Source organism: Balaenoptera acutorostrata, chromosome 14, assembly GCF_949987535.1.
Source record: "Balaenoptera acutorostrata chromosome 14, mBalAcu1.1, whole genome shotgun sequence".
Lineage (NCBI taxonomy): Eukaryota > Metazoa > Chordata > Mammalia > Artiodactyla > Balaenopteridae > Balaenoptera > Balaenoptera acutorostrata.
Genome location: NC_080077.1, coordinates 52,759,566 through 52,903,421, shown reverse-complemented (window position 1 = coordinate 52,903,421; position 143,856 = coordinate 52,759,566). Strand labels below are relative to the sequence as shown.

At 43.8% G+C, this 143,856-nt stretch overlaps 1 protein-coding gene across 2 annotated transcripts; it reads right to left on the bottom strand.

Moving 5' to 3' along the window:
* Positions 1–22,823: 22,823 nt before the first annotated feature.
* On the bottom strand, positions 22,824–127,671 carry SCML4 (Scm polycomb group protein like 4). 2 transcript variants are annotated; one of them, XM_007190654.2, is made up of 8 exons: positions 127,577–127,671; positions 85,889–86,103; positions 66,616–66,745; positions 64,220–64,420; positions 59,691–59,885; positions 39,452–39,742; positions 30,527–30,672; positions 22,824–28,029 (listed from the first exon to the last, which is right to left on the bottom strand). In XM_007190654.2, the coding sequence occupies exons 2-8, from the start codon at positions 86,042–86,044 to the stop codon at positions 27,904–27,906; spliced, it is 1,245 nt and encodes a 414-aa protein (XP_007190716.2). In that variant the 5' UTR covers positions 86,045–86,103; positions 127,577–127,671; the 3' UTR covers positions 22,824–27,903. The 2 variants fall into 2 exon arrangements, with proteins under 2 accessions (XP_007190716.2, XP_007190717.1); XM_007190655.2 differs by lacking the exons at positions 59,691–59,885; positions 64,220–64,420; positions 66,616–66,745; positions 85,889–86,103; positions 127,577–127,671 and adding an exon at positions 50,339–50,612.
* Positions 127,672–143,856: the final 16,185 nt, after the last annotated feature.

The following is a 143,856-nucleotide window of genomic DNA, read 5'->3' as shown; positions in this document are numbered from 1 at the left end:
TTTCTCTCCGCCTGCCTTCTGTCTTCCGGTTCTGCTGTGCCACAGGGATGGGGAAGGTTGTATTCCACCCCTTTTGGCAGGAAGAGTAACTTCCTCATTGAGGTCAGAATTGAAAATGGATTTCCCCACTGGGCAGAGAGAAGGAGGCCCGACTTCCTGTGTAGTGTAATTAATCGGTGGCCTTCCCCTGCTGTTGGCTGCCCTGCTCAGGACGGTCCCTGCTTAACCATTTCCTGCCCAGCATCGGGAAGGCTACAAAGGCACAGTAGGAGCTATGAAGTAATCTCTATTTGATTATTATATTTTGTGGGCCATCACCCTTTGTGTCCTGAGCTACCTGCGCTCTGTGGGGAGAGGGACAGTTAGGACAGTAGTGCCTTTGCCTGAGGAGCATATTTAATACATTTTTTTCACTCCCATCTCCTCAGGCAGATTTATGCTATTTCATCTCAAAGTGACAGGCCTAGAAAGACATTCTTTATGGGTAAGGCTTCTCTCCTCCCCTTTGGCTGGATTTCATGTCATTCCTATTGAAAGTATAGTAACCAAACAACATGAGGACATTTTAAACACACCTGTGATGTCACAGATGACATTGTACACTCAAGCATAGAGCTGGGAATCCTTGGGTTTGTACTACCAATATCTCCCGGATTACAGCCCTGCAATTTCAGACTCATCCCTTTCTCACACAGTCATAAATCATAACAGTTGAGAGCTGGACTGGACTGCACCGTTCATACCATGCAATGCACCTATCTTTGCACCTGAGGGAACTGAGATGTGGACATAGGCTGAGTGACTTGGCCAACGGCAGGTGGCTAGTGAGGGGCAGCGTCAAGGTGAGAACCTGGGTCTTCAGGGACCTCAATCGAGTGCTCTTTCCGGTGACCACCACGGCAATTAAAACCAACCAAAGCTTTTGTTGCCTTGATGCATGTGAGTTGTATTCCGCAGATGTGACACCCAGAGGAGATTCATGGTGCCCTGGTAAATGTTCATCCATGGACTCTATGGAAAATATAATGTGTGCATATACATACGTACACAAGTGTGTTATAAATATTGCTAACATAAAGGATGTGTAGCACACAATTTACACATAATAATAAAATCTACAACGCTCTGTTATAAATCCCCTACAGCCAGTTGATTCTCACAGGATGTTTTTGTTGATTTTGGCTGAATTCTTGTACCTGTACCTGGTTGCAGTTGCTGAAGGAGCAGTCAGTGATATTTTCTTGTGTGTTAACAAATAACACAAAACCAAAGCCACAAAGACAGGTTGGAACTTTGCTTGTTTATCAGTGACAGCAATGACTTTTTTCCTAAATCAGATAGTAGCCTTCAAATATGGAGAGAATATTCCCTCAAATTTTTGTGCTATTTGCAATGTAACAGCCATATATAGGACATGCTTTTGAGTTTAATCCTCACTATTAATATTTTGCATTACCTTCTTAAGTTTAGACAATCAGCAAAACAATAAATCAAGCCCTGGTGTCTAGCATATGCTGATTTCTGTGGCATAAATATTTTCACCATGATCAGTTTCGAGCTAACAGTGTGATGTCATTGAACTCAGAGTTGGCAAGACATGTGCAGTGGCTCCTCGTTATACAGTATTTCCACTATTCAGATACAACAGGTATAAATAACCCCAAGAGCATAGATAATAGTATAAGGTGGTAAAATAATTGGGGAGTGATAAGTTTTGAGCATCAATTACTCTTGGCTTTAACATAACTTACTTAACTGTAATGTGTATAATCTAATTTTTAATAATGTCTGTATTTAACAACTGGCTCATAAAATTCCTGAAAACTGAGAATCAGCTCTCGTGAGCCCATGGGGCATGCTCCGCACAGCACTAGCAGGATATGGGTGGGAAGGTGCTTTGGTCCCCCTCAGGGTATGCCCAAGGCCACCAGGCTGAGGAGACCAGGACGCTGGCCATCTGGGTACGAAGGCCTGGACGGAACCCATGCTGAGGTGTAGAGGGCAGATTTAAGAACATGGATCGGGGGCTTCCCTGGTGGCGCAGTGGTTGAGAATCTGCCTGCTAATGCAGGGGACACGGGTTCGAGCCCTGGTCTGGGAAGATCCCACATGCCGCGGAGCAGCTGGGCCCGTGAGCCACAATTGCTGAGCCTGCGTGTCTGGAGCCTGTGCCCCGCGACGGGAGGGGCCGCGATAGAGAAAGGCCCGCGCACCGCGATGAAGAGCGGTCCCCGCACCGCGATGAAGAGTGGCCCCCGCTTGCCGCAACTGGAGAAAGCCCTCGCACGAACCGAAGACCCAACACAGCCAAAAATAAATAAATAAATAAATAAATAAATAAGAAAATCCTTTAAAAAAAAAAAAAAAAAAAAAAAAAAGAACATGGATCGGACCCCATGTAGCAGGTGAATAAAAGTGGGGTTGATTTTTTTATACATCCTTCCAAAAGCTACAGAAAATAAAGTTTTAAATATTAGATAGTCAAGGAAATTGACAGGAAAAGAGGCACAGGAAAAAGAGAAACAAGGAGGAAAAGGATTATTGTTTTTTAAATATCCTTTATTAAGACAGTAATGTGCTGACACAGAACCCTAGGCCTGCTTTTGTGGACGCTCCCACGGACCTCCCACGTGTGTGCCGTGATGGACACAGTGCCGGCCCTGCCCTGGGCATTCCCTCAGTGAGGACCTGACCTCCTACTGCTTTGGAAGGAGAGGATGAGATTGCCAGAGCTTTGGATCCATTTTTGGATCAAATGAAAACGTCACGCTAATCCTTAGCGTGTTCCTCTCCTCTTACAGATGCTGGCCTCACCCTAGGGGTGGGCGTCGGATCTCTAACAGTTCCCGTCCTAGGACGGGGCGGAAAGCCCCATGCTGCTGTCGAGGCTTGAGGCACCCCTCCTGACCTCTGTCAGCAGCACGTTCTCTGCACCGATGACCCCATCTTTCCAGACAACTCCAGCGTCACCTCCCCCATGAAGCCCTCAGGGACGATGACCCAGGTAGTCACCCACTCTCCTCTTTCCTCACGGCATCTGTTGTCATTTGCTGTACCCTTTGTTCACTCCTCTCTGTTCCCAACAGGACTGTGGGCTCTTTGAGGGAAAGGATCTTCTCTTGCCAGTACCTGGTGCATGTAGGTCTCAGTAAATCTTAGACCCCACATCACCTTGTTTAGTGATTCTCAAACACTCGTGCATAAGAATTACCTGAAGAATGGATTAAAATGCAGATCCCCAGACGCCAGAGCAGCGACTGGGTCTTTAATAAAACCAAGTGATTCTCAGGCACATATGTTCACAAACCATATTTTGAGAAATACGGATTTGTTCAATCTTTTCATTTTATAGGTGGGGAAACAGAGGGCAAGAGATCAAATGATCTGCTTCAGGACCCTCAGCTACCGAAGTGTAATGGGGCGTCACGGTGCTTTGACATAGGACCGCCTTAAATCCTTAGTAAGCAAATCACAGCTACACGGATGATGACTGTTAGGAATATTAAACAAACAAACAAAGAAACCCTTGAACTGAAATCACTGCACACCACATCTTAAAACAGCAATAGACTCTCCAGATTTAGATGCCTCCACTAGAAGGGTGTGCAAACAGGTGTCATAAGGGCACCCCTTTCCTATTGCTTATCTGTGTCTCCCGAGAATCTGAGGTGTTTTCTTGCTGACATGGGAACAAGTCCCCCGTTGATTTCTGCCTCTGAACTTGCCTCAGTAGCTATCACCGGAAGCCGTCTGCCACAAGCTCTATTTCCAGCAGAGTGTCCTCTGCCCGCCTTCTGATGCTCACAGCTTGCGGCAGCAGACACAGGGCCCCAAGCAGACCCGGTGTTCAGGTGTCCGGTTCAGGCCTATTTTTATGAGCAAATCCTTGTTTCATCTGTCAGTTGTTTGGCGAGTGCCATGCGTGCTGGTTACTGCCTTGGGCAGCAGGTGCCACCTAGAGGGCCCTGTGACCACCACCGTGGTTTGGCAGGAGCTGGGCAGCCCCTGACCTGAGGAAGCCCTGCAGCTACCCACCGAGGGTTATACCAGCTCCTAAGCAGCCCTGGCACTAAGACTTCAGAGGATGGGGGTTGCCAGGGGAGCAGGAGAAGGACAGAAGAAGGAGGTCGGGCTGGTTCCAGCTTTCAGCTTCCTTCCCTGATGGGATTCCGAGGTGAAATGGGCGGGCGCTCTTTTTCTCGGCCACAAGGTGGCAGCAGTGGGATGGTCAGGTGCCGGCTCTGCGCGCGGCTCTAGGAGGACCGCCCAGCACGCAGAGGTGTCGCCGGCTGCCCTTTAAAATTCCTTGTTTGTAAATAAGATCGTTTATACAGATTTTTTCAGATTCCACATATACGCGTTAATATACGATATTTGTTTTTCTCTTTCTGACTTACTTCACTCTGTATGACAGTCTCTAGGTCCATCCATGTCTCTACAAATGACCCAATTTTGTTCCTTTTTATGGCTGAGTAATATGCAGAAATAGAGATACAGACGTAGAGAACACACGTATGGATACCAAGGGGGAAGGGGGGTGGTGGGATGAATTGGGAGATTGGGACTGACATATGTACACTCTTGATACTGTGTATAAACCAGATAACTAATGAGGACCTGCTGTATAGCACAGGGAACTCAGTGCTCTGTGGTGACCTAAATGGGAAGGAAATCCAAAAAAGAGGGGATATATGTATACGTATAGCTGATTCACTTTGCTGTACTGCAGAAACTAACACAATATTGTAAAGCAACTAATGCTCCAATAAAAATAAAATAAAATAAAATTCCTTGTTTGGAGAAACTGCCATTCTTATTAGTAGGGGCACGGTGATTAAGTTACCAAAGCCCCTCCCTCGGTCTTGCCTGTGGACTCACCACAGGTCTCTCTCTGCCTTCAGATGAGTAAAACGGCCACTGGGGGGCGTCTTGACCAAACCACAGCTTGAAGAGGTTGAGGCAGGTGGGGACTGCGGGGAGAACGCCCAGAAAGCACCAATGCTCGGGGTGTGGAGACAGAGGAGTAAGGACAGTTTTTTTATTTATTTTTAATCTGGGCATGAGTTCTGGCTTGTTTGCTTACTAGCTGTGAATCTGAAGTCTGGCTTTGCTTCCCCTTCTGTAAAACGCCTCATTCCTCATTTTTCAAATGGCAGTAGTCACAGGGTTATTCTGTGGATCAAAGGAGACAAAATGGTTTGCAAACTATGAGGTCCCATGTACACAGGTGTGCCGTTGTAGGGGTTCATCTTTTGACCTGAGCCGTGTCACAGAGCTTCACAGACTGGAGGAACAGACACTGGCAGGGGAAGGGGCCAGCTCCTCTCCTAGAGGGTCACTGGAGTCTCCTGCATGAGCTGCAGGCCGTAAACTCCTGATCCAGCCTGATAGAGTCGTCTTCCAACGGGAGTCTTCCTGGATGCCTTTCCACGGCATGTTTCCAAGCAGAAAGCTGGCAGCGGCTGCCCCCTCTTCCTCCACTGAGCCTGCTTTTCCATGTTGGAAGAAGATGAAATGCACATTTTAGAATGTAAGTTTTTCCTGCAGGACACTATCCCCAATGGTGGAGTGATGGAGAAAAATATTAGATGAAGTCAGGGGATAACTGAGTAACACACTGATTTATAAACTTGTGGAATGAAATGAAGGCATTTTTTCCACTGGTGGGGTTATTTATTATGTCCTAGCTGGCCAGATCCAAGGGTTGAAGAGGCTTTGGTTCCTGGGCAATAGAAATAGCAGGAACCAATTTTCTCCATTGCTCCTCTTTCAAAAACGCAGAACTCAGCCGATGTTGAAATACACAGTCATGGGTTCGACTCGAGACTCCCCTGCTCATCACCTTATTGGGGTGAACGGGGACTGAGACCCAGACCCCATCACCCTGGGATGGTGGCAAAGAAGAGATTAGACTGTCCTCACGGGGTCATTGCTCTGTGGAGCTTTTCCTGTGGCCCATCCCTTGGTGGAAATGAACTACTCTGGAAATACCCCATGAAAAACTCTGATGGGATTTTGATGATAATTTGACTAAGTTATACATCAATTGGTCGGAAAGTGACATCTTTATGATATAACATTTTTTCTTCCATGAACATGGTGCACCTTCCATTTATTCCATTTCTCCTTTATATCTTTCTATATAAAATTGTTTCTTTATAAAGATATTGCACATTGTATGTTAGATTTATTCCGAGATAAATTATAGCTTTTATTGCTATTGTAATGGTATCTTTAAGAATATCTACATTTTCTAATTATCTGTGTGTGTGTGTCTGTGTGTGTGTTGATAACAGTTGACTGAAGGCTTATTAGTTCTAAGAGTTTGCCTATCTTTTTGAATTTTTTGTGTAAACAATCATATCAAATAATACCAGTTTTAGTTTCTCCTTTTTGATCCTAATATGTTTTATTTCTTTTTGTTTTTTTCCAGTGCTGATTAACATTCTGAGGTCATCCTACCACTCTTCCTGACTTGAAGGGAAATAGTTTTTTTGCATAAATGTTTTACTTAGGAACAAATTTAGATTTACAAGAAAGTTGCAAACATAGTACACAAAGTTCTCGTATAGCCTTCACCCAGTTTCTCCCACTGTTAACACCTTACATAACCATGGTACCCATGTCAAAACTAAGAAACCAACACTGGCACATCGATGTTAGCTAAATTCCAGACTTTATTCAGATTTCAAGAGTTCTTCAACTAGTGTCCTTTTTCTGTCCCAGAATCCGAGGCAGGAAATCACGTTGTGTTTGGTTCTTATGTGTCCCTAGTCTCCTCTGGTCTATGACAGTTTCCCACTTTTCTTTCTCTTTTATGACCTTGACAGTTTTGAGTACTGGTTAGGTGTTTTGTAGTGTGTCCCTCCATTTTTTTTTTTCTTGTGAGGCATAATGTGGCTTTAAAGTTTAGTGATTTGTCTAAGGCCAAAGAACAAGTTTTTTTTCCTTTAATGTCTTACTTTTTTCTGATAATAAAAAAATATAAATAATACTAAAAAAATGCAATGAAAATTAAGGAAATAAAGGTAATCTAAAATCCCATCACCCAGAGAAAAGCACCATTTACATTTTGGTGTGTATCTCCAGACTTAGTTCTATCAAAGGGCAAGTTTAGAACTTGAACCCAGGCCAGAATTGAAGTCTCTTGGTGTCTTTTAAGAATAGTTGCTTTTGGGGGCTTCCCTGGTGGCGCAGTGGTTGAGAATCTGCCTGCCAATGCAGGGGACACGGGTTCGAGCCCTGGTCTGGGAAGATCCCACATTCCGCGGAGCAACTAGGCCCGTGAGCCACAATTACTGAGCCTGCGCGTCTGGAGCTTGTGCTCCGCAACAAGAAAGGCCGCGATAGTGAGAGGCCCGCGCACCGCGATGAAGAGTGGCCCCCGCTTGCCGCAACTGGAGAAAGCCCTCGCACAGAAACTAAGACCCAACACAGCTATAAATAAATAAATAAATAAATTTAAAATAAATGTGATTTGAATTAAAAAAAAAAAGAATAGTTGCTTTTATTTATTGTGATATATTTCAAATACACAATACGTATAGAAAATAGTACAAAAATCCATGAGCCCAAGGCCCACATATAACAAAAGTTCTCATTTGTATATTTACTTCAGATGCCTTTTGTTTTAATAAACAAAATGTGGCAGAGTTTTGACATCCTCCCCACCCCCGCATCCTTTTCCTCTGCCCTGGAGATAACCACTTTCTTGAGGTTGAGAGTATCTCTCCCATACGTGTTTTTCTATTTTTCTATGTACATTTGCATACTTAAACAGTATAAGGTATCATTTTTGTATTTTTAAAGATTTGCTCAAACTATATCAATACTCCTTCAACTTTTTTTGCATTCACCATTGTATTTCTGGCATTTATTTGTGTTGACACACCTATATAATTTTAGTTATTGTATAGTATCCCACTGAATGAATATATCAGAGTTCATTTATCCATTCCCTTGTTGATAGGCTTTTAGGTTGTTCTAATGTTTTGCTATTTCAAGCAATGCTACTATAAATATATTTGGCCTCCTTGTGAACACCGGTGAGAATTTCTAGAAATGGAATTTTGATGTTGTAGTGTAGGCAAGTCTTCAACTTTATTAGACATTGCCACATTGCTCTCTAAGATAGAGATTCAGGTACTAGCCAACCAGATCCACACCTTCTCCTTGGATTTGGGCTGGAGTTGGAGTGGCTCTAACTACAACTTGTGCTGTTCTGTCAGTGTGCCCCCACATTGCCCTGGGCCCGGGGCCGGTGGCAGGCTTGAAGGGACAATGCTCACGGTGCACCCTTTGTAAAGAGGGAGGCAATGATCCCTTCCACTGCCGTGCACATGCCCATTGCTGTGTGCCTGTCCTGTCCTTCCCATCAAGAGGCCTATCTCCCCTTCCTCGAATCTGGGCTGCTCTCACGGCTTCTTTGAGTAATAGGAAGGAAGGACCTGTGTGACTTCTGAGCCTCAGCCCCAAGAGACCTTGCAGCCTCTTGTCTCCCCTTCTTAGAACACAATCCTGCCACGTCGGGAAGCCCAGGCCGGCCCCCTTGAGGGTGAATGACCATGTACAGAGAGAGGCCCTGCCATCGGCAAGCAGCTGGACGTGTGAGTGTAGTCGTCTAGGACCATTCAGCCCTAGGTGAGCCCCAGGTGAGCCACCGGATGCCTCTGGTTATGGAGTAACCCCTGGCAAGACCAAGGGAAGAACCACTCCACTGTACCCAGCCCAAGATGCTTACCTATGGTATTGTGAGCAAATGGAATGATTGTTGCTCTAAGTCATTGAGTTTTAGGGTGGTGTGTCCCACAGCAATAGTCACAGCGCCTCTCCCACACGCCATGCCGCATGTCTCTTGCCTCTCACCTTCTGAGATGCAAGGTACCATGAGACCCACTGGTGCCCATACAGACACATCAGAAATGGCAACTGGCACGCCAGGACCAACGGAAGATGGGAGCTGGAGGGGCAATCCATCTCCCTTCTTCCCCTGGGAGGGACTGTCTGAGGATAGGTCATGGTCTCTCTGCAGGACGGAGCAATCAGTTTCCTGTGGAGCCATGACCAGCTTGGTACCACACCTCCTTATGTTTGCCCTCCCTCTTCCCCTGACTCTTTCTTATCTTCAGTTCTGCTTCCCTGGAATCCTGCTTCTCAATAAAGTCTTAACATATAAGCTTTTGCTCAGCCTCTGTTTTCTAGAGATTCTGGGCAGAGACAGTTCCAAGTGAGGTCCTAGAGATCAGATCCTCAGAATGGGATTTGGAAGTTGAATAGCCCACTGGTCTGAAGGCACTAGGCCCCGGTTCTGGTAGTGAGTGGATTGGGAACAACCCAACGTGCAGTGGTGGCACTAACGCTTTCACCTGCGCTGCGGTGGAGGTGCAAGTCGAGGGACTGGGATACGCCCGTAGTTTCCAAACTACTGCACGTTAAAATCATGTGGGGATCTTTCAGATAATCCCACGCTTGGGCCCCACCCTGTACCAATTAAATCAAACTGTCTGTAGGTGGAAACCAGGTGTCAGCAGTTTTTAAAGTTTACCAGGTGATTCTTATATGCACCAAAGTTTGGGAACCACTGGAATATGCATGGGTTGTGGCTCTTGATTGGTGAAATGGGGTAATTACAATGGTAAGGATTGTGGTAGGTTCTGGCTGCTTTTGATGGAATTGTAATACTTGATTTAAAAAAAAAAAATGTGTGGGACAGTTTACTGCCAACTTAGAGCACGCTGGGAAAGCCAGGGGGCCTCTGTGACAGTCCTTAACGCTCATCTCCTGCATCCATGGCACAAACTGTGCTGAAAATCAGCCCCGGGATCTGATAATAATAGAGGCAGAGCTGTGAAAGACACTGAATGTGCAGCCTTAGGTGTCCTGCGGCAAATTCATGGCCCTAAAAGTGACAGAGTGGGACCCTGAGACTTGGGATAGGGACATTGATTGGAAGAGCCTGAGAATCCTCAGCCCCCAGTTCTCCTTAGTTCTCCAGGCCAGCAGAAGCAGGCCCCTCTCATTGGACAGAGGAAAACAGCTTCCCTTTGCCTGGAGACAATGTGTGAAGCCTCGAAGGCTGGTCCACGCACTCTTAGAGATCTGCACCCCAAGTCCTTGCTGCCTCCAGGTTGATTGCCAGGGGCAGGTCTCAGCAGAGCTAAATGAGGACACACAGTCCCCGCTTCAGGAGGACCGTGCTCATACACCACAGCGTCCGGGACCCGGCGAACGTCTGCTGGCAGGAGCAATGTGTGCACACGTGACCATGAGTCTGCAGAGGCTGGACTGATGAAGGCGGACTATAGGCCAGACAAGAGGGACTTGATTGACGTGGGTCACTCACCGGTGCCGCGGGATTCAGTGCGCTGGCTGGAATGCCAATCCTAAGAGTTTGCTTGGAAGTTACATACAACCAGGGTCTACAGTAAAGCATGGGGCACATCTGCTGCGAGTGCTGTGTGTGTGTGTAAGTGTGAAAGAGAGTTGCGAGTGTATATGAGTGTGTGAGTGTGAGCGTGTGTGTGCTTCTGAGAAGGGGCTTTACCCTTGGCTTGCTTCGGTGGGCCAGGTGACAAAAACCAAAATCGCCATCCATTTTTGTGCTTGGTGTCTCGGTAACTTTTGAGAGGCTTATTCACAAAGTCCCTGAAAGAAGGAAAAGCTTCCACTTAGGCTGAGGGCTGGGCCTGTGAGCTGGTTCTTGCCTAGGACAGAGGCCCTAATCACCAGACTAGATGACCCGGCCTCGGCCCTCGTGGAGAACCAAAGGCCTCACAGAGGACAGGGGTCCTCCACGTGCTCACCTTGCCCTTCAGGTGCCCGCGGAGCAAGGGTGGTGGAGGAATGGGCGAGATGTTTGTCGTGCGGGAAACGCCCAGTGCCGAGCCCGGCTCCCGGCTCCGAGCAGGAACCGGCTTGGTGCAGCCACCTTGCCTGCTGCAGCCGGAGCTCCGCAGCCGCTCTCCCAGGCCCTGAGTTTCCTAAGGCCCAGCCCGGGAGTTTGCTGCAGGCTTGGATCGCACTCTGCTGGGCTGGGAACTGGCCTCTTAGAGGGGCCACCGCCCAGCTGCATAATCAAACATGAGGAGCCCAAATGAGAAATCACAGCATGGAATTACATCCAGAGGTTCGACCAGCTTCTCAAGTCATAAATCATAGTCAGTTCTCTGAGAACCACGGGTCATCGGGACCTCCAGGCATCTCACACACGAGCTGTTTCAGCAGCAGTCACAGTACGAGCAATGGGTAGGAAGCGAGGCAACAACCCCAAACCTCAAAACCTCCCTGCCCGGGGAGTGGGAGGGAGTCTGTGTCAGAAGTTGGCGGGGGCAGGGGGGGCGGGTAGACCCAGCGCGCTTGGTCCTGGCCTTCCCTGAAGCCCAGGCCTCCTCCCGGCCGCCGCACCAACTCTGAGCAGACGGAGGCCCATTGGGACTCTCAGAGCTTTTACTGGATGCCTCTTTAAAGTGTCTAATTTTAATGAGGAAATCTTTCATCTGCCATCCTGTTTCCAGGCGACAAGTTTGGAAGGAATGTTCACAAGTCACTGAGGCCCTTGGAAGAGCGTTTGCGGGTGGAAAATGTAAGGCTGTGAGACGAGCACATAGACGGTCTCACTGGGGTCGGGGTGGAGGAGGCTGAGGAGGAAATAAAACGCCAAGAAAAAATGCTTCAAGAGCCAAGTGGAGGAAGGATGCAGAGGTGCAACCAGAAGGGGAAGTGTTGGACTGGAGATGTATAAAGAATAATTCAGCCAGAAAACACAAAGTCCTTCCCAGGGGAAATCACACGCAGCTCCAAGAAATGCTAGGGACCAGAGGATGCGTGGGAAGGGGTGGGCGAGAGGAGAAAGGGTGGGAGGGAAAATGTCATCCACTACTGGAACGAGGCAGAGAGCCTCTGTGCGTACACAAAACACACCACACACACACACACACACACACACACACGCACCCCACGTACCACATACCACACACCAGAAAAATTCTCAAATTCATCCCCTCTGGAGCTTTTTGATCCAAAAGGAAAAAACCAAACAAACAAAACAAAACAGCTGAACTGGAAAGTGGAGCAGTGTGGAGAGGGAATAGCAGGTCTGCTGGGTTACACCTGGGAGTGTCGGCGTGGTGCTCAGACACAGCCCTGCCCCTCTGGAGGGGATGCTGAAAGAAGGTCTCCACTGCCTATTCTCCTGGCTCCCGACGGCTTCGGCCCAGCACCTCCCGTCCTGTATTTTGCATGGAGGGAATGGCTGTCTTTGCCTCCATCTCTGAGGGGCTGCCATAGCACTCCCACCAGCTGCATGACACAACGTTACACCACTTCCCCGTCCACAGGGGACATGACGCCATCTTGGTAGGAGGTCAAAGCAGACGCCAACATGTTTAGCACCACCTGGTCCTTCTCTGAGGTTCCCAGGCCCCACGGGGAAAGGGATGGGTGAGCATGTATGAACTCATGCACAGGAAATTTGGCAGATGAGGCTATGGGATTTAAACACCGGCAAGAGCCAAGGGTAGGGAGGCAGAGCTCAGAGCTACTCTAAGTGCCCTGGACGAGAGACTTGAAGTGAGAGATGAGGGACATTAATGGAGGTGGTTTTGTTGGAGGAAAGTGGATCTCCTGGATCACTAAATCACTGGAAAGTCTCCTCCAAGGCTGATGAGCAGACGGACCTGGAATTGGCTTTGACTTAGCAAGGCTTTTACAAGCTTGTGAATTTACTCTCGGTGGACATGAGAGTGTGTTCCTTCAGCTGGTGATGAACAAAGGAGCAGCTTCCTACCTCTTCCTGATTTACAGTCCATGCCAGCACCAAACAATGGGGGAGAAGGGAAGTGGCAGGCTAGCATGACTGTAAAATATTTGGATAAAACATCAGCTTGATTTGCACACAAATGGCATTTTCAGTGTGCTTCTGTGTACCCGGTTTCCACTAACGAGATACTACTTATAGATGCAAAATTTCGAGGATGTTATCTTCAGCCTGGAGAGAAAGAAACTGTAATTTGCAGCTTTTGCTAAGAATGATAACCTTATTAAGTAATGGGATTCGCTAATTAACTGCTGCTAACAAAACATCATTGCCAAACCTGTTAGTCTGAAACCGGCAACAGAGCTACTGTCAGATCCACTTCTCCGTCACCTCCCAATCCCAGGGGATTTTACAGAAATATTTCTCATTTAAATAGCTCTTGCCTCTCAATAGTTTTTTATTGCTTTCACTAATAGGTTAACAATAAGTTAGGAGCTACTCCTAGATGGATACTGAATCAACCTTGGTGAAGAGTTCAAGGAGAAAAGCAATTCTGCTTAAAAAATGATTTTTTTATGAAAGGGATAATGGGAAAATGTGCAAGTTCACTGAGCACTAAAATGAATGGAAGTTCTTAGAGATCAGAAGGCAAGATGTGTCCGTGCTCAATGTGTGTGATGGCGTTTTACATTCCTACAATGGAGTAGTATCTCTTTCACTACCTGAATCACAGTGATTCACATAGTACGTAGGAAATTCTCTTCTCTGGTAACTTGCCTGAGAAAATCAACCCCATTCTGTTCTTAAGAATAACTTTCCCGGGGCTTCCCTGGTGGCGCAGTGGTTGAGAATCTGCCTGCTAATGCAGGGGACACGGGTTCGAGCCCTGGTCTGGGAAGATCCCACATGCCACGGAGCAGCTGGGCCCGTGAGCCACAATTGCTGAGCCTGCGCGTCTGGAGCCTGTGCCCCGCGACGGGAGGGGCCGCGATAGAGAAAGGCCCGCGCACCGCGATGAAGAGCGGTCCCCGCACCGCGATGAAGAGTGGCCCCCGCTTGCCGCAACTGGAGAAAGCCCTCGCACGAACCGAAGACCCAACACAGCCAAAAATAAATAAATAAATAAATAAATAAAAAATTAAAAAAAAAAAAAAAAAAAAAAAAAAAAAAGAATAACTTTCCCTCGTAGATCCCTAGGGAGAGAGACCTCTGAGTTTGGTGATCATCTTGGTCTCAGCTGCATAAGCTCCTCTCTTCTCTACAGGGCCCCATGGGTCCTACCAGCTCAGGACTCTCAAGACCACGACAGGAGAGTCTAGGCACAAACGGCCTTTCTATGGCTAAGCTGCAGGCCCATGGCAGCTGGAGCAACCAGGAGGTGGGTGGGGGAATGTGGACCCGGATTGTTTCATTGAGAACCATGTTGCCCTTGTCAAGGATCATTGCAAAGCACTTGGGATGGGATGGAGACCTCTGAGCAGGGAAGTGGCAGGTCAGGATGAGGGGTGGATCAAAAACCAGGAGCACAGACCCCAGGGAATATTCATCAGAGTGAGGTCTCATGGAGTTCCTCCTCTCAGCACCAAGACCCAGCTCTACCCAATAGCCTACAAACTCCAGTGTTGGAAGCCTCAGGCCAAACAACCAGTAAGACAGGAAAACGATCCCACTTGTAAAAAATAAAAAATAAAATGAGACGGCAAAAAAATATGTCACAGATGAAGGAACAAAGTAAAAACCTACAAGACCAAAGAAATGAAGAGGAAATAGGCAATCTACCTGAAAAAGAATTCAGAGTAATGACAATAAAGATGATCCAGAATCTCAGAAATAGAATGGAGGCACTGATTGAAAAAATACAAGAAATGTTTAACAAAGATCCAGAAGAACTAAAGAACAAACAAACAGAGATGAACAACACACTAACTGAAATGAAAAATACACTAGAAGGAAGCAATAACAGAATAACTGAGGCAGAAGAACGAATAAGTGAGCTGGAAGACAAAATGGTGGAAATAACTGCCAAGGGGCAGAATAAAGAAAAAAGAATGAAAAGAATTGAAGACAATCTCAGAGACCTCTGGGAAAACACAAAACGTACCAACATTTGAATTATAGGGGTCCCAGAAGAAGAAAGGGTCTGAGAAAATATTTGAAGAGGTTATAGTTGAAAACTTCCCTAACATGGGAAAGGAAACAGTCACCCAAATCCAGGAAGCACAGAGAGTCCCATACAGGATAAACCCTAGGAAAAACACACCAAGACACATATTAATCAAACTAACAAAAATTAAATTCAAAGAAAAAATATTAAAAGCAGCAAGGGAAAAACAAAAAATAACATACAAAGGAATCCCCATAAGGTTATCAGCTGATTTTTTCAGCAGAAACTCTGCAGGCCAGAAGGGAGTGGCAGGATACACTTAGAGTGATGAAAGAGAAAAACCTACAACCAAGATTGCTCTACGCAGCAAGGATCTCATTCAGATTTGATGGAGAAGTCAAAAGCTTTTCAGACAAGCAAAAGCTAAGAGAATTCAGCACCATCAAACCAGCTTTACAACAAATGCTAAAGGAACTTCTCTAAGCAGGAAACACAAGAGAAGAAAAAGATCCACAAAAACAAACCCAAAACAATTAAGAAAATGGTAATAGGAACATACATATCAATAATAATCTTGAATGTAAATGGATTAAATGCCCCAACCAAAAGACACAGACTGGCTGAATGGATTCAAAAACAAGACCCATATATATGCTGTCTACAAGAGACCCACTTCAGACCTAGGGACACATACAGACTGAAAGTGAAGGGATGGAAAAAGATATTCCATGCAAATGGAAATCAAAAGAAAGCTGGAGTAGCAATACTCGTATCAGATAAAATAGACTTTAAAATAAAGACTGTTACAAAAGATAAGGAGAGACACTACGTAATGATCAAAGGATCAATCCAAGAAGAAGATATAACAATTATAAATGTTTATGCACCCAACATAGGAGCACCTCAATACATAAGGCAAATGCTAACAACCATGAAAGGAGAAAGCGACAGCAGCACAATAATAGTAGGGGACCTTAACACCCCACTTTCACCAATGGACAGATCAATAAAACTGAAAGATTGTTCTTTGAGAAGATAAACAAAATTGATAAACCCTTAGCCAGACTCATCAAGAAAAAACGGAGAGGACGCAAATCAATAAAATTAGATATTGATTGGCTGATTCGCTTTGTTGTGCAACAGAAACTAACACAGTATTGTGAAGCAATTATACTCTAATAAAGATCTATCTAAAAAAAACAAACAAACAAAACTCAGGAGCAGTCACAACCCCCAAACAGCTAGAGTCACAACCAACTGATGGGAGTAAACAGCCTGGAACAAGGATTCCAGATTCAAAGGCCACTGTTTGAGGAGATTTTCAAGCACTGCAATTTATGTTAATCCTCCTGTCACAGGAGGCAGCCCTCTTGTCCCTGGTTACTGACCTGGAAGGAGATCCCAGTCCAAGATGAGCCTGGGTGGACCCTTACCTGGGGGCTTTGATCAAATCTGGTGCTCCTTCCCTGCCCCGGGGCTGCCCCTGTGTAGTCATGGGCTGGAACAGGAGGTCAGGGAGACACGAAGTATAGTCAGTAGAGACCCCTGGGCTCCTGTAACAAGTCCCTCCTGAGCCATTGTGGGGCTGGGCTGGCGACCCGAGGGGCTGGACTGCAGGCAGGCAGTGGGAAGGGCCTCCCAGGCAGCTGTGAATCAGGCCTTTGGGGTCTTGGCTGTCAAAAGACTTCATTTGAAAGACTTTTCCTTGTTATCTTCTTACAGGAATTAGTCCTAATGAAATAATAATGAACATTAAAAAGTTGATCAGACAAAATATACAGAGGCTCATAAGTTCCATTCTTTAATAAAAATACAGAAATGCTTTTTACAGCATGAACAGAAAACACTGCATTGTCTTGGAATCTTAGGATTGAGAAATTTTATTGAATCAGTCCCAGGTGCATGATACACTGTACTAGAAAAAAAAAAAAGAAAACTGCATCAAAAATGGAAAAAAGCACCTGAAAATATTAAAATCATTAAGGCCAGTAGTGTTTATTTAATGAAACTGTACATATCTGACTATGTAACAGATATGTAATATATCTGACTAAACAGTCACTGTTTAAGGGAATACATTAAAAACAGACCTCTAAATAATGAAAGAATTGGCACCAAGGAAAAAGTTACAGACAATAACCAAAAGACTTTGAAAAATTTAAAGCACATTTTGATATGGTGTCATGTATAATGGTCTATTTGTTAATAGTCTGTTTGCACTGTACATTGTAAAAAATGAGCACATCACCTCATTCCTGAATGTGCTTCGCTGGAGCCTGCTTATTACAAATAAGAGACAAATTATAAATATGGGCAGTAAAAAAACATACAGATAATGCATCTGTATGAATGGTATGTGATGAAATTAAACTAGAGGATAAATAACTTTAATAAGTGCTACACTTTGAGGCACAGGAGGAATGAAATTCATGTCGTTTCTAAGTTATGGACACAGCATCATTTCTCCCCACCTGTTTTCATACCTTAGTGTAATGCCTATTTGCATTTAACCTAGTTATCTTATGTTTGCATGCTTTGCAAACTGAATTACAGAACCAAATTGCCTGTTGCAATTTCCCATTATGTGACACAATTACATAGGAACACTTCGAGGTGAGAGGATTGTCCTAACATCAGGAAACACTGATTGCATCACGCCGGCAAAGAGCAAAAATTAAGGAGCGGCCTCTTTCCCCAGGTGACAGAATTTACTGCTCTTTCTCTCCAGTGTAAATGCTGTTCCCCATACAATGAGTTCTATTCACTGATTTCTGGTCTGCAAGATTAGATCCATTAGTATTTAAAAAATAAAAAAGTCAGACCCCAAAACTACACATTTCCTAATCGAAGCTCCACATTCCTTGAGCACTTCTAAATAAAGCAGGGAGTTGAAGTAATGTTCCAGAATTACCTTCTGTCCATAAAGAGTGAAAGCACAATGGATTTTCAAGTAATTACCGTATCTGCAGTACACACACCTGGCCCTTCTGGCACACATGCCTCGGCACAAGCAAATGATGCAAAAACTTTCACTGGATGACCTTTGTTTCAAATACCCAAACCTAATCATAAGCACACGCATGAATATGTGTGCACATGCACCCTTTTACAGTCTTTAATTAGAAGGGAGGGGAGACCATCTAGTTAGAGAAAAGGGACGTAGTCAACCCTATTTCTCTCTTACCGAGATGAGGGGATGACATATTTGTACCTTCGTTAAAGACAGAACTTAACCAGGGAAAGCGTGCAGCTGCCCGTCTCCCAGGTGGAAAGACAGCAGTCTCCCGCGTGGGCATACTGGGGTCAAGATGTAGAATAAAGAGGTGGAAACATGAGCTTAACTAAGGCTGAGTTGAAAGAAAGAATCTGAAAATAAACCCCTCAACTTATAAAACAAAAGGCACAACATTTCAATCATCATCATTCAACCTCGAGAGCTTAGCACACATGGATTTCCACTTACTCGGAATTCCTCATTATTTAGCGAGAGCCTTGTCAGATAATCACAGCCTAGCATCGCTAGTAAAACACAGACCTTTTGGCCTCATGACACTTCATGATGTTACAGTGGCACTTAGCAAAAAGTTTTCACTGTTAACGTGAAGAAAAAAATCTCAACAGAATACAATTACGATGAAATGATTTTATTTCATCTATTTAGTTTTCGTGTGTGTATAGAATAAAAAGTAAATTTATCTACAAATGTACTTATAGTATAAACTCTTTATATTAATAAAATTACTTCTACTTATCTACAGGAGAGAAACAGTCTAATTAATCAATAACTATAAATGAAAATATATGCTATATAAAACAACTGCTATTTCAAAATTTCTGGAGGATGAGATGAGACAAGCTCGTTCTTTTAATCCTGATGTGATCAAGGATGTAGCTGGAAGATGACAGCAAATTAAGTATTGTGGCTTAGAACACAGTGGAGAATGAAAGAAATCAAAGTTCTCCAAACTCTCTCACACTTCGTCAGAAACACTTTCAGTTCCTGTGGAGGAAACAAGTTTGACTTCTAGAAAGACCTCGAGGGGATGTGATGGTGCTGGATAAAGGCCAGGAACAGAGCATTCCCGTTCCAGAATTTTGCTGCCTTTCTCCCTCTAAATCACATTTTCCTTTGGGAAATATGTCATCATCTTCCCCTACCCAGACACAAGCCACTTAACATTGCACACATCTCAGCAGACTTATAAATGTCTAAAAACAAACCCTCACCCCAGAAGTGCTTCTGATGTAGGTCATTGTGTCTCATCTTTGATCCCAGCTGGCCCTCCTCATTTAAACTGAGACACTGGTCTGGCTTTGGTCACTGAGAGGCACAGTCAGTGCTCAGCGGGTCTGGACAAAGCTACATGTTCTATAAAGAACTATGGACACACTACTACATATAAAATAGATAACTAATAAGCACCAACTGTATAGCACAGGGAACTCTACTCAACACTTTGTAATGACCTATATGGTAATAGAATCTGGAAAAGAGTGGATATATGTATATGTATAACTGACTCACTTTGCTGTACACCTGAAACTAACACAACATTGTAAATCAACTATACACCAATTAAAAAAAGAATTTAAATTAATAAAATCACTTTACAAAGAAAAAAAAACAACAACTGTGGATTGATCAGAATTGCTACTGAAGGGCAGAGTGACTCCACGCAGATTGCAAGAGCCAGCAGGGCTGGCAGAAACAAGTCATGCTTCTGAAGAGGTATGTCACATCAGCTCCAGGTCACTGGGCTCTTGACCTTCGGGGCCGAATGAGGAGGGACACCTGGTGGGATGGGCATTGGGGCCTATGCTTGAGGAAGGCTGGTGAGGCCTGTGAGTGAGACATCAGGGCGAGTCACAGAATGAAGCAATCAAAAGGGACAGGACTCTCGTTCCTGAAATCAAGGACAGGCTGAGAGGGCAGGACCTTGACGAATGGAATGAACAAGTGGAGTTCGGGCCGGAAGCACGACAGAGCCGAGGAATGCTGTAGGCGGGTGACAATGGGACAGTGGGAGCAGGCAAGGGTCAGGACAGCCTGGCCAGGGAGGGAAGAGGCTACCTGTTAATTCTTTATTTCTCTCTCCACCTCCTCTCCTTCCCACAAGGCATTGGAGGTAGTGGAATGGAGAAAAACAGAAAAGAGGAGACAAAAGAAACATGGAGACAGGAAGAAAGAATTAAATGGAAAGTAAAAAATAATGAGAAAGGATAGCAAAGTGATGCTTCCGTGGCTTTGAGGAGGAGCTATGGGCCAATGAGAGAAGAGGATGAGAAAACATCTAGACGAGGCCAGACAGGAGGAGAGGCAGAAGCTGGAAATCATAAAACAGAAGACCGAGGAGCCAACAGTCCCACTGGCCTTTGCTGAGAGTAACTGAGCTGTAAATGCCTCTGAAGGTCATCTGGGTACCTCTCCTTTTCCAGATGAGGAGGTGGGGGTGCGGGGGAGGCAGTAACTCGGAGAGCTTGTTTCTTTGTATTGCACCACAATCTGCTGCCCGAGTGGTGTGCAACCAGCGGGAGACGGTGTGGAGAAGACTTTACCCTGGAGGTGAGCTGTCCAGGTGTCCCCTAAGGCTTCTACCTCCCAATTGCTCTGCTATTCTAGAGTTCTAGGTACACTCACAATATCCTCAGCTTACGATGCCTAAAGATACAGCAACGAACTGTAAATGAGCTTTAAAATGAACACGTTGAACGTTCATCCAAGTGACGCTGCCCTTCAAATCAGTCTCTGCATTGCAGCTCCTTATACTGACACCTGCCTAATATATTCAAGTTAACAAATGAGTTGTGGCTGTTATTGCTCAAACCATCTGTACCCAGTAAGGAAACACACAAGGAAAAGACAAACTAATGAGTATGGAGAAACATTGCCTTACATCTCAAGTGGATTACCTGTGCTGCTCACCAGACAGGAGCCCAGTGCCTTTGACTCCAAAAAGAAAAAAAAAAAATCCACCCTCGAGTGACAACGATGGGCTTTCCACTCTGAAAAGAATGGGTTCTAGCACCTAACAATGACCCCAAAAGAGATGCAGTGGAAATATTCTGAGCAATGACAACATCCTTGGAACATGTGCTCAGGCTTTTGAGGTGATTTCTTTGAAGGTGAAACACTCTAAGATTTGGTGTGGTTGTGAAAAAAAAAATCAGTCACATAATTCTATTCTCAATGCTCCTATGTAACCTTCTGGGGAAAAAAGAGAAGCCCCAGATCGCTCCAAATCTGCTCTCAAGGGTGGAGATGGGTAAAGAGTGAAAAGAGTGAAGGGTGGAGATGGGTAAAGAGTGAAAAGGGGAAGCTTTTTTTCTACCCAGGTCCTGTGGGCTGCGCCCTCCCAGGCGGGCTACCATCAGCATGATGACAGAGTGGCTTGTGGGGAAGACCCAGCTCCACTGACCTGCCCTCTCCAAGGTGAGCAAGGTACTGGGAGTGCAGGGCTCAGGGAAGGTGCTCTCTTCCTCCTGGAGACGCTTTCTGTCCTTGAGCAGTTAACCAGCCCACTGAGACCCTACTCATGCTGAGAGGCACCGAGCATTGAGAAGGAAAAGGAAAAGATGTCTTAGAAGTAAAGCTGTAAGGAATCTATTGTTATTCTCTGATGCTTGCAGTAGAACACGAGGCTAAGACAAAAAGAGGAGTGAGATGCAAGTCAGTGACTGCGGGGTTGACCTCCTTGAGCGTTTGGGGAATCAGAGGAAACGAAATGCCTTCTCTCTTCTTTTGGCCTGTCCCTTCGGCACTTCTCCTTTCAGTAAAGATATGGGGTCCAAAAAGAAACTAGTGGCTTTTTGAATAAAATACGGAAACTAGTCAAGCATTTGTTCATTCAGCGAATGAATATTAATGAGGTGCCTTTTACAATATATGGCAGGTGCCGCTGTGTGGGGTGCTAGATATAATTGTAGCTACTTATTTTCATAGAGAATCTGCTCCATAATCCAGAATTTTATCTAAGCAAACTACATAAACTACATGTTATGTGTACTTTGTGATCTGATTTCTAAATCATTGCTAGATAGCTCTTCTGAATAAGAGTGCTCTAGAAAGCAAAAGCTCCCTTTGCAATCCCTTCTCTAACCTTCCGCAATTCCCACCTCTTATTGCACTAACTCACAATACACACTCACTGGGGCATGCACACACAAGCATGAAATCCACGTGGGCTTTGTGTCATAAACTGTATACCTCTTGTATAAATTCACAACAGACCATGTTTACTTTTCTATCATCAATTATAACTTGTTTTTGTCTAAACGAAAGCTTCCTTAGTTTATTATATCACCAGTGAGTACAATTAAGAGATAGGGCTTCCATGTCTCATAGCATCTTTTCCAGTTAATGAGGGGCATGGACTTATAGATTCGTTCATGCAAACTTTTGTAACTCACATGCTTATGTGACCACAGCCAGATTTACAACTACACTAAAGATTCTCCCAGGACACCCTTTTTTTGTGTGTGTGAGACCACAGGAATTTCGATAGATTTTCAGGACAGGGCTGATGAATCTGATGGCCATGACCTATCTGAGTCCCACACTGATATTCACTGTCTGCTCCTCTATGCTAATGTAGTGGAGCTGGGATCTATTCGCCAATGTCAATTTGTATTATAGGTGTGGTTACTGCATGGACAAGCTCTGTTAAAAAAGAGAAAGATTGCAAAGTTGGCTTCATCTCAAACGTCTGTGTCTGATTCACAGACATCTGTGTCTCCCTGAGAAATAACGTTTTCACAACCAGAGCTGTCCAACAGAGAAATAAGCCACTTCCTATGGGAGTAAACTCCCCCTAATGAGAAGCGGTCAGGCTGTGCGGAAGGCGGTCCAGCACTGGATGGGGAGGTGGAGGCTGCCTGAGGTTTGAGGATGCTACATTTATGGTGGAGGTGGCCTCCGGTCACATGTCCTTACTGTGAGATGACACCCAGTGTGGGTCTGCTGTTCCATAGTGAGCTGTTTGGAGAAGCAAGGCTTTGGTTGTGTTCCAAAGTAGGATCCGATCAATAGAAGACGTTTGTGTTGGCCTTTACAACAAGCATCTAATAGATGGAACCAACTCGAAGGCTCAGGTCATGTGGTCGAGCTACAGAGCAGAGAATGGTGGGCTGGCAGCCCAGAGCAAGTCCGACTGGTAAATTTAGACCCTTTGGACGGAAAGATGCCCACACTGTCAGCTATCATTACTTAACCAACTGCTGAGCAGCTCTTGGCTCTCGGATGCATCTCCACCCTTCTTGTGCCCCATATCAACTATGGGTACAGCACACTGACCTGGAGGAAAGGGTCATTCTTTAGCTCTGCTTGCTGTTTTTCCCCTGGAGGAAATCAAGCTCAATGCTGAGTGTGAGGAGAACCCCAGGCTCTCTATGTAGGATTTTAAGAGCACAGGTCTGGGGCCCTGTTTAGAAAAGCAGGGAGCAAAGAAAAGCAAAAATACTCCTCTAAAAATACACTTTTGCCCAGAACTGCTTCTAAGTTAGGGGAATTTCCTGCAGCCTAGGAGAGCCAGAGTGAGCGTTCTTCTCAAGTACAGCGATTTGGTGAAGTCCATGTGTGATGATACCACTGTAACCACAGAGGAATTTACCACAGGAAGTGTCCCAGCTGTTGCTTATTAGCATTAGAACAAATTACACAAAGCAAATTGTTAGCAGACATGTTTCCATAATATTTAACTGGTGGCAATAAATAAGAACAATTCTCTTTCAAGTAAATGCTAGATTTCCAAAAATCCAGCTTCCAATTGTCCATGAAGGAATCGTCTTCGATTAGGATAATGGTTGGAGGGAAGGGGACCCTGGAAGCTGAGGCTCCCAGCCCTCTTCCCGGGGCAGCACGGCCGGGAGTCCTGTGAAAGTAGCCACTGGGGTGACATCACAAGATGGGAACAGGGCTGTTTGTACCTCTAGACGGCGGACCATCTGCTGGGCTCACCGCTGGGCTTCTCAGCACGGTCATCTCATGCCACGGGGAACATGGCACGTGGCAAGACCACAGCAGAGATGGGCAGCTACCTAGTTCTTGGAATGAGTTTATAACAAAAAATAAACCATGCCCACGGACAGGTGTTCATCCATCTCCTTAACAAAATATTGCAGTTTTGAAAAATCATCTCCTCCTTCCCAATTGCCTGTCTTGTTATCTGAGGTTTAAGGGAAAAAAACATGAGTCCCATCTCCTCCTCCTCCTCTTAAGCCCATTGGAGAAGAGTTGAAAAAGCACCGGATCAGAGCAAATGTCACACAGCACTCACCTCCCGCTCACGCGTATGGAAACCTGGCTAGTTCTTTAGAAAGAAAGCAGAGTATCTCCATCTTTCAGGACCTTCTGACAATGACTAAATTCAAGTCCCTGGGCACTTCTGGGCACTTCCAATCATCTTCAGAGCTATGACAAAATTCTCCTAAAACAATCTCAGAAAGTAATAAAAAACATACTTTTAATTAAAAAAAAATAAGAAATCTTCCATACAGCACATAAATACAAAAATAGGTTATTGTAGCTTAAAGGGTTGGGCTTGTTAGAAGAGGTGCTCTCTTATCGTCTTCCTAGGACAGTTATTTTTGTCTTCCCTTCTTTACTGTTTCCTTCTCATGCAGTATTCCTCCCCAGTGTATTTTAATATCCTATTTGGTTTTCCCGAGGAGCTCCCCACTCCTTTCTCCTGCTGTAAAGGAAAATACGAGGCAGCCCTGCTGAAGGGAAATGATGGAAGCACGGTATAGCTCCGGTGGGCACTAAACCAGCCCACTGGGCTCCCTGGCGAGGCCTGTCCCCTTAGTGACATGGAGCAGAGCCTGGGCTGGCTTGGTGAGTCCAGTTAGCACCTGACCTGGGCAGGCCCAGAACCCCAGCACTGTCCCCCAGCTGCCTCCAGGGCGCACCCTGCTGGTGTTAGAGGGGATACTTCGCAGTAACAGCCTAGAGAGGGTTCTGCCTCAGTGCTACAAAGCTGGGAAGGCATTTGAAACCAAGCAAATGCAAAAGCTGATACACTCCCACCCACTACAGTGTCAGGAAACACACACACACACACACACGCACACACACGCACACACACAGACGAAATGCACTTCTTTTACCTGAAGTCTTCACAAAGGAAATAATGTGCCTCATAAAATATTTTAAATGCCTTAGGCAATAGAACTGTCTCTAGATTTTTTTTTTTTAAGTGTTTAACAGACAAGTGTAATTGGAAATGTTTGGAACATGAACACACACACACACACACACACACACACACACTAATTTGAAATTATGCAAAACTATATCATTGTTTACCACAACCTGGAGCAAATCTACTGCCATGGAATAACAAGTAACACATCTGTACAAGTTCAAGGGCCGCCAAATAAGCTCCCATTCAGATGAGAATGACACACGTTGCATGACTCTGTAAGGTCCGTTTAGAGGAGATGGCCTGGCATGTTTTACATTTGCTAAGCTATTTAACTGCCTGGTTTGACAAGATTTTTGAAAGGGGTGAAAATTAATTTAATTGCAGTATTGCAACAATAATTTGGTCGGCTAACTGCATTTCAGTGCAAAAACAGGCAAGGAAGAATTTTCTCCTTAGGTTATTCTCTGATGTGGCAGCATTCATTTCAAGAGTAATGAGATTTTTAAAAAGTCAAACCTTAAATATCATGGTTTCAGCAATCTGTCCTGCTTAAAGTTTAATGCAAAATGAGATAGCATCTCTGTGAGGGCAGTTCCACATGAACGTGGCCCCAGTTTTCTCCTAGACTTGAGATGGGAAAATCTCTCTCCCCTGAAAACTACTCCGAGTATCTCCTTGACATTGTTTGCAGATGATTTTGATTTGGCGGCACCAATGTTGATGTGTTTGTACTGAGGGAGGCACTACTAAGAACGGTAGAAAGTTTTGAAAATCTCTATATGAGGTATATGTGGATGCAAGAGGCACCACAAGTTTCAGAGGATTGAGCAAAAATGGTGGAGTGAGAAACATAGGCTGTCGTGGGATTTTCCGGATCTCACTGTTTTCACACTGGCCATTCTGAATATATACACTATCCATGGTTTTTTGAGGGCAACTATCTAACTCCAGATCAGCAGTGAGCACTTACACGATTTACAAACTTTGAGGGACAGAGTCAATTTATTGTTTCAAAATCTTGAAGATGCTGTCCCAAGGCCTGATTCAGGGTAGTTTTGTCAGGTGCTGGGACCAACCGACATTCAGCTCTTCCACAGCCTGATAAGCTCAGTTCCATGGACAGTTTTCGGACACTCTGCTCTATCCCTTTTCTGTCACGCTTTAAGTCCGCCACCATTTGCGTGTCTAAAAAGGATTTTGCTCTGATGTTCTTTCTCAAATATCACTCATCAAAGTGGGTCTAAGAGCATGGCATGGAATGTTTCTTATGATCCTCATCCAAGTTCTAACTTATTTATAGAGGATCAATATACAAATCTACCCAGGGCTGCCCTCAAGTTTGTACAGGTCTTGTCCTGCACAAGGTCACCTGGTGGAGGGGTGAGAAGGCTGCAATCCCACCCTGCTCCACTCACTGGCCAAGACGCCCGTCCAGGCTGCATCCCGAGGATGGTGTGCCTTTTCTGGTTTGCATTTGGGCCAAGGGAGGCCCTGAGTGGCCCTTGATCTTCCCCCTCCCAGAGATCACAAAGTCTAGTATTCATCTCCTCCCCTACAACACTTTGGATGTTTTTTAAGGAAGAGGACATGCCCAAGGCAAAGGCGAAATCATTTTGAAGATATGTTTCCTATTCAGTGAGAGAGGAAGGAAAAAAGAGATAGGGAGAGAGAGCAAGGAAAAGGATAAAAAGAAGAATGGAGACAAGGCTGCCCTTCTGCCTAGTAAATTGTGGATTCATTGTCCGTCCCTGGACACAGCTGCAAAAGGGTAGAAATCAATTTTTTTCTATTACTCCACGGTGAGAAAGGAAAACCTATTTGTAAATTGAATTAAACCCAATAATAGCATGGCTGTGTACATGCTATTATTATTAAAATTAGCCACACATACAACTATATAATCCCACAATGTAACTAGAAATCAACACTCTCCCATTTCAAAGCTTAGTAGAGACATCTTTCTTCTTTTTAAAAGAAACACCATGGCTAAATGTCACTAAGCTCTCCAATACATCGACACCTCAGTAAGGACTCTGGAAGGGAAGGAACTCCAAAGCCCCATCTGGGAAGAACGTGCTTCCAAATTCTTGACTTTGCTGCTGGTGCACCTCAGTCAGTCAGTAATGATTGGATATGAACTAGAACCTTCTAGAAGACGGTTTCTTCCCACGTTGCAATCTGTGGTGCTGACTGTGGAATAAATTCCCTGTGTCTGTGTAGGCTAGGTCTTCTTCACAGAAACCCTAATCCATCCACTGGGTACTGAATATCAGGCTGCTGAAGTGAGGGTCCCGAAAATACATTAGCAGTCTGCCCTCTAGGGGGGCAAGACAGTACTTCAGATAACTAGGAATAGAAAAGATTTTTTTTCCTTCTCTTTCAGAGAGCAAAAGAATTCAAGTTTTCCAGATAGTGCAAGGTGAGGCATTTATCCTCAGAAGACAGCTTCCAGAGCTGAATTAAGCAAGGCTCACAATGATAGAGTCCCCAAGTCAGAGCTAAAGACAGGTAGTGCTGCGGTGGGCGTCCCCGCAGAGCCTGCAGGGACAAAGGTTCTTCTCACATCCTTGGACGTCTCCAGTGCCCTCCTTGGGTGATAGCATTCACTTCCCCACACTCTCATTATAAAAACAGCATCCACCCTAAGAGCAACCAACCTACCAGAAATGTTAAAAATAACAGGCTTCTTTGTAATTTTTTGGCAAATCATTAACACAGAAGAACCTTTCAAAAGGGCCATGTTGAATTTTTTAAAAGGTCAAGATGCATGAGTTTTATAAAAAGACCAAGTCTTTGTGGCTGTTCTTTTTCAGGAGAGAATCTTTGTGATGGTGGCAAATGTTGGTAAGGCAGAAGATGATCTGGAGGTCTGTTGTCTGGATTTTGCTTCTGTCTTTTAAATACCTTCAGAACTTGGCTTGCTTCAGTTTATCAATATGGTAGCAGAGTTTCAGTGCAGGTCCCAGCTTTAGGCCCAAGTATTTCATGATCATGTCACTCTTCAGCAACAGGAGGGCATTGCCATCAATCTCCTGGTGGAACAGAATCAGAAAAAAGAATACCCAGAAAGTAGTCAAAGTAATCAAATAGTGGCCACAGTTAGAGTATGGTCAGGGAATCAAGTAAGGGAATATGGATTTACTTAGATGCATATTCTCTTAGTCCCAAGGCAAGACCTTAAGAAAATAAATGAAAGCCTACAAATACTATGTGCTCCTCTTCCTATATTCTCCCTGGGGTCATTTGATACACTGGATCTTTCATATTCCTGCTCTCTCCTGATTGAAGGAATCTAACATAATCCCAGCCATACTCCCAATATCCCACATATGTTTATCTCTTCATCCAATCTAGGGCTAAACAAGAAAGAAGTGTTCAATGGACTGACTGTGTCCCCCCTCCCCCCTCCCCAAATTCATATGCTGAAATCCTAACCTCCAAGTGGTAGTATTTGGAGGTGAGACTTTGGGAAGTAATTAGGTCATGAGGGTGGAGCCCTCGTGAATGGGATTAGTGTCCTCATGCAATGGGAAGATGGCAGTCCGAAACCTGGAAGAAGGGTCTCACCAAAAGCAGACCTTGATGGCAACCTGATCTTGGACTTCCAGCATCCAGAACTGAGAAACAAATCGCTGTTGTTCATAAGCCAGCCAGTCTGTGGTAGTTACAGCAGCCTGGACTGACTAAGGCAAAGTATCATCCCATTAGACTCTGAAACTAGTAGTTACCTTTCCATCCCAGGTGCTGGTATAAGGCCCTGACTTCCATCCATCATCCTAATCTCTGTTTTTTTTTCGTGGGACACTCGCCTGCCTTTAGCTGATTACCAAATTGCTAATAACACTCTATAAGGGATTTCAGGTGTTTTTTGGCCCTGTCAATAATACTAGGTGGCATACAACTAAATAATGTATCTGCTTCATCTGAGGGTTTAGCACAAATCATTACTAAGGGAATGCCAATCCTTTGAGGTCCCGATATTGCTCCCATTTGTCTCTGAAAATGGTAACCCTCCAGACTGCACGTTGAATTCACGAACTTAGTAAGGCTGGGTTTCCTCCTTCACCTATAGTGCTATTTTCAGATTACTAGCGACAAAGGGTAGAGATTTTGGGTGCTCAGGAGGGGAGAAGAGGCACAGTACAGGACTCAAATAGCAGCCCCTCTCATTCCTCTACCCAGCCAGCCACTCAGCCAGCACTGATGAAGCACCTACTCTGCGTCACTCAGAGCTCATCTGTGGGGCCTCCCAGGGGCCTCAATGCCGAATGTTCTCTCTTTCCCCCACCTCCTAGACTTCCACTGCCTCCTGTCATGCTGGAAGGAAGCCAGAGTCCTTCCACCCAGATCTGTCTAAACATAAACCCTCTGCGGTCCTTGCTCTCAAGGCCCCACTTTTAGCTGAGGTCAAATATATCCTTAATAAAATATGAGTGTTGGATTAGATGATGATCCTCCTCAGGTCTGAGTGTATGATTTCTATGATCTTCAGTTCAAATAAAATGAAAGACAGGGAGGAAAAAAATAATGATAACTCTGGTAGACAGAAGAATGCTCCCACTCGTCCCCACAAGATGTCTACGTCTTAATCCCTGAAACCTGTGAATATGTTAGGTTACCTGGCAAAGGGGAATTAAGGCTGCAGATGGAATTAAGGCTCCTAATCAGCTGCCTTTAAAATAGGAAGCGTATCCTGGATTATTGGGGAGGGAGGAGACTGCAATCACAGGGCTCTTCGAAGTGGAAGAAGAAATCAGAAGAAAAAACCAAAGAGTTGGCAGCCTGGGAAGGACTCAGCTTGATTTGTTGGCTCTGAGGATAAGGATAGCGAGGTAGGAGCCAAGAATGAGGGTGGATCTCAATGCTGAAAAGGCAAGGAAATGAATTCTCCCTAGAGCATCCAGAAAGAATGTCAGCCCCACCGACACCTTGGTCTTAGCCCTGTGAGACCCCTGTCAGACTCCTGACCCACTGAACTGTAAGATAATAAACTTGTGTGGTTTTAAGCTACTACGTTTGTGGTACCGGGTTATAGCAACAATCGATAACTGACATAGTAAGCTTGGCAGGTAAAGTACTAATTCTTACCTTTTTAAAAAAAATTACCATCTTTATATATTTTAGAATCTCCTAAATAATTATGCAAATATGTAGATGGCCTGCTAACCAAAGGCCATCTACGAGCCAGGCGCTGTGCTGGCTCACTTTATGTGCATTTTCTCATTTAATCCTCAAAGCAGCTTAGGAATAGGCCCTGTCTGCTGGCATATTGTAGGTGTGCTATAAATGTTTGTTTATGCACAGACAGACGGATGCACAGACAGACGGATGGATGGGCAGGAAAACAGGCACTCCTGATAAAGGCCAAAGTGAGGGAACGGATGGGACAAACAAAACTAGGGGGTTGTTCCACTCTGAGGACCCTGTGGTTCCATGTGGCCTCCCTTGAGGGGTGCCCGCGGGCACAGTGCAGAGCCCCCCGCAGCCCCGCAGCTCCCTGCCCGCCCCCAGGCCCGCCACCGCGCGTACGTGCTTCCGGAAGAGCTCCACGTGGGGCCCCAGAGCCTGCGGGTCTGCGTCTTTCACGAACCAGACCACATCCTCCACGGACCAGGTAGAGGGGTTCCTGCTCCTTGGCCGCCGGGTGTCCTGCCTGTCCGGAGAAGGGCTTGAGGCTGGAAGGTAGAGCACAGAGAGGGAGGCCGTGAGACAGCGGGCCTCGGGCCTTGGCACCTACCTACAGGCGCCGCCTGTCCCCACCTGGCCCCCGAGTCCAAGGCGGCGGCCCGAGTGACCTCCTGCGACGGAGAAAGGCCAGGAGTGCCTGCTCTTGGCAGGAGCCTGGAGCACCGGAGGCCACTCCTAAGGGCAGCAGCCTCCCCCCTCCGTACCGAGGTTCTCTGCTCTCCCAGGGAATAGAGCATTGGAAAATGGATCTCCTGCAGCAGGTTGAAATGCTGACCCATGTTAGAGTTTTAAAGACCCCCCACCCCACACCCCGATCAGTCCTGTCTCAGTGGGCCCCGGGCCTGCTGTAACCAGGTTCCATGAAGCTCCAGATAGACCTCTGTAGTGCTGTGAGGCCAAAACGACCTCAGGCCCTTTCCGCCTCCACTGGTGTCACCCTGAGACAAGAAGGACGCGGCAGAATGGAGGGGCATTTTGTGCTTGTCCTGGGTCTCTGGTGCCACAGTCCCAGAAGCCCTGTCTGTGAGAGGTCCATGCCCTGCTCCGCATGCGCAGAAAGAAGACTCACTGCCTACACTGAGCGCCTCGCCAGCCCTCGGGTCTGTCAGAGCACTCACTCCAACCTCCCACTAGACGAGGGATTCCTTGACAACAGGAGCCTAATCTTGTGCCTGGTCCACAGCTGGTCCCTGGTCAGTGACTGTGGCATGAGTTGCATTGCTGCATAAATGCTCTTCCCACATGGCAGATTAAAAGGTGCAGGACGTATGAAGGAGGAGAGAGTAGTGAATCAATATTTAGGCAATATTTAGGGGGTGACTTGTTTTGTATGTCCCAAACAAGTTCATCCTCTTTCCCTAGAACCAGCATCCCCTCCTATCTCTCATGTTTCTGAAACCTCAGTGATATCTCTACCTCCTGTCCCTTATTTGCTCCCCACATTTAATTATTCTGAAGCTCTTAGAAGGATGTCTCTCACACTGGTCTCCTGTCTTCCATCCCTGCTGCCCCAATCCAGGAACTTCTCACCTGACCCTCTACAAAGGTTTTCTAGCAGATGTCCTCACCTCACGCTTTATTCCTTCTAGAGCAAAACTGTCACGGCCTCACACTCTCCCTAGTGCCCCTTGTGGATGCCCCTCGCCCGTGCACCAAGTCCGTACTCCAGCACAAGGTCAAGGGCTCTCTTTGGTCTCAATAACATCTTTTCTGCCTGGATAGAGAGGAAGAGCTTTGGTGCCAGAGAAACCTAGGGACAAATCCTGGAGCTGCCCGTCGTTAGCTGTAAAATGGCAATGCTCTCCACCTGGAAGGGCAGGTGTGAGGATGGAAATGGGATTGGGGCTGGCCTTATGGCTGACCTGCATCAGGTGGTCCACAGAGGGAAGGAGGCACCCTGCCCGCCTCCCTGCCCGTCTGCACACCCCCATCTGGGCATACTGGCTCTGACCGAATGTCCCTCCAGCTTCCAGTCTCCACCTTAGCTAGTGCTTTTGCTTCTCTCTAGAAGGTGTTTACCTTCCCTCCTTTCCAAAGAAGCTCTACCAGCCATCAAAGCCCAGGTAGACCCCTTCACAGGCAGCATTTCCATGTCCTGCCATCTGGATGTCATCTTCCTCTACCTTTAACTCCCAAATCTTTGTTTGTTCTTTTCTTAAAGATGCTTTCCACATCTGCCTTGTATTACCATTATGCATGTGCTTGCCCGTAACCTCCAGTTAGTTTTAATTTCTTGAGGATGATCTTTTTTATCTTCCCCCTATTCATCCACGGACATCTACTGAGTGTCTCTTCTGTACCAGGTCCTGGGCAAAGTGTTTGGTGAAAAATGGGATCCTCTCATCACAGAGTTTATAATCATTGACTCTCCACAGCTCCATGCAAATATATTTGTAATATGGGTTCAATGAATGTAAAATGAATCAATATACTTCATAGAAACAGTATAAGTAACTTACACAAAAGCTTTGTGCGAGTAATCCTTAATCCTATTTTCAGGCTCTGAACAATGAAGCAGCTTCCCTACAGAATAATTCTAAGTTAGAAGTTGAGAAGCCTTCACTTCCATTTCCCTTCTTTAGTCTCAAGGTACAGTGGTTTTTCTGCTGTCTCTTTCTTTCCTCCTCTTTTCAAAGTACTTGAGAAGTGCACAGTTCTCCACTAGTGCTGAGAAAAGTACAGCATCACATTTGAAGTCTGTCCTAAATACATAATAGTTTGGTTGCGAATTGGATTTACTTTGAGATTTTCCCTGCCTTTTCCTTGTTGGACCTGGAAGGGTCCCCTAAGGTGATTTGGCATGGGCTCGGTCGGTGCATTTTGGCGGGAAACTGTTAATACACCCCAGGGCCATCTGAATGCTGACGCATGCTTATTAGACATGATTTCACTGCATTTAAAGACATCTGCACTCAACATGGGGAAGAGGAACCACGGAAATCGCATTTGCCTTTCGAGCCTGCCCCATCGGAGTGTCGGCGATAATCAGGGTGATAATAGATGCTCTGATTACAAAGGCGGGAAGTCTTCAGTGCCAAGAATGATTTTAGAGTGATCAGAGCGGAGGTCAAATCTAATTTCCTGTGTTTGACAGGAAGGAAAACCACCAGACCGACTCACAACATCATCCATGGGAGCCTAAGGTCCTTTGAGCAAGGCCAGGGAAATACTTTCCCCGTGAGCCACAGCCATGGAGTTGAGCAAGGTGGTCTGGCTTGTCTTTATGGGGAGGTTCTCCAGGTGATGAATGTGGAGGGGAAGTAGCTCCGCTCTTGGCACCTGGTACTAGCTGTGGGCATTTCCACTTTTGCTCTCTGAGGTGCCTCACAGTCATACAAGACGGCAGCGGGAAGCTGTCACACCTCGGGACCTGCTCAGGATCCAAAGCACATGAACTAGCTCTAAGAGGAAGAGAGGGAACTTTCTAGCAGGTTTGAAGAGGCTTTGCAATGGCCTGTGCTCACACAAAGATAATAAGCACACTAGCCCCTCCAGCTGCTGCGAAGATGTCAGGAAGACAGATGGGTCTGGCCTGACATAGCCAGGCCAGGCAGATGTGACTGGACAGCAGTCAGACATGATAGAGGTGAAAATACCTTGCTCCTAAAGGAAGAGAGTATGCAAAGAGCTTGCCAACCGCCTTTACAGGAGGTGGCATTCTCCAGCGCCGAGAACTTCATACGTGGTCAGGTCTATTCCCTGGGCGATGCGGGAGATGTGTGTATAGTAAAACCCAGCTGTGCATGGATGTAGAATGAAGGATGGTGGTGGCTGTTTCTAACGCTGAACTCACATCCACCAGGAATAGACTGACTGTGAATCTGTCTAAAGCAACCCCGGATATCTTCACAGCCCCGGTACTCATGCTGCTGCCTGTGAGTTGCTCTCTGTCTCACACAGACCCACAAGCACCTGCATAATTTCCTTTTGTTCATTCATAATTCAGAGGAAACTCTTTAGCTAACAATAGAGTCATGTGGAGGAATGGAAGGAACAATGAGCTGGGAGTCAGAAGCCCCTACCACCCACCCTCTGTGCAAGCGTCTCTGTGCTTCTTTGGTGTGAAATAAGGAGTTGGGAAGGATCTCCAAGGTCCCTTCACACCACAGGCTGTCCCGGGCAACATGAGGGAGCTATTTTCTCACACATCTGAAGCCTCATCAATGTGTCTGTGTGCAAAGCACAGTGAATGCAAAGCCAATGGCCAGGTTTTGAGTCCCTTCCCGGACCTGATAATTCTGTTCTCTATGAGCCTCCATTTCTTCATCTTGTTTCTCAAAAGTATTGTAGGAGTCAAGTAACTATATGGCTTTGGGCTGGAGCCTGACAAGAAGCATCTTGAAGGGAAGCCCATCCGTCTCCAAAAGGGGCCTCTCAGAATCATTTGTTACATTCGTTAACGTTTGCCTCTCTGGAATTGGACGCTGTCAGCAAGCAGGGCCCACATCTGTCTTGCTCACAGCTCCATCCTTGGACCTCAGAAGAGGCCCTGGCATATTGTGCTCATAAGTATCTGCTGGCCAGGACTGACCAACATCTCTTTGAGTCTTAGTTGCCTCACCTGTCAAACCTCTACCATGTTGTGAGGATTAAATAGGATAATGTGAAGCATTAAATGGTAAGAATTAATCAAAAGATAGCTGCTATTCTTATTATTATATATCATTCCATAATGGCCAATAGATTTGCCTTCCTAAATTCTGTGGTCATCAGCTCACTTCCCTGTTCAGCCATGTCTGGTTTCCACAGAGTAAAGAAACCCCAGTCTGCTTGACTTGAACCCCAAATTTCCCAGCATGATTTCCCTTGGCGTCCCTGCACAAACTCTTCTCTTTCCTTGGAATGAATAAGCCGTGCCGCACCTTCACTCATTCCCCGCCCCCGCACATCGAGTGCTGTCCCCATTCTTCCTTCTCTTGCTGAATTGTTCTCTATCCGTCACCCGAGACCATACCCTACGGAATCAAACTCCAACCCATGGAAAGCATATGAGTGGTAATAACAATGTCAGAGTCACTTCAATTCTGAAGCTTGGACATACTTGTGGTTGGGAATTCTACAGCATGTCCTGTTAATGCAAATGTCAGGAAGCTTTTGTTATCTAAAACCTCTTTATAGTTCTTAGTGATTATATCTTGGATGAGAGACAGAGGAGAGCTCTCAGATTTTCACCTGAGTATCAGCAAAAAACAGGGACACGTGTCCTGTGAATACATCCCTTCAGAGTCCACTGACAGAGGTGATGGGCACGATATATCAAGACAGCAGGAGGAAGTACAAACAGTGCTGCAAAAAATTTCCTTGCACATGTCTCTGAGGAAGTTTTTATAGGTTATGTTCCTAGAAGTATTATTGGGTCATAGGACATGAACATATTTAATGGAATATATACAGTAATTTAGGGAGCATTAGCACCATCATGATATTGGGTCAATTGATGGGTATAATTTAACTATCGATTTATTCATTTTTATGTCCTTTAATAATATTTTATAATTTTTTAAATAAAAGAGTTGCACATTTCAAAAAAAAAAAAAGACAGCAGGAGGCCAGGGTAGGTATTCACATGAGAGAGAGGACTGAGAAGTTTGTCATGTCATCGATACCTACTGTCCTGTGCAGCCTCATGCCATTTTCTGGCTTCTGCGGTTTTAAACCATTTTGATTAGCACCATGGGGGAGAATCCATTTCTAGGTCCCTTCCAGGTTTATGACTTAGGTCAAACCCCCTTAAAGAGATATGGTTTCTTAATACCAACTGCTTTCACTTGGGATGCAATTTCAGAGCAATACTGAGCACTTCTTTGGGTGGAGGGAAAACTTCACAGCCCTCCAGAGGGCCTGCAGCCGGCACCTAGACTGGCAGCTAGGTGACAAATGGGTAAGGAGGCCAGGGGTTTTCTCTCCTACTTTAATATACTGCCACTCAATTCAGCATGGTTTATCTCCATGGTTTCCAAATGCGTTTAGCTGTGCAAACTTTGTTCAAACTACACAAACGTAGAACCCCACTCTTCAAGTGTGAAGAGGCCCTGGTTAAAGAGGGCAGTGTTGGAGTATTATCTGCTCCCATCCCCTCTCTCCTATGCCCTAGAACCTCTGAGGGACCCCTTGAAGCCCATTTTGCATGGTTTGAAAATCCCTGGGATAATTTTGAAAGCCAGCTTTGGAGTCAGTTGAAGTCAAATCCTGACTCAACACTTGACTGACCTTCTCTTGATCTTCAATTGTTTTATCTGTAAATTGAATATAATAATACCTACAATAATAATATATACTTGCTATAATAATAAATTATAAGATACAACTTATAATAAGTCATAAATATTGTGTGGAAAGTGTCTGGCCCACAGTAGGTGCTCAATAAATAGCTATTTAGGATATGCCTCAAACAGGCCCCCTTCCTGGGGCTGCGGAGGATTCATATATGAGTGAGAGACCTCATGAAGCTGAGAGTCTGGTTCCTACTGTGGGACAGGAGAGAGGAAGTACCAGAGATGAGGAGACAAAGTGCCACAGGAGGAAACAGGAGGGAAGGAACATTTCTAGTCAGCAGTAACTGAAACTGCCAGTTGCCGACCCAATCTTTTTCCACTTCTGCTTACATCTTCCTGGCCACAGTCAGTGGCTTGCTTGGAGTGGAAGGCAGCAGGCACTGGTGCACTCCATTTCTCTGGTCTCACCCAAGATCCTGAGAGGCAGAAGTCCTGAGCTAGTGGGGCTCTCCTGGGGTGCAACTAGGGCTCTGACAGAGGGGGCTCTCTCAGAGCTTGTTCTGAGCAAGGGTCTGGGCTTCCCTTTGGCTAGATTACTCAGACAGTAGATGAGGACCTAATTCCAGGAGAACAAAGGGCTGAAGTGGAGATGAAAAGGAAGGACAGGAGGGCTGTTGGAACTGGGATGGGAGTTCGTCCCAGGACTCTGTTGGAAGGAGGCAGAAAGAGAAAGGGGGAGGGAGCTAAATACCTGAGACCCCTTTGAAGGGTCCTGGATTCCCCTCATCTGGGCCACCAGATGGGCTGGGTTGGGGCAGACAACTCTTCAGTGACAGATGGAGTGGTAGAAGTTCTCTCCATTCAAATCGTGCCTTCCCCTTACTGCTTGAAATCCTACGCTTAAGACGTAGAGTCTAAGATTTCACCAACTTAAATAGGAGAGTAAATATCTCCTTTTTAAAGAATGGCAATACTCTTAGGTTTATGAGTCCATTCAATCAGCCTGGTGTCCTGTGATCACCACCTTGAGCAGATGGGAATTGCATTGAGGAGAAGAGGTTGAGAGAAGGAGATATGTGATGGGCAGAGGGACCCCAGGATGAGGGCTTTGACAAGCAGGGGCAATGTGAGGGCACTGGGCTCCATGGGGGGAGTGGAGCGGGGTAGAGATTGAATGTTTACTGAACGCCTACTATATGCCTGATATTACACTAACTCTGGGGATAAACCTAGGAAATAACTGCTGCCCCTCATTTACTTTATGACGCGGGTTTGTGCCAGATTTTGTTCCCTTCTCTTGTTCTTAGAAATCAGATGGAACAACGTCTCTCCGTTTTGGAAAATGGGCTCTGCCCACTCAAACCTGCCTGGCCGATGGCCCCGCGTGACAATGTTGGGGAGCAGGGCCATCCATGTTTGGCAAGAGCCCCCATGGCTGAGGGAACAGTGCCTTGCCCCTCAAAACTGCCTCCCCTCCTCGGCCCACAGAGGCTCGTCTGTGATGGTGAGGCTCTTTGAGGGGAGAGTGTGGAGGATCTGGGACCATACGCAATAGCTCACCACTGTGGCTGTCAGGGCTACCAGTGGACGAGCCAAGGCTCAGAACAGAAACGCCAGAGAAGACAGCCAGCCCGCAGGAGGCACCAGAGGGGCAAGATGAAGACTCCCTGACTCCCGGGCCTCTGGCCTCCTTTGTTCAGCAGTTCTCAGGTGTAGAGTTGATGGGCTGTGATCTGTTGAGGGGTGTGTTCACGTGATCTGTGATTGCTGATATTTACTGAGCTCTTACTAACTCTTAGGCCTTGTACTAAATACACATATGAATTTATTTAATCCTCCCAACAAACCTATGAAGTAGGTGCTATTATTATTATTCCAATCTCACAGGTGAGGAAACTGAGGCACAAAGAAGTTCAGACTTGCAAAACGTCACACAGTCAGAAAATGGCAGATCCAGGATTCCAGCCCAGGCCATCGGGCTCCATAGTCCATGTGATTATCCACTATGCTCTATTCATACTCAAATACTGAATTGAAAATGATTTTTTTAATAACATAAATCAAAATGGACATCAAGCTACCCCTAGAATGACAGTACCTTCCTACACTGCATTCCAATAAGTTAACTTTAATGGGTGAGACAGAAGTAGCATCATAACCAGTATTGTGGGGGGCCTTTCCTAGTGGTCCAGTGGGTAAGACTCTGGGCTCCCAATGCAGGGGGCCCGGGTTCGATCCCTGGTTGGGGAAGTAGATCCCACATGCATGCCACAACTAAGAGTTCACATGCCACACCTAAGACCCGGTGCAGCCTAAATAAATAAATAAATGGAAAACCAAACCAAAACCAAAAAACTTACGGGACAAAAAAAAAAAAAAACCAGCATTGTGGGAATTTTACTTAACTCTGGTCTGCCCGTGTATTTGTATCCTGCAAGAGTCACCCACTGTGCAAGAGAAAAGTCTTTAGCAACTTCTGGTTCTTCTTTTTCCGGGCACAGAGCTAGTCTACACCTCTCAGACTCCCCCAGAGTTAAGTGTGGTAAAATGGCCAGCTCTTGTCAATGAAACGTGAGTAGAAGCGATGGGCATCACTTCCAGGCTCTAGGGAAACACGTTCATCTTCCTCGTTTGTTCTTTCCCTTTCTACCACTAGATGCATGGGGCATGGAGGCCATAGGGGACAGGAGAGCCATGAAATGGACAGATTCTGGGTCCCTGAGTTGGGATACACACACCAACTAGGAACACCCACTTTGGACTCCTGGATAAAAAACTTCTATTGTATTTGAGCCACTGTACATTTTGGATTCTACTTATTCCTACAGCCTAACTTACTCTAATACACCATTTTCTTTGCTTATGGTCAAAGGTTGAAGTCAGCTGCCCTCAAGAACAACAAAAATCCATGAAGGGATTTGTGGAAACTACTAATTTCCCAGTGTTGCTGTGTTCAAACCACCACAGTCCCCCAGTCTCCCTACATTTGGTGGTCCCAGGGCAAGGCAGAGGAGGTTAGGTCATGGGGAAGCCAGTGCACACATTACATTACCACATCTGTTTCCTTCAAGAGAGGTCCCGTTTTTCTTGGGGCTGGAGCCAGGGGGCCTCAGCCCAGGTGCTGAGGGGCCTCCAGAGGACATGGGGCTGGTATGGGGACCACCGACTGTGGTGGCTGAGCCTCCCCCAAGGTGGCCGTCTCCAGAGTTCTGCCTCTTGCAGTACAACGAAGAGGAGGTGGGCAGGGAGCCCCTGTGGCTAAAGGCGGAGGAGGAGGAGTCCACGCTGTAGCGGTTCATGCTCGCAGGGTTCACCAGGCACTCCTCAGTGGTGACCGTTTTTGCTAAGCAAGAAGGCAGGGCAGAGAAGCAGAGATCAGAGAGCAGTTCAAAAAGACACCTGGTGCTGAGTCTTGGAAAACCTTTCCCCAGCAGCACAGGTGCCACTGTCTGTGGGGATGGCAGATGAGAAGGAATGGATACCGTGGCATAATCCCAAATAGCTCACCTCTCAGCAGATTGACACCTCACCAACGAAGCATATTTTAGTAGGGATTGGGACATGTGACCCTCCATGTTCTGAGGAAAATGTGATTATCTTGGTTATTGATGACTTGTAAATAAAATTCAAACAAAGGTCTTTCTCCCTCCATGGCTCTGCTCTTCCTGGAGTTTCTGCCAGCTTGTCAGAATCTCCCTGCTCCCTCTTCTCTTGCCCATCACCACTGCCTCCCGCACCTGGCCCATGATTCCTGGGAGAGATCAAGCCAGAGTCACAGTGTCCCAGAGCTAGGAGTAACAACTTTGGCCTGGGTTCTTTTTTTTTTTTAACATCTTTATTGGAGTATAATTGCTTTACAATGGTGTGTTAGTTTCTGCTTTATAACAAAGTGAATCAGCTATATGTATACATATATCCCCATATCCCCTCCCTCTTGCGTCTCCCTCCCACCCTCCCTATCCCACCCTTCTAGGTGGTCACAAAGCACCGAGCTGATGTCCCTGTGTGATGCAGCTGCTTCCCACTAGCTGTCTATATTACATTTGGTTGTGTGTACATGTCAATGCTACTCTCTCACTTCGTCCCAGCTTACCCTTCCCCCTCTCCTTGTCCTCATGTCCATTATCTACGTCTACGTCTTTATTCCTGTTCTGCCCCTAGGTTCATCAGAACCTTTTTTTTTTTTTGGATTCCACTTATATGTGTTAGCATCCAGTATTTGTTTTTCTCTTTCTGACTTACTTCACTCTGTATGACAGACTCTAGGTCCATCCACCTCACTACAAATAACTCAATTTCATTTCTTTTTATGGCTGAGTAATATTCCATTGTATATATGTGCCACATCTTTATCCATTCATCTGTCGATGGATGCTTAGGTTGCTTCAATGTCCTGGCTATTGTAAATAGAGCTGCAATGAACATTGTGGTACATGACTCTTTTTGAATTATGGTTTTCTCAGGGTATATGCCCAGTAGTGGGATTGCTGGGTCATATGGTAGTTCTATTTTTAGTTTTTTAAGGAACCTCCATACTGTTCTCCATAGCAGCTGTATCAATTTACATTCCCACCGACAGTGCCAGAGGGTTCCCTTTTCTCCACACCCTCGCCAGCATTTATTGTTTGTAGATTTTTTGATGATTGGCCTGGGTTCTGACACAGGTGTGACGGTGCTTCCTCCCCACACTTTTAGTTCCAGTACACACAAGGGCACTAACCTTCCACCAAAGCTAACAAACTAGGGACACAAATGCTGATCTGGATGGCCCCATGGTCCTCCCCAAACCCTGCAGATGAGAGAGAAAGAACCAATCTAAAGCACAGGGGGAATAGAGGACCTGGAGACTCTGCCAACCTCATCGTCAGCTCCCTCACCCAAGTAGATCAGGACTTTCTACACTTTTAAAGCTCATTCTTGCAGCCTGTTGAACTCTGAGAGCTATACCTGTGGCCAAATGGTGTGGGGTGTTTTGCTTTGTTTTGTTTTGAAGAACAAAGTCCAGAGGGATTATAGGGATAGAAAGAGGAAGAAAAATATTCTAGTAATTCCTTTTCTTCAGTCCCTCCCACCCCAGACAAGATCATATCTATCTAGCCCCATCAACAATCATCTATATACTACACATGATCAAAACAGATATAGACATCCCCAAAGGCATTAGAATAACAAAAACCAAAGGATCCTCCAATGTTGGCAATGAGTAAACACATTTGGGCCACAAGATCCAGATGTCCTCTTCACGTATGGATTCCTCACACAACATAGGTATTGAAAGATTAAGAATTGATAATTATTAGGGGAACTAGCAGGTCTTCTCATAGACGGGGATGCATATGGAGCTTGCCTGGAAATAAAAACCATTGCATATGGAATGCAGCTAAAGCAGTGCCTAGAGAAAATTTGTAACTGTAAATACTTATATTTAAAAAGAAGAACATTCTCAGATTAATGACCTAATCTTCCTCATTAAGATACTGGGGGGAAAAGGGCAAACTAAACTTAAAGCAAGCAGAAGGAAGAAAATAATAAAGATTAGAGTGAAAACTAATTAAATAGAGAATAGAAAAATAGAGAAAATCAAAGAAACCAAAAGCTGGCTCTTTGAAAAGATCAACAAAATTGGCAAACTTTTAGCTAGATTGGCCAAGAAAAAAAGAGAGAAGACTCAAATTGCTAGAATCAGAAATGAAAGAGATGACATTATCACCAATCTCATAGAAATAAAATGGATTATTAAGAAATATTACAAACAATTCTATGCCAATCAATTAGGTAACTTAGAAGAAATGGACAAACTACCAAAACTGACAAAAAGAAATAGACAATCTGAATAGACCTATAACAATTAAAGAGATTAAATTAGTAATCAAAAAACAAAGAAATCTCAGGCTCAGATGGCTTCATAGGTGAATTCTATCAAGTATTTAAAGAAAAATTAAAACCAATTCTTCACAAATTCTTCCAAAAAGTAAAAAAAGAGTGCTATGGACTGAATTGTGTCCCCCTCAAATGTTCATATGTTGAAGCCCTAGCCCCCATTGCAACTATATTTGGAGAGAGGGTCCATAAGGAGGAAATAGAGGTTAAGTAAGGTCTTAAGGGTAAGACCTCAACCCTGATAGGACTGGTTAAAAAGAAAGTACTGACAAGAAGAGGAAGAGACATGAGAGAGCTCTCTCCCTCTTCACACACATGCACAGAGAAGAGGCAATGTGAAGACACAGAGAGAAAGTGGCTGTCCACTAGCCAGGAAGAGAAGTATCACCAGAAACTAACCCTGATGACACCTTGATCTCAGACTTTTAGCCTCTAGAATTGTGAGAAAATAAATTCTGTTGTTAAAGCTACCTAGTATGTGGTGTTCTGTTATGGCAGCCAGGCAGACTAATATAAGGAGGGAATACTTCCCAACTCATTCTATGAGAACACTAATACCCTGATACCAAAACTAGACAAAGTCATCACAAGAAAATTACAGATCAATGTCTCATTAATATGGATGCAAAAATTCTCAACAATATACTAGCAAAACAAATCCTTAACATACAAAATGACTTATACATCATGATCCAGTAGGATTTGTTTCAGGAATGCAGGGTTGGTTTAACATCTGAAAATCAATTAATGTAATATGTGATATCGATAGAATAAAAAACAAAGATCATGTGATTATCTCAATAGATGCAGAAAAAGCATTTGACAAAATCCAACATTGTTTCATGAGAAAAACACTCAACACACTAGGAATAGAAGGGAACTTCCTCAAGCTGAAAAAGGGCATCCACAAAAAAACCTACACATCATAGTTAATGGCGAAAGACTGGATGCTTTTCTTCCTAAAATCAGGAACAACACAAAGATGTCTCTATTCTTGCTACTTCTATTCAACATTGTATTGGAGGTTCCAGCCAGGGCAAGTAGGTAAGAAAAAGAAAAGGCATCTAATTTGGGAAGGAAGAAGTAAAACTATCTCTTGTATGTAAAAAATTCTAAGGAATCCAATAAAACACTTTTATTAATTGAAATTAATAAATGAATTCAGTAAAGTTACAGGATACAAAATTAATATGCAAATATCAATTGTACTTTTATACATTTGCATTAAACAATATGAAAATGAAATTGGGGAAAGAATTCAATTTATGATAGTATTAAAAAGAATAAAATACTGAGGAATAAATTTAACAAAAGAAGTATAAAACTTATGCTCTAAAAACTACAAAACTACTTTCATTATTGAAAGAAATTAAAGAAGATCTAAATACTTAATTGGAAAAAATTCCATGTTTATGAATCAGAAGACTTAATATTATTAAGATGGTAATACACCCTAAATTCATCTATGGATTGAATGCAATTCTTGTCAGAATCTCAGCTGACTTCTTTGTAGAAATTGACAAGCTGATTCTAAAACTCATATGGATTTTCAAGGAACCATAAATAGCCAAAACAATCATGGAAAAAGAAGAACAAAGTAGAGTAGTCACACTTCCCAATTTCAAAATTTACTACAAAGCAATGGTAACAAAGACAGTGTGGTATTGACTTAAGGAGAGACATATAGAACAATGGAATAGAGTTGAGAGTCCAGAAATAAACCTATGTGTCATGTTCAACTGATTTTCAACGAAGGTGCCAAGATCATTCAATAGGAAAAGAATAGTCTTTTCAACAACTGATGCTTGGACAACTGGATATCCGCATGCAAAACAATGAAGTTGGACCCTTACTTCATACCATACACAAAGATTAACTTGAAATGGATCAAAGACCTAAATGTAAGAGCAAAAACTTATAAAACTCTTAGAAGGAAATATAGGGGTAAATCTTTATGACCTTGGGTTTGACAAGGTATTATTAGATTTGACACCAAAGGCATGAGCAACAAGAGAAAAAATAGACATATTGAATTTATCAAAATTTAAAACTTTTGCATTTTGAAAGACACCATCAAGAAAGTGAAAAGATAACCCACAGAATGGGAGAAATTACTTGCAAATCATACCTCTGATAAAGAATTCATATCCAGAGTATATTAAAAAAACTCTTACAACTCAACAATCAAAAGACAAATAACCCAATTTTAAAATGGGCTTGAATGGACATTTTCCCAAAGAAGATAGACAGATGGCCGATAAGCACACAAAAACTTGTTCTAAATCATTAGTCATTGGGGAATGCAAATCAAAACCACAATGAGGTACCACTTCACACTCACTAGGATGGTTATAATCAAAAAGTCAGATGATAGTAAGTGTTGGTGATACTGTAGAGAAATTGGAAACCTCACACACTGCTGGTGGGAATGTAAAATGATGCAGCCTCTTTGGAAAACAGTCTGGCTCTTCCTCAAATGGTTAAAAATAAATTCACCATACAACCCAGCAATTCTACTACTAGGTGTGTGTGTATGTATGTGTGTATATAAATATATATATATATTCCCAAGAGAAATGAAATTTCCACATACAAATTTTTATATGAATGTTTACAGAAACACTATTCATAATAGCCAAAATGTGGATACAACTCAAAAAGCTATCAACTGATGAATATATAAACAAAACATGGTATATGCATACAATGGAATAATTTCAGGCATAAAAAGGAATGAAGTACTGATCCGTGCTACAGTGAGAGTGAGCCTTGAAATGTTACGCTAAGTAAAGAAACTGGGCCACAAAAGACCACATATTAAATGATTCCATTTGTATGAAATGTCCAGGATAGGCAAATCTATAGAGACAAAAGTAAATTAGTGGTTGCTTAGCATTTGGAGGTTGGGGGAACCGGGGTTCCTAGCTAAAGAGTGTATGGTGTCTGAGGTGTTGAAAACTTTCTACAATTGACTGGGGTGATAGTTGCACATATATTAAAAACCATTGAATAATACACTTTAAATGGGTGAATTGTATGATATATGGATTATATCTCCATAAAGCTGTTTTTAAAAACTCATTGCAGAGGCCCAATGTTTGGCTGTGAACACATTCTTGACAGTGTTGTACAGTCAAGTCCAACACTGCTTTGGCCACTTGGACACAGGGAAGCTGAGCAGCAAAGGGTAGGCATGCATGCTCTGTGCCTCATCCTTTGTGGCTAATGCAGTGCTGAACGATGTCTTCAGGAACCTGGAACCCTGCACCTTCCCCTAGATGGCCTCTATTGCATCGTCCCTCCTGGTCAGAAGACATCAGCAGAAAGGACCTGGCTGTGGAGCCAGATACTAGGCTGCTTCTTGAATGGAGCGAGGAAGAGGAAGACTAACACTTTTTGAGCACCTGCTATGGGCCAGCACATTCCAAGCCAGTGAGCAGGAAGCCTGCCATTATATTCCCTTCATTGAAAAGTTTTCATAGTCTGGGATACTAATCCTTTTTGTGTCCCCAGTGTCTGGCATGGTGCTTGGCATTCAGAAGGCACTCAATAAATATTAAGTAGACATTTGGGCAGTAAGACTGCTGTTACACAGAAGACGTGTTAAAATTCAGATTATAAAGAACTAAATATAAATTCTTCATGTAGATGCACGGTAAACAATGAAAAAAATCTAACTAAAACATTTATTCTGTTTATTAAATATTTTAAATCCAAATTAAATATGCCTATGGAAGTCTGATAGTCTAAGGTAGAGAATGCAGATAATTCACCAATCTGCACTACAGCTGGAAAATAGAGATGCAGATGGAATATTGTTCTCCTATGACAACATGTGGAAATGGGGACCAAGGGAATATGGACCTTATTGGTTTAAAAACTGCTGACAACCATGGGGTGAGATCAAAGGTAATAAAAGCCAGCTTCTGGGCTATGATCCAAATGAATTCATCAGAAAGTAAAACCGACTTGAGAGAGCGTCAAGCAATAGCCCTCTACCCAGCAAAGGATGTGACAGTGATTCCAAAGGCGGCCAGGTGGACAGCCATGGAAACAGATCACTAAGCCCCAGCCGTGGTCCTACACAGCCTGTAGCTCCCAGGAAGCCTGGGAGTGATTAGCACGTTCAGGTGCACACATCAGGGTGCCATTCAGAGTTGACGAGATGCATCTGCTCAAACCCGATTAACACAGCCTTTTCCTCACCTTTATAAATAGGGGTGCTGACACTTACATCATACCTGAGTGTAAAAATGACCGATACAATGAAGGGCATCATCATTCAACCACAGGGCTGAAAAGGACCTTCACAGAGCACCCGGCTCAGCATTTCCCCGAATGTTAAAATGTGTCAACAGTATGGAGCTTCCTTAAAAAACTAAAAATAGAACTACCATATGACCCAGCAATCCCACTACTGGGCATATACCCTGAGAAAACCATAATTCAAAAAGAGTCATGTACCACAATGTTCATTGCAGCTCTATTTACAATAGCCAGGACATGGAAGCAACCTAAGTGTCCATCGACAGATGAATGGATAAAGAAGATGTGGCACATATATACAATGGGATATTACTCAGCCATAAAAAGAAATGAAATGGAGGTATTTGTAGTGAGGTGGATGGAGTTAGAGTCTGTCATACAGAGTGAAGTAAGTCAGAAAGAGAAAAACAAATACAGTATGCTAACACATATATATGGAATCAAAGGAAAAAGAAAAAAAAGGTCATGAAGAACCTAGTGGCAAGACGGGAATAAAGACACAGACCTACTAGAGAATGGACTTGAGGATATGGGGAGGGGGAAGGGTAAGATGTGACAAAGAGAGAGAGTGGCATGGACATATATACACTACCAAACGTAAAATAGATAGCTAGTGGGAAGCAACCGCATAACACAGGGAGATCAGCTCTGTGCTTTGTGACCACCTAGAGGGGTGGGATAGGGAGGGAGGGAGGGTGGGAGGGAGGGAGATGCAAGAGGGAAGAGATATGGGAACATATGTATATGTATAACTGATTCACTTTGTTATAAAGCAGAAACTAACACACCATTGTAAAGCAATTATACTCCAATAAAGATGTTAAACAAAAAAAAATGTGTCCCGCTGGCCCAGCAGGGGATGATTCTTGGCGGTACTTAGGTGTATTAGTTTCATAAGGCTGCAGAAATTACCACAGATTTGGTGACTTAAAACAACAGAAATATATTCTCTCTCACTTCTGGAGGCTACAAGTCTGAAATCAAGGTGTTGTCAGGGCCATGCTCTCTGCAGTTTCTGGAAGATCCTTTTTTGCCTCTACCTGCTTCTGGTGATAGTCAATGATCCGTGGTGTTCCTTGGCTGCAGACACACCACTCTAATCTCTGCCTCTGTGGTCACATGGCATTCTCCCTTTGTGTCTGTGTCTGTGTCCAAATTTCCCTCTTATAAGGACATCAGTCGTTGGATTAGCGCCCGTAATCCAGTGTGACCTCAAGTTGATTACCTCTGCAAAGACCCTATTTCCAAAGAAGGTCCCTTTCACAGGTACCTGCGGTTAGGACTTGAACATGTATCTTTTTGGAAGACACAAAAACAGGTGAACGTTATTTTATTATAGTCATATATTTTTGTGCACAGCAATAAAATATAGTTAGCTCATCAAACTATGATTTCACTGATAAGGTATCACTGCTTACGATAACTAAAGGCTACGGTTAAAAGAAATGAATCCATTTAAAGGAATATCTTGAGTAAACACTTCTATAGGTTTTAGTCAGACATAGCAAAAATTGTGAAGGTGGTAAATTAATGGTGGAATGCCTTGAGCTTGCCCCAAATTCTCTTTTCAAGCATGGTGGTATTTGGAGCAGAAAATAAAGTAAATAACTGAGCCTCTTATTTAAAAGCTTCCCAAGAGAGATCTTACAATCTCCTCACAGTTAGGTCATTGTGCCACAAACCTCATTGCCTGAAACTTCTTCCTTACACCTAACCCCAATTCCTCTTGCTTCAGTTAAAATGATGACTGCTGGGTACCTACCCTTTATACTATTAAAACCATTAAGTCATCCAACATACAGGTAAGATGAATTTAATAAAGTGTGGCTCGTGAATTCTTTGTTACCCAAAACCACTATTTAAAGTTGGTAAAAAAAAAAAAAAAAAAAAAAAAAAAGGACCAAATCTCCTTGGAGAGAGAACTACACTTTTCAAGCAGTTTTGTGGCTGACTGGTGACTGAACACCAGATGGGGCCAGCAGACCTGGGATCATCTGCGGAGAGTGCCCTGCGTGGATCTGATTCCCGCACACAGACTTGGGGTAAACCACAGGGCTGACAGGTTAAGACGTTCCCAGTCTTTTTTCCTGGATTCTTAGAAAATCACTTCTCATCTGAAATGAGCTACCTTGTCACCCTGGCACCTCTCATTAAACAAGAGGATCCAGCCCAGCCTCTACTTAAGGCCGTTTCATCGCTGTGCACACCAGCTCAGCAAAGCAGGGTAAACAAGAGGCATTTTATGTGCTTCTCTTCTATAACCTCGTGCCTCTATCCAAGACACTAAGGATGCCACTTATGAATCATTAAATCTTTCCTCCAGAAAAAGGATTAATCTGCTTTCATACGATCACAAGAGCATGCTTAAATAGAAAGGCACAGGCACCAATGGCACATTCAAAGAAGGCTGCCACGTTTTCAAGGTTTGGTGTCTTAGGGACATTCAAAAGAGGCTAACGTGCCTTTTTCACCATAGCTAATCTGCTTGTGGACTATGGTTTCCCCAGCTGCTACGTATAAAGCCTGCCCATTAGGCTAAAAAAATACTCTAGAAGACTTCAAACCCACTCAAGCCTCAAAGGATACCCCTTTGCTCCTGAACCTGAACCAGGTCTAAGCCTCCTTGTTTGGAGAACAAAGCTCTAGGGTCTGAGTCAGGAGTGTGTGGACTCCTCCCTCCCTCCACCCACACCCCTGCAGAGGCCTGGGGGGCGCCCAGCACAGCCCATCCTGCTGCGGTTCTGGAGGGTCAGCTGAGCACCTGGAAAGTGCAGAAACTCCAAAGAGAAGCAGGAAGAGGCAGAGGGACAGGAAGGAGAAAGCCAAGAGCCAGAGAGAGAAAGAGAAAGTCCCAAAGCAGCGACAGCAGCCCAGGGAGGAAAGAGGGGCCCACATGGATGAGACTCCAGACCTGCTGACAGAGGTTTAGTTCAGGGGGTGCTGGCCCCTTTTCGGGTAGGACACGAGAGCCAACTGCTCACAGTTAAGTGAGCTTGGACTATTTAATTTATTTAAAGAATTTTAAAAGGCACTTTACTTGGATTCTCTAACCAAATGAAGCCCTGAAAAGCGACAACACCACCGTCTGCAAAATTATTCTCAAGTAATCTCTCTGCAATAATAACCCTACATCCCAGAGTCTCAGACACTGTTCTTCCCAGCACTAAACAGTTCTCTCTCTCTCTCTCTCATACACACACACACACACACACACACACACACACACACACACACTCTCACCTTCCACTCCCCTTTCCTCACATCAGTCACAACTTCCCAGCTGAAGGAGCAGCTGCACAGAGTGAACCCTTTCTACAATCAGCTCTGCTACCTCCCCCCAGGCTGAAAGCCATTGCCTCTCCTGGGATTGATTGCCAGCGGGTCTGCCCAGCCCAGCAGGCCACGTGACCCTGCCCAGGCTGACAAGAAGGTCAGACCACTGGACCAGTGTCCAGAGGGCTCCGTGTGTGAGCGCTTTGGCTCTGCTGTTTAAAGAGATAGCGGCACCACGGGTCCCTAGCCCTGAACCCCAGATGAGAAAAGGAAGTAACAGAGTCGGCCTGATAACACCGCCACGTGAATTACCGTGCAATAACTATTCCCCTCTGCTTAATCAGGTGCCACCACCTAAGGAGCACAGCCAGTGAGTTCTAGAATGCAGGGAAAGAGACCTGCAAGGAGAGAAGCAGAAAGAGGAAGGGGGGCAGGAGGGAGACGGGCCAGGAGACACTAGCAGGTCCCCGTAGAGCAGCCCCTCCCCTGCTCAGAGCCGGACCTGGGCTTCACTTCCTACCTGGAGTGGCCGGGTCTCCGCCACCAGGCAGCCGCACGCACGCTTCTCGCCAGCACCGCCGCCAGCGCCCAGCGCGTGCTCGGCTGTGGGCGGCAGGGAGGCCCTCGGCGGGACTCCTCGGTGTCCGAAACCAGCAGATCTCCTCTCTGCCCTCCCGCCGCCTTTCACTGCGGTTCTCGTGGAGGTCTGCAGGTTTCCTTCACTCCGGCTCGGTCCCGCCCCTTGTTCTGGCTCAGATAAGCTCATCACGTTCTCCCTTAGGGCCCCCTGTGGCCTCTTGTCCCAGCCTTCCTGGTTCAAAGGACACCAGGCCACACCACCTATGAGGCTTAGCCTTTCGTTCGCTTCAATTAAATTTTCCATTAACTTGGTCTCTGGCCAGTATAGATTTTCTCTTCAAGCTCGTCTCTAAGTTCAGATCACTCAGCCCTCAGAATCAACCTTATAACTCCCCTTGGGTCCATTTAAGTACATTTATATTTTCCCCCTGACACCTGAACTTCTTTAGTCCTTTCCAATGTTGTTGGTTTGCCTGAGACTTTGTCTTTAAGATTTAAGATTTCCTCTTGTGGAAATTTTGCCCGAAGGCAATTTTGCCCAGTGTCAGCCCTTTGAGAATAGTGAATGCCCTTTCAGTCTCCAGAGGGGAGCAGGTTCCCTAACCACCATCTCTGCGGTCTTTTCTTTGCGGCTTTGCCAAGCCTCTACCCCGAGGCTTAAGGGAATGAATTCCCAGAAGGCGGGGGAGGGTGAGAGTGTGGGACCTCCCACGGTCAAGCTCTGTTTCCTCAATAGCCCCCGCTCTTTTTTCGGTCTTTCATAGAACTCTGGGGAAATTTAAAGTGACCCTTAATCAGGAAAACGTTGGAGTCCCTGGAATAGAGAACACCATATAACTTTTGGTTCTAAATGGACATCCTAATTTTTAGGAAGGCTTTCCTGTATTTCTCAAGTGGGTGAAGCAGGCTGCCATGTTGTGAGAAGCTCTGTGGAGAGGCCTATATGGCAAGGCACCAATGGCTTGTGGGAAATGGAATCCTGCCAACAACCATATGAATGAGCTAGGAAGTAGATCCTGCCCTAGTTGAACTCTGGGATGCTTGCAGTCTTGTGAAAGACCCAGAGCCAGGGGACCAAGTTAAGCTTCACCTGAATTCCTGAGTCACAGAAACTGTGAGATAATAAATGTTATTTTAAGCCACTAAGTTTTGGGGTAATTTGTCACACAGCAATAGATAAATAATACAGGTGGGAAAGGGGAATTTGTTTCATTCCTCTTGACTCTGCATATCTAGGTTGGAAGTTGTAACTATTAATTCGGTAGCAGCTAGGATGTATCTGCTATAGAATATCTAATTCTCTGTCAGGAAGTTTATGGGATTTTTTTTTTCCCCCAAAATCAAAGGTTTTGCTACTTATGTCTGAGACCCAGAAACTACCAACTAATAGGAGAAAGCTCATGGAGTTTATCTTAGAAGGCTCCTGGTTTCCAAAGTTGCTTCAATTCCTCTTGGCATGGTTTGCCAATTTAACCCTAGTTCTGATGCACGGTCAGTAGATACTGGTGTGGATAACCTGCAGATATTTCCTTAGGACCCACCACAGGGGCTCAGGGTATTAGTCCAGAGGAGCAGCCCAAAGGATAGAGAATCCAATTACAGCTCCTCTGGGCCCTGGAGATTTTGGGATGGCCAAATCTCATATACTTGATCCTTTGTTTCCATCAGTCCTTGTGCTTTCTGTGTTCTGATGTATAAACCAGAGACCTTGGTCACCATCTCCTTGGATCTCCTTAGAGACCTTGCCCATTCCCTACGTCTACTCTTCCATCAAGGCAGGAGCCTCTTTGGACAGGCCTGCCAGAGACACAGAGGGCCTTCCGCACCTGGCTCAGCTGTCCCCAGCATCGTCCCCAGTCCAAGAGTGGCTCATGGGGGATTGATGGGTGGGGGTGTCACATGAAGGACAGTTTCATGGAACAAAGGGGAAGATTTCCAGTAGATTTCTTTATTTGAAGAGAGGCATGGGGCAGGGGCAGGGGTGTCTTTCAGAGAATTCCTGAGACCAGCCTTGTAGGAAGAAAGAGCTCATACCGCCTATTTTTTGGCAGCCTCTTTTTCTCCTCCACACTCCCTCCTAGAAGGAGCTCTCCCAAACAGTAGAAAGCCTACTGGGGATTTACCACCATCATCATTCTGCTCCTCAAGTCTTCGGTGTTGGCATCTTTAATCCACAAAATGACTTTATTTGTGATCTTGGACAAGAGGAGCGTTATCTTCATTTCTTTTTGTTCCATTTTAAAGTATATACTTTCTATTAAAATATTACCAAACTGGTCACCATGATTCAATAGTAGCCTATTTATCCCATATTTCAAGTACCTTGGGAGGTTCCAACAACTTAATTGGAACATTCATTCATTCATTTAACCAATAATTATTGACTCCTTGTGCTTCCTCAATATCTACAGGATTCAAAAGAGAACCAAAGCATTACAGCGCAAAGGGATCCAATAAATTACTGAGCATTGTGAAAATCTATATCAAATTCTACAAAACCCAGTGTTTTCCTTAGTGGTTACATTTTTCCCTTTTAGCTCAATGTTTTAAAATAGGTACAGATATTATACTTTAATGAATGATATCACTGAAAGGATGATAAATAGCTTTTCCTAAATGAACTCATATTGGCACACTGGTAGAGCTAAGATCAGGAATTCTACACTGGCAAACACTCCCTATTCCATGCTGTAAGAGCTCTGGCTGGGCTTCTCCTGGACCCATCTGTCCGAAAATATAGGAAGGCCTTTTATATTTGCTGCCGAACTTGCAGACATTCTTCTTTTCACCTTTCCATCAAAACTTTCTGCAAAGATTCTTAAGAACTGAGCTTAACACTGATACTTTGTTCTCCTTCCAAATGACCCCCTTTCCAATGCATGGCTTGGGAACCTGATGGCTCATTTTGTTCACATGGCCCGTGGCTATGACAGGGTGAACACAGCTCTGCAATATTCTAATCATTGGCCTGCACACGCCTTCCTTCATTTCTTTTTTTCCCCCATCATTTCATATATTATTTAAAATACCAGGTCAAACCACACCTAGTGTCGGTGGAGTAGGCCACTTTGTGTGGGTTTTGTAGGGATGAGAAAGTTCTCCTGGTGTCTAGGATGATAGGCTCTGCCTGTCCTGTGGATGTCGTCTAGCAACGATGTAGCTAGGGCACAAGGATAAGGATGAGACACTCCTTGGGGCCAAGATATTAACCAGAAGGAGAAAAGATAATTGATGTCCCTGGAGTGCAGTTTCTGCCTAGATTTTGCTAAGTGGGCATCTGTGTTTGTTTTGTTCTTTTACATCTTTTCTAGAAGAAGTGACACAGGGGTACCACAAGCCACTTGTGAACATCCATTTTGTGTGGTCAGGCTTCTGAGCCAGGGAACAGGACACACACACACCCCAGCAAGTGTTGGGTAATGGGGCCCTACCGATAGGCTTGGGAGCAAAAGCAAAGGGCCAGGGAGAAGAAGACCTAGGCTCAGCTTCCACCCTGCTGCTGCCTTTCTGTGTGGCTCTGAACCAGTGGCCTCAGCTCTGCAGGTATCACACGTAGAGGGAGCTCAGAAAATGTTTACCAACTGATCATATGGATAGTTCTGTATGATGGAACTCATGCCACTTGATAAGCTCTATTTCCTTTTAGAAATAAACAACCTTTTGGAAAGAGAGATATTCTCTGGATAGTCATTCTCTGTAGAGCTATTACATTAGACAAATTTGTAGTTTAACAAGGAAGCAGATTTGATTTCTAGATGGCTGGGTATGAAGGTTCAACCATTCAACCACAGCAGAATGTACCGTGCGTGTCTGTTACTCCAGTAGTTTTCTGGTGCCTGGCTCCAAGACCACCAGCCAAGGAAGAAAACATCAAGTCTCAAGAATAAATGTCCTTTCTCATCTCCCACCCCCACCGTCTGTGTATCAAAAAAAGCTACTCAACAAAAAGTAAACAATTTGTTCCCATCATGTCAAACCTTCAAAAGGCAGGAAACCAATCACTAAACTAGATCTTGCAAAAGAGTTCAGCTATCACATTTGTGGTTTCCAGAGAAGATCTCCCCAACGCTTGGTGAGCAGACAGTTTGTTCTGTTGTGTTGCATAGAATTCGAAACAGTAAATATTTACTGTGGACTTGTTACGTCTCAGGCTCTGCTGGGGACTGCACGTCCCTGCCCTCAAGTCTACCTAGCAGGGAGATGAGGTCTGGACCCAGATTCGAGCAGTATAAGGCAGGGAGGGTATGTAAACAAGGGTCTGAGAGAACAGATCCCTGGGGTCTTCTAGGAATTCAGGGAAGCTTAGAGGGCAACAGAGACCCTGCTGCCGGTGGTGGTCAGGCCGCACCGAGAAATTTGCCTGTCGTCATTCTTTCCTTTCTTTTACTCTCTTCTCCAGCACTGCAAACCTCCTCTTTCTCACCTGGATTTGCACATGTGCCACCTTGCCTGACTACTCTGCCCCCTCACGCCCCTCTCTTCTTCTCCAGCCCACAGACAGACTTATTTTACTGAAAACCTGAAATAAATTTACCTCTGGGAGCAGGACTCCGTCAGCACACACTTTCTTGTTCAAAGTGTGGTCCCCAACCAGCAGCAGCACGGACATCACCTGGGAGCCTGTTAGAAACCAGACTCTCAGGCCCCACTCCAGCCCTCCTGAGCCAGAATCCACATTTTATCAAGATGCCCGGGTGGTACCAGGGCTTATTAAAGTTTGAGAGGCACTGGCTAAAGCTTACTTATAATTGAGACTTTTTTTTTTTTCAACATTCAAAGATAAGGTAAAATTTCCCCATGATCATCTCAGGACTTCTGACAGAACCACAAATGTTATCAAATCCATGTTTTTGCTTCCATTCTCCTAAAGCATCCAGGGAACTGCTCTTCTTCTGAAAACATGAACATTTGGCTGTCAGTTAATAGATTTGGAGGAAAATGACTAAAATTCTTGGTCTCAAGCCAAGAACTCTACCTTCCAGACTGAATTCAGGCAGCTGAGTGGGTCTGAAGCCCTGTTTTCCCTGAATGCAGGAGAAACATCATTTGGTGACAGAGTGTATCTTTCAAAGGTCTGAGGAAGAGATTTGGAAGAAGCCCTCTCTCTGCTCTAATGTGAGCCCTTCTGTCTCGGTATCCTCATCTCCCCCTTTGGGGGACCCCTCCCCAGGGCTCCTGGGGCCTCTTACCTCCTGCTGTCCGCGGCCTTCCTCTGCCACCTCCAGCCGTGACTCTCAGCTTGGAAGGGACCAGAGAGGACATCTTGCTCTTGCTCCTCTGGGCTGCCAGAGTTCACCCTAATGGCCCTGACACGTGGCTATCTGCACTTGGCACCAGTAATGAGGAGATCTCTCCATCCAAGCAGCTCCTTCTACTTCTGAATGCCTTTGACTTTTCAAAGTTCTTTACAATGTCAACCCCACCTGACTCCTGAGGGAGCTGTCTTCTGAGAGTTCCACCTGGTTAGTCAGCTCCAAGTCCTCTACGTGGGAAAGTATTCCTGAAACCCAGGCTTCTCCAACTTTAATGTGTCTTCAAAACACCTGGGAACTGTTGTGAAGGAGTGAGGGAGGGCCACTGAGCTTTTCCTTTCTCAGGTTATGACAGTGCTCCTGACCAGAGTTTGAGTGGCAAGACGTGAGGTTTAATTAAATCTATCTTCAGGGCCACAGAGAACAGATCCACATGACCTGCTGTCATATCCTGGAACACAAAATTGTGTCTTCCTCAAATCATCCATTTTTTTATATAGTTCCTTATGTGTCATGGCTTTGCATTTTCTTATTGTCTGATTAACTGTCTTTTGGAAATGTCCTAATGAGTGTTGACAAACCCTCTAACTGTGTGGCACCAAACCTGGAACACTCCAGCTTTGACTGAACAACCTTGGGGCAGAGCAGCATCTGGTTCAAATGAGTTCAAGACTGTACGATCTTGTTTAGGAACGACGTGGTCCTAAGGATGGATATGAAGCCTAAAATCAGTGAAGACCTCCATCCCTTCGCTTATAAATACACCTGCCTTTCTTGCCACAATTGTGGGAAAGTGGGTAATAAACTAATTCCTCATCCAAGGTAATAATAACTTGATATGTTATCCTTTAAGGGAACTTTGACGAGGCAATCCTAAAGAGGCAATGTCTTAGTCTAAAGGCAAACTCTTTAGTGCTGTCATCCTAGGCCCCATGGCAGATGGGTAGGAGAGACGTGTGCCAGGGGGCTGCTCAAAGCTTACCGTGCCGTAGCTGCTTCCTCCACCCTCCCTGGGGCCCCAGACACAAGAAACACACAGCGCTTGGTTCTGTAGCACCCAGGGCATTGGGAACAATTTCCACAAGAACTGGAGCAATTCATTTTTTCAGAGCAGCCACAGGCTAGGGAAGGGCTCATGAAGACAACTGGAGTCATTACTTCCAAAGCCAAGCCAACTAGGAAAGAAACCAGCTTGCAGGCAGAAATACCGGCCTCAGCCAAGGGAAGAAGTGAGGCGGCTACACTACACTTTTCCCAGGAAGAAGACAGGAACTTCACTCAGCATGGTGAGCTTGGAAGGAGAAAGAATAAGGTGGAAACCAAGGCAAAGGTTTCCTCAATGATCACTTAAGGAAAGCTGAAGGGGGGTTCCCGGGACAGGAAGTTAAAATGAAACTATTTTAGTTTCAGTTTTGCTGAAGCTGCAAGACAACAGTCTCCCCATACCAGAGTGAAGTGTGGAGATCTAGCAAAAAGAGGTGGTGGGAAGCCAGTTTTACATGTGTAGATGACCACCCACATGCAGCCTGCAAAAGAAATTGTAGAGGTTGAAAAGCAGGTTGAATAGAAGATGAACTGTGGAGAGAACTGCCCCATGTGTTCCAAGGGCTTCAGTGTGGCCGTGTGAATAGCTTGATATCTGTCCCTGGAGCTCAAGAGACACAATGGATTATTGCTTGATTTCCATGAGAAACCAAAAAGTCTGGCTGCTGTGATGGCAGGACAAAGGAGAGGTGCCTGCTGAGATCAGCCTGCATGCCCTGAGTTTGTTTGGGCAAAGGATGTTTCTAAGGGACCAGATGCGGGCCATCAGAAGAGAGATCTGAAGTGAGATTATCTTAGATCCTTTCCATAGGACTGTCTGGAGGCACAAGGGGGCCTCAGCAGAAAGAAGCTAGAGATGTACCCACGGATGCCTTGAGGCTGTGGGAAGAATTGTAAGTGACCAGCCAGAGAAGAGTTACCTTTGTCCATGTCAAGGAACGTGCAGATGAGAGATGGTAGGATCACCAAAGGACCCATGCAAGAGCCCACAGGGTGCAGAATCAGCTTGAAACACCTGCCAGAACCAGGGAGCCTGATGCCAGCTCACAGTGGGATTAGTCAAGTAAAAACTCTCCTACCTCTTGCCTCCCCTCCTTCCCTCACTCTGTTCAGGAAGGATTGGGAACCATTACTAGCTAGATAAGGAAGGGGCAAAAACATGGGGTTGGGCAGGAGGTGGAGAGAAGCCAACCATGCCCTCCTTTACTGCTGCAGGCAACTGGCCTGAAGCAGAGCTGAGCTGGGAATGGGGAGTAGTTCCATCTTTGAGTGAAATTTAAAGTTTGATGATCACACTGACCTGGACATATTAATTATTTACTAGACAATGTTTTGTTATCTGAAAGGAGCCAGAAAAGTCACGAGATTTGCCCTGAATTTCATCCATGGACAGGGAAGAAGTGGTCTCACAGGAGACTTTCATTTAAAGGAGAATGGGAGACATGCATTATGTGGCTTTATGATTATGTCCATGGGTCATTGCTTGTTCAATGTAACAATGACTTTAGGGTGTGCGAAGTGAAAACAGATCATCATCTGCTATTTTCATTGTAAGATACGTTAGCTTTACAATATGTTTCTGAGTCAACTAAGGTTTACAGGAGAGGCCAGATTCATAGACTGTCAGAACCAGAACATTATACATGAGCAACTCAGCCCATCATTTCACACAGGAAACTGAGGTCCAGAGACATGAGAAGACTTCCCCAAGCTCACACATATAGAGGCATCAAGAAAAACACAGAAGTATATAGCATCTGCTCACACAGACTATATTTAATTAGGTACATTTCTTTGTAAAGGCCAGATTTCTTCCTGTTTCCCAGGTCTCTGAGAGTTTAAAGTAAAATTGTAGACAAGGCTCTTGACAGGATGTGAGAAAATCTATGCTTAGAATCTAACTTTATCCTTCCCTGATGTTCTCCTAGGCTTAAAACATAGCCACTCCTATTATAAGTATCCTTTTGTTGAATGCTCTAAGCCTGTCTGTGAGCACATACTGGTCACTCAATACCTCAAAAACTTTCCTAAGCTCACATACATATTTGCCTTATTCCAAGACAGGGTCTCACATGGTGCTTGGAACAGAAAAGGGTTCAGCAAGTGTTTGCAGAATGACATAATGGCTAGATTCCATTTCACTGTCTATGTGTTCTTTATGTATCAACAACACTGCTTCCAGAGAAAGAAAAAAAGGCAGCATGCCTGTTCATCCTTGGGAATCTGGAATCTAGAACCTGGACTCATGTTCAACTCCTTGCAAATCCATAACTCAGGGCCGCTACGTGGGGAAGGAAGGAGCAGCCCATTGGGCAGACAACGGTGTGGCAAGTTTGCCCATGTGGCCTTGCTGCCCTTCCCACTGGCCAGTTCCCGATGCTGAGCTATTCTGGGGCTGGTGATACAAAAGGCATTCAGCCCCTGGGTCACTTTCTATCCTGTGATGAGAGAGAAACACTCTCACTGGAGGACATATGTGATTTATGGGCAGGTCAAATTCCTGCCAGGATAGACACTCTGTCGCACATTTTATTGACCTGGATAGGAATCTGAGGCCCCCAGACAGGACCAACGTAATCAATTCTTTAGCCCTTGTTTCTTCAGGATTTCTTTGTTCCTGAGGCTAGTAGTCCTTCAATTACTCAACGATGATGAATAAATGCCCAAGAGTCTTAATTAGAAGAGAGGAAAAAAAATCACTCATTGCATGTGATGCGGTCTCATTGTCTAAATTCTAATAACAAAGGCCTAGAAGCTATAATGTCAGCTCTCAGTAGCTGGAGCCATCTCTTCCCACTGCAGCCTGGGCAGGGACCGTCGGGGTGTCCTTGGTCCTGGTCAGCCTTGACTGTTCCCCGGGTGCCCAGAGGAGCAGCCCATGAGCTTCCAGCAGCAGAGCTCCCAGGAGCCCCCTCAGTGGCAGCCTCACCTGCCCCGGGAGGGCGGGGACACCTGGAACCACCTGCAGGCCCAGGAAGACAGACGGGCAAACCCTACCTGACTCCATCCTGTCTTCCTGGCTCTCAGGGGCTTCCTCGGATGCGCCGGTGCCCCTGGGGAACGGCTGGTGGCTGAAGAGGTCGTCACACAGGAGGCTTCGGCACAGCTTGGCAAGGAAGCGGAGGACGTACCCGATGCTGTTCACCACGGGCAGACTCCGCAGGTGCTGCTTCCCATCAAAGGACGCGGAGACTGGAAGAGCACAGAGACAGCGACTCAGAGGGGGACTCTGGGAAAGCCGTCAGCCCGTCAGCCCTGGGGAAGAGGTTTTGGTTTGTTCAGTTTTGTTTTGTTTTTAACTAAGCTGTATTTGGATTTCACCTGTTCTTCCACTAATGTCCTATTTCATTTCCAGGATCTCATTCAGGAGACCACATCGGGTGTAGCTGTTGTGTGAACTCGGTCTCCTTGGGTCTGTGACTGTTTCACAGTCTTTTCTTGTTTTTCATGATCTTGACAGTCTTGAAGAGTACTGGTCAGGTATTTTGTAAAACGTCCCTCGATCTGGTTTGTCTGATGTTTTTCTTATGATTTTACTGGGGTCATGGGTTTTTGAGGAGGAAGACCACAGAGGCAGTGGGGGGTGGTACATGATAGCCACAGTTCATCACTGGGATGTTAACCTTTATCTCCTGGCCAAGACAGCGTTTGCCACATTTCTCCCCTGTATTCTTCATATTCTGTTCCTGGGAAATAAGTCACAAGGTCCTACCCACAGTTAAGGGCAGTGGAGGGATTAAGCTTTACCTCCTGGAGAGGGAAGAGTCTCTATATCATTTGGAATTCTTCTATAAAGGAAGACTTGTCCCATTTCCTCCATTTATTTATTTGTTTATTCATTAATATCAGTGCACACTCAATATATTTATTCTGGGGGAATTCCCTGGCAGTCCAGTGGTTGGGACTCAGTGCTCTCACTGCCGAGGGCCTGGGTTCGGTCCCTGGTTGGGGAACTAAGATCCCACAGGCCACGTGGTCTGGCCAAAAATAAATAAATAAATAAATAAAAGTTAAAAAAATATATATTTATTTTGTGTTGTGGGTTGTCCAATACTATAATATGTATCTTATTGCTAAATTATTCCAATTTTTGTCTTTGGCATCTTTCAGATTGACCCCTGTGTCCCTATGACATACCCTCATTTTTTTAAAGCAACTCTAGATAGATAGATCTAGATCAATAGGTAGGTCTAGATAGATACATCTCGATCTAGACATATAGGTATATTCAAATAAACCTGAGTTCATACTGAGGTCCCCAACTCTAACGCAGCACCACAGTGTTGAGGGTGCATTCAGCCTTCTGGGGAGGAGTCTTTATAAAAGAACAATAATGTCTCCACAGTGATGCTAGATCAAACTCAGTTTCTCTAGGGTGACCAGAATTTAGAAGAAACACCTGGTTCTTCCAGCCCAGAGCATGTTTCTTTCTGTAACCCTCCTCACAGCCCTCTGCTGCTGCATGAAGCTCGCACAGCAGCCCCAGGGTGCAGAACACGTGAGAAGATCCCCAGCAGGACATTCTGCTCCCACCCGGGCTCTGCCCTCAGCACCAGCACCTAGAGGGCAGCCTGGATCCTTATACTATATCTCTCAAAGGCTAGCACACTGTAAGGGCTGCGGCAGGGCGACCAGAGCTAGTTTTGATTTCAGAACTAAAACACAAACAACAAAAAAACTCCACACCCATTTAAATTAGAAATCAAAACAATCTATTTCTTTTGTGTAGCTTTTTATAGTTTGACAAGAGCTTTCACACCTATCACCTCATTTAGGCCTTCTGACTGTCCTGTGAGGACAGTGGAGAAAAAGTTATGACTCCATAATACGGATGAGGAAACTGAGGAGAAGGCCTAGAGTGGTTTTTTTCCAGCTCATGAGGCCTGTAAGTGGCACTTGCCTGTCACTTTAATACTCCAGGTGACTCAGATTAGGAGAGCCAGCGAAGAGCTGCTTAGACGCTCAGTAAGGGGGTCACCCTGGCCACTCGAACACTCTGGAAATTCCCTCTTAGGTGGGCACTGCTGCTTGCCTCCGATACCTTGAAAGAGTAGGTGTGCTGGAAACTGAACCCACAGCAGGAAGGTCTGGGCCATCAGGCCTGTGCCATAAATCAGTGTGGACACATCCCCAGAGGTGCCTGGATGGTCACATAGGAGGAAAATTCCACCTCCCGGAAGCAGACATGGAATTTGTGAGATCACAGAATCTACCCCTCTGGGAGAGTGTGACTAAGGCAGAGCGTCCCAACAGGTGTGCTAGGAATGGGTCATGGGTACTGAGACACTATTCCCCCTCAGCCTTGGGGGTGGCCCAAGGCCCAGCCACAGTGGGTTAAGTTCCCTTAGCCCATGGTGCCCTCACCAGTGTCACCATTTTCTACCTGTTGTGCCACGGGGATGTTTAGAAAGCAGTGCCCCGAGGATCAGGTTCTAGGTGGAGAGTGGGAGAGTCTGACTATTCCTCCTTGAGTCCCTCCCTAAACCACCTTGGGGCTATCGCCACCTTGCCGGGCTGCCACATCACCATCAGAAACGTGAAAGCCCACCTTGCCACCTCACAACCTCAGGGCGGTGGCATGAGGAGGCCCCTCAGTGCTACTGCATTCTCCATGACCAAGTCCTCAGCTCTGGCCTTCCTGGGAATCCCTCAGCCAAGGGAAACTTGGCAGGGCTCTGCCCGCTCATGCATTGGTGCCAGGCACTGCAGAGCCTCCTCCCCAGCACCGAGGCCCCTGAGGCCACAGAAAAGCTGAGCAGGAGAGCAGGGAGAACGGGGTCAGCTCTCCCAGCTTGGGGGGCAGGGGCCACAAAGAACTCAGACGGGATTCGCTCAAGAGTGGGGACACACGGTACAGGAGGAGCTTTCTCTTAGCACTGGGTCTGCGTCTTGAGCCCTGCTGTTTAGCAAGGAAAAGGACAAGGCCTTCAACCTCAGAGGGCAGCCCAGGATCAAGAACCTGGCTCTCAGACAGAAACCAGGAGAAGAACAGCCAAGGAGCTCTCAGAGGCCTGACAGCAGGACTCTCCTCTTGGCCTCTCTTGGTGCAGTACTTCTTTGTCCTGTCTCTGCCCACATCTGCTGAAGTCTCTTAAAAGTCACCCTGGGTCAGACACATGCACCCAGACCTTGCCAAGTTCTATTTTAATCAATTACCAGCAAGTCAGACCCAGCTTCCTGCTCAGAGGGAGCTCCAGAAGGAGGGCTGAATCAATCAGAGCTGGTGAAGCTGTGTTGGAAAATCTCCCCATCTGCAAGCCCTCGGGATCAATCTGGAGTTAAATAAAACACTTATGCTTTGGTTTTTCAGGACGCAGCCACATTAAAGGCCCCTCTCCCCGACCCTTTCTTAGCCAGCCAGCAAGGTCACCTGCGCTGCCCTGTGGCTGGGGTATTGTATCCCTTTTCCCTGGTGATACGGAGGCTGTGTCTATGATGATGGGCCAGAGAAGACACCAGGCTGTCCCCTTGGAGTCAAAGCATCTTGCAAAGGCCTGGAGCTCCAGGGCTTAAGGGCAGGTGGTGACAACCACTGTGCATGTGGAGAGCCTCGGGTAAGACAGACAGAGCCTCTGCGGGGAAACATATGAAGGGGGCAGAGCTCCCAATTCTGCCTCAGACTTGTGGTGACAGTTTCCACTCCCTCTGGATGCTGTTGGGTCAGGGTGGAAACTGGAGGAGGGTGGTGACAATGGGAGATGGGATTGACCCTGAAGGCTCTTGTTTAAAAAAAAAAAAATGTCCTGTGAGATGGGGTTTAGACCATGAACTTTCCCCACTTCCCTGCATGGTGTTAAGGAATAAAGGAATAAAGCAGAGGAAGGGAGAATAAATAGTGACAAGGGCTGATGTGTTAGATATGTGGTCAGGGAAGGGCTTTTTGATAAGGTAGCATTTGAGTAGGAATCTGAAGGAACTCCAGGAGCAAGTCATGTGGACAGTTGGGGAAAGAGCATTCCAGAAAGAGAGAACAGCAGGTGCAAAGGCCCTGAGGCAGGAGGAGCATGGTTGGAGGACACAGGAATGAAGCCACTGTGGCCAGAGCAGAGTTTGGGACTCAGTAGAAGTGCCCAGGAGATCAAGGAAGTTCCCAGGACCAGGTCACATAGGACCTGGGGGCCCCTGTAAGGATGTGGGCTTTTTCTCAGAGTGACATGGGAGCCATTGAGGGTTTGGAGAAAAGGAGGGGCATGATCCGACTTAGATTTTGAAAGAACCAGAATTGTAAAAGGATTCTGGATATATTCTGCAGTTAGAACAATAGGATTTATTGATGGGTTGGAAGTGGGAGGTGAAAAAGGCAAGTCAAGGGAGAGGATTCAGATGTCCAGTCTTCTTATCCAGATCTGGAAGTATCTTCTCCTCAAGCCCCAAGAGACACCTTCGGCACACAGGCTCATTTAAGGACCCTGGAGCCCAGAAGATGGGGACAGACCCTGGCCACAGTCCCCTAAGCCTGATTAGCTATTTTCCTCTTTGGAGACACACCCACGGCCCTCCTCATACAGCCTGCTCCAGGGCTTTACCTGACACCATCTCACCACCGTAACCCTGCTTGACCAGGGAGAAGACCAGCTTCTGCTGGTGGGCACAGTCGATGCACGCTTGCACAGCCTGCTGCAGGACAGCCGACGGCCTCTCGGGCCCAAAGTGCTCGGGGAGCTGCTGTACCTTCCTCCTCTCCAGGTACGGCCCTGCGTTGGCTTGCTTGTTGATGTAGAGGCAGACTGTGGAAACAGACCCACAAAGCCCTCAGCATCGAAGCACATCAGGCCAGGGGTGGCTCCCGTGCACACTGGGGATGCCTCAGCCATGTCCCCTTGGCCCTGGTCTTGGGAAAGCAAAGGCCAAAGTGGGACCAGTTCTTCCCCACTTAAGAAGTAAAAGAGGCAATAGAGTCAATCACCTCCAGCTGCCAGGGCTTGCTCTCAGAAAGGCCTCCTGGTTGGGAAGAAATAGGCATGTCCCCTCCGATGTACTCAAATCTGAATTGTAGACAATTGTGGACCATGTATATAAATGTATTTATGTGCTGGGAACATACACAAAATCTTCCCTTCTCCTCCCAGGAAGCTATCAAGCTGTATATAATGTTTGCCATTTTTTTTGTTAACCTTCAGTAATTTAAAAAAATCAACATGTTGCTAATTACTCCAAAGACTATATATTCGATGAAATTCTAAAGGGAATTCTGTTTACAATCTCAGGATAATGAACACTCAGCAGTCCATTTAGGTGAGCCCAACCAATGGTCCCCACACTTTTAAACTAATATACCCCATTGGTAAAAAAATTTTTAGCACATGCCCCAACATGTGTTTATTTATTTATAGATTATATACATTCTCAACTGTATTAATGTATTACATACATTTTAAAGATGTAACCAAAAAATAGAAAATTTTAAAGGATGAGATAAAAAGAAATATTAATAGTAGGTGTCATATTTTCTTCCACATGTTAATGACTCCTCTTATGTCTCCCCCTCCCCCCAGCCCAGGTATGAGCATCTTACCCTTGGGGCTACTAGTGCAGAGGAGTGTTAAAAAGGGACTTTAAGAGGAGACCAATATGACCTTGGAAGGATTAAACAGTAACAACAAAGTTGAAGAAAATTAGTTTTTATTGAGCACCTACTATATTCCAGGCACTGTATATCCTTTATCTTGTTTGATTCTCAAGATAAGCCTGAGAATTAAATATTATTACTTCCTCTACTAAAGAAGAAACTGAAGTTAAAAGTGGTTAGTGGCTGCTCAGAAAGTGTAATTAATGGTGCAATAGGGATTTTAACTAACGTCTTTCTGATGTCATGGCCTGTGCTCTTTTCACTCTACCAGGCTTCCTTCTTTGACTAATCCCACATGATTAAGGAAAATCTAATTGCTAAGGGACCTTCATGCCAGGCAGTGTGCTAGGCCCTACCGAGAAAATCTACACAATCCCTGACTTCAGAGAACTTAGGGCCCAGGAGGGGAGACAGACCTACTCAGAGAATCACAGGAAGTGATGTGGGACCTTGGCTGTGAGAAACATTAGGGAGGTGCTAGCAGAGCCCATCCTGGGAACCTTGGCAGGAAAGTCAGTGAAGGCTTTCTGGAGGGAGGTACCTGAGCTGAGGTACAAGGGAGGAATAGGTTGACCCCAGAGGAAAGATCATTCCAGAAGAAGGAAAGAGAATATGCTACGATCCTATGGTGGGCCCTAAAGACCAAGAGCAGGGCCTTGTTGGCCACACTACAAAATTTGGTCTTTACCTAACAGCATCAGGAGGGCACTGAGGGATTTAAGGGGGATGGGGCTGGGGATGGTTTGTGATGAGGGGGAACTATGGATGTGTATGTGTATGTGTGTGTGTGTGTGTGTGTGCGTTGTGTGTGTGTGTGTGTGTGTGTGTGTCTGAGAGAGAGAGAGAGAGAGAGAGACAGAGAGACACCATCCGACTGCTGTTACTCTTAAGATGGAACTGTTGGTTGGTGGATGCCCCATGAGAGAGACTGGGCCGAGCTCCACCCTGAACTGGATTGGAAGGCACTGGGTGGGACTGAGGGGCACTAGGATCCTTAGGAGATCTGGAAGTACAAACACAGGGATAGAAACTCTTCAAGGTGAGCAGGCTCATGTTGGTGCAAAGTAAACGTGGCTCTGAAGATAAAAGTCTGGGCCGCCAACCACTCTTTCGAGCCTCCACCCACCCACAGCAACCAGCTGAACCCAAGATGCATTGAAAATCAATTTTAAATAATCCACGCTGTGAGACACTAAACTCCTGTTCTCAGAGAATTTGGTCATCCTATCTACTGTCCAACTGACACACTGAATCCTTCATTTGAGCGACCTCAGTGGCAGCTCTCTAGCTCACAAAGTAACTTTAGCTGGCGGGCAGGCCATCCCAGCCTTGGAGTTCCTTCGCCTCACCTACCTGTGAGAGCCTGTGGCACTGCCAAGCTGGGTATGGTGGCTGCATCCTGAGGTATGGAGCTGAGGTCCGGCTCCGGCGTGCTCCGTGGGGGTGAGAGGGCTAAAGGCGTCATGAGAACCCGAGACTTGAGCTGCAAGAGAGAACCCAGAGAGTCAATGAAAATCTGGAGATGCTCTCTACACTTTCCCAGGATCCTTCCTGGGCTCAGTTAACCACTGCTACTCTGTCATTCTTCCACACCTTTCTATTGTGCAGCTTTGGGGGCTGAACTTCAGATTCAAGTTCATGATCAAGATTCGAGTTTGGCTCACACCCAGAGGTCAGCTCTTCACCCCGTCCTTACAGTGGAGCCACCCAGGAAATGACTGTGTCAGGCAGCGGGTGTGGGACACACAGAGGTGTGAGGAATTGCAGCCCATAAGCCTCCTGAGTGCAGGATGCAGGGTGGGAGACAGTTCCCAGCCTGAGCCCCTGTGCTCCTGAGGTTCCTGTGGACAGGTCTTTCCTGACAGCCACCCAGTGACCAATCCTGAAGCTTTGCTCACTCTGCTGAGTTTTCTGTTCACAAAGATCACTGGGTCCTGCTAGAAGAGACAGCAGGAGCCATTCTTCCAAAAGGTGACATGCTTCTCATGGTTTATTTCCTGCAGTGGAGACCATCAAAGGCTGATGCTGATGTTGGTGGTCCATGGACCACACTTTGAGTAGCAAGGGTGGACATTCTGTTGTTAATGTATATGCAATCCCCATCCATATCCTAACTTGATTCCTGGATTTTTAGGATGTAATAATAGTAGTCACGGAGAATAGTATTCCTACTGCTAGTTATCCAACCATTCTACATTCATTCATTTAAGTCATACCAGTGTTTAAGGGGAAAACATTCCAGTGAATGAGAATACCAACTGCAAAGGTCCTGAGGCAGAGCATGCCTGGAGTGTTTGTGCAACATTAAGGAGGCAAGAGTGAGATTGGAGAGGTGGTAAAACCACGGGGCTTTGCAAGACACTGTAAATTCTTTGACTTTTGCTCTGAGCTCTTCTGAGCAGAGAAACTACCGAATCTAAACTGACATTTTTAACAATCTTTCTGACTGTTGTATTGAGAAGAGATGAAAGGAGCAAAAGTGAGAGGACCACTAATCTACAGTAGATGAGCGACGATAGTAGGTTGGATCAGGGTGAGAGCAGTGGAGGTGAAGAGAAGGGGACAGATTCTGGACAGATTTTGAAGGTGGAACCAGAAGGACGTTCTGACACACTGGATGTAATGTGTGAGAGAAAAAGAAAGAAGTCAAGGATGACTCTGAGGGTTTGGGCCAGGGAGTTTTCAGGTGGGGGAAGGAGGAGGGGAGAGTAGAGACAACGAGGGAAGGTCAGGGGTTGATTTTGGACATGTCAGGTTTAAGATGCTTAGATCCAAGAAGAGATGGTAAGTAGGCAAGTACGTATACTGGACTATGGAGTTCTGGGGGAAAGTCTAAACGGAGATCTAATTTTGGAATCGTAAGTAGTGAGTTGATATTTAAGGCCATGATAATGAATGAGATCACCAGAGAATTGAGGGTAGGTGGAGAAGAGGAGGATCCATTCATTGAGCGCTGAAAGACTCCAACATGAAGAAGTCGGAGAGAGAGGGGTGACTAGCAAAAGAAACCAGGAACTATATCCAGTGGGGTAGAAAGAAAAGCAGGAAAGCGTGGCACTGCAGGGAAAGATGGAGAAAGTGTCTCATGGAGAAGAGAGTGACCAACCATGTCAAATGCTCGGTCAGACAAGGAGGACCAGAAGTGGCCACGTAGCAACTTTTTGACAAGAGAGGCTGTGGTGCAGTAGATGGGATGAGAACCTGATTGGAATAAGCTAAAGAAATAGTGGGAAGAGAGGCACTGGATCAGGAAGTAAAGCCAACTCTTACAAGGAGTCTTGTCTTAAAAAGGAGTGGCCAATTAGCCATAGCAGCAGGAAAAGTAGGACTGAAAGATTTTTGCTCCATAATGAGATACCACCTCACACCCATTAGGATGGCTACTATAAAAAAAAATAAAATTAAAAATAACACATGTTGATGAGAATGTGGAGAAACTGCAACCCTTGTGCACTATTGGTGGGAATGTAAAATGGTGCATTCCTCAAAAAATTAAAAATAGAATTACTCAGAAATTCCACTTCTAAAAGAATTAAAAGCAGTGTCTCCAAGAGATATTTGTACACTCATGTTCATAGCAGTATTATTCATAATGGTCATTGTGGAAGCAACTACAAATGTCCATCAGCAGATGAATGGATAAACAAAATGTGCTATATACATACAAGGAAATATTATTCAACCTTAAAAAGGAAGAAAATTCTGACACATGCTATGACATGGATGAAACTTGAGGACATTATGCTAAGTGAAATAAGCCAGGTACAAAAAGACAACTACTGTATGAGTCCACTTATATGAGGGACCTAGAGTAGTCAAATGCACTTAAACAGAAAGAAGAATGGTGGCTGCTAAGGGATGGGGGGAGGGGGAAAGGGAGAGTCGTTGCTTAATGAGTATAGAGTTTCAGTTTTGCAAGGTGAAGACGTTCTGGAAGTTGGATGCACAGTGACGTGAATATACTTAAACTACTGTACTGTACACTTAGAAATGGTTATGATGATAAATTTTATGCCATGTGGTTTTTATCACAATTACTTTTTTAAAACTTTTTTAAAAATTTATTTATTTTATTTTTATTTTTGGCTGCATTGGGTCTTCGTTGCTGCACGCGGGCTTTCTTTAGTCACGGCGAGTGGAGGCTACTCTTCATTGCGGTGCGTGGGCTTCTCATTGCGGTGGCTTCTGTTGTTGCGGAGCACGGGCTCTAGGCACGCAGGCTTCAGTAGTTGTGGCTCGCGGGCTCTAGAGCATAGGCTCAGTAGTTGTGCACGGGCTCAGTTGTTCCGCAGCATGTGGGATCTTCCCACACCAGGGCTCAAACCCATGTCCCCTGCATTGGCAGGCAGATTCTTAACCACTGCAACACCAGGGAAGCCCTATTTTTTTTAATTTTTAAAAGATTTTTGTTGTTGTTTTTGAGAAGGGGGAAATATGTTCTAATGCTGGTGGAAATAGCCCAGTAGAGAGGGAAAAATTGATGATACAGGGGAGTGTGTGGAGAACTGCTGGCATTGAGACTCTGAACAGGTGAGAGAGGATGAGATTTAATGAACTGGGCTATGGCCTTAGAAAGAAACAAGGACTTTTCATCTACTGCAGTAGGAAGGAAGGAGGAATATGAGGCTCTGGATTTGCGTGGATGTGGAGGTGGGAGCTTACAGAAGGCCTTCTGCAATGGCTTCTAATTGCTCAGTGATGCTGGAAGCTGTGTGTGAGGGTGGAGGAGGGTGGGTTAATGAACTAGGAGGGTGGGAGGCCGTGGGGGGAATGGAATGTGGCTGCTGAGCAGCATTGAGGGCACAGTGGGATGTGCGGAAATGAATTTAAATTAACTGAAATGAACTTAAAAGGAGACAGGCCAAAAGTGAGCATGTTGGCTACACAAGGCTGTATGTGTACAGAGTCTGGGGCTCTTGCTAGAGATCCTGTGTTAATCAGAAGCAGCAATTAACAATAGATAGTTCATCTTAATTTGAGCTTAGCATTTGAAAAAATTAAAAGGCTCATCATGTAGCAATACCATACTAAGTATTATAAAAATAATTTAAAAGAAACTTCAGTGGTGGGACAGAGTAGGTGGGAAAACTCCTGTGACTCAGTCACCATGACTATGGCAGGGTTTCCTCATCTGCCAAGTGTGAAGAGGGCTCCGGCCACCCTGCCTGTTCTCCCAGGTCATGCACCAAGGGTTCCCCTGGTGGTCTCTCTAGGAATGGTATCTCTAGGAAGGTACAGCTTGTGATGGAGAGGCTGGTGGTGACAGTCTCCAAGGACTGTGGGCAGCAGGCTCTGGAAGAACCTTGGCTAAATCCTCCTTTACAGGCTTAAAGCCCTTCAATGCCCAACATACAGATAACGATGTTGGTGGGGGGAAATAAACAGGATTAGTAAGTCGTCATTTTCCCCCCTGTGTTCTTTAAGTAAATTACACAAAGATCCGTGTGATCCTTCCCGAGAAAAATGACAATGATGAGGAGGAGGAGGAGGAGGATGACGGCAGCTAAGACTTAGATAGCAGACACTGTTTACTGTTCATGTAAACTTCATAATGACCCTAACTTTAATACTTGCTCACTATTTTAATATTTATTAGAGGGGGATCTGTCCATTGAACCCAACTCCAATGAAATAATATAGTTGGCTGTTACCTCTGCCCATAATTTCTGCCCAGGTGAAGCAATTAAAGGGATTAGAATAAGTCAGCTGGTTTCAGGAAAAACCTTACATATTCATTCAGCCTGTAAAACAACTTCTGGGACTTTTGAACAAAGAAGGAATCTCATGCAGCTGTGGGTGGTATATGACTTTTAAAAAATATCCTTTTGGTAAGAGGATAAATCATCAGTAGGAATATCCTTTGACTCAGCATTCTGAAATTTCTATCTCATTGCTTAATATAAAGAATGAATCAAAAGCAAGCTAACCTAGAAAAGGGAGAGGGGTAGGTCATAGGGACACGGGAGTCAACTGAAAGAGCTTTCAATGGCCAAACCTGGAGCAACATGAACAACAGATAAAGAAGGTACTAGTGGATTATAATTTAAAGTATACAGTGAATATCCATGACTCCATACTCACATAAATGAGTGACTGTCTAAATAAATACATGGGGAGAATAGACAGATCTCCCATGTATAAAAATTCCAGATATTTTATTGTGGAGTATAACTCCTCCTCCTTAAGTGTGGGCCACACATAGTGACTTCCTTCCAAAGAGGACAGTATGGGAATGGGGGGAAAAGTAACTTTACAGTGGATAAACTGGTCAAACACCACCTCAGCCAGGGGATCCAGATCACCATCCACAGTGATAAACCATGTCGATAGTTCGCACCCTTGATATGACGTGATGGGAACGGCACCTTACCTCTGAGATCTTCTTTCCAAAAATCCATGACTCCCTTCTAATCATGGGATAAACTTCAAAAAACCCAAGTTGCAGAACATTTTATAGAATACTTGACCAATACTCCTCAAAACTGCCAATGTCATCAAAAACAAGAAAAGTCTAAGAAATTTTCACAGCCCAGAGGAGCCTAAGGAGACATGATGACTAAATGTGATGAGGTATCCTGGATGGATTCTCGAACAAAATAGGGAAAAACTAATGAATTTCAATAAAATATGGACCTTATTTAACAATAATGTATTATTATTGGTTCACTAGCTGTGACAAATGTACCATAATAATGTAAGACGTTAACAATAGGAGGAACTAGGTGCCGGGTATATGAGAATCCTCTGTATATTTGCAACCCTTCTCTAAACCTAAAACTGTTCTAATATATAGTTTATTTTAAAAATATTCAAAACAGAATCTGGCAGAATAAACTGTGTAAAATAAAGAGGAAGGAGGGAAGAGAGGCCTCTTTCTTGGCTGCATAAGACTGGAAGAAAATTTGCTGCCCAGGATGCCTTGCTCTGACATGCAGGAGCTAATCCTTGGCCTTCAAAGCCAACAGCCCTGTGCGGATGCTGGCAAAGTTGGCATCTTTACCTGAAATTCAAAACCTCAATCAAATGGGTATGGCGACTCCTCATCCAGGGCATGGTTGCCAATGGCTGTGCTTTGCCTTCTTAAAGCATCATGGTGGGATGAAGCAGAGGGGTAGAGGCGGCCCCTGCCAGCTGGAGTCTCACCAAAGGGGCTGGGGAAGCTGGGATCAGCTCATCTTTCTTTTCCATTCACAGATCCAAAATATGGGCCTGGAGAGCTTCTTGCTCCCGCTGTCTTCAGGGGAAGGCCTTCTCTAAGACATTTGCTAGAAAATCACTGCAAAGAGTTGGGGGGGGGGGATTTGTCTGCAAACTGAGATGTGTGGCCAGGGCACACTAAAGAAGAAGGGATCAGCTGATGTAAAAATTCAAGTATTTTTCTAGAAATATGCAAGTGTGGAGAAACAGAAGTACTGACTAAAGAGTATTTCTTAGATTGACAACAAGAGGTTGGTAAATGAAGGATACAGAATGTGGTTGGGGGAGTATAGAGATGTGTAGAGCCTGCCTGCACATCAGCAGAGGATGAAGCAGCAAAGCAAAACTAAAATAAGTTCAGGATAGCAGTGGGCACATACAATGGAGCACTAGCTTTTGGGTCTGGGTTCAAAGCCCAGCTCAGTCACTCACTAACCCTGTCCTAAGTCTCGCTACTTAGCCTTTCAGAGCCTACCTTTCCTCATCTGTAAGGTAAGGATAACAGCACCTTCTCACAAGGATGTGACAAGAATGAAGTGTAAACATTTAGCATAGGGCTAGTGCAAAATGAGAACTCAATAAGTGTTTCTGATCATTATTGCTGCTACTATTATAATTTTATTATTAGAAATTCCAGAAATACAAATGAGTTCCAAGTTTCTTGTTCATGTAGCCATGGCAGGAAAGGGAAATTGCCCATCTTTCTTCTAGGACCCATCTACATTTTCTACACTTACCCACTTGGGATCACATCTTCCCAAATCTTTGAAGACCCACCCTCCTACCTTACGCATTGCACATGATCCCCTTTAAGAAATGTTCCCAGTACGTTAAGTATTGCTTAGGCAGGAGCTGCCCTTTCCAAGTTGTATCATTTAAGCTAAGTCTAAAAAGGGGAAAAAATTCATTCCATGAGGCAGTCATTTACTCAAAAAATATTTATTGAGCACCTACTGTGTGCAGGAAACTGTTGTAGGTGCTGAGGATACATCTGCAAATGGAGGAGATAAGGTCATTGTTCTTGATGAGGTAATATCATAGTGGAGGAAACAAATAAGAAACACAACAAAAATGTCAAATTGTGATAAGTACTACTCTGAGAAGTAAAATATGGGCATGTGATAAAAAGGGACCAGGTGACTAGGGTAGGCTGATAAGGAGGTGACACCTACATCAAGACCTGAATGACAAGAGGGAGGCTGAGGGCTTCCCTGGTGGCTCAGTGGTTAAGAATCCGCCTGCCAATGCAGGGGACCCGGGTTCGAGCCCTGGTGCGGGAAAATCCCACATGCTGCGGAGCAACTAAGCCCGTGTGCCACAACTACTGAGCCTGCGCTCTAGAGCCCACGAGCCGCAACTACTGATCCTGCATGCCACAACTACTACTGAAGCCCACGCACCTACAGCCCATGCTCTGCAACAAGAGAAGCCACCGCAATGAGAAGCCCGTGCACCGCAACGAAGAGTAGCCCCCGCTCGCCACAACTAGAGAAAGCCTACACGCAGCAACAAAGACCCAATGTGGCCAAAAATTAAATAATAAATAAATTTATAAAAAAAAAAAAAAGAGAGAGGCTAAGGAAAGAACTTTCGAAGGAGACAGAGTGGTCAGTGTAAGCCTCCTAAAGCTTGGCTTCTTCAAAGAACCAGGAAGCCAGAGTGGCTGGAATTATGAGCAAGAGGCAGAAGGATGCAAGATGAGGTTAGCTAGGTGGTCAGGGCCCAATCATGAGGGCTTTCTAAGCCAGTGTTGTAGATTGAATTGTGTCCCTCTCAAAAAAGACATGTTCAAGTCCTAACTCCCAGTACCTGTGAATGGGACTTGACTTGGAAATAGGGTATTTGCAGATGTAATCAAGTTAAGATGAGGCCATACTGGATTAGAGTGGGCCCTAACACCAATGACTGGTGTCCTTATAAGAAGAGGGAAATTTGGACACAGACACAAACACACAGGGAGAATCCCATGTGACAATGGAGGCAGAAATTGGAGTGATATGTCTACAACCAAGGAACACCAAGGATTGCAGGCAACCACTAGAAGCTAGGAAGAGTCAAGGAAGGATCCTACCCTAGAACCTTCAGAGAGAGCATGGCCCTTCCAACACCTTGATTTTGGACTTCTAGCCTCCAGAACTGTTGTTTTAAGACACCCAGTTTGTGGTACTTTGTTATAGCACTCCTAGTAAATAAATACAGTCAGATTAAAAAGTTTGGATTTTATTCAAAGAGTTATGGAAACAATCAGAGAATTTTAAGTAGAGAAAGACACAACCCAGCTTTTATTTTATAAAATTAAGTATGGCTGCTATACAGAGAATGGATGGGGAGAGGCGAAATAGAGAAAAGAATACTAGTGAGGAGGTTATCATATGGTCCAGGCAAGAGGCATAGGTGGCTGAACTAGGGTGAAAGTAGTGAAGACAGAAAGAATTGGTTGGATTCAGGTGTACTTTGGAGGTGAAATTAAGGTGATTAGAGAGAGAAAGTGCAAAATCAAAGATAACTTCTAGATTTATTCACATAAACTTTGTTTTGATAGTATATTTTTATTACATTAGTTTAAAACATTAGCATTTTACTTGTTGCTCATTTAGTTAACTTTGGGGAAGCCATAATACTGGCTTGTGTCTAAGGTTCAAAACATTCCTCCTCTAATACTCAAGCAGTAAAACTTCAGAATATAACAGGAAACATTCTATGCGGAACTTCTGGGAGAGGACGTGAAAAAGAAGTCGAGCATCCACATTTCCTCATCTGGGAAATGAACACTGAGAACTGACATGATTTCACATTGCCCAATGAGCTGCAGGGAGTGGTGAGAACACAGGACTCAGAGAGGGCTGGGGTTCTAATCCTGGTTCTGCCCCTGACTCACATGGGACTCTGAGCAACCCATTCAATGCCTCTGGGCTTCATCTTCCAAAGCCATTAATGCGGGTAGGGTTGTTGGCCTTTTTTTTTGGCCTTGCCACTCAGCATACGGGATCTTAGTTCCCGGACCAGGGATCGAACCCGTGCCCCCTGCAGTGGAAGCACGGAGTCTTAACCACTGGACCACCTGCGAAATCCCAGCTTGCTGGTTTCTAAGTTCTATTCCAACTCATAATGTTGTGTATGTACCTTGCATTAGACTATTTCTGAAAACGTTAAAGAGCTTGAGATAAAACCAGTGCCAGTGCCATATTTTGAATGTTGATTAGAAGAAATGTGGCATCCTAAATTTCTTTGGAGTTTTGTCTCTGAGAATATAGAAAACTATGTTATTTGGATCAACTGAAAACAACTACCAACAATGGATAAAATGTAAGATTAGTAAAAGTATGGAGGAGCTAACAATATATAAAGGATAACTGGGCCCAAATATAGGTGAAATCTAGGCCTTGGAATTGCCATGGATCAGGGCTCACCCAAAGGGCTACAATCTCAGGGTAAGGGTAAGCTAGCTGTAAACTTGTCCTGCCCTACCCCACCCATACCTGACTCTAAGGAAAGTTGCCTTGACACTGGGGGAGGGGGTGTGCAGAATCCCTGGGAAGATATTACCACAAGCCAGAGCTCACACAGATTTGCAGCTCAAATTCACAGAACTTGGGCAACCAAGAAAACTTCAGGCTGTGAAGTTAGTTTAAAAATTACCCAATCTGGCAGTGCTCCCAGGTTACCTGGAAAAACAAACACAAATCATCTCTGGAGAAAGGTCTCAAAGAAGTCCCCAAAATAATTTTTCAAAGTCAGTGAATAACACAGCCCAAACACACAAGGAAGCAAGGAACCAAAGCAAGAATGGGCAATAAAAACACACAGCAGTAAAACCCCAGAAACGGGGCTTCTCTGGTGGCACAGTGGTTAAGAATCCGCCTGCCAGTACAGGGGACACGGGTTCAAGCCCTGGTCTGGGAAGATCCTACATGCCGTGGAGCAACTAAGCCTGTGCGCCACAACTACTGAAGCCCGCGTGCGACTAGAGCCTGTGTTCCACAATAAGAGAAGCCACTGCTTTTTTCTTCTTATGAGAAGCCGTGCACCACAACGAAGAGTAGCCTCTGCTCGCCACAACTAGAGAAAGCCCGCGCACAGCAACAAAGACCCAATGCAGCCAAAAATAAATAAATAAAATTAAATAAATAAATAAAATAAAATACTTAAGATATTTCAATTGTCAGACTTAGATTCTAAAAGCAAGTGTGATACTATGTATAAAGATATAAAGAACAAGTTTGAAAATATCTCTGGAGAACAGAAAACTATAAAAAATAGCATAGCAAAACTGTAAAATAACCAAATTTAACTTCTATACAATAACTAAAATTAAAAACCAAATAAACAGATTTAACAGCATACTAAATATAGCTAAAGAAAGAATTAGTGTGCCAGAAGATATGTCAGAAGAAATTCACCAAAAAGTAGCATAGAGACAAATAGATAAAAACTATTGAGGGAAGGTTAAAAGACAATGCGAATATGAGAAGTTTTAACATTAGAGTTTCAGAAAGAATGGAACAGAGGTTATATTTGAAAAGATAATGGCTAAGAATTTTCCAGATCTGATGAAAGTTCTAATCCACAGATTCAGGAAGCCCAACAAACTCTAAATAAGATGAATAAAAAAGAAATCCACAGGTAGACACAACAGAATGAAATTGTAGAACACCGAAGACAAAGAAAAAAATCTTAAAATTAGCTTAAAAATACAAAACCTGCCAGGGAACACTCACATAAACCAGATGGAGAGCTGAGTTCTTTACAACAATGGGCCCCAGAAGATAAATGCAATAATACCTTCAATGTGCTGCAAGGAAAATAACAACCTAGAATTCTACACCCAGCAAAAATATTTTTTTCCAAAAGTGAAGATGAAATAAAAGTACTTCCAGACAACAAAAGCTAAGAGAATTCATCACTAGAGGATCTATATTAAAGGGACTTCTAAAAGATGTACTACAGGAAATGGAAAGTGATTTCAGGTAGAATGTATGATATGCAAAAAGAAATGAAGAATTTTTTTAAGTGGTAAATAAGCAGGTGAATCTAAATGAAAATAACTGTACAAAACAAAAATAATTGTTTTGAGGGATTAAAAAAGCAAAAAAGAATTAAGACGTGTGACAACAGTAATACTGAAGTGGGGAGATAAATGGAGTTAAAGCGTCCTAAGGTCCTTGTATGATCTAGGAAGAAGCAAAGGTAAGGTTAACTTTAGAAAACTCTAGTACGTAAGCATGCTGTAATTTCTAGAGCAATCAGTAATACAATAGAAAACATAGTGCTTAAACTTCAAGAAGTAGAAAAGAAAGAATTATATGCTTAAAAATCCAAAAGAAGGCAGGAAAGACAGGTAAAAGGAACATAGAATGAGTGAGACAAATAGAATACAGAAAATAAGACATAGATTAACACCCAAATTTATCAATAATTACTTTAAATATAAATGGACTAAATGTCTAGTTACAAGATAAAGATTATTATACTGGATGCTATGGATTAAAATGTGTCTCCCCACCAAAAGATGTTGAAGTCCTAACCCCCGGTACCTGTGAATGTGACCTTATTGGGAAATAGGGTCTTTGCAGATGATCAAGTTAAGATAAGCTCATTAGAGTGGGCCCTGATCCAATATGACTGTGTCCTCATAAAAAGGGGAAATTTGGACACACAGACAAACATGTACAGAGGGAAGACAATGTGAAGACCCAGGGAGAATGCCATCCACAAGCCAAAGAACACCGGAGGCCCCCCAAAGCTAGGAGAGAGGCCTGCAGCAACAGATCCTCCCTCCCAGCCCTCAGAAGGAACCAACCTGGCTGATCTTGATCTCAGATTTCCAGCCTGCAGAACTGTGAGACAATAAATTTCTGTTGTTCCATTGACAGATGAACAGATAAAGAAGATGTGGTATATATACACAATAGAATATTACCCAGCCGTAAAAAAGAATGAAATAATGTCTTTTGCTGCAACATGGATGGACCTAAAGGTTATTATACTAAGTGAAGTAAATCAAAGACAAATATCATATAATATCACTTATATGTGGAATCTAAAAAAATGATACAAATGAACTTATTCACAAAACAGAAATAGACTCACAGACATAGAAAATAAACTTATGGTTACCAAAGGAGAAAGGAGGGGGGGATAAATTAGGAGTTAGGAATTAACAGATACACACTACTATATATAAAATAGATTAACAACAAGGACCTACTATATAGTACAGGGAACTATATTCCATATCTTATAATAACCTATAATGGAAAAGAATCTGAAAAAGAATATACATATTCAGTAATACATATATATCTAACATGTATATATATATATTAAGTGATATATATGTATATCTAACATGAAATTAATACAACATTGTAAATCAACTATATTTCAATAAAAATAAAATTTTTTAAAAATTGGCACTGTTTAAGCCACCCAGTTTGTGGTATTGTGTTACAGCAGCCCTAGGAAACTGATATACCAGATTCTATTTTTTAAAAATCATGTTTTCTCTCCCTTCCTATCCCACGCCATTCGAGGATAGCTTTGTCCACGTCCCTGCCCATAGCTTTCCCTGGGGGCACATTGCTCCTTTAGGCTCCTCTTCCTTCACACAAAACTCCCTCAGGGTTCTGCGGAGATTCAGGGAGCAGGGTTAGGGAAAATTGAATACCTCACCGTGTTTAACCTTAGACTTTAGTCTAAAAAACTTGCCTGTTGGAAATGAAAATCAGCTCCAACAACAAGAAGTTTGTGGCCAATAGCCTAATTCCATTCCGAGGAGTCAGCCTGTTTCTGGGTTTATCCACACCTTTTTCTCCTTTCCCTTGGGAGAGATTAAACATGCAAAGGATGGAGGGGCCAGTATCCTTTGGCCTTGTTTACATTTCTCTTACTCCTTAGCATAAGTGAAAATACCAACTAACATTTATATCTGAGTTACACTCAGAATGCTGGTCAGGAAACACTCACCAGATACCGCTGCCCCAGACCTACTGCTTAGCCTCACCCCTGACCATTGCTCCAGCCCTGGGGTGAGGGCAGCGGAGGGCGGGGGTGGTCACAGAAAACCCCAGGAGAGACAGTTCCCAGCTCTAGGGTTAGTGTGCACAGAGGCGGAGGCGGAGGTGGTGCTACCATTCTGCCTGGGTGGGGCTGAGAAGAACGGGTTAATTTCCTCCTGACAGAGGGCAGCCGAGAGAGGAGACAGTGAAGCCGGGAAGCCCGTACTCCGTTGAGTACCAGGAGACAGAAGGAAGAAAAAGGAAAACAAAAATAACCATCACTGGATAAAGCGGGATGCAGAAAAACAGATCTATCCATGTGAAGTATTTAATGAATATCGACTCTGCCCTGTGACTCCAACAATCTTTAGTAGAGACCACACATTTCAAGGAATGCTTGCTGTGATGGAGTTTCTTACAGAAACTGGCGAGACAGCCAAGTTCTACATACCGGCAGGTGTGGGGTCAGCCCTGAAGATGACAGTGGGGATATGGAACATACACTTACAGGCGTCCTGCGCATAGCAGAGCTCAGAGCAGTGGGGAGGTGGAGCAGCTTATATTGGTTCACAAGAGGTGATTGTTAAATTTTCGGGAATATTGCAAGTTGTTTGTTAGACACAGCAATTATTAAAAATTAAAGTGCATACACTTACAGAGTATTAATTTTCTAAATATATTAAGAACAAAGGTAATAGATACTCAAAACTCATCACTTTCTAATTATTTTACCGTTGCATCTGTGTGGAAATACAGTACAAGAGTGATACTGCAGCACATCTTTTACCAACTCCACTTTCAGGAAAGTCACATTGGTGCCTTGAAAGTGGCCATGTTGGCAATATTTACACCTTGGAAATTGGCAAATGCTACAAATAGGGCTGGATTTACTGTTTTGTTGACTTATAGGCTTAAGAGAGTGATGGAGAAAATATTAAAAATGCAAATTAAACTTAAAAGTGTGTCTTGTCTGTAGCCATTACACAGCGAATAGAATGAAAAAACAAATATTTTTTGTTTTCACAAACTATTATCCAATTCAGCAAAGAAGTCAACCACATCCTTGACAAATGAGTGAAATTCCAACATACAACTTCACTGTTTACATTTCTCTCACTCCTTAACATAAGTGAAAATACCAGCTAACATTCATGTCTGAGTTACACTCAGAATGCTGGTCAGGAAACATTCACCAGATACCGCTGCCCCAGATCCACTGCTTAGCCTCACCCCTGACCATTGCTCCAGCCCTGGGCTGAGGGCAGGAGGGTCACAGAAAACCCCAGGAGAGACCGTCCCCTCCCTAGGTGCTGCACACCGTTCAGCCCAAGGGAATGGCCCCTGCCTAGTGCCTGTGCCGTCATTTCCCTCACGGGCCACAGGTGGTACTTCATATGCACCATCAGCAAGAGGGGGACCTTGAAAATAGGCACAGGAAAGGTTAGATGTCGATTCTTCCCTTCCATACTATTAGGCTGCCGTTAGTGTTCGTAACTATGACTCTTAAGGCAATACAAGATCTGGATAATCAAAGAAGCACTGAAGCCAATTCAACAGTTATAATGAAAACACACTTTAGAAAGAGGCTTTAAACAAATGTTGAAACAAACAAACAAACAAACCCTTTCTACTTAAGTTTGAACATTCTCCTAATTGAGATTTTTGTTAACTTGACGTCCTTGTTACACAGTGCCAAGAACACATACTTTTTCCGGGTGGAAAAGGATGACAATAAAAAAGGAGGAACAAAAGAAAATGTTGCATTTACTCTTGCTCTTTAGAAAATTACTTTCTGTATAAAGTGAATTTACCAGTTAATGGAAGACTGTCCTTTAAATATTTAGCAGAAATTGCTGGCTCTTCCCAAATATCCATGCTCCTTTCTTCATTTGTTAATGGAATCCCTGGATTTCAGCTTATCACGTGGTCACTCAGCACTACATTTTCCCGCCTCCCGTGGAGCTAAGTGTGGCCAAGTGACTCACTTCTGGCCAGTGAGTTGCAAGTGTGAGGGTGTATACAACTTTGAAGGTTTCACCCTTAAAGGGGAACAACGTGCCCTCCACCACCTCTGTCCCCATTCTGCTGGCCGAACTAGTGGGATGGTGGGACCTGGAGAAGCCACCTTAGAGCATGAGGTAGAGACTGTGTGTTAAGATAGCAGAGCAACAATATAAAAGGAGCCTGGGTCCTCGACCCGGTGGAGTCATCGAATCAGCCCCACATGGCCTTCCCAGACAGTAACATGAGAGAGAAATTAGTTTCTATCTTCTTTAAGCCACTGTTCTTTGGCCTTTGTTACAGCAGCTGAATTTGTATGCTGAATGATACAATTATTAACATTTTAGAACATTTAAACTATTTGTTTTTAATATTTCAGGGATGCTATTCTTTCTAGAGCATGTTATACTTTTCTTAGCTAGTTAAACAGAGCAGACAGAAAGTAATCTACTCTTTTCTGAATCAGGAAACACAAATACTATTCTGAACAATAATGCAAAGAGATTGCTGAGGTGGAGAGGGCTGCTGGCCCGACAGTATGTGGCCTCAGGCTGTGGAGCATGGTTAATTCATGCCTAAATCCTGCAGTTTTTCTGACTCCTCTCACTATGAAATTATCAAGGATCTATAAGAAATATATATATAAAGTGCTTAGGCCCAGAGACTCAAATGTAGAAGTGCTCAGTAGGTGTTACTTATGACTATTATTGCTATTAGTATTAATTATTATTATTGTGTACTGGGGACAAACGGCTATCTTAAAAAAACCGGCACTTTTTTCTTCCTGCTTAAATCATAAAGACACAGAAGCTGAAAATCCCGCTATTTGGAGGCATTATAATCAGCTTTGTCTACTGAATGGAAGTTAGGGTTTATCCCTGGTGCAGACCCTCTCTCTTTATCTTTTTAAAAAGACTTCCATGGTCTCCTTAGTCATGAAATGTAAGGAAAATCTACCTGTTGACCTTGGGGAGTCTCTGAACTCAGGACATAAATCAACAGCAGATTCTTTGAACTGAGATGTAAATGTTCCATTCTATAATGAAGAAAGCTGTTTTCACGGCAGTCAGAGTATGGCTCTTCGGAGAAAATATGACGTTAAGAGGTTTTTCCTTCCTTTGACTGGGGTGAGAAGGGGGCAGCAAGGCCATAAAATGATACTCACAGCAGCAAGCATGCCCCAGCAAAGTGGCTGCAGGCCGGGGCCAAGAGACATGGCCAGATGGGCCCTGGGAGGAGGAATGACCCATGAACTCTGGAGCACTCACATCTGAATGCCAGTTAAACCCTTCCTTTTCTGCCTATAATTTGCTCATGTTATTCTCAAGACTCAGAGAAGGGGTTAAATATCACAGCCTGTGTTAGCTGTGCTTGGGTCTTAAAGGGAGAGGCTTATACCCATACTTGGACCAGAGAGAGTTTCCACACGTGCAGGGACACAGAGGTGATTGACAGAGCAGCTTGGGACAGCACCAGGCAAGAAGCGACAAATGTCAACCATCACAAACCTGTGATACAGTTGGTACAACCAGGCATCCTCAGAATCTCCTGGCTCAATACTTATCATTTTATTATGATAATATTGTTAATATAAATATAATAATGTGCTGACATAAAGTTATATTGTTATTGTTTTATAACTGATAATATTACTGTATATTTTATTGTTCTAAATTACTAACATGATATCATATAATTATACTTTCAGTATCCAGCTGTGTGTGCAATCTTTTCCCCAAAATATCTTCCCCTTCAAATCAAAGGCTATTAAACTGCAATAATCAAGCTTGTAAGAAATGCATCTACAGTAAAGGTAAACAGACTCTGAGGAAGGGTTTGGAAGCATTTTCTTAGTAATAAAATACAAGATCTTTAAGGGTAGACCAAGTAATATCTTATTTCACTTGCTCAGGATTTTTTTTTAACAACTCTGGCTCCCCAACTGTGTCCCAGGTAGTTAAAACTGCCAAATGAGTGGCCATTTGATAAATGGAATCAAACTGTACAGTTTCCTTGCTGGCATCTCCACAATTAAAACCATTTCATTACTGGTAAAATGGGGCTTCAGGGTCTAAGAAATTGTCAAAATAAAACCAGAGAGACTTAGTACGTTGCTAACTTTACTTTGCCAAGTAAGGACGTTTTTTTAAGATTACCAAACCCTCACAATATATGACACTTAATAAATTTTAACACCAAAATAGCAGGAAGCAGATATTTCAGAATAAAGGACGATCCTGGGGCTTCCCTGGTGGCGCAGTGGTTAAGAATCCGCCTGCCAATGCAGGAGACACAGGTTCGAGCCTGATCCGGGAAGATCCCACATGCTGCGGAGCAACTAAGCCCGTGCGCCACAACTACTGAAGCCCGCATGCCTAGAGCCTGTACTTCACGACAGGAGAAGCCACCGCAATGAGAAGCCCATGCACTGCAACTAAGAGTAGCCCCCTCTCACCACAACTAGAGAAAGCCCGCGCGCAGCAATGAAGACCCAGTGCAGCCAAAAATAAATAAATTTTAAAAATAATTAAAAAAAAAAAAAGAATAAAGGACGATCCTTTAGGTGGAATCATTTTAGCTTTGTGAAGACTTTAGACGTTTTTCTCCTGTCACCAGGAGCGGGTCAGGACTTCATACAGACTGGCACCCGGTTTGGAGCCGTTTTTCTCGAACATGAAGCCCATGGCTTGGGGAGCTATCTGGGAGCTGCTGGCCTGAAATAATTCCCACAATTTCCTCAAATATATGGGAGGTGGACTGAAAGAAGAGCTGTGGCCTGCTGTCCCCAGAAAAGAGACCCTGTGAGGCATGGGAATAAGATCCACCTGCCATGTGCAGGGCCCGTATGTCAGCTAACCGTCTCCAAAGCTTTCTTCCTGCCCTGAGCTGTCTCTGAGTGTTAGGAGAACTGAAAACTGCCTTTTTCAGGAGACAGGAAAATTGCAAAGTTGGGTTCATTCCACAGAGTGAATTTCCATTTTTCCTGGCCCCAGAAATGCTGTGTCTGTCGGTAATTTTCTTTCTTGGGTCACAGCTCCCAAGGGAGCAGGAGAAAGGCCAAATAGGAGAGAAAAATTTTCAGTGTGTTTCTTTAGATCCTGGATTCACTCCCTGGCTCTATAAACAGAAGGGCTGCCCTGCTCCAGCCTTCCAGATGCAATTCCCAGACCCCAGCAACTGCGCAGGTAGCTGAGCAGAGAGACCTGCCCTGGGCCAGCTTCAGAGACACAATTCAGAGACACAATTACGGTGTGCCCATGAGAAAAAGGAAGCTCTCTTTGTTAAAAAAAATAACCAGTGACAGAAGCCTTTGCTTCAAGAGCTGGCTGAGTAAAAGCTTCTTTTACTAAAACGAGTGACCCCCAAATAACTTTAAGTCACCTTCCCCCTACCTATTGTGTCTATTTTCCAGCAGTTGGAAGAACTGTGGAGAACCAAAGGGATAGAGGTTGAATTCATTACCAATTCTTCCGGAAGCTTTGTCTTTCTGCTGACCTGAAATAATTTCCATACATTTTCCTAAATATATGGGAGTTAATTGCCAATTTGCATTTTGGTTTGCGTATTCAGATCTCAAGATGGAAACATAAGCTCTTTATTTCTAGAAAAATAGACGAAGGAAAACTTCTGAAGCTCATTTTCTAATGCCCAAAAGGCTCATGGAAAACAGCTCAATGATCTTTCTTCTCTAGCAGACTCTTCAAAAACATCTTAGAGGAGAAGCTCTCCCTCGGGTTTGGGTTGTTTTACGTGATTTCAGTTACATCAGAGAATTTATTCTCCACCCCACAGCCTCGCCAAATCATTAATTCTTGAAAGAGTAACAGGATTTTCATTTTGCCTGATATGTCTCCTTGTAGCCAATCTTGACGTCAGCGCCTTTTGTAAGCAGGAAACTATGAATTAACACCCTGAATTTTCATGATGAGTCCCCTTATTGAGGCTCTATTAGGGAAAACTCTTCACGACCTTTGACATTAGCTTACTCGCATTATTAATTTAAATGTCTCAGGGACATCATCTGCTTCTACTGAAATTAATGACAAATGAGTTCTGGAAAGTGGCTTCCAGAACCGCCCTCATAAGAGCAGTCAGGGGAAAGCTCAGTGTCTGAAACGTTAATTGAGATGCGAGGCTTAATAATGTGTGTTTAGCTATGACCCTAAAATCTGCTCGCCTTACAACTTTCCCCATCTGGTGTAATTTGCTTTCTCCACTTGTAAAAATGCACACGACAGCGACAGCATGTATTGTGTGTCATGTTGCAACAATGAAGCCGCGTCTGTCACATGCTTCATTGAGAGAAACTTATTTCTCACCCTGTCTTTACCCAGTTTCCAACCTCTCATCACATTTTGCACTGGAGTTCTGCCCAAGCGCCATGCCCCAGCCCAGTTCCACTTTGGAGAAAGGAGATGATGGAGCCATACCTTGTACCCGGGTTTCCGCCCTCTTTTCTTTGGGATCTTCATTGCTGGTAAAGAACCAGCTGAAGCAGAATAAAGGTTATGAACTGCCATCTTCATAGGTGTTGAGTGAAGTGGGGGTCGGCCTCGCTTTCTCCCCGGGATCCTCTGAGACTGCATTTCTGCTGGTGCCAGTCTTACAGAAGGAAGTGACAAATCGCTCACAGGCAGAAGAGGTGCTAAGAATTAGTCCAGACACAAAGCAAAACAAAAACAGAAGTGTTTGTTTGGTTTGCAAGGCAAACATGGATCCGGTTTGGTGATTTTGGCCATACCTACCCCTTAAGGGAGGGGAAGACCAAATATGAGAGAGCCAGGCACCAGTAGGAGCTTTTAAAGTGCTGTTGGGCTCCTGGTATAATTTCAAGGATAGTGAATTTCCACGGGACTATAGTGAAGTAGGGAAGATACTGGCTAGGTGAAGAGGACAACAGCTTCCCAGCAACAAGCCAACAGATGGTGTCACCAGAAAGGAGACAACTTTATCTACGTGTCTCAGTTTCCCAGTTCAACTTTGAACTGAAATAATAACAGTATTAAATAAACACAACCGTTTTCTGACATTCACTCCTACCCTTTGGTTGGGTGACAGATTGTTATGACCTTTTTTTTCCCATGAAAGAAATTTAACAGTACAAATCAATTGGATTAACGTTGATTATGTCCCCTATCAAAATGTGGACAGAGATTTGCATACAGAGATGTTCATTTTGACATGATTCAGAACTGCAAAAATAAAATGGATAGAGCCCAATAACAAGCAATAGGGGAATGGTTAATATAGCTACAGAATAAAACAGTCAACTAGTTACAAGCCTTGAACAATACTCTTTTTAATAACATGAGGTTGAGTGAAAAAGCATCACACAAATTGCACATAAAATTTATTTCAACTCTGCAAAAATTTATGTGGTGAAAAACTAGAAGGAAACGTGAGAAAATGCTGCCAATGGCAAAGATAGTGGGACTATGGGTAATTGTTCACCACATACAAATCCTTTCCCCCTCGTATTATAATATGCTTAGCATTAAAAATACTTATAATAAGCTTCTCAAGTAAAGTTGGCTAAATCTTGCAGCAAGAGGTAGTTGATCAGCCTCAACCTAGAGAACGCAGCTGTATCATGAGCTCAAGGATCACATTTCCTGGAATGTTCAGGAATGTGGCAAGGGGGACAGAACTTTAGACTTTAATTCAGGGGTGATGTTAGGTGATAAAATTCATTTCTGAGCATTAGTGATACCTAATAGTGGAAATGAGAGGCTCTTTCTCAAAAGGCTGCTGAAAGAGTTGGAAAAGACAATAGAAGCAATCCCTACACCCTGGTCTGGGCAACACTGCAGGGACCAGATTGCTTTACTCAGGAATGAAAATGTCAAATAGTGGGAATTCTTAAAAACATGACAGGGAAGAGACTCCCCTGGTGGCCCAGTGGTTAAGAATCTGCCTTCCAATGCAGGGGACGCTGGTTTGATCCCTGGTCGGGGAACTAAGATCCCACATGCCACGGGGCAACTAAGCCCGGGCGCCGCAACTATTGAGCCTGCGCGCCACAACTAGAGAGAAGTCTTCGCACGCTGCAACGAAAGATCTGCATGCCGCAACTAAGACCCGACACAACCAAAAATAAAAATTAAAATTAAAAAATAAAAATAAAATAAAATAAATATTTTAAAAAACATGACGGGAAATCTGGGGCGTATCATCTATAGATGTAAGGTCACTTTGTTAATTCTCTGAATATTAATGGTATTCTATCAATGTCTTGATTTTTCTTAGAAACATCATGCCTAGTAAATAGAATTTTAAAGCATAAATTAACCTATTGACTGTATTGTTAAATATTTCAGATAGATGGACAAGTTATTAAGGATATCAATTTTCCCTGTTTTTGTCAGTTTAAGAAAAATACTATATCTCATCAATTCTATGATGCATATTTTTTCACATATTAACATCTTTGAAATCAGGATGCACCCTAAAGCACTGTAAGCATGTCAGAATTCCATAGGGAGCATTTTTTCTTTCTTAGTGGTATATGAAATAATGACATGTGATATATTTAAAGACATCTTAGAGTCAAGGAATTATGATCAATGCAGATAAACCCATATGTAAACAAATATGTAAATGTCTAGACTATTTCTAGACTTAGTGTCTCTGCTCCACAGTGCCAACAAATACCCAAATATTCATTTTCAAAAGAGAGGATTTTAAAAACATTGAAAAACCACAAAAAAATTATTCAGTAAGATTTTTGCTATGTGAAACTTTATCTGAATCCCATTTTGAACTACCATGATCAAGTTTCTGCTTCTTCATAATTAGTTTATCTTTACAGATTTTGGAAACAGGAATTTTCCTAGTCTAGGACAAGTTTCTCTACCTTTCTACTTTCCTCTAATGAGGAGGTCAGCAAGTATTTAATAACAACAAGATCAAAAGTCAACAAGAGAAAATCCACAGTCAGAGAAGGCACTGAATTTCTTTCCTCTCATGAAAATGCAAGTCCTTTGGAAGGTTCAATTAGCAGCACTCCTTCCCTCGTGAGTTGGCATACTCTGCTAACTGAGACACTCCCTCACAAAACTCTTCTTGTTGAACAGGTTTTGAAGAGTAAAGGAAGGGTAACAAACTAATGAGCACATTATCCTAAGAATTTGTATCACTCAAAATTACACTTAAGTATCCCCAAATTTCTAATATGCCAGAAATAATTTCCTAGGAAAAATAGTCATCTTTTAAACTGGATTCTTTTGTTCTACTTCCCTCTCCCTAGTGGGAGGAAAAAACAGGACTCGTGCTACTTTCCACTCCCTTCTATAGAAGCACATCCATCGCAGGAGTATGAAGGACCTTTCCAGATAACTAAATCTGATCAATGGACTTCATGCTAATGGAACAACAGTGAAGTATTTTTAGTGGAATACTAAGTACTGGTTAGTGGTTGGGGAGATACTTGCAGATAGGGAGTCTTCCCACAGTCTCCTCAATTCACCATACCTGAATGATTATGTATTTCATCCATCAATCAGGAAGATGCTGTTCCCCAATTCCTTGTTACAAATATATACCATTTTAACCCAAAAATAAATCCAATTTTAAGTAATGGGACAGAAAGCTGTTAAAAACTGAATAGTCTATTTTAACCATGGGGGAGTCTCAAAATGTCTTCTTGGAATAATTTTGGAGAGTTGGAGGAAAGCATCTACAAAATGGTTCTTTCAATAACAGATCCAACTTCCTGCGCAGAGGAATTCCTGGTGTGGTTTAACCGCTGGCAGGCAGGCTGTGCTGTAGTGGAGGGGGGCCCCCATGAGTGCGGCGCCCCGGGTGGGCTACAGCAGCAGCGGCTCCAAGGTTGAGGCTGAGGCCGGGGCCCGGGTCTGGCCGGGGACTGGAGGCCGCAGTCGAGGCCGGAGCCCCCTTCCCAGCCAGAAGTTGCCAGTACCCGACAGTGTACTGGACATGTTCCCGGGCACCGAGGGGTGGCCTGCAGATGGTAGCGCAAAACACAGGGGCCAGGTGCTCACCTTTCCCCACAAGCGGGGCAACTGGGCCGCCCACATCTATGTACCATGTGAGTAATGCACGTGGCTGACACTGACAGGTGCCCCTTATGGGAGGAAGCTGGCCCCAACCAGGAGGAAGAAGCCAGAAACCTTTGACATTGGTGGTGGGAAAGAGATTAACTCAACAGAGAGAGAACAAGTTTCAAGAACTAGGGGATTTTTCTGTTAACTTCGTTTCAGCTTTTCTGGTTTTTGTTTTTATATTGGGGTGTAGTTGATTAACAATGTTGTGATAGTTTCAGGTGTACAGCAAAGTGATTCAATTATACATATACATGTATCTATTCTTTTTCAAATTCTTTTCCCATTTAGGTTGTTACATAATATTGAGCAGAGCTCCGTGTGATATACAGTTCAGTTTTGAATTCGTTGCCTGAAATATTTTTTACTAACCCTGTGTAAAATGTTCTCCCTGCTCATGAGGATGTGACCAAGGGAGGGTCTAGGGCAGAGTGTCAAGGCCATCCCAGACTGCAGCTGTAGCTGGTACTTTATTTCGAAGAGGGCTGTAGGTGTGCTGGCCTCCAATCCCACCCCACCCTAGCCCTAAGGAGTGAGTGGCAGGCAGAAAATGCCCAGGCTTCAGAGTCTGACCTCACTCCACTACCCACTACTCTGTGTGCCCTTTAGTAAGTTGCTGACTTCTCAGAGCCTCAGTTCCCTCATCTCTAAAATGGGGATAGTAGTAATACCTATCCTCTAGGACTTTGGTGAAGATTAAATCAGATAATCTATGTCAAGTTCTTAGCACGATACACGGAGAACGTAGTGGCTCTTATTTTGTGTTAGATCAGGTAGACTCTTGGAACCTCCATTTCCCCATCCACAGAATGAGAATGATTCTCTATACTGCCTACTCCACAGGGCACTTGGGCAAATCGAGTAACTTATTAGGAGTGAGCAGACTATTAACCATGCAGCTCTAGTCACATGTTTGGTTAAAAATGAATAATCTGTGAACATACAGTGGTGATCCTTGTTGTGTTCTTTGTCTTTATGAACAATTAGGAGCATTCTAAATGTCTATCAGGAGATTCTAAATGTCTAGTAAATGTCTGATTAAAGAAATGAACTGTTTCTGATTATGGGTTACTGTGGAGCTGTAATCATGAGTTTGATTTATGTAATGAGAGGAAGGCTGTCCAACATGTAGTGTTATATGGAGAAAGCCAATCGAAGAACTGGTATGCCCTCATCGTTTTTAACAAATAAGATATATACGTTAGTACATGCACTGAGAAAAGGCTGGGGAAATAGGCATCACATTTGACAGCCTTTATCTCTAGGGTAGTGTCTTGAAAGTGGGTTGTATGTGCCTGGGGAAGGGATCAAGATGATCCATTAGAGAGAAAAGTATTAAAACCTTTTTAGGTATTTCTCTTTATCTCATCTTTTAAAATTTCTGTTGTTCCAAGTGTACATTTTATAACACATAATTTTGCAGTGTAGCACATGTTTGAAATTTATAAATAAATACACATTTATTGCGGGTAAAAAAAAACAAAACAAAAAAAACCAGATCCAGACACTTTGGAAAAGATGGTGGCAAAACTGCAGGGTCCCCAAAGTCTCCCTTTCCAAAACTAAGACATGAACAACAACAACAAAAAGTAAAAATAGCAAAGATCAATACTGAAAATAAAGAAAGGTCCCAATCTTGGACTGCAGTGGAAACAAAACAGATGGAAATTTTTTAGGGAAAACAAAACTATGGATGATAGACAATCACAATTTATCAAATATTTAAGGAAAAGGTCAAAACTAATAGCAAAGTAAAATACTCAAAGATATATTAAGAGGCTGTCATCAAGCATAAAGAGCCTCTCTGTGTCTTAAGAAACTTCCTTTAAGAATGAACAACAACAAAAAAATCCTAAAAAAAATACACTCAACAGCAAAGGGAAAAATCTATAAGCATTTAGGCAGAACAAACAGATCATTTACAATAGGAAAAATAAACAGGCTAGCTGTCTTCAGCTCCATTAGCCAGAAGATAATGGAATCACTATGGTGGCCATTTCTCCAGATATTTATTGTTGCCACACTTTCTCCCATCACAGGGCCTTTGCCTACAATGCTCTTTCCTCCTGCTCTGGCTTAGTCCCCTCATTCTTCATCAGTTAGCTCAAGGAAACTTACCCTGAGTTCTCATTAAGGTTCCCTAAGCTTAGAGTTCCTCAGCTGTGACTACTGCATGTAAAGCATCCACAATGGAACTTGGACAAGAGAAGCAGATGGGAACATGAAGATTATATCACCTGCTGTGCCTCTGATCTAGCAGTCACCTTTCTTCTGCCAGCATCCACGACACCGGGGTAGGCTAACCTGTCTGCTTGCAGAGGATAAAATTTCAGACCCTTCTCTGTTCTTCATATAGACTTAATAAGAAGTGGAAGGAGTCACATGAAGAAAATAATAGTTTTTGAAATTCTACTTATGCCTTAAAAATAAGATGAATAAATTAAAAGATTAATCTATCATTGGACAGATGGATATTTTAAGAATATAATTTTTACCTATTCTATAAATTAAGTGTAATCACATTAAAAATCCAAACTGATTTTAAGAAAAGAAAGACAAAGCAAAGGCCAGCAGGACAGACTTGCCCTTCTGGTTCTTAAAATGTGTTATAAAACTATAACAATGGCAGTAGTATGGTACAGAAATAAGCAATCAGATCAATGGAAAAGTTAGTCCAGAAATTAAACGTATATTAAGCTTCCATTTGGTTGAAATTTAGGATCATTTCATATCAATGCAGACAGCTCAATAAATAATTTGTGGACAACTGGCACTTAGAAATCAACAAAGTTTTAACTATACGTCAGCAAAATAAATCCTAGAGATATCTAAGACTAAAATATACAAAAATAAAAGAAACATTAAGAAGTGCTGGAGACAATATAAGTCAACATTTTTATACTCTTGGGATGGGGATGGACTTTCTAAGTATGATGGAAAACTCAGGAAGTAGACATGGAAAGACTGACGGACATAACCACAAATGCTTTCATACAGCAAAAGTACAATCATGAATAAGGTTGAAAATAAATGAAAATCTGAGGAAACTATTTGCTACATATGGAACCAACAGAAGGTTAATACAAAGAACTCCTTCAAATTATTAAAATAAAAATTAACACTCCAGTAGAAAAATGGGCAAAGGACACAGACAACTTACAAAAGGCAGGGGGTGTATTGGAGAAGGCAAGAAAGAAAAAAAGAAGACAGAAAAGGAAGGAAGGGAGGGAGGGAGGAAAGAGAGAGGAGAGAAATAAATGATCAGTTATTACAAGAAAAGATTCTAAACTTCACTGGTAACCTTCCAAAAAGTAAATTGAGATATCATTTGACACTTATCAGATTGATAAATGTGAATAACCCTGATAACACTCCATGTTGGCAAGGGGGTAGAGGAAATTCCCATTTACTGTTGGTAGAAGTAGAAACTGGTTAAATTTTCTGGAGGACAATTTGAAAATCACTTACAAGCTTTATATGTGCACCCTTCCTAATCTAGCTATATCACTCCTAAGGATTTATCCTAAGAAGATAATCTGGGAAGAACACAAAGATAGATGGCCAATGATATTCTTCAAACATTGTTTATGATAGTAAAACACTGAAAGCAATCAAAATGCCCCTCTCAAAGCAGCCTTCGTTTAGTAAATTATTTCACATTCATAAAATGGAATACTTTGTAATTTGTGTGTATATACATACATACCTATATACATGCATTTATAAAGATTGCAAAATAGCATTTATAGTACGATTCTATTCATATCTCTTTTACATATACAGATAGAGATAAATCTGCATGTGTTTAGGCATAGAAAGAAGTCTGAGAAAGATAATCATCAAAAAGGCTGATGCGGGCTTCCCTGGTGGCGCAGTGGTTGAGAATCTGCCTGCTAATGCAGGGGACACGGGTTCGAGCCCTGGTCTGGGAAGATCCCACATGCCGCGGAGCACCTAGGCCCGTGAGCCACGACTACTGAGTCTGAGCGTCTGGAGCCTGTGCTCCGCAACGGGAGAGGCCGTGACAGAGAGAGGCCTGCGCACCGCGATGAAGAGTGGCCCCCACTTGCCACAACTAGAGAAAGCCCTCGCACAGAAACGAAGACCCAACACAGCCAAAAATAAATAAATTAATTAATTTAAAAAAAAATTCCTGATGGTAGTTGCTCTGGGCAGAAAAATATTGAAAGATGATTTTGCTTTCTTCTTTGCACAATTTTGCATTATTTGAATTTTTAAACCATAGGCAGAAAAATAGTATAAAGGGAGAATAAACAATGAGTGAATAATTCTCATTCTCTGGAAGTTTCTATTGGAAATTTGTGCTTCTTTAGATGGCCTTTTGTTTTCTTGTTTTCTAATGGTTTTGTCTCCTAAGCCACAGAATTTCACTGGCCACTGCTTTAACGTCTCAAATAAATTGTAACAAATAGGCAAAAAGACTTTATAACCAATAATACAGAGAAGGTTGTTTCAGAGCTAAGAATGTCCATAAACAGATGGTGGACAGGGGTGTTTTGCTGGGCTCCTGAGAGAACCAGCTCACTGCCTTTACCGGCCTTGATACCACCTCCCTGCAGGCACTTCCACCCATTTGGCAGCTGGGTTACTGTCCTTCCCCCAAAGATTTCCACTCATCTCCAAAGACCTTCAAAAGACCTCAAGTGCTTCCAAGGACATCCTAGCCATGGGCACATAATTCGATACAACCAACTATATAAATCATTTGAGAACTGTGAAAATCCCGAGGTATATATGATACCTCTGAATTTCTCTGCTTTCAGTTGTGGGTTTCGGTAAATACAGACTGCCTCTGTTCACTTCAGAATTGGAAGCCATCTTAGAGCAAAGAGCTTTAGTAAACATTAAAAGATTCTGTCCTTAGAAAAACCTAACATTCAAGTCTCTAAATCTCCAAGTTATAACCTTTAAGTGGTTGTCAAATCCTGACAACGTATTAAATCAAGTGATTTACTGCTGGTTTTCTAAGTCTCCCTCTTCTTATCAAAAACAGGCTTGGCTAGAAATATTATAGCTGAAACCAAGAGAAACTAAGATCTGGTCTATGAATTTGGGGATGACAGTTTACCTGCTTGCCTTGCAGATCTAATACACATAAATCAAGATCCTGGCTAATGGTACTTCATCAAGGTAAAGAACAAGGAATTACCAAATTCAAAGCATACACCAATCCCATGGGGCTATTGAGTCACCTAATTCAATCCTGAGGCATGTGTTCATGTATCCATTCATTCATTCACTGTTTCATTTATTAATACATCCAAGAAATATCTGTTGAATATGAAGTGAGTGTCAAGTATTGTGCATAGGCACTTGGATTACAGACAAGAGTAAATAAAACACATCTCCCTAAGATATGCACTATGGAGAAGCAGACAAGTAAGGAGGCAATAATAATATGTGAGGTAGATGGTATAACAAAGGTTTCCTATGAAATGCTATGAGAACATCAAGGAGAAAAGAAATCATTTCTTGGAAATGAGTGGAAAGAGTGGAGGAGTGGAAAGAGTGGAGGCAGGAGAAGCACAAAAAAGGTGACATCAGAGCTAGGATTTTCCAGGCAGAGCAAGCTAAGCGCACAGAGCTGGCGATAGAGCAGGTACGTTCAGGGATGTTTGGTGGTGCATGGAGAAGGGATGGGCCAGCCAGACCGGAAGAAGGACCAATGGCTTTCTGTTGTTTCTAAAAGCATTAAGACGAGGTAGTTACAAGGCTCTCTAGCCTCCTAATGGACTCGAGATTATTTCCTTCTATTAACTGCATGGGATGGGTTTCTGACTTTGGTGTCAGTCATGCTCTTTCTCACTGTCATTTTTAAAGTACAACCAGAAGACAACCCTCAGAATAGGAGAAAATATTTGCAAATGAAGGGATTAATCTCCAAAATATACAAACAGCTCATGCAGCTCAATATCAAAAAAACAAACAACCCAATGAAAAAATAAGTGGAAGACCTAAATAGACATTTCTCCAAAGAAGATATACAGATGACCAACAAACACATGAAAAGATGCTCAACATCACTAATTATTAGAGAAATGCAAATTAAAACTACAACGAGGTATCACCTCACACCAGTCAGAATGGCCATTATCAAAAAATGTACAAACAATAAATGCTGGAGAGGGTGTGGAGAAAGGGAACCCTCTTGCACTATTTGTGGGAATGTAAATTGATACAGCCACCATGGAGAACAGTATGGAGGTTCCTCAAAAAACTAAAAATAGAATTAGCATATGACCCAGCAATCCCACTACTGGGCATATATCTGGAGAAAACTATAATTCAAAAAGATACATGACCCCAACATTCATTGCAGCACTATTTACAATAGCCAGGACATGGAAGCAACCTAAATGTCCATCAACAGAGGAATGGATAAAGAAGATGTGGTACATATATAGAATGAAATATTATTCAGCCATAAGAAAGAACGAAATAATGCCATTTGCAGAGACGTGGATAGACAAAGGGACTGTCATACAGAGTGAAGTAAGTCAGAAAGAGAAAAACAAATATCGTATAATATTGCTTATATGTGGAACCTAGAAAAATGGTACAGATAAACCTATTTGCAGGGCAGGAATAGAAAGGCAGACGTAGAGGACGGACGTGTGGACACATGGGGGGACGGAGAGGGTGGGATGGATTGGGAGATTGGGATGGACATATATACACTACTATATATAAAACATATAGCTAATGAGAATCTACGGTACAGCGCAGGGAACTCTACTCAATGCTCTTGTGGTGACCTAAACGGGAAGGAAATCTAAAAAAGAGGGGATATATGTATACATATAACTGATTCAGCTTGCTGTACAGCAGAAACTGACACAACATTGTAAAGCAACTGTACTCCAATAAAAATTAATTAAAAAAAAAAAAGAAAGTACAACCGGAATCTTATTTTCTCTTGTTCTGGGGGCACCCTGTTGAATTCACCATAAGCCAGAGTCTCTAGCATCATTCTTTTGCCAGCAGCCTCGTATGCATCCTAATACCCACGGCTCCCCAGGCTGCTTAGGTCTGTATGTGAGGTGGTTTCAAGCAAGTAGGATGTGCCTTGGCATCTATCTAAAATTCAACCACTCTCCAAGGTGACCTAAGCCCTCCTGCTTCAGGGACCCTCCCTTCTCCACACACTGATCTCTCCCTTCTCTCAACTCCTTCACCACTTATTGCCTGTGCCGCCAGTTTCAGCAGGCACTGATTAAATGATGGTTTATATAGTTTTCTCATTGCAAGCACGTAAGTGATTTCTGTCCATCCCTGGAGGCCCGGGGCCATGCTTCTTTCATTTGTCACTATGCTCTTCACAGCACCTGGTGCAATGTTGCCCCCACAGAGTGCACCTGGCACCTGTGGCAATACCATTCGCCATGGAGTCTGCCATCTCACCGAGGCTCCCGGCCCACAGCTGGTGTCAGAGCTGTGCATTCATATGTTTTAATTTTGGCTAGAAATATGTGAACATAATAGAACACTCTGCTGGTCAATGAAAGCTTCATACCATAAGAAGAGGGACAGCAATATAATCTGTTGAATGGAGAAAAAGAATTCCCTTAATATACATTTTCCCCCAATTCTGTCACAAAAATTGGGCCCACAGAAGCCAAAACCAACACTCATTTGTACTCACTCCTGGCACTCACTTTTTGTTCTCTGCCACTATTTTCCACTGGAAATAAAAACCAAGACTCCTTAGAGGGAGCTGATTCTGTATCTTGGGGACAGAGAAAGGCCAGAATTAGCTTGGAACATCTTATTATTACCAGACAAGGATGACTTTAAGAATATCACGGGTGGTGCTAAGAGGACAAAGAAGCAAGTTGTAACAATTTATGAATCAACCATAATAATAACAATGGTAATATAGTGAATTGAAATAATTGTTTGTGAAAGGCTATGAGTTCTTTATGATACTCAGAAGACTAAGCTAAGGTGCCCCAAACTCTATTTGTAATTGTTTTAATACAATAGAAGGGAGAATAGAATAAAATATAACTTATTTATCCACTGATTGCATACTGATATGCCCTTGTCTTTCCATGTCTAAACACACATGGGTGAGTACAAAGAAATTATAAATAAGCCAGCTCATTCTGGAAAAATAGCAACTGACCCAGGAATGAAAAGGACTGGTTAGCCCCAGTTGTGCCACATAATAACCAGGTAGAAAGTGGGTTCAAGAGAACGTTGAAGGCGATGAATCTGTTCAGTGTCTTTAGAGGGGTTCTAGTGTGCAGACTTACCCCCTCAGTCCCCAGAGATGAAGCTTCTAGATGTGCAGAGTAAGTGTGTGGAGACTTCAAGGTGCAGGCGCCTCCTTCTCCACAGAACTCCCAGCTCTGCTGCTGGGTAGGCGCAAGGGCTTCCCGCCTCCTTGTAACTGGCTGTCGGCTGAGAGGGTAGATTCTAAAGCCTGTCACATCCATTCCACCCCTGGCTGAGCTTACAAAAGCCCCTCCCTCCCTGATTCTGCAACCTTCCCTGCATCAAGAAAGGCTGCAGCAGCCAGGGTGATAGAGAGCCAAAATTCATATATTTAAGGGGAAGGAGGAAAGATACATGAAGGAAGAGGAGAGAATATGAGCCTCGAAGTGGGGAAAACACCCATTCCAATCTGCAGGGTTTGGAAAACGTTAGAACATTTGAAAGCATGAGAGGCAGGCACACCGCAGAGGTATGAATTATTTACTGGCTGGGCAGCTGCTCGGCGGTACCCTCAATCAACTATTTTCTGGGTCCTGCCAGTACCCTCAGCTGGCACAGGAAGAAGAGAAAGCTGCTTCTAACTCCAGCACCGCCATCTGGCCTAGAGCTGCTCCTCAGAAGGTAAACTTCAGAGGACAAGGGAAAGCAGAGGCCAGACCCCAGAGGCACTGGCTGCCACCTCCTTGTTTCAAGTGTTCATCCCTTTTTTAAAACTCCAGTCCCCCACACTGACAGGCCTCCCCCTTCAGGTGATGTCCTTAGAGAAGACAGCCCTCCGGAGATTCCACGGGCCAGCCCTGGCCAGCCTCCCTCAGCTCCGCCCCTTATGCTACGCAGCAGTTCTCTACACCAGGGGCCTGGTCCCCAAAGCTGTTTTCCAACCTTGCCATGACAGCTGGCTGCTGGCTGCGTTTGCTCAATGGGAAGTGCCGGTCTGAGTTCGGAGGTGGCTGTTGGCATGGGTGAAGCCAGGGCTCTGTCACCCACTGCCTCTGCTTTGCTGGGTCTCCGCCAGGAGCTGCCTCTCCTCTGAGGCTCTAGCTCCCGCTGGGCAGGCCCACATGGTCCCACACTCTGATGGGTGGCCTGGCCCTGCCTCCTGCCACACCACCTCGCCCCTCTGCCCCTCTAGCCTACAGTGGCTCACCTCCAGGGACCGTGGCTAATGGTCCAGCCTCCTGTGTTGGCTCTTCCATCACTGTGCCACCATTTCCCTGCATTACACGCCCAGCGCCTTAAATACTAAAGAGGTTTCCTAGTTAGACCCCGACAGACTGACGTGGAAAGGCAGGTCAGTTCATGACGGGGCAGAACTTTGTAAGAAAGCCTCTTTTGGGAATTTCCCATCTCTCCTGCTATCTCCAAGAATGGAGTCTGTCTCTCTGTGGCCACACCTGGAGCTCTGCGCACATGCAAATCCATGGGTTGTGAGCAGGAACCTGGAGGAGGGAGGAGATAGAATGCTTTCTGCCATTGCTGTGGTCAGCAGAATCGTGGCTAAGAAAAATAAGAGCAAATGACCTTCAAGGTAAATGTTTAAGTTTACATAGTAGCATGGATAGCATGCTATCATATGGTAGGTGAGGAAGATACACATACAAATATATACACTCACACATATATACACTTATATATGCATAAAATACCTCAGGAAGGGTTTAAAAATGGTGGCATTCATCTCTTGGAGGTTGGCAGTGGGAGGACTGGCATTTTTCTCTGCATACTGTTTTCTACCTTTTGTATTTTGTGTCTATTCTAAAATAAAAATAACGAACAAATAAATGAGCTCATCCACAATCTCTTACTCCAGAGAAGAATGAATGAGTGGCTCTACCATCCGCAGCCATTGATCAGCCAGGGCCATCTGCACTAGCATGTACGGGGTGGGATGGGCCAGGTGCTCTGGACCCTGCAAGGACCACAAATCACAAGCCAATATGTGGGTGCTACACTCATTGCGTGCCATGGTTGTGTGCCTTTGTACTGACCAGGACAACTAATAACCCCAATGACTTGACTGACTGGACCAGCAATTGTTTCAAAGGGCATTCATAGGCCATAAGGCATAGTATTAGCTGCTAGTGGAAGTGATCCCAGATTTAGGGCGCTAGCCTCTAGTCCCGGCTCTGCTCCTAACAGGCAGAGAGATAAAGACCACTCAAACTCTCCCGGCCCCCGCCCTCTAATCTGCGCAGGTTTTGATCTCTAAACTCCCTGAAGAACAAAGCTGACAGATACCTCCAGTAAGAAGACAACAAGCCCTTGTTCAATCCAGACAGTTTCTCACTTTACATTGAAGCACCAGCGAGAAGAGCACCAACGCCCCCGTGTCCCTTGTCCCATAGGACAACACAGAAACAAAAAGGGCCAGATGACTGCACCCTGTTGCTGAGGAGCCCTCACGCTGCAGGAAGCAGTTTTAGAGGCTGCAGCTGCACCCTCAGGGAGAGCCAGGCGAAGGCCTCGCCCAGGAGGCAATGGGAGACTGTCCCACGACGGCCCCTGCGCAGATAGGGAGGTGAGTGGCAAGCAGCCTGCTAGCAGCTCCTCACAGGCCCCCTACACGCTCATGGTCTGGGAGCATCACAGGGGCTCTGCCAAGACTCACATCAGCTTGGTTGAGCCTTGCCTGGTGGCCTATGTGGAGACGTGCCAAGTCCCCAGGGTGCCAAGGCTGAGCCGGTCCCCATACTCCCCTCCAGCCTTCAAGAAGCTAAGCACCGAGGAGGGGAGAAGAGATATTTGTACACGATATGGCAGGAGGACGGTTCTGAGGCAGCTTGTACCCTTAGGATGAGGACCAAAGGGTCCAGGATGCTCAGAGAGAGGAGGTCTGTGGGGCTGAGATTCTTGGGGCCGCAGAACAACCAAGGGGAAGTCAGAGCGTGCGGCCTGCTAACCTCTCTCCACCTCACTCTCCGCAGGTCCTTGCAGCCTGGCACTCCCCGAGGGGCCCTGGGCATCCTCCCCTTTGCTACTGAACCAAGAGGACATCCAAACTGAAGGGGGTCCCCTGATGCAGCCCTGGAATTTTGCCCTATTACCTACTCCTAGCTCATTTCAGGTGGCTTTCATGGGCTTGAACATAGTGATGAAACTGATCTGCTTCCAGGCTGAAGGGTAGAAGGAGAACTCAAGGTGAGTGAGTTGAATCCCAAGTCTCCCCAGAAGCCTCTAAGGTGGTGCCCTCACTCACAGTTTTCTCTTAGGTCGGAGTCAGAGAAGTGCCGTTACTTGATCTTTGCCCAGCTTTTCAAGAGAGAGATCTATCCTTTCTCCAAAAGCCATCAGCTTCTCCCTGAAATGTGAGGTCTTTCCCCTTGGCTAGATAAAAAGCAATCACTTTCCTCAAGAAGGTGGCTTTCTAGAGACTCCTCCCACACAGCTCTGCCTGGATAGGATGTTTCCGTTCTACATCCCCCCAGTGTCTGTGACTGACAATTTCTATCACAACACCACAAACATGTCATTCCATTTATTTGTATCCTTGTCTGTGTCTCCTAATATATCTGAGCTCCTTGAAGGAGGCACTGTATCTTGATCAACATATCCCATCTAATTTAGCATCTAGTACAACTTAGGGACTTAACAAATATTTATTGAATAAATGATGAGTGAAGGATCACAACCCAGCCCCTCTTCCAGGACTCCCTCCCCTCCCCAGCACTGAGGCAGCAAGATCCAGCCCAGGGCACTTGGCCACCAGCAAGCTTAGAACTCTACCCCACAATAGCCACTCTCCTACAACAAGGCCACCCCAGCAAGACACAGTGCCCCACATGCTCCCAAGATGGGCCTTCACCTACTTCATCTCTATTCATTTTCATGATTCTCTAAGATAAGTATTACTGTCCTTGGATTTACAGATGCAGAGCTATGGCCCAGAGAGGTCGCATGAGATCACCCATTAGTGGGCAGAACTCAGATTCCACCCCAGGGTCCTCTGCACAAATCCCTACAGCTGCCTCCCAGGGTCAGCCCTGGGTGGCATGCCAGGAGCTGGCAATGGAGCTGGTCAGGGGGACAGGAGGGAAGCCCAACCCTTCAAGACACATCTCCACATCTCTATAGGATGTAAAGAGGTGACACTGACACTAAGGGAAAGCTTAGGTGGTATCAGGCAACCCAATCAACTCACTGAGCATGTGGTGACTGAACAGTCAGGAGCACAGTTATTTGGCCAGTGCCTGTGAAGTAAGGCAGCGTGTGCTGGAAGACGCTGTCTCTGCTGGGAGGTGGAGCCAGTGACCTTCTGTCACTTGGTCTCTGAACTCAGTCCACAGTGTAGGGAAAGGCACTTTTTTAGGGCAACTACAACAATTTCTTTTTTTGAAAACCACAATTTCCTGTTTTGTTCTCTATTTATACTTTACATTTAGTTTTGAGAAAGCACTGGTGGTTTGGTGTTTTGGTTGTTTCTAGTTCAGTCTTTATCAACAAAGCAAACTTTCTTTTCAAGACGATGTTTTGTCATATAACCGAACTGTAGACCTAGATTCCTTTAAAATACTTGGCTAAGAAAAATTCTTAAAGCTTTAACAATAAGACAAATCACAACTCTCTAAATCAATGCTTCACGGAATGGGAATCTATTCAGCAGTCCTGGGGGTTGTGAATTCCTCAAGGATTTCACACAGGGATGTTTTAGACAGCATCCTTTTCAACACAAACATTTTCACAAAAATTTTCAGGCACAGAAATGTGAAACTATGCTATCTGCATTATGATACTCTTTGCAAAACATTGAAGTATCCAAGACACTGTTAGTGGTCTGCAATGAGACTTAGCAACTCAATGTTTGCCCTGGAAGAACTCACTGTCTAAGAAAGATACACACCTTGGACTGTCTAAGAAAGATATACACATTGGCTCCACATAGGCAGGATACAGCAGTCAACAAATATGAAAATAACCCAGGAACCAATGCCCTCACCTCTTTGCAAGTCAAGGAGAGATGTACGTTAGAGGTGAAAGGCAACAGCACGTGCATGTTTATCTTGAAACTGATTTTGGTCCTCTGTGTCTGGTGGTGGGAAGCTTTGCTTCCCCAATATACAAGGACCGTGTTTCTTTGATCGAGGGGCCAGTAGGAGGAGCTGGTGGTCAGGGTCCAGCGAGCAAGGATCAGGAGAGCCGGTTTTGAATTGAAGTGAGAAGTAACTAGAAAAGCAGTGTGATGCTTGGGCGTCAGTGTCCTGACCTGTCAAACAGAGATACCAGTACTTGCCAGGGTCACATCACCAGGCTGCCTTGAGAATCCGATAAGAAAATGACCACAAGAGCCCATCCTGATCTTATTATTATTAAAGAAATACACCCAAATGCATCCAGAGAATGCCACGCTCCTCATCTCCGCCTGCAGAGCGTCACGCTAGTCCTGTCTCCCGGCTGGATTACACCCTCCTCATGGGGGTGAAGCTGCTGTGGACGCCCTGGCATCTGGGGGACTCAGAGCTCTCCAGAAAGCTGTGAGGCTGGAGGGGTCCTTGACGCCTCGCACTGTCACCATCCGTCATCTGTACGTGCAGCCACTGGGCACTGGTTCACTCTTCCCCTTATTTCACAAAGAAGAATCCCAGGGTCTTTAAATAGGAATGGAAACTATCACCAGGTCTGGGAATAGAAAGGGTGAAGGGAAGGAGGGGCTGGAACAAAGCGTACTGGGAAACTTTTCCCTGTGGTATCTTTTGTTTCTTTGTTTCCGTATTTGTTTTCCTAACGTAAAAAAGGAAAACAAAGTGTAGTCCTAATTTGCTTCTGATCACCAAGGGTCACAAAGGTTTCCCAGTTGTCCTGTTAAGTGCAGTTGCAGCATCATCCCACCAGGGACACGGTGGGCTGGTCACTACTTCTTGGACCAGTGTCCCCCAGTGGCCACCCTTAAACAGCCTGGGGCCCCAGAGTTCACGGCACTACAAGACGAGGGAAGAAAAAGCGACTTCTTGGCCCTCAAAAGGGAAGCGCTGGTCAGAAATGGACTCTTATCCCCTTGGTCATCCCTTCAATGATTCAACAAATACTTTCTGGGCACAATACTGTGTACCAGGCCCTGTGCAGAGCCCACTGGGGACATGAAGATGAACCCAGAGTGATCCCTTCCCCAGAGACTCTCAGGAGGACAGAAGGAAAGCAGAGCACCTACAGGTCACAACATCTCCTCAAGTCCCAGCCCATCCTGACCACACACACACACACACAAACACACACACACACACACACACACACACACACACACACACACCTCCTTCCAGGGGGGCCCCAATGGCATGTTGTGGTGTGCAGAGCACAGCCAAATTCTCAGTCTCCGTCTCCCAGGATGGCTCTTAGCCTGGTGACACTCGCAGGTCACTCAACAAGGAAAAGCAGTCACAGCACACACTCAGTCCAGATAAGGAGGGGTGGCTGGTAACCACAAATGCAAAGCCTCTGCAGACCAGGCATGCCAGCCCATGGCACAACAGCCAAGTTCATGTTCGGGTCTTCCCTGAGCAACTCCTTCTTCCCTTGGGACACCCCACCCATGGAGCACGGGATCCCCAGTCCCTCCAGCCCTTATCAGTGCCTCCCTCACACCTGTGCCCCTGATGCTGCAGGCGCTGTCCCTGGTAGACATGGTTACACATAGGGCCCAGCTCACAGGACCAACAGGGTAACAAACAGTGGATGAATAAGTAAATGGACGAAAGAAGCATGTAACTGTGCATGCATTATTTTGTTAAATTCTCACTACAAGTCTTTAAAACAAGTATTATTATGTACCCCCATGACACAGATGAAGAGTCTATCAAATCTACACAGATGAGGGCTCAGAGAGGCTCTGCGCCTTGGGCCAGACACAGCCTCTCACCACCGGCACCTGGTTAACAAGATGTTAGTCACTGAGACCCAAGGAGTGTCATCTCCCAGGGCTTTTGTTTCTGGCTGGAGGTGGAGTGGGAGGTGTTGTATTTTAAAATGTCTGACCGAAAAGTCTGGAAGCCTTGCACACAACCTGAGAGAAGTCTAGGATGTTATTACTGCTGAACCTGGGCTGGGTAAAGCTTATGTGACCTGCTGGGGCCCTGCATGCAGTGAATCCTCAGCAAATATGATTTGATTGACTCATAAAAAGAAAGGGAGGGAGGGGAGCACAGAACAACACAACTGTGGCCTTCTACTGCTTGGTTGTGAAAGAAAAGGTCAAAAAAGGAAAAAATAATGACTCTCTCGTCCTGGTCTCTCTCCAGTGGGTTAGCAGTCAGCAAACAGGGGCTTCCTGGATCATTTTCTACATCTTCTCCCCTTCTCAGAGGTCTCCTGAGGCTGTGCAACGGCAGTTAAATCAATTCTTAATTAGCTTTCAACATTTACCTTTTGAAAATCCATACCTGTATGAATATTTATTGAACACTGACCACTTACTAGGTGCAAGGCACGTGTGCCAGGCCCTGGAGATACAAAGGGGCATCAGGACAAGCACGCAAACAGAAAAGCATCTGCAGCGGCAGGCTTGCCTGGCCTGGGACAAACCTTGCAAACTTACTGCAAGAGGCAGGCAGAAAAGTCGCAGCAGAGGTCAAAGCACAGAAGGAGCTGAGAGTGACAAAAAGCACTAAAGAACACAGGGATGTGCTACTGGGTTAACTTTTATTTTTCAAAGCAGGAAGAACAAGGATGGAATTAGCCTGCGGCTTAAAATAGACTGGAGAGTTCGCAAGTGACAGTGAGCTGCCAAAAGGCTCGGGAACTATTTGTTCCTGTTTAGTACGGGAAGGGGATGGATCTCAAACTGGAGGCAGCAGAACACAGGGTGAGAAAGAGGTCGGCTGCCCCGGGTCGGGACAGAAAAATTGGTAACTGTTCATCACTTCAGTGAGCTCAGTCTCTCCAGACTCAGACAAACCCTTCCTCCAGGGCAGCAGGAGTTTACACATAGGGTCTCAGAGCTGCTGCTGGAAATTTCTGAGAAATCATGGAAAGTGGAGAAGTACTAGAAGAGCAGAGGGGCATATTTTATCCCGATTTTCAAAACAGGTTGAATTCTGGATGTGAATAAGCCATTACAGAACTGATATTTAAACAAATCAGTAAACTCTTATAAAAGAATGTGGCCGTCACTAATATTGGAACATTGGCTCGCTAAGAGCAAATTCCCTTAAAGTTTAAGGGTTAACCTAACTAGATTTATTGATGGGGCAAGGGGGGTGGGTGGGGAAGCAGGGATTAGGCTGGAAATCAGGAATGCTATAACCACGGGCTGTCTTGATTACCACAAAGTATTTGGCAAAATTTCCCAAGATTATTTCATGGATCAAGATAGTACATGTGAGTAGAAGGATAATACTTTTGGGTAGAATTGTAACTAATGAGACACCACCTAGGTTCTAAGTTGCATAACTAATGACAACACCAATCTGCAGGTTGTCTCTAGTGGCATGCCACAGGTCTCTAGTGTAAGTTATATTCTCCCTGATGACATGGATGAAGATTCGGAAAGCAGGCCTATCAAATAAAAGTGGATGACACAAGTCTGGGAGGGACAGCTAATGCTACAGGTTACAGAATTAAGATTAAAAAAAAATTTTAACCAGGTAAACCAAATCAGTCAAATAGAAATTTTAAAAGACAAAATACTTAAAATCCTCATTCACAGATGTACAGGAGAGACTTGACAGGAAGGCTTCCTGTGTGAAAAAGATCTAGGAATTTTAGTTAACGACAAGTCTTTTTTAGACTATGGTGTGGGCTATTTTATTAAAAAGCTCACAAGATTATAGATTATGTAGAGTGTCCAGATCAAAGGAAACAACCTCATTATCTGCAGAACATCTAGAGTTTTACACTTGTTTCTGGGGGCAAAAATTAAAGGAAATATTATATCCAAAAGGAGGAGAAAATGGCATATGGAAACTTTCCTCTGTGGAACAGTTGAAATAACTGAGGACCCTTAGCTTGGAGAAGAGATTGATTATTCCATGTGGCACAACGAGTCAGAACCAGAATATAATAGGCAGCCTCCAAAATGGCCCCCAATGATCCCCATCTCCACTCCCACACTGTGTCAAGAATTTAAATTAAATTATTAACGGAAACATTGATTACTCAGAATTCTCATAATCTAAGACCCAGTCTAACTCAAAAGTGGGAAAGCAGTAATTAATTTGCTTCCTTACATCAGCAGCAAGAAGAACTGAGTGAGATACTATGTATTACTGCCAGTGGGTATTTATTCTACGGGGCAGGAACCCCCTGCATGCACGTGAAACACAGAACCAATAACTGGGAATCATACCGGACAAACAAATATTTAACCCAAGCTGAACAGGACAGGACATTGGCTTCCTCCTCACTGCTTCTGGGTGAGCATCTTTCTCACTGTGACTCAGGTGGACTCACATTCTTTCTGCTTTCACCTCTTCTGTCACTTCTTTATAGGATGAGTTGCACCTCTCTATCTGGGGCAAATCCCAAATTCTAAGAAGCCCAGTTAAGTAAGGACATTAGAGCCTATTAAAACAAGAAGGTCAGTATAGGAAAAGAAAAATATTGTATCCATTCCAAACATCAGACTCTTTTACTCTGGTCTTATTATCAGTCTCGTATTATATTTCATAATAGATTTTCAAGAAGAATCTTTGTTTGCTATGAGACCTGAGGGGCAGAGGTAGTCAATTAAGATGAAACCAAAGATGTGATCACAGCAGAGTTGCTGGCACAAGGAAGGTGCTCTCCATAGATGCTTACTGAGTTGGTTTGCACTACGTTGGATTGAATTGAACAGATTTAAATAGAAACGCTCAGGATGAGGCATTTAATAAACCGTCATCTAACTGAGCTGGGCTGGCAAAATAAATCATGGGAAATCCATATCCTGGAACACGGTGCAGTCTTTAGAAAGACTAATTCTCTGGCCCCAGAACAGCCCAGAGGAGCACATTCAGGCATCTCTCTGTGTGCTAACAGGGAAATGTCTCCAGGATTTATTGTTCCGTTAGAAAACAACAATAAGAAGTAGCCAAAGAGTATGTTAGCATGTACATTTATCTCATGTTTTATACAAGAAAAGGCGTATATACATTTTTCAGAGCACATTTTGTTTACTTTATTGATTAACATCTACTTGAGTGTCCCAAACAAATGTTCCAATACTTAAACTTTATTCTTTGATAACCTAGTTGAGTAGTGAATTAGTTTCCCAGTGCTGTCATAATTAATTACCACAATCTTGGTGGCTTAGAACAACAGAAATTTACTCTCTCACAGTTCAGGAGGCCAGAAGTCTGAAATCAAGGTGCCAAGCATGGTTTAGTCCCTTCTTAGGGTCCCAAGGGAGAATCTGAGAGTCTGTTCTGTGCCTCTCTCCCGGCTTCTGGTGGTCAGCAGCAATATTTAGCATTCCTTGGCCAGCAACTACATCACTTCAGTCTTTTTCTCCATGGTCACATGGCCTTCATCCCTCTCCGTGTGTCTCTGTACCTCCACATGGCCTTGTTGCAATGACACTAGTCATTGGATTTACAGCCCATCCTAATCCAGTTAGACATCATCTTAACCAATTTCATCTACAAAGATCCTATTTCCAAATGATATCACATTCCGAGGTTCCGGATGGATGTGAAATTTGGGGGGACACTATCCAGGCCAGTACAAGTAGTATGCATCGACCTTTCATTTGGGGGAAATACTGTCTTTATCTTACCATCTGTGGTGGTATGTTAACTAGAATATGAATTTCTGTAGAAGTCTTTTGCTATAATTTAAGACATTTTTCTTCCTACATCCCCTGGGAAGATGAAGAAAATCTGATAGCCCTTCTTGTAATTTAACCATAATTTTTTTACCTTCAAGCTAATTTGTACAAGTAAAGTTTTCCACTTAAATTTACATTTTCCAGATAAAAATATTTGTTTTAATTGATACACAATTACATACAGTGAAATGCACAGGTCTTAAAGGTACAGTTTAATGAGTTTTGACAAATGCATACACCAATGTAATTCATATCCCAGTCAAAATTTAGAGCATTTTCTTCACCTCAGAACGTTCCTTTATGCCTCTTTCCAGTCAACCTCACTCTTCCAAAGCCAACCACTATTCTGATTTCTGTCACCATAGATTAGTTTTCCCTGTTCTTGAGTTTCATTTAAATGGAATTATACAATACGTATTCTTTTGCATCTGGCTTCTTTAGTTCATAAACATATTTTTGCACATATCAGTAATTCATTTCTTTTTATTGCTGAATAGTATCCTGTTATATGAATATACCACAACCTGTTAATCCATTCGCCTGTTGATAGACATTTAGATTGTTTCTGTTTTTAAGGTATTTGAACAGATCTGCTGGAAACATTCATGTACAAGTCCTTTGTGGACATATGTTTTCATTTTCTAAGGTAAATACCTAGGAGTGGAATCTCTGGGTCATGGGGTAGGTTTATGCTGAACTTTATAAGGAACTGCGCAACAATTTTCCAATGGTTGCACCGTCTTCACTCCACCAGCAGCGTGAAAGAGCCCAGCTGACCCATATCCTCACCGATATCAGTGCTGTCGGTCTTTCATTTTAGCCATCCTAGTGTGTAGAATTTAATTTGTATTTCCTAGATGAGTAGAGACGTTGAGCACATTTTTAATGTGTGTATCGGCCATTCACGTATCCTCTATTTAACGTACTTATTCAAGTCTTTTGCCCAAATATTTATTGGGTTGTTTGCCTTTTAAATTATTGAGCTGTAGGAGTGCTTTATATATTTTGGATACAAGCCCTTTGTCAAATAGCTGTACCACAAAACTTCTCTCCCTGTCTGCGGCTTGCCTATTTACCCTCTGAATAGTGTCTTTTAATGAACAGAAGTTTGGGTTGGTTTTTTTTTTCAGTGAAGTCCAGTATAGCAACATCTTATTGATTAGTGGTTTTTGTGCCCTCTCCAAGGAATGTTTTCCCACCCCAAGATCATGAAGATATTCTCCTGTTTTCTTCTAATTTAGAAGCTTTGTGATTTTACTTATTACAGTTTAAGGTCTATGATTCATCTCAAATTAACTATTGTGTTTGGTGTGGGATAATGTTCAGGATTCATTCATTCCCACACGTAGTTAGCAAGTCATCCCCAACACAATTTGTTGAAAAGGCTTTTCTCTCTCCATTGAATTGCTTTGGTGCCTTTGTCAAAAATCAATTAACCGTATGAATTTTAGTGTATTTCTTGGGCTATTTATTCTTTGTCACTGACATATTTGTCTATCCTTATGCCAATGCCAAACTCTTTTGCTTACTATAACTTTATAGTAAGTCTTAAAATCAGGTAATGTAAGTGCTCCAACTTCATTTTCCTTTTTCAAGATTATTTCATAACTTACATTTGAATTTCCACATAAGTAGGAAAAAAAAAAAACTACTGGCATTTTGAATGGGATTGCATTGAAACTATGAATCAATTTGGGAAGAATTGAAATTTTACCAATATGGAGTCTTACAATCCTTACACGTAGTATACCTCTCCATTTATTTATGACTTCTTTGGTTTTTCTCAAAAATGTTTTTGTAGTTTTTGGTGTAGATATCATTCACACATTTTGTTAAATTTATCATTAAGTATATTTTGGGGGTTTTTTTATTTTTTATTTTTTTTACTTTTGGCTGTGTTGGGTCTTCATTTCTGTGCGAGGGCTTTCTCTAGTTGCGCTGAGCGGGGGCCACTCTTCATCGCGGTGCGTGGGCCTCTCACTGTCGCGGCCTCTCGTTGCGGGGCACAGGCTCCAGACGCGCAGGCTCAGTAGTTGTGGCTCACGGGCCTAGTTGCTCCGCGGCATGTGGGATCTTCCCAGACCAGGGCTTGAACCCATGTCCCCTGCATTGGCAAGCAGATTCTCAACCACTGCACCACCAGGGAAGACCTATATTTTGGTTTTTGATGTTTCCCCACCTCCCTTCCTGACATGGTGCACTCAAAGTCATCCTTCCAGATGGCTCAGAGGGCATCTCCTTGAGGAAACTCCCCATTCCTACATCTACCTATACCTGCTCACTCCCTAGGTATGGAAGCTAGAGTTCTCTGCTACACCTAGGAAGGGCTCATTTCTCTCTGGAATAAGTTCATCAAGGTTTCTTTGCATCTATCACTTTTTGCTAGTCCCATTGAAAAGTATGGGTTTTATTTTTCTAAGTTTTTCTTGTTGCTTCCCATGTCCAAAAATATTTCACATTTTTTTACATCCTAACTGGAAGTAGAAGCCTCTAGGTATTCTTGCACATGCAAAGACAGTTTGCAGAAGTATATGCTATTACAAGGCTAAAGACTGAGAAGTGTGGAATGAGAGTGAGCACATAAGTGGGTAAAGAGAGACATTTTTACTTTTTACTATGATCTTTGTTAATTCATTCATTTATTCAGCAACTGTTTATTGAGCACCTACTATATGCCAGTGTTCTGGGCACTAAGGACATAGTATGAACAACAACAAAAAGTCACTGCTCTCATAGAACTTATATTCTAATGGGGAGAGACAGGCAATAAACAAACAAATAAACAAATATGTTATAAGCTGAGTGATGATAAATGCTATAAGAATAAATTAGGTTAAGGGGGATAAAGCCTGATGGCAATGAGGGTGCTTTTTTATATTGATGGCCTGGGAAGCCCTCTCTCATCAAGGGATACCTGAGCAGAGACCTCAGGGAACTTGGAGAATGAGCCATGGGGATATGTGAATGAAGAGTGTTCCAAGCAGAGAAAACAGCAAGTTCCAAGTCCTGTGGTGGGTATGCACTTGGGTGTTCCAGGACAATATGGAGGCCAGGATATTGGGCATAGACTGTCTGATGGGAGGGATGGGAGATGAGGTGAGAGAGAGAATAAGGGGCCAGAGACTGTAGTACCCCGCAGGCCACTTATGAGTGTTGGTTCTTTCTCTAAGATGCAGAACCACCAGACGTTTCCAAGCCAGAGAAATAATGTGACTCGCTCTGGCTGCTGTGGAGAGCACAGCTATGTGAATTCTGTACCAATTTACTAATTTTCATTTTAAACATGAACATGCGTGTGTACAACTTGTATATCTTGAAAAAATAATTTAAAATAAGTAAATAACCCTCAACAGCCTGCTACAAAGTTAAGTCCTGGCAGAGTGCCCACCATTGCTTGAGGCCAGGCCCCCTGGGAAGGCAAGATGGGGTCCAGGGCTTTGCTTCTCAAGTTTCATTTCAGCATTATAGATGCAGGACACCCAGAGGGGAGTCCAGAGGAGACAGAGAAAATGGGGGCCAGATTCAAATTGCAATATGTTGTTTAAGCATCCAAGTAGACCTAATATTGGAATCCAAACACAGTATTTTATACCTATGTATATGTGTGTGCACACACACAGACACATACAACCTTTAATTTTAAGAATAGGCTAGCCCTCCAAATTTCCCCTGCTAGCAGAGGATATTATCCAGTTGTCCCATTTTTTTCTCAGCCCTTGAAAGGAAAAAGTGTGACAAAACTGGGGTTGTCGAGGCAGCCCAGAGCCGAGCTGGACACGCGGCCCTTACCTGGGAAGAGACCCTTCTCTCATCCCAGACTGAGGCGCGAGACCAGCACCGGTCATCTGAGTGGGGTGGGGTTCAAGTTCATCTCTCCCCCTCATCCCATTCACGAATGCCTTCTATGTTTGCCAGACGAGCCACACCCCCGTACTTGCTGCCCTCACATGCCCTGGCTCTTGCTGGCGCACATGGGAGGCGTGCAAGCAAGCAGGACGAAGCCTGCTCTGCTGCTGGACATGACTGATTGCAAATTCTTCCTCATCTTGAGCTCAACCTTGCCTCCCAGAAACTTCTCTCCCCAGCCCTAGTTCTATCTCTGGATTTACATGGGGAAGTCCACTTTCCCCTCCATACGGAAGACTAATTCTTTATGTTTCTAGAGGATCATGGTGAGACTCACACCTTCAGCCTGTCTTTCTCATCTTGCCTCTCTCTGTTCCAGACCCAGGACCTGCTCCCCCGGATCCACAGACAGACTGTCTTGCACACACTGTTCAGCCTGCTGGAATCCCTTCCCAACTCCCTTCTCTGTCCGGCACACTCAAAGCCATCCTTCCAGATGGTTCCAAGGACATTTTCTTGGCAAGACTCTCTACCCTGTCCAACAGCGAGGACCCATGGTGCTTTGCAGGACCTCCTCTTACAGCTGGGCTCTCAGTGCCTGGGAATGAGTGATGTAGAGTTTCACATACGTGGTGAGCTCTTTTATAGGCCCTCAGATCTGAGAGCACGTGGCAGCTATAATATTCGCAATCAGACCTGGTGAGAAATCAGCCTGCTTCTGAAATACAATATTCCTAATTATAATAAGAACAATGGCATTGAAATGGACAGACATTATCTCTGAGGAGAACCAGGATTGGCAGGGGATCAGAGAGCATGAGAACCCAGGGATTCACGTGGAGAAGGCCACGGTTATGAGTTCTTGATCTGTAGATTTCTGTCAGCCTCAGAAGAATGTTTAAGGAGACATTCCTTTTCTTTTCTTTCCTCATTGAACAAAATAAGATTTATCACAGGGCCAGGTGATACTACAGAGTCCTATGCCTACCACCTTCCCTACTTCTCTCAGGCAGCTTTCAACTTAGAGGGCCCCTTGTCAACTCAGAAGGACAAACAATCAAAAAGAGATTTTGTCCTAATAGACAGTGAACAGGGGCTCAGTTGACAATCCATGTGCTAAATGACAGTATCACATCAGCTTCAATTTATTGCACACTCCCTGTGGCCAGGCAATATGCTAAGTGTTATACCCATCTTACCTCATTTGCTCCCCATAGCTACCTGTGATATAGGTGTTCATGTCTGTAGAGCATCGGGCCCACCAGAGGTCAACATTAAGGAGCAGACCCACCCAGCTGTGCCCTGGATGGTGGTTACTGGGTCTCACTGCTAGTGGAGAAGTAGAAACCAATTAGTGATGTTACGTTTGTTTGTAATCAGTGAACCTGACAAATAATTATTGAGCCCCTCTGATGGGTGAGACACATGGAGTAACTTACTCTGGCCATGCAGATAGACAAAGTCAGGTCCACTAGCACCAGAAGTGGGTCTCCTGCCCTTCAAGGACCACCTCCTCCAGGAAGCCTCCCTGTCTTCCTCCAGTTCTTGTTCTTTCTCTTGGAGGGCCATTCAGATCTGCACCTCAATTCCCTGCTCCCTTAGGTCGGAGGTTATCTATTCTGGGTGTGTGTGTGTGTGTGTGTGTGTGTGCATGCGCCCAAGCATGCACACACAATTATGTCTTCTCCTCACTTAGGGCAAACTCTGAGGACAGCTGCTGCCTCACACTCAAGGCTCTGTGATGCAGCATTGGTGTCCGAGCAGCCCAGGGTTTGAATCCCAGCCCGGCCACTGCCTCTTTTCATCTCTGATTCAGCCATCTCCAAGGCCAAATCTCTGACTTGAGGGCAGTTGTCATATCTTTCTCTTGGTTCCTGGCTCTTTGCCCATGTGGTGCTGGTAGCTGGACGAAGCTTTGAGCTCCGCCCAGTAAGAATCCTCCAGCCTGTCTGATGGCAAAGAACTGGCTTCCCCTGCCTTAGGGTTCAGGTGCTCCTGTGTGCTAATCGATAAATCGCTGGCAGCCAGAGAACGTGCATCAGCAAGAGGGGAGGGAGAGGAGGGAAATTTAAATGAGTCTTAGGGGATTGGAAAATTATTTGGTGAAATGTTCCTAAGCTTTTTCTACTTAATACCCATAAATTTCAGGGGCCATGTGCGCTAACAGCTTTTGATTTATGATGTCTGTATTCTTGCACTGTATTTATGCCAAATTATGAAAAGGTAGCAAGACTCAAAAGAACCTTTTAAAAATGCTTTGGGACCCATCATGGGGTCGAGCCATTTATGTCAATCTTTGCCACCACTTGGTTAAAACAAGGGCTCTGGGTGCTGACAGCCAAGTAGCTAATTGGTGTTGGACCCCAGCCCACCAGGAGTCCTCCTCTTCTTAGAAACTTTTTCCTCCCTTCCTCCAGACCCCTGCCTCAGGTAAAACTTTTTAATGGCTGCTGAGGGCAAGGAGGAAAGCCCACCTTGGGTAAACTTCGTGGGGCCAGGTCTCACTCAGCTGCCACAGCACAGAAACATTCCCAAGACCCCTAATTAAAATGCCTACACTCAACCAATATGCTCCTGCTTCATTGCCCAGGGGTTGCAAAGCTCCCTGCTAATGCTGAACACTAACTAAACGCCGTGTCAGCCTTTCTTGTCCCATTACAATGTTATTGTCATATTTATTAGCACAATTCCCTGTTGGACACTGGTTGGAATATCTGAAAAGTGACTTAAGCACTCTCCTTGGCTAGATGGGAAAGTGCTTGGCCATTTTGGCCATTTCCCGGAACACACGTCAGCTTTGCAATTTGTGTTCACAGCAACTCCCCGCCAAAGACAAGCCGCCCTGCCAGTGTTCCTGCACTGGATGGGGAAGTTCTCGCAAACTGTAATTGTCTTGCATTCACAAAACTGTAAAATGACTAGGTTGTTGCCATTGTTTTTATTTCAAAGACCAGGTCTGTTATCTGTTTACTAAAATTTAACAACCTACAGCACTTCCATGACTTAATTACAGTGTGAGGGGAAAACAAACACAAACATCATCCATCACGTTGTTCCAAATCACTTCAGCCCAATTGCTTGATATTCGGAATTCAGTTTACTTTTGCACATCTCCCTCAATTACTCCCTCCTCCTTTGTCTGTCTGGCTGCCTGCTTCTGCACTCATTTGTGGGAGACGTATTTTACCCAGAGTAATAGAGACGTTGGATGAGGAAAAACGAAAACGAAAACAAAAACAAAAACCTCTTCGGGATGTTTGACAAGGAAGGAAAGACATGTTACTATTACAATTTTGTTCTTGGCCACAACAGGGATGTACATCCCGATACCTTCCTTCTTCCTCCTTGCCCACCAGAAAAATATTCTCAAGTCGTGCAGCAGAAGAAGGTTAAGGATCTAAATACTATATATAAAGTCTGTGTGAAGAATATGTGTGGAGAATCAGGGTCAGGGGAGTGATATGTGAGCAATGTCTTAAAAGACACAGAATTTCATCACATGGAGAAGTGAGGGAAGACATGGTAAGAGAAAGTGAAAAAACACAGAGGCTTTGAGAATGTATGGGAAAGGGCAAAAGGCTCATATGGCCTTTTTCATTTCTATTTTTGCATATGTTTTATAATATGTATACTGCATTAATACAAGTGTATGTATATAATCTATGACTATACATATACTGGAAATGTGCGCTCAAGGAATTATTTGTGATGGAGAACACAGTCCAAACATTTGGCACCTATTGATGTAAGCAGTGGAGTCTATGTGAGATGTTTAAGCAGCTGAGTGACTAGAGTGGATCCATGTGTTACAAAGGTAACCTTACTGCAATGCACGAAGTGGGTGAAGGGAGGAGGAACTGTAGCGAGAGGAGCAGGGCTGAAGCCCATGGTCCAGGAGAACGGTGACAGTGAGGGCCTGAGCAAGGGCAATAGAGGGTGGAGGGAGGACCTGAAAGTGCAGGAACTCTTTCGGAAGTAGCATCCATTAGAACTTGGTTTCTAGTTGGAAGGCACGGGGTGAGGAGAGTTAGGGATTCTGAAACTGTCATCTTGGGTAGCTGAGGAAGCAGTGATCGCTTTCATGAAGTCATAATAAAGGAGAAGGAGAAGATTTGGGGAAGGGAGCAAATAATGAGTCCAGTTTTGGAAATGTTGAGTTTAGGGTACCTGTGGAACATGTAGGTGGAGATGTCCATTAAAACAGTTGAAATTCCAACCTGGAAGTTGGGAAGCTAGCCAAGCAAGTCTTTGGGTGCATAACCCCCTCATGTAACCACCCATCCCCCTTTCTGTCCATACATCTCCTTCGATCCCTCCAGAAAACACAGGGAGCAGCTCCACGCCAGGCCTGCTGCTCTCGTGGTCCAGGGAAGGGGCAGCTAACAGAGAGGCCATTCCTGGGCTGATAAGGCACTAGCCACTTCAAGCATGGCCTCTGACCTGGAGGCTCACACAACAATCCTGGTGCTACCACTATCAGCTGAGGAGCTCAAACACAAGGGCACTCATTCTCACTCCCCTCACTACAGCCCTCTTCACACTGCCTGCCACATCGAGGCCAAGAGTCACCGGAAATCTTCAGTCAGGGGCATCAAGTGGTATGCAGATAAATAAAGTCACCCCAAAAGCCCCCAGAAAACCCCTGGCCCCCAAGTAAGGCAGCTATCCCAGTGCTTTCTCTCAATGCCTGGACACCAACCGAAACCATGACAGGCCAGTCAAAACCAATTCACACCATCAAATATGAGTGAGGAGAGTGCTTGAGTTATATGTTATAGCAATGTATTTTCAAACATCTTCATGCACAACCATCACATATTGCCCATCCTCAAATCAGGGATTCTAGGAAAACTTTACAGGTTAACGTTGACAGTGGCTCTGGCCTGGGATTCAAGAATGCAAGCTCTTCATCCTAACCCTGCTACTGTCATAGACCCTGCAACAAGAGCGCATCAGTCTCCTTGCAACGAAGCTTGTTAACCAGTGCACATGCATCCAATCGTCAGTGTCAAAATTCAGGTCACAATAATTATTATTCATTTTCAACAGGTTAATCTCTTAAGAATAAGAGGGAACTCCCAGATTGAAGAGTTCAAGAAAATCTAGTTAAAGGGATGAAACTTAGATTAATAATTTTCACTTGAATAGAATCTGTATCCTCAAGACTCCCCCATCCAACTGGTGCACAAAGCATCTTAGGATGTCTCCTAAGACATCCTAAGATGCCTTGTGTCCTACTGGGAGAGGTAGAATGCACAGTGGGAGCTGTGTCCACTGCATAACCTCTGAGGCGCTATCAGTACAACCCCTCCTTGTTGAGTTCCATCAATGTCATGAACTTTGTGAACTTGCACCGCTGGGGGAGGAGGAGAGAGGGGGAGACTCCAGTTGCCATTTAAAAAGAATCTGGAGACATCAGATCACCTCCTCTGCCCTGAGGGGAGAGTTGGAACCTTTGTGAGGTAGGTCCCCCGGCCATCTGGAGTGGGTTCGACAGATACGTGACTGACCTAAAATTCAAAGAAATGTAGGTGTTTGCTAAGTCATAAGAGACCATCATGAGGCACATTTAGCATTGATAATTTCCAAGGAAATAGATGAAAACTGTCAGCTGAAATCTTAAAACTGCTGTGCACTGAATTGTACACCCCCAAAATTCATATGTTAAAGGCTTAACCCCCAATGTGATTATATTTGGAGAGAGCCTTTAAAGAGGTAATTAAGATTAAATGAGGTCATAAGTGTGGGAGCCTGATCCAATGGGACTGATGTCCTTATAAGAAGAGGGAGAGACACCAGGGGTACCCATGCACAGAGGAAAGGCTGTGTGAGGACACAGCAAAAAGGTAGCCATTTACAAGCCAAGGAAAGAGGCCTCAGGAAAAGTGAAACCACTAACACCTTGACCTTGGACTTCTAGCCTCCAGAACTGTGAGAAAATAAATTTCTGTTGTTTAAACCACTCAGTTTCTGGTATTTTATTATGACAGCCCAAGCAGACTAACACAGGCACTATGAATATTTTCTTCTTTAGTACCAGAAAGAGATCACTGCTGTTTTCATCCTATAGATATATAATCAAAATAAATACAACTTGTTTTTGTGAACTTCCTTGTTTTCTTTATTGTATTGTTTGCTTCTTGTTGTTCCTCATGTTACTTCTGAATCAATCTACCCCTACTCCTTTCTCTAGTCTGACCAGAACTCATCACTTCAGGGAGTGGAAGTTCCATCCCTCTCTCAGACATCGAAGATAGGATGAAGACAATTACAGGCTCTGCTGATTTGCAGCACTTTGTGTAAATGAGGGCTGCCCAGAATGCCCCCAGTCAAAAGGCATCCTCCTGGAGAAAAAGATGTGTCTTCTTCAATCCCACTGAAGTGCCCACCACTGATTTTCTGTTCTGCTATGACACTAAGTCAAAGAGGTCAAAGAGATAAAAATGCTGCCCTAAAGATTTTTTATTCCATTTCCAAGGGCAGTTTAGACACAAATTCACAGAGAGGGGACAGTGGGTAAGTGAAATTGATGGTGCTATATAGCATCATCCAAACAAGCCCAGCCCAGAGGGGGATATGAAAATGTTCAGCTCCCTTCATGGTCATGAGACATGGACCTATCATAGCTCCTATGATGTCACATCGTATACATCACATCTGAGCTCCTTGTCACCACTGAGCCAGACTTCACATTACATATTGAGACAGGGTGTCCAGCGACCCTGACTTCTGGGGCAGACATTCTCTCACCAGAGAACCAAGCTTGCTGTGACATACAATCCTGTGCAGGAGCTGGCAGGGAGCCCGAACGGCTGCTGCAGAACTGTGGGCAGCCCAAGGCACCGACAGCAAACATGGCAGCCAGCTGGGAGAGGCAGGGAACGGCCACTCCCAGGAAGGCAGCCAGAAGACTGAAGGGTGGCTCAAACCTCCCCAGAAGTAGAGTCACCAACAAGGACATTCTCTAAAAGCTGCTCTGAAAGCCAAAGAATAACTCTTCCAGGAGACACTATGGGAAGGATTCAGAGGATCACAGTCTCTATGGGTGAACTAAGCAATATCACCAAGGATTTCAGCTCCAAACCCTCAGACCAGAGATAGGGATGGCCTAGGGCACAGTGGAGTGCTTAGCAAACTTCGGATCCTTAGCTACAAGCTTCGCAATATTTGTCATGTCTGAGCACCTCCTATGATGGTTAATTTTACGTGTCAACTTGACTGAACCGTGGGGTAACCAGATATTTGGTCAAACTTTATTCTAAGTGTATCTGTGAGGATGTTTTCGGATGAGATTAACATTTGACTCTGTAGACTGAGTAAAGCAGATTTGCCCTCTCTAATGTGGGTGGGGCTCATCCAATCAGGTGAAGGCCTGAATAGAACATAAAGGCTGAGTAAGAGGGAACTCCTCCTGCCTGATGGCCTTTGAGCTGGGACATCATTTTATTCCTGCCCTCAGACTTGAACTGAAACATCAACTCTTCTTGGTTCTCAAGTCTTCCAGCTTTCAGACTGGAACTACACCATTGGCTCTCCTGGGTCTCCAGCTTGCTTTGCTGACCACAGATCGTGGAACTTCTCAGTCTCCATAATCATGGGAACCAATTCCTTTTTTTTTTTTTTTTTTTTTGGCCGCTCCGCATGGCTTGCAGAATCTTAGTTCCCCAACCAGGGATTGAACCCGGGCCCTCGGCAGTGAAAGCGCCAAGTCCTAACCACTGGAACACCAGGGAATTCCCTGCCGACGTCTTATAATAGATCTCTATCTCTAATCTGTCTGTCTATCTATCTATCTATACTATTGGTTCTGTTTCTCTGGAGAACCCTAATAATATACCCCCTGTACCATATTTACTTAATACCTACTAAATCTTTAAATAGTCTATTTAAATAAATGCATTTTAAAATGCAACTTTGTCATATTGACAAGTTTAAATCAAGTATTTTTGTTAAAAATATAAATATATAAGCTAACTGTAAAATTAAATACACACTTATTAAAATAATAGTTCCCCTGAAAACACACACTTCTGGTAACTGTATATGGTACAAAACTTCTGTCTCTCATTTCAGTCCCTAGCAAATGGAGATCAACTATATTTTATAGTGAATTTTACCCTCCTTTCAAGTGGAAAATCCTTTCCTCTTAGGCATCAAAAGTAATACTCACTACAACAGAGAGAATGCCATTACTATGTGCTTCAGTTATCAGTTGCTACACTTAAAACTACTCCAAGCTTTGGCTTATTATGTAGGTCTCACCGTTTTGTGGGTCAGGAATTCAGGAAAGGCTCAACTGGGCAGTTTGTCTCTGATCCTTGTGGCATCAGCTGGGGAGGCTGGGACAGGAAGATCCACTTCCAGGATGGTATCTTCGCTCACATGTCTAGTGGCTCCGTGTTTCCTGCCTATTCCTCTCTGCCCTTGGTGTCTCATCCTCCAGCGCCTCTCCACAGAGCTTTGACTTCTTATGGCCTGGTAGCCCTGGGGCAGTCACACTTCTTATGTGGTAGCTCAGTGCTCCAAGGGTGAGCATTCAGAGAGTCCCAGAGGTTCCCCCTGTCTATCCTGGAACGTGACTTCCGCCACATCCTATGAGCCAAGGAAGTCACTTAGGACAGCCCAGAGTCAAAGAGAGGGAATTAGACTCCACAGCTCCATGGGAGGAATGTCAAAGAATCTGTGCCATCTTTATTCCTTCGCCCCATTCTTACGTACTGAAGAAGGAGAAAGTCCTCAGACATGGGATTTCCACATCATGGATAAAAGTGGATCGTCTAAGAACTAATAAGGCAGGAGCCAGGTCACACTGGAGCAAAGGCATCAGTTGAAAGTCAGGCACACCTAGCTTTGACACCAGTTATACCACTTGCCGGGTGACCTTGAGTTTAAACTCACTGAATCTCGGGGGTGGGGGAGTGTTGTCTGTAAAGTGGAATAATGGTATGTTCCAGGGCTATCGTGTGGATACCTAGTAAAAAGCCTTACTTTAGTCAGTAAGAGTTAATGCTTTTAAGCAAACCCAGAAAAAACTGATGATTTTACAAAGGTATTTTTAAAATACTGTATCTATGTTAAAACCTATTCATACTCTGAAGGAGAATGAGACATGATACAAAGAGCCTTCTCACTTAGCTTAAAGCTGCAGTTTTTGGAGGAAATTCGCTGGCGAGCATCTTCTCAGAATGTCAAAGTTACCCCCAAATTCCTGCCATGATATTTGAGATGGCTCTGCTTAGTAATCATGTAGGGAGCTGGCAAAACAGAACCATCTTTTTTCTAAGCCATAATTAGTCAGGTGTTTGGGGAGGGAGGAGAGAGTGAAATGCATGGCAGTTGGCATGCTCTGATCCACAGGTGCTCGGCGGTGGTGGTCACACCCCTGCAGAGGGGCATTTTGGAAATGCGCTGGTCCAATGCAGGGGGCAGGGTAAGCATTACTGTACTTGGAGGGCAGAGACGAGGGACGCTGGGTGCATGCAGCTGTCGCACATAATGAAGCACTTGCTCACCGTATAGTCACGTAAGCGAAGACCTCGTTTTTCTGAATCTAGAACTAACTTCGTTTTGCGTATAAACATAATGTATTTCTATTCAGCTATAATATTTTCCAGGAATTCAGTTAGTACATAAACCAAGGAAAGACTGTTCTCTATTTTGTTCAGAATTCCAAGAGTTGTTTACCATTTTGGAAAATCATGTCACTGGCAGCAGCACAAGCTTGTGCTATCCAAGTCTCCAGTATCACTCGCCTGTTTTAGCTGCACTGAAGGTAGCAAATGTCAAGCACCTGATCACGTCACTGGCATCCAACCTCCAAATCCTGGCTCCAAAACAAAAAGTGCGAATGCGCCGAAGTCGGTTTTCACCTTGGGTTTTTCGCCTCAATTCTTGTTTTCTCTTACCAAGGCCCTGTCAAAACAGGATGCAAATCCCGAGACCAGTCCCAGGCCTGCTCAAAGACTGCAGTCAAGGCAGACCCTCACACAGGGCCGCTGTAAGTGTTAACACCAGTCTGGTGAGAGGGCTCAGGGCCTGGCTCCGGACACCAGAGAAAAACACACTCCTTGGCCTTCCACCCTGGTTTTCTCATCAGAATGATGATGTCCCAGGATGACTTGTGGACGAATGCGAAAGGGAACATAGAAAATCTTTCCTTCCAAAAGAAAATGAACGACCCATAAAGCTCTGTGAGCTGACAGCCTTGTGCTACTGTCGGCTATTACTGAATCCTTTCTGAACTGCACCAGGGGATATAGGAGGGAGGGTGACGCCCAAGTCCTCCTTGGAAGAGGGATGGAATAGGCTCTCTCCTCTGGGTTGTATCTTTGTTCAGTGCCATCTTCCCTGGGCTGGACTAGGACCTAACCAGAGTAATTCTTTGCTCTGCCCAGATCAGCCTTTGCTCCCAAGTTTAGTGTCCATCTTCAGGAAAGCCTGTATATTTCTTTAGAATGAATTTCAGCCATATGTGTGTGTTTTGAAAGAACTGGGGCTTTTGCTCTAGAATGGTCAGCACAGAGACACAAAAAGGGCAAAGTCTTTGTTACCAAATATTCAGCTCACGAAAGTTGAGTCACCATCACAGGGCTAACCAGACAACGTCACCACCTTTCAAAGCACAGCGTTGACACTATTTTTCCCTGGCACATTAATTTTCTCACAACAGCCAACTCCACTCCTCTGCTTCTGTACTGAATGCCCTCTGGAGACAGTAAGGCCACCACTCCTCAGTCCAGCCCCTTCCCCAAAGGGCTCAAAGGAGTGTGCAATCCTTCCTAAAAAGCAGCAACACTGGGGCCAAGTTCCATTTATGTGATCAATAAATGAAGCTGATGAAAAAGAATGCACACCTGCCTCCCCACAAATAAAAATTTAGGGAGAACGTGTCTGAGTTTGTGGGAGAGTAAAGAGGAGTTTATACAGTTTGGTGCCACCAGATTCTCTATAAATCACAACTGGTCAAACAGTAACAATAGCAATGCCAGGGAGGCCCGCGATGTGGATCTCGGAATATACTCCTGTTACTCCAGGTGTCACATAGACTCAGTGGAATGACTTCAGCCTACTGCAAAGTGAGAATTGCCACTGGGTAATAAACTCCTTTCTGTCCTAAAATAATCACTGCAAGAAGTAGTAATAGTCCACGAAGTAATCACTTCAAGAAGCAAGAGGTGTTTTAGCTCCTCAGTGGTGGCAAAGTGCCTCTTCAGATTGAAAAATGCTGATTTATTCCAGAATGCGGAAATCCTGCTGGCTGTTCGTCTCCGTCCCCCGCTCCTGAAGGCAGGGATGTTCTGGCCTGTGTCAGAACTGCCAGTTTAACCCAGTAGGAAGTTTTGTCTCCAGCACCCTGTTCGCCAGGTCTGTTGGCCGAGAGAAGCAACAGCTCACCAACGCTAACATGTGAAGAACCCAGAGGGTGGAGAGAGAGGTCTGACTCCTGGAAGGAGTGATCTGCACACATCGCCACTTGCCTTCCAGCTGCTGTGGCCAAAAAGCAGCGTCCCTCCTCAGGCTGCCCCTGAATGCCACCCACAAGTGACCAACAGCACCGGGGAGTGGGGCACGGGGGTTTTGTTGCGGGGCAGGCTGCTCTGAAGTGCCCGGTGCTCCTCTACCTCCTCGGACATTTATACACATAGGTCAGGATAAGCCAGATTTCAAACAGCCCTGAGCACGTCTAAAATGGCCTGCAGCTCCACTTCTTTGAGCCTCAGTCTGAACCTCGGCATCTGACAACCCCAGGGTGAGAGTCTGAAGACGTATTAAGGAACGAACCCTTGCCAGAACTGAAACCGAGATGAGTGCAGCAATGAAAAACACTTAGAACCTCGTGGGCTCGCAGCCAAACACTCGAACTTGGTTTGCACGTCCCAACGAATGCAGGATTCGCCACAGCGATTTACAGCAGAGATGCTAACAGAGATTTACAGCAGAGACTAGCGTGTGGTGCTCTTGCAAAGGCAGAGGTTTTGGGGGGAAAGGTAGAAAAGGAAAATGAAGAAAGAGAAAGCGACAGATGCAAATGCAATCCAAACACCCTGAGTCACTCTTTCAACCTCAGAAATTGTACAATTTGAGTGATCCTAATGGTCTTTGAAGTACATTGGAAAATGTCGCAATAGATGTTTGAATTAAAATCCAGTAGGTTTGCCAAAAGACCAATTGTTAAAAATTGGCAAGATTCCAGAGAATTTACTAGGCTGCGGACTGCCCGGGGCTGAGAGAATTGCTAATTCCAAAGAAAGTTAATATCACCTTATTGATAAAGGGGTAATTTTTAAAGCTTATGGTGTGGCTTTTGTGACTCAATTAAAATTTAGAGTAATTTACTAGACACAGTGGCGGCTTCTGTTACATTATATAGTATAAAACCATTTGATTTTTCTCCCAGGGGCTGTTTTTAATCCCCCTGGCCTCTCCTCACCTGTCTGCCTTTGAAGGCAACAAAAACATTAAAAACATGTAAATCTCAAACCAGCCTTTTGAGAGATTGCAGGATTAAGAAGTAAGATGTCCAGGAGACACTTAAACAAAGCTCTCTCCTAGAAATGTCAGATTTGTCCACCGAAATTAAGAATCACATGGGCTCACACCAAAAGGGACTGCTTTCACAAACTTCATTTCCAAAATGTGAGACCTAATTTTATGCCCTTTGTTAATTTGATGGGAAAAGAGTCTTTCCTCATCTCTTTTCCCTTCTCTCCCACACCATCTGCAAATAAAAGCAGAGGCTCTGTGGAAGAAAAGCCTCACGGAATGACACTGGAGGTGCTTGGGCTGTGAAGCTCCCAGGCAGTGTCACCTCCTGCTCTCTCCAGGACGTGCTGATCGGGGTAAGCACGCCCGGCCACCTGGCGTCAGTGTGACGCTGAGACTTCCAGGGGTACAGACTCGGGAGGAACCTCATCCCTCGGAGCTCTGCCCGGGGCCCCAGGGAGCCAGTTCTGAGCTCCGCCCCACCTCTGCCTGCCAGGACCCCGTGTTCGCTCTAAAGTGTCTTCAGGAGCGACTGAATGTGTGTGATGCGTCAGCCAGCCACGCCGAACTGCAGACCTCCAAAACACTCTAAACTATAACTTCCCACGTGTGCGTAAAGATTATTTCTCTCTGAGCATTCCTTGTTTTGATTTAAGGGCACTTCCGCAATGTTTCCTTAAACTTGTTGAAATATTTAAGATCCAAAATTTAGATTAAAAAATGCATAAAAGCCGCCACAATATGAGAGGTTTCTGCTTGTGATTTTTCACATCATTTAAAGTTTAAAAATTTTTTTAAATTCTTTGTACTCTGGGGCATCGCTTGAATTTTATAATAAGCAACTGTTACTTCACATTTTAAAAGTCATTATTCTTTCAAATTTTCAATATAAAAGTTTTACAGCAGAGACAGTACCTGGGGCTGGCTCGTGTTCTAGCAGCTGGTCTGCTTGTCTTACCTGCTGTTGGAGGAGCCCCTGCGACCCCAGCCCACAGAAGCCAAGAACTAGAAAGTGAAACTGCTTCTGCTGGTTTCACTTGCCTCAAAAACACACCACCAAAAGCAGATAAATGACCCAAAGCAATTTACTCTTGTATCTCTTATTGTTTTCTTTCTATTATTGTTCATTTACTTGTCAGTGTTTTTTTATTCTTGCTGTTGTCCTGGTTTTGGGGGGGTGGGTCCTGGCAGCAAAATAGAAGTCATTTTAGTGGCATAGGGAAGAAATTTAAACACGTTAAACATAAAAGAACTGGGTGTTTGCGGAATTTTCACTTTTCTTATAATTCCACAAATCAAGAAGACATAAATTATTTACCAAAATATTACACAGCCTCTCCACATACACAAAGATAAAAAAAACACATTCATATTTTAAAAAATATCTGTCACAAATATGTTTGAAAGGTAGATTGTGAAGCCACCAGACAACTTCCCTGAAACTGAAGGCTCTACGTTCACATTTTATTTGAGTTTAGACGATTCGCTACTGCTTTTCTAGGTAATCTTCACCGAGCACTGTTGCTCAAATACCCACTTCATTTCTTCGGGCTAGTTCTACCAAACAGCACACACAAAAATGCTGCACATGAATATTGCACTCCTAGGTAGTTTACTTTTCCACACTATAAATTCCTTCATAGTTATTTTTATGCTTTCACTCCAAATATCCTATCTTATATATATTTTTTAAAGTCTTGAGGGAAAAAAAAAAGCAACTATGTTTCTCACTCTTCAAAAATGGTTCCTCTGGTTGAAAAGGAAGAAAAACAGAGTATACAACAAACATCTGGATTCTGAAGTGACTGGATTACTTTCTCAAATACCACAATTCCTGAGACCTACCAAAAAGCCACTTTCTCAGGAAGCTACTGATTGTCGGACCCTCTTGAGTATCATCACAGAATCCAGGGCCTCCTCTCCTTCACTGTTTCAGGTAATGGAAAGAACTTTTGAGCACCTCAACCATCAATCTAATGATTACCTGCAGCCCACACCTCACCCTCATCCACTGTCCTGTCCTGCTCAGCAAGCAATCATGCCCCTGGATTCAAGTCACACAAAGCCCTACCTGGAAGGAGGTGACTCTGTATTTAAACTTGGGAAAACTGCTCCTGACACTCCATAGTCACCTGGTTTTTTTCCCCAAAACTAACCAACACCAGCAACTAGCAATAAATAGTATTCTCATCTATCCTGGTAAATTAGGAGAAACTAGTACAAAGACATATAAAATATTCCATCTGAGATATAAAAAACAAAATTCAATTTTAACAACCACTCTTACATGTTCACAACATACTGATTATAAAAATTAAATTTTAGGTGAATATTTTTATCCCAAGACATACTACAATTTTTTAAATTAAAAAACAGAACAAAGCAAAGTGAAATCATCATGCCAAAAAGAACAAACAAACTAACCAATTATTTGAGTGCACATTTGGGAAAAAAAATAACTTTCTACATATTCAAATGCAGAGTGAAAGAGTAGTATATGTACCCCAAATTGATAAACTATATAATTCTATACTATGTCTTCCCCTCTGAGATCTGGTCAAGAAATCAAACACTGTATTTTGAGTAGGAGGAACTAAACTTTACCTGCCTGCCTCAGCGGTTTTAGGGCAGGACACTCGTGCATTGCCGTAAATGTAGGCATGCAATCCAGAAGAACTGAAACAGGTAATCTGTTATGCTTATAGTGAAAAGAGAAGGATCCCATATCAACGGCACACCCTCCGATTGTGCATCTCCCTTACCTACAGCTCGTTCACCAGAGCCCTGATCAGGTTCTTTACCAGGCCGGGAATGTTGACTCAGAAGACAGATGACTTTCACTACATGCAAACCGAGTATTGCAAAAGCTAATCTTCCACCCGTGTGTTAGTAGCTCACAGTTAGTCTCCAGCAGCCCTGCTCTCCGGCTGCAAACATCTCATTAGACTAATGCATTCAGCACAGGCAGAAAACTCGATTTACCATAGCTACAGCAATGAATTTCCATTACGATGACAGCTTCAACCACCTCATGTCCGGAAAACCAGCCAACCACTGGCTTTTAAAGAACACACACATTTTACATGCAGAAAACGAGGCGTGCGAGTGCATGTGTGTGTGTGTGTGTGTGTGTGTGTGTGTGTGTGTGTGTGTTTTGTGTTTCCTTCCTCTTAGCAGCCCAACTAAGAGAAATGTGCCGTGTAGCTTTTTGCTGACACGAGCTGCAAGGTAATGACACTTTTGCTTCCTTGGTAGTTACGTCCTTGTAATAACCTGAATTATGTCACAATTGTCAGAATGGGTGTTTCCAACATTTCGGTTTGCATTACCCCTCCTCTGTTGCCATGGAAACCAGACTGTAACATCATCTCTTTGTCCCAGTCTTGCAGCAGTGTGCCAGCACCGGGCTTATAAGATACTGGTGATCTGAAGGAGTGAATGCTTGGCTTTGAACAAATAAAATAAAAAGAATTATTCTAATGACATCGTTGTTCAGGGGAGACTGTGTGTTTGCCAGAGGAGTGTGCCTCTACAGGTGAGCACACCATGCTCATACGTACTGACTCTACAGCTGCATACAACACATATGGTTAGTTCTTTTAAACGGGGCACTGACTTGGGCTCCAGATCTGTGCGTAAGTGCAGAAGCGTAAACACGGTTTACACTCATAAACATGGTCGGGTCCTGCATGAGGTAGAATGGTCCTCACATGGGATAAGGGCTACTATTCATCCTCCATGCCCTATTGTTTCCTCTGTGGCAAATCAATTTATAGTGGTAAAGAGACTTTTTCTTCTTTTTTTTTTGTAAAGTGGAGCAAGGCTCCCAATTGCCCATTTCATTCACCCCATTCTGGCATTTTATTCCCAAGTATTTCCTACAAGATGAAACATCCGTTTAATATGTGATCACCTGCAGGCTTATTCCTGGGGGTGAACAACAAGCAAATTTAGCCAGGACTAAACATCAACCAGGGATAATTAAGGTTTAGGCCACAACTTGGACAGTTACTGAGAATGAAAAAAAAGAAATTACAATTTGAGGTTTTTCCAAATACATATACAGAGTCACAAAAGAAAGAAATAATAAATCTCTCTCCTCAAATTATAAACATAGAAAAAAATTAAATTTTTTTGAAGTCAAAGCATTGTACTTATTGAACAAGAAATAAATTCACCACTTAATCATCTAATTTTGTTGTTTTGTTTTGTGTGGGAAAAGGCAAGTTTGGTAGTTTTTCATTTTGCTCATGTAATATAAGTTCATTTCATTAAAGGAGGAGGAGGAAGAGGAGGGAGGGAGAGGAAGAGGAGGAGGAAAGAAAACAGGACCCAATGGATGATTTCAGTTTGGCCAGCATTTCTGCTGCAGCCACCGTGGTAGTATTTATGCCCATGGCCTTGAACACAAACCTACACTACACTCAGTGAAGCACCTTGGCCTGAGATGCTAGACCAGTCTTTGCTTTAAAATATTTCTTCAGATAAATCAAATAAAAATTTCCTAGATAATCTAAAATATTTCCCAATTTCTGTAAAGGAAGAAAAAGGCTTGTCAAGATCTGCCTGAAATAAAGGAGTTTTCCATTTTCCTATCCAGCTCTAGAGATTCTGGTGATTCTGGTCCTTGGGGTGCACAAGACCCATCCTTAAGTCAAGTGTGTCTGGGATGCAGGCACTGGCATCACAGGTTAACTGCACAATGAGGCTTAAAATGGAAATTAACTAAACCTGACTTGCTTTTAAAAAGTAGATAGATGCTTGATGGATAGACAGATAGATAGATGACAGATGACAGATAGATAGGTAATTTAGATAGGGATTTCTTTCTTTATACAACCATGACTATGGGTCTTAAGTAATTAAGTTCATGTTTTTAAAAATCCTCAATGTTTTTAATTCCAAGAAAAATTTAAGTTAAACATGTAAGAGAAAGGAATTTGGTGGGATGGCTGCCTACAAGCTAAGGGGTCTGCTGAGAAGACAAGGGGCCCTTCCGAGCTAATGTATCTCCAGGTTTTATACATCCCTGGGCTAGGATCAGGATGCTTAGGCTATGCCACGTTGTTAATTTTCTTTGGTACTGTGGTTACATTTCTGTCTCAGACCACAGGCAGCACGCTCCACTCTTTCTACACAAATGTTACTGGGTTGGTAGTTAGCAGGAGGCAGCCAGAGGGAACAGGTTAATTTGGGGGCATCCCAAATGCAAATCTACTTAGAGTAGCCTCTCTCTGAAGAGTAATCCCTATGTCAGCTGCTGGTAAAGAGTTCTGGTTCCAACACAAGAATCAGGTGGAGAGGGCTGTGTCCTGGACAAAGAAGTCAGTGCTATGGGAAAAACAACACTTGTTATCATAATAATAGCCAACATTTACTGGGGAAATATCATGTACCAACCCTTTTCATATGTTATCTCATTTACAACAACCCTATGAAATAAGTATTATGAATACCATCCCCATTTTACAGAAAATGAAACTGAGACTTGAGGACTTTAAATAAGTTGCTTGGGCAACTTATTTAAATTTAAATGCTTATTTAAAGTATGCAGCTCAGAAGTGTTGCATACAGGACTGACCCAGGCATTTTGTCCCCAAAGACACAGTACTTAGTCATTTGGCCACATGGCCTCCTGGCACTGCCCCTTGTTCCAGCTCTGCCATTAACCCAAAAACATTGGTCGAATGTTATTACACTCTCCTTCTATAACATGGGGATGGGATTAGGAGACTAGATCACCTTTGTGGTCTCTTATGGTCCTGACATTCTATAGTCCAATGAATTGCTTTATCTGCTGGGCTGGAACAGACCAATGCTTTGGGTTGGAGGAGAACTCAGTTATGGTTATGGCTATGGCCATGACTACTACGGGGAAAAAAGCACCCTCTCTTTCATTAGAATAAGATCTGATAAACTAGTGCTTTGGACTGCCAATTTGGGATGGAGGTAGAGGAGAGAGAGCATAGAGAAAGAACAGGGAAGTTTTAAAGGCCAAGATCCCATTCCTGAAGTAGCAAAAGGAGACCAGTTTCCCACAATCAAGAAGCCCCATGACACCACTTCCACATCATTCAACACAGACTTTTCCCTGAATGTTCCTGAAAATTTGAGAAGTTTCAGGGTTATGGAAGGTATGAGGCTTATGATCCCATTTTGCCAGAGGGGAAATCGAGGCAGCAAATGGTTAACCTGATTAGTCAGACAAGAGGTAAACAATTAGTAGACCCATATCTCCTAGTTCCTCCAAACTGCCACTTCTTCAACCCAAAGCCCTACCTTCCACAGGGCCAGATTTTTGTTTAAACTACACAAGCAGGAATCTTTCAAAATTAGAAGCAAAATTGTTCTTTGTAGTGAAGTTAAATGGGAAACAATCTCAATGTCCAATAAAAAGAGATTATTTGTTAATGTATCATGTGTCCATACTATAGAATATACAATTTAACCACCAAAAAGGATGTCATAGAAAGCCATGACATGAAAAAAGTTTCTCAATATATAGTTGCCAAAAAATGCAAGTTACAAAAGAATATGCGGAATAGAATCTTATTTTGAAAAAAAAAAAGATTTGCAAAATACTGGAGCTATGGTAATAGTGATGATCCCTTGGTGATAGGATTATGAGTAATTTTTATCTTCTTAATCTGTCTTTTTTATATTTTCTATAAAGGAACACCTACTTTATGTGGTAATAAAAAGTTAATGTGAACTAATTGATTAGTGACAATTTTTCCTTATCACATCTGCAAACATATTTGCTTATAACTCTCATAAATCTTAAATCTCAAATTTCTTTTACATCAATGAAATAAAAATAAATCCTGTGCCTGGTGGTTGTAGGCTACATTCAGCCATGGCCTTAGCCAGTGCTTCTAGCTTGAAGACTGCTCCCCAACTCTCTCAAGTTATCCTGCTGTCCTCCACTCTGGGCTTCACCATTACCTAATATCTTTGAGCCCATACAGCATACTCAGCACAACTAACACAAAATCAGGGACAGACTCCCTATCCTTCTATACCCAAGGGCTCCCATGGTCTGTGGGATCCTTTCACACCTGATAATACTCAGTCTTGTTTTAGTAAAGCCATATTCTAAAGATAAACGGGTTGGTGAGGGGAGAAGGTGATCAAATGAAGTGAAAATCACTCCCATCCAAGGAAAAAGTGACTCATTAAAATTCTCTTGGGCCTAAAACTTAGTTCCTTTCAGATGGAGCCTACTGTGTTTGTGGCTCTGGGCCTGTGGCCCTGGCTGATATTCAGAGATTGACTTAGTGGAAATATTTGTCTCAGGGTCTGGCAGTTTTGGTGGTAGCAAGTCGTCCAGTGACCCTCATCCCAGGGGCAGTGTCTGGTAACAGGGTTGGTTAGTGAGGGCATGTGCTGGCAGCCAGGAGAGCTGCAGGGGACAACAGCTGGGACTTTTCTTTGGTAACTAGTCTGTAGATTCCAAGCTGCCAAGGAACCAGTCTTGCTCTCCAATGAATCCCCAACATGTGTCTGGTCTGTAGTAGGAAATCAACAAATAATTATTGCTTAATGAACAAAAGAAACTAGGGGTTAAAAAGGTGACCTAGGGCTTCCCTGGTGGTGCAGTGGTTGAGAATCTGCCTGCCAATGCAGGGGACACGGGTTCGAGCCCTGGTCTGGGAAGATCCCACATGCCGCAGAGCAACTAGGCCCATGAGCCACAACTACTGAGCCTGCGTGTCTGGAGCCTGTGCTCCGCAACAAGAGAGGCCGCGATCGATAGTGAGAGGCGCGCGCACTGCGATGAAGAGTGGCCCCCGCTTGCCACAACTAGAGAAAGCCCTCGCACAGAAACGAAGACCCAACACAGCCATAAATAAATAAATAAAATTTAAAAAAAATTTAAAAAATTAAAAAAAAAAGGCCTATTAGTATAGGCCTTTAGACCTGATTCCTTTTCCCCCCCAAAAAGTGACTGACTTTGGATATCTGCCATCAGAAACAAAAATCCTAATCTGTTAAAACTGAAAGGATGACTTCCATTTCCTATCTCCCTCTACCTTTATGCTCTAAAAATGCTATCTCCTTGGGATCACTTCTGCTTTGAGCCATGTTTGTTTGAAACTGATGAATTTTTATTCAGAATTCATAAAGGTGATCTCCAAACACTTTTGGCTATTTGATAGGTTTCCTTTTACCTCCTAAAATATTTTCCCCAAGTTAAATATGAGCGACCAATGTTGGAATGCTGAGAAACTCCTAGAATTAGAGAAAGTGAGACTCAGCCATACCTGTATGTATACTCCAAAGAGACAGAAAAAGAGACTTCAAATAAAGAGTATATGCAATTTACTCTTTTTTAACCTGAATAGCCAAAGCAATCTTGAGAAAGAAAAACGAAGCTGGAAGAAACAGGTTCCCTGGCTTCAGACTATACTCAAAGCTACAGTAATCAAAACAGTAGGATACTGGCACAAAAAAAGACACATAGATCAATGGAACAGGATAGAAAGCCCAGAAATAAACCCACACACCTATGGTCAATCAATCTACAGCAAAGGAGGCAAGACTATACAATGGAGAAAAGACAGTCTCTTCAATAAGTGGTGCTGGAAAAACTGAATAGCTACATGTGAAAGAACGAAATTAGAACATTCCCTAACACAATATACAAAAATAAACTCAAAATGGATTAAAGACCTAAATGTAAGACTGGATACTATAAAACTCCTAGAGGAAAACACAGGCAGAACACTCTTTGACATAAATCACAGCAATATCTTTTTGGATCCATCTCCTAGAGTAACAGAGATAAAAACAAAAATAAACAAATGGGACCTAATTAAACTTAAAACCTTTTGCACAGCAAAAGAAACAATAAACAAAACAAAAAGACAACCTACAGAATGGGAGAAAATATTTGCAAAGGATGCATCTGACAAGGGATTAATTTCCAAAATATACAAACAGCTCATACAGCTCAATATCAAAAAAACAAACAACCCAATCAAAAAATGGGCAGAAGACCTAAATAGACATTTCTCCAAAGAAGACATACAGATGGTCAATAGGCACATGAAAAAATGCTCAACATTGCTAATTATTAGAGAAATCCAAACCCAAACTACAATGAGGTATCACCTCACTCCAGTCAGAATGGCCACCATCAAAAAACTACAAATAATAAATGCTGAAGAGGATATGTAGAAAAAGGAACCCTCCTACACTGTTGGTGGGAATGTAAATTGCTACAGCCACTATGGAAAACAGTATGGTGCTTCTTTAAAAAACTAAAAATAGAGTTGCCATTTGATCCTGCAATCCCACTCCTAGGCATATATCTGGAGAAAACTATAATTGGAAAAGACATACGTACCCCAATATTCATTGCAGCACTATTTACAATAGCCAAGACGTGGAAGCAACCTAAATGTCCGTTGACAAATGAATGGATAAAGAACATGTGGTGTATACACACACACACACACACAAAACACACAATGGAATATTACTCAGCCATAAAAAAGAATGAAATAATGCCATTTGCAGCAACACGGATGGACATAGAAATTATCATACTAAGTGAAGTAAGCCAGACAAAGACAAATATCATATGATATGGCTTATATGTAGAATCTAAAAAAAAAAAGATACAAAGGAACTTATTTACAAAACAGAAATAGACCCACAGACATGGAGTACAAACTTATGGTTACCAAAGGGGAAAGGGCAGGAGGAGGGATAAATTAGGAGTTTGGGATTAACACATACACACTACTCTATATAAAATAGATAAACAACAAGGACCTACTATATAGCACAGGGAACTATACTCAATATTTTTTAATGAACTATAAGGGAAAAGAATCTGAAAAAGAATTGATATATATACATATATACACACATATATACACACACACATATAACTGAATCACTGTGCTGTACACCTGAAACTAACACAACATTGTAAATCAACTATACTTCAATTTTAAAAAAAGGAGTATATGCAATTTAGCTGATAACAGTTACTTCTTCTGGACCCAATTTCTACAGAAAGGGGTGTGTGTGTGTGTTAAGTAGGAAGGACGTACCAGGGGGCTCAGCTAAAAGAAACTCTACATTTTAAAAATGTCATTTAGAGAATAGCCCGTTGGGGGTTGCCTGCAGTTTCAGTTTCTAGAATAAAGTCATTGATCACCTGAAGCTCCATCTCCCTTTATTTGAGGGAAGATCTCCAAGATGGGTCCTTTAGTTACCAGAAGGCAAGAACATAACCATTGTCCTTGAAACAGAACTTGAATGCAGATGATGCAGTCGGAAATTTTTCACTGTCTTTAGATTAAAAAGTAGCTGGTTGGTGAATAAAAAGCAACTGGTTGATGAATTCCCTGTAAGGATAACCAACTTCAGTATGGGCCACAATTTTAATAAGCCCACTTGGTTAGAAGCTGAACCCAGAAAACTGACTCTCAGGCCAAGAGGAAGGAAGAGAGAAGTAAGGTTGCATTAACAGTAAAAATAACTCAGAGCATTCATTGGCAGGAAGTCCAGTGAGCTTTCAGTGAGGCTGACCCAACTCAGTGATATGACAAAACACCTGGTCTGAATCATCCTATGCCTGGCTTCCCACATGGTCACAATATGGCTGCCACTTGCTTCTAGGCCACATACTACCCCATTCACATTCAACACAAAGGAGAGCTTCTCCAGGTACCTTCCACAGAGGAGCTAGGAAGCTTCTTTCTTAGAGCAACCTGCCAACATCTCTCTCATCTCATTGGCTGCAATTGGGCCATGCCCCATCCCTGAACCAATGACAGCCACTAATATATGCTGATTGGCTTAAGCCCACCTTTGGAGGGGGTGGGAGGTGGATTCTGCTTTGCCCCAGGCACAGGAGCTGCCTGGGGAGGGCTGGATACCTGAATAATTGCAGTGCTCTTGGCCAAAAGGAATGGGTGCTAAGGGACCATAACCAGCAAGAAGCGACTGATTAGTAGAAGGTAGGGAGGGGGAGAGCTGGGAGGAGAGAAGAGCTTGGTGGGTTGGGGGGTAAAGAGATGGCAGGATGCTGTGTGCTGCGCATGTGACCCTCACTCCTACAGCACTCTCAGACGTGATCTTCAGGAAAGACCACAGAAATTGTGAAGTGCTTGATGTGGTTGAAGCTCTTGTAGAAATTGGTGAAGATGCTGAGTTTTGCTCTGTTTTGGTGAAGATGCTGAGCACATGAGAAGCCAGGGACGAATACCAACGGGATTCAAAAACTGTTAAGCCTGGGGAAGTAGTTAACTGCTAAGCCATATGGGGAGAACTCTGGACTTCCCTGGGATGTGAAAATCAGGAATTTAAGGGACAGAAAGGCAGCCAGCTGACAAAGGGGCTAGAGCCATGTAAGTTGGGTGTATATTCAGCTATATTGCACTCTTAAGTAAAGGGGAGGGATCTTCTGGAGATCCTTGACTGGAATTGGTACTCTCCAGATGAGCTATTCAAGACTGAATGACTCACTCTTTGAGAAGACTGTTGTGAATGACTGGGATTACCTTAATCTAGCTGCACAGTTCACCCCTAAACTGCATGTGTGTGTTTTGTGAGATGAGAGATAAAAGCCAGGCCCTGACTGAAGGGAATCGATGGGAGGGTCGGTTCCGTCCTCTTGAACAATGTAGGGGCTGCAGGCAAGCCTTGGGAAAATGGCCAGGTGGAAACTGAAGGAGTTCCTACAGCTTAGGGCTCAAGGGATGCTGTAGGGACTCAGAGACTACCTGCTTTTGGCAGCAACAGGACATGTTGCAGCACCATCTGGGAATGGGTCCTCTACTGACCTTCCAGTGATGGAGACCAGGAACAACCTCTGGACTAGTACAAAACCCAGAGAGTTTGGGGGACTCTCCAGTGAGGGATGCCCATCTTCTCCTGGTTTGTGGGAGTTATATTCATATGAACACTAAAGGAGATGGGAATAGCAAAAACTAAAATGAAAAGAAAATTTAACAAGAAACATACAAGTTTTATGTGAAGCTCAGTGGCTCAGAGCAAGTATTCTGACTTGACCCCATCTGTGACCTTGGGTGAAGAAACTCAACTGCTCTGTGCTTTATTTAATTTCTCTTGTCTGTAAAATGGGCATAGTACTACTGTTGTGAGGATGAAATGAGTTAGAATAGATATAATGTCAAGCTGTTAGAATAGTGCCCAGAATGAATGAATGAATGAATGAATGAATACATAAATAGCTATAATAAGGAAAAGGGAATCTAAATGGCATAAACACACTTGAGAAACAGGAGAAAAGGGGGATAAAAGCAACAAAATTGTAGAAGCTGCAAAGCAAATGGGCTGATGGACGAGAGGGATCTGACCTGGTGGACCCACGATATCTGAACCTTTATTCTGAAGTGAGGGGTCCCAGGATGCACACACTTCACACCATGAAAGCCTCTGAAACTGGAGGCTTCAGGAATCTCCAAAAGCGGAAGTGAGGGGGGACTAAGAACAAGACCAGACCCCCTCCCCACCCCTATGCTGCTGGTGATGGCCCCTCAATCCTGACCAAACAAAGGATTACTCTATTCTTGAGGACACAGGCCCACCTGAGGGCAGAGGTGCTGTCCCCAAAACAGGATTCAGAAAAAATCCATATCCTTAACCGTGGGACCCACAGAGCCCATCCTGACTCAGCTGTCAGACTGTTTGCAGGGAGACTTAGACCCCCAGGCAGGACATCAGAGGAAGAAAAGATCTACACACACTGACAGGTGGGGTTCACATGAACGGCCCAGCAAGATCCCCCTTCAGTGAAGCCCACCAGTGACAAGGCTACCCATACGCAGAAAGCTTCCCATCACATTTTAAGGGGCTCACTAAATTTGATTCTCTGGCCTGAAAGACAGAGACTAAAACCAACAAACAGGAAGAAAAGGAATCTGGAGAAAAAAAAATTTTTTTTTAATTATGATGAATGTCCTGGAAGACATAATACAACATATTGCACTAATAACATGAGAATGGGTTGCTATTTTTTAAAAAGACATTAAAAGGATAAAAGAGGATCCTTGGAATTAAAAATATGAGAGTAGAAATGGAAAATGTAATAGAAAGATCAAAGGATATTGTCAAGATAAGAGAGAAAAGCTAAAAGAAGGAATCTAGAAGAAATTAGGGGATCAGTGTAGGAGATGCATGGCAGGCTGATGCCCCCTAAGAAGTGAGATGCATGTCCCTCCTGGCTTTACCCTCCTGCAAGTTTATTTCAGCTAGTTTTTGATTGTATTTGGATGTCTTCTTGGGAAAACAAGGGTTTTGGAGCTTCCTAGGCCATTGTGCTGACGTAAATAATCTTAAGCAAATTTTGATTGCAGCAATTTTTGTTCCTGTGCTTTAAGATGTATTTTAGAAGCAGAGAATAAATTTCTTAAGGCAGATTTATACATCCTTTTAAAAAAAACATGCTGTTTTGGAAAAGTATGTTAATTGGAATATTGTTGCTCTCTCATTTGAAAATACTTTAGCAGAAGTACTCTAAAGACATACAGTGAATTTGGAGCTGGCACAGAAATGAGTCCTGCAGGTCAGAGTTATCCTGTCTCCTTATTCTCAGAGTTTTATCCCTCACCCACTCAAACATCAACATCTTAACTGATGAAACTACACTTTAGGTACCACTTTAGGTAAAGTCTGATTTCCAGATGCTAAACCTCTAACCACATCACAAGACCTAGGGACTTTCCACCCAGGGCTTACCAACAACATGGGGTGCCCTCACCGTCTCTGGACCTCCCAAGCACTGGCCACAGCATACATCATCGTCTAATTCTTTAGTCAGGGATGGGAATAGCTCTCCCACTACTAATTTTGATTGCCCAGATAGGTGTGGTGACTCCTCAAACAGGTGATGACATCTGCTAATATTTTACTACAACCAATTTGTACAAAACAAAGCACAATACACATTGTATTACATAAGCTCCCACTTTCTCAAAAAAATGATCATCAGGACCACATAGCCCAGGACTCACTCAGAATCCGCCTAAATTTAGCCATTTCTTTGTATGCTTGCCTCGCTAAATCCTGTACATTTGGGAAGTTGTCTGGCATACAAATGCCATAGTCTTCCCCACAAGATCACACACTCCTCCCTTTTCCGCTGGGATATGATCAGGGCCGTGAAGTTTTGGAGCACCACATTTCTCAGAGCCACCATTCTTACAGTGATATATGTCCAGTCTCTCATATGGTTTTTGTCCTTCCATACACTGGGATTTGTATATTCAAACACTGTTCTGGAGCTTATCCTGGGTTCTTGATTCCCAGTCTTGATTTCCCTCCCCACCCGCCATCTTCAGGGAGCCATTGAACATCCACAGGTGTCTCACATGCCCAGTAGGTAGAATAAAGGGCAGGCTGCTATTCCTTACCCATTATCAGAGCCCACTCTGTGGGATCTGCATTGAGAGGTGATAGCATGGAACCATCAGGAAGCATCACATGTTCCAGGAACTGTGCCCTTCCACTTCCACCTGGGCTTATGAAATGTGTATACCCTAAACAAGGGAATAGCCTTATCGGGTGGGTATCTTGGGGTGTCTGAGGGTTAGATTGCCAATCATGAGCTCTGGGCGACCAGTTTCTGAGCATTGTGGTCCCCAACCCTGGATGTCCAGAAATTAGTAGGCCTACTGTGCTCCCACCCACACCCCATGAGTTCCAGGTTTTGGTCCCCCATCCCATAATTATGAGTGTTTTTCCTGACATTTTCTCTTTGTTTATGATATTTATCGGGTTGACCACTGGGAACAGATCACCCAGAGCCACTGATAGCCTGTGACTCTTGTCAGGTTTAACACCAGGTACTATGATAGCCCATCCTTCAGAGATTATGGAGTGAGGGGTCTTCCAAACCTGGAAGGGTATTTTTCCTAAGCATTTTCTTGATGTAGATCAACTCTCTATCAAGGCCCTGATTGCCCTATGGGTGCCAAAGCCCTGCCTACTAGGGCCATGATTACATTATCTCTCAAGTCGTAGCTGGCTCCCTACATTAGCACTGCACAGTGCTAGGGCGAGCTGATTGGCTTAAATCTTATTCCAACTGGTATCATAGCCCAACATGTCCTAGATTAACCTCACCATCGTTAAGAGAGAAGCAGGGACTCCTTAAGTTTCTCCCCACAAATAACAATGAAGGGCTATTGCTGGCTTACCACCACCTGGGCAGGGCTTGTGGCCCTCTAGAGTCCCAGAGGTGACCACTCAGCCTCCTTTCTCCCCAGGCAGCAAACAGAAGCGGTGATAAATGAAATATGAGGTCAGCTCTGCCCCATCTTCAATTCTTCCCTAGTGTCCTCTAAGGCTTGGTTCAGGAGTGTCTGAAGAAGGACAAATCACTAGAGGCAGTTGGTAGGAGTGATTAATTCCAGAATAATGGTGATGGGAAATTCCAGAATGACAAATATCAATGGACCTCGTGAGTTGCCCATCCTAGAGGCATGTCACCAAAGGGGGAAAAAAAGAACTAGGAGGTAAGGTAATGCTTAAACATAATGAAAGTGTTACAGTGCTGGCAGATAATTTGGGGATAAATTTGTGATAGGTACTTAGAAAACCAAGCAAACAAAAAATAGAGAAAGAGAGAGAGAATTATTAACTCAGATAAATAAAGAGAAAGAAAAAGAAAATATAACTGTAGTACATTATATGATTCAATTCCAAATGATATATACATTTTCAAAACAATATTATCACTAAGTATCGATTTCACTAAATATTATGCCATAACTTCATTGGGAGGATGGAAGGAGAAAAAGGTGGGATGAGGTCTTCAAGCTAAACCCTCATCTTCCAAAGTAAGAGATAAACAGACTGTACCTAAAATGAAAATAATCAAGAAAGGGCATTATATGCAGATTAATTAGAAATTTAGGCAAATATCAGAAGCAACAACTAACAAAACATGGTTGTCATTGAAGAGTAGGGACAGGAGACAACTATTTTTGATATAAATCTTATAGAATTATTTGCCTTTTTAATCTCTTTCTCAATAGATAGATACATATATACATATATATATAACTTTAATTATAAAAAGCATTAAATAAAAAATTTTAAGCATGCCCATTAAAATAGAAAAAAAGAAAATCATTGATCTTCTACCTCTGAGAGCGAAGGAGCTCACAAATACTAGGAACATGATATTTTTCACCTAAGAAGAGTTGCCATTTTAAAAAATATGTAATAAAATTCAATCATAAAATAAAAATTAAAAACAAAAATTTTAAAGTAAATCTAATTACACTGTTTTTTCTTTACTCATAATAAAAAATTTTGTATTATTACAGATTCTTTATGAGAATACCTACCATTGCTCTCTAGTTGGATATTGGAATTTTTTTTCTTGGAGAGATTCAATAGCAATGTTGTGCCTAGAACAGTGCCTGACACATAGTGGGCACTCCATAAATGTTTGTTAAATGATGAATGAATGAATGAATGAATGATACTAATTCATTAAACACTTGTGAACATCTAGTTTCCCAGATTCAGAGTTCACTGAACTCTGAATGAGAGGGAGAAAGTTCCTTGAAAGCAGAGACTGTGTTGGATCTATTTTGGGGTCCTGATCTGGGATAAATAATGTGACCCACTGTGTGTCTAGCATGATCCTATTATAGACAGGGATTTTATATTAAATAGGCACTTTTTGAGCTGTCTAGCATATCAGATGCTCACAGATTCCTAACTTCTGAATGCCTTTCCCCTAACTTATGATAAGTGAAGTGACAGGGAATCTTTACTCATTCATTCATTCAACATATAGGTAATGAGTGCCTTCTGTGTTCCAGGCACTATTCTAGGCTCAGCTTAACAAACAGACCAAAATCTGTAGCCTCATGGAGCTTACTTTCTACTGCAGGGAGACAGACAATAAGCAAGATAAATAAATAAAATATGTACATGTTAATAGTGATGAATGACAAGGAGGAACATTTAAGCAGGGAAGGGGGATAAAGAGTGTCAGGGTTGCAGTAAGGAGGAAGGGAATTGTAATTAAAATTAGAGTAGCAGGGCAAGTCTCCTGGAGGTGAAGGTGTGTTAAGATCTGAAGGCAGTGAAGGGGAAGCCCTCTGAGCCTCAGCCCCTCCACTGCAGTGCGTAGTGGGAAGACGGTGAGCAGGGGTATCAGCCTGCTCTGTGGACCCCTCACCCACTGCACGTTGGCAGAGCAGCCTTGGGCAAGTTACCTAACCTCTGTCTGGGCCCCTCCGAGTGGGAGTGATGGCAGCTAACTCATAGAATGGGTATGAAGATTCCCAAGACTGAATTCTTTGCGCTCTTCTATGACTTTCGTGATGTTATCAGAGGAACCTCACTCTCATCTATCTGCTCAATCCCCAAACACACCATCTCCCTCCCTTTAGCCATTATATCACATCAGACAATATTAAGTCTGTATTGACCAGCATCAATAACTTATAAATAGGTTTATAAATAGTTTAAAATGTAGATTTGTAGTCATCACCTTTTTTGTGCATAACATATAATTGATTTAAAACATTGTGTAAGTTTAAGGTGTATAACATGTTGATTTGATACATTTATATACTGTGAAATGATTACCACTGTAGCCTTAGCTAACACCTCTATCATGTCACATAATTATTATTCATTCTGGGGGCGAGATAACATTTAAGACCTAGTCTCTTAGCAACTTTGAAGTCACCTTTCTAATAGGCCAAGATTCTTTCCATTTTTATTCTAAAATGGTCTCAAGTTGCAAATCTGCCAACTAACACTTATCCAGAGCTATCGTGTGCCAGATATTGTGCAAGGTACGGGAGAAACAAATACAGACTTTTCTATCCTGGACCCTATGGTCATGAATACCAGCAAAAACACTCTTTTACATCTGAGCTCTGAGGCCAGACTGCCTGGATTCAAATCCTGACTCTGTCACTTATTAGGTGACTAACCTTTGGCAGATTACTTAACTTGTGCGTGCTTCAGTTTCCACGTCTATAAAATGGAGGTAAAAATACGTTATTTATAAGGATTACATGAACTAACTAATACACTTAAAGTGCTTATAACAATACCTGGAATGTTATAAGCTCTCAACAGATGTTAGCTTTTAAAATGACATAGATGACCTATAATATTTTAAAAAACATTTATAACATTTAGTTTTCACAGATGTCCTGGGTGACAGAGAGCTAACACTCACAAGTCTAACTTGTATAAATGCATGAATTCCTCTTCCTCCATACATCTGTATTTGCATCCACTGATGTACACAAGGACTTAAAGACTCTTTTGGGGGAGGGGGTAGGAAGTTTTTCCATTTTTTTCTATTTCATTGATTTAGGCTCTTTATTATTTCTTTCCTTCTGCTTGCTTTGGGTTTGATTGATCTTCTTTTTCTAGTTTCTTAGAGTAGAAGCTTAGATTTTTGATCAGAGACATTGCTTCTTTTCTAATATAAGCTTTTCTTTTTTTTGGCTGCATTGGGTCCTCGTTGCTGTGCACAGGCTTTCTCTAGTTGTGGTAAGCGGGAGCTACTCTTAGTTGTGGTGCATGGGCTTCTCATTGCAGTGGCTTCTCTTGTTGCAGAGCACAGGCTCTAGGCGCGCAGGCTTCAGTAGTTGTGGCATGTTGGCTCAGTAGTTATGGCTCACGGGCTCTAGAGCACAGGCTCAGTAGTTGTGGCGCATGGGCTTAGTTGCTCCGCAGCATGTGGGATCTTCCCAGACCAGGGATCGAACCCATGTCCCCTGCATTGGCAGGAGGATTCTTAACCACTGTGCCACCAGGGAAGTCCCTAATATAAGCATTTTAATACTATATATTTTCCTCTAAGCACTGCTTTTGCTGCAATCCACAAATTAGATATAATGTATTTTCATTTTTATTTTGTTCAAAGGATTTTAAAATTTACCTTGAGGCTTCCTTGAGGCCCATAGGTTATATAGAAGTGTGTTAATTGCCAAATATTTGGGGATTTTCCAGACATCTTATTGTTACTGATTTCTAGTTTAATGCCATTATACTTCAAGAACATACTTTGTGAGAT

Bases quoted from the DNA above. Each gene is read 5' to 3' on its own strand.
- SCML4 (XM_007190654.2), bottom strand. From the start codon at position 86,044: ATGCAGTCTCAGAGGATCCCGGGGAGAAAGCGAGGCCGACCCCCACTT. The intron at 66,746-85,888 runs GTATGGCTCCAT...TCTCTCTTGCAG, and splicing joins GGCGGAAACCCGGGTACAAG to CTCAAGTCTCGGGTTCTCAT. The intron at 28,030-30,526 runs GTACGCGCGGTG...CTGTTCCACCAG, and splicing joins TGGAGCTCTTCCGGAAGCAC to GAGATTGATGGCAATGCCCT.